The sequence below is a fragment of the Rhinoraja longicauda genome, chromosome 15, assembly GCF_053455715.1.
Source record: "Rhinoraja longicauda isolate Sanriku21f chromosome 15, sRhiLon1.1, whole genome shotgun sequence".
Lineage (NCBI taxonomy): Eukaryota > Metazoa > Chordata > Chondrichthyes > Rajiformes > Arhynchobatidae > Rhinoraja > Rhinoraja longicauda.
In genome coordinates, this window is record NC_135967.1 from 39,327,923 (window position 1) to 39,472,101 (window position 144,179).

At 45.4% G+C, this 144,179-nt stretch overlaps 1 protein-coding gene across 1 annotated transcript; it reads left to right on the forward strand.

Moving 5' to 3' along the window:
- The first annotated feature begins 16,895 nt into the window (after positions 1 to 16,895).
- smarca1 (SNF2 related chromatin remodeling ATPase 1) lies at positions 16,896 to 109,865 on the forward strand. Its single transcript, XM_078412532.1, has 25 exons — positions 16,896 to 17,276; positions 19,875 to 19,925; positions 34,055 to 34,141; positions 39,270 to 39,436; positions 43,883 to 43,983; positions 50,206 to 50,306; positions 52,101 to 52,280; positions 55,718 to 55,873; positions 57,598 to 57,729; positions 58,220 to 58,288; positions 60,907 to 61,016; positions 62,437 to 62,663; positions 64,515 to 64,636; positions 66,788 to 66,940; positions 67,895 to 68,027; positions 74,183 to 74,331; positions 76,818 to 76,934; positions 79,822 to 79,932; positions 84,483 to 84,596; positions 86,480 to 86,602; positions 88,907 to 89,039; positions 91,534 to 91,652; positions 93,436 to 93,648; positions 99,199 to 99,309; positions 109,344 to 109,865. The coding sequence occupies exons 1-25, from the start codon at positions 17,226 to 17,228 to the stop codon at positions 109,413 to 109,415; spliced, it is 3,102 nt and encodes a 1,033-aa protein (XP_078268658.1). The 5' UTR covers positions 16,896 to 17,225; the 3' UTR covers positions 109,416 to 109,865.
- Positions 109,866 to 144,179: the final 34,314 nt, after the last annotated feature.

Genomic DNA, 144,179 nt, shown 5'->3' on the forward strand with positions numbered 1-144,179 from the left:
ACAGAAAGAGTCTTTATACTGTTGCAAGAACGGCCTGATTCTGGATTCTTGGGGACAACGGCCAGTTGTTTTACAACAAGTATTCCAGCCAGCCCAGCATTGAGATTCTCTCAAACCAGAGAATCAAATAGGTTACAAATCCAATAGATTTGGATGCATTATTCATTGCACAAGAATTACGTAATTTAGGCTATGGTAATGAATTTTTTGTGTTAGCTGTGAACAAAAGAGCTTCTGCTGTTGCCTGGCATCGCCCCAGTAGACATATGTTCAGCCACATCATGATAAAGCACTACTTCTTACCCCTCGGTCCATTCAGTAGTAGACACAGTGATCCAGGAATCCTAGCCTGATCATAACCCAACACTTACACTGGGTTGTGGCCCCCAATGATTTGCAAAGCCAGATCTTTTACATAATTGAACAACAGCATCCGGCACATTCTGCTGGTTTACAAACTCTTGCACATAATCTCAGAGTTTTGGATGCATTTACAATGGTGACTAACTGACATGGGGCACCCAGTACAATGCAAACTCCATTTACTGATCTTACAGGACAGACTGGATACACCAAAGGCCGTGTGCTAGAAGGAACTGCAGATGCTGGTTTATACCGAAGATAGACACAGAATGCTGGAGTAACTCAGCGGGGTCACGCAGCATCTCTGGGGAAAAAGGATGGGTGCCGTTTCAGGTCGGAACCCTTCTTCAGACCCCGAGTCAGTCTTCAGACCACAGTGACACAGCAGTAGAGTTACTGGTTTACAGCGCCAGAGACCTGAGTTCAACCCTGATTCCGGCTGCTGTCTGCACGGAGTTTTACATTCTCACTGGGACCGCGTGGGTTTTCTTCTAAACATCGCCCATCCTTTTTTCTCCAGAGATGCTGACTGACCCGCTGAGTTAGTCCAGCACTTTGTGTCTATCAACGATCGTGGGCCTGCCTTAGGGCCAGAGTGGCGCATGGACTGAGATATGGTTCTGTTATCACTCTGTCATAGAATCATAGAGTCATAGAGTGATACAGTGTGGAAACAGGTCCTTCGGGCCAACTTGCCCACACCGGCCACCATGTCCCAGCTACACTAGTCCCACCTGCCAGCATTTGGTCCGTATCCCTCCAAACCTTCCCTATCCATGTACTTGTCTGACTGTTTCTTAAATGTTGAGATAGTCCCAGCCTCAACTACCTCCTCTGGCAGCTTGTTCCACACATCCACCACCCTTTGTGAGAAAAAGTTACCCCTCAGATTCCTCTTCAATCTTTTCCCCTTCACCTTGAACCTGTGTCCTCTGGTCTTCGATCCCCCTACTCTGGGCAAGAGATTCTGTGCATCTACCCTATCTATTCATCTCATGATTTTATACACTTCTATAAGACCACCCCTCATCCTCCTGCGCTCCAAGGAATAGAGTCCCAGCCTATCCAACCTCTCCCTATAGTTCAGACCCTCTAGTCTTGTCAATCTCATGGACAAGAGCTCTAGGTGGTGTGTCAGCATTAACCAGTGCCATCCCAGTTGACCAGAGATCTATCAATATTTGGCCCTAAAACATGGAGTTCTTGATTCTGTTGCTTCTGCACTACCTCCACTTCCATGCACTGACTTTTTATTATCCATTGGGGGTAGCTCCAAAACTACAGCAATCCCTGTAGGCAGTCTAATATTTCAAACACTATTTCAAAACTCTTCAAGGGATTGTTACAAGGAAAAGACAGATACTGTGTCAGAGAAGGAGACCAAGTCAAAAAAAAGCTTGGCTGAAAGGGAAAATACTTTAATAATGTAAAAGACAAAGAACTGTAGATAATAGTTAATACACAAAAAGACCCAATATGCTGCAGTAACTCAGCGGGTCAGGCAGCAACTCTAGAGAACATGGAGAGGTGGATTTTTGAGTCGGGACTCTTCTTCAGACTCTGTTCAGATGGCACTGGTTAATGCTGATACAACACCCAGAGCTCTTGTCCTTGAGATAGACAGGACTAGAGGGTCTGAACTATAGGGGGAGGTTGAATCTGAAGTAGACTCCTGAGTCGAAGCATCACCTATCCATGTTCTCCAGAGATGCTATCTGATCCAGTGCACTTTGTGTCCTTTTGTGTATTAACCAGCATCTGCTGTTCCTCATTTCAACTATTTGCTCCAGCTATGATTATGTTTGTGGATCTTCAGGATAACGGTGAATAAAAGTCTTCAGCCAAGTGAGAAGCAGCAGAACTGGAATGAAAGCAAATGCCGAAGAAGACGAAGAAGATGCCTTGTAAGTTCTGCCTATTTGGGTCTCGCGACTTTATGCTTTGGAAATTGCTATTTATAACATTTTTACTTCACTGGAAAATCCCAATTAAAATTAGCAAGAAATGTTGGAAACAAGAGAATTGTATAAATATTAATATAGGTATTTGGGCGGCACAGTTGCACAGCGGTAGAGTTGCTGGCTTACAGCGCCGGAGACCTAGGTTTGCTGTGGATGCTGTCTGTACGGAGTTTGTACGTTCTCCCCATGATCTGCGTGGGTTTTCTCCGGGTGCTTTGGTTCCTCCCACACTCCAAAGACGTATAGGCTTGTAGGTTGGTTGGCTTTGGTAAAATTGTAAATTGTCCCGTGTGAGTGAGATGGTGTGGGGATCGCTGGTCGGCACGGACTCCATGGTCAAAGGGCCCGTTTCCATGCTGTGTCTCTAAAGTCTAAAGATAGCATTAAAAAAAGACCCTTCATGGGTGAAAACGAATTTAAAATTGCATGGCAAGACTCCAAGGAGAGATCTTCGGTAGAGTGTATTGAAGATGAGTTGGGTTTTGAGAAGGCTTTTTAAAGGAGGGGAGAGATCAAGCCATTAAATTGTTTGGGGAAGGTGCTCCAACAAGTGGGAGTTGAGGAAGCTGTGTGATGTAACCCCATTGCCGGCACATAAGGGATGGTGAATGCATGAAAGAATGGTCAAATGAACAAAGCATGCATTGAGATATAAAGTAGAAGAGTGAAATTGGGGAAAGTCACCCAAAAATTTGAAGAGGACAAATGAACCTACAAAATCAATAGATTTGATCAGGCTGTTATCAGGCAATTGAACCATCCTACCGCAACTAGAGAGCAGTCCTGAACTACTATCTACCTCATTGGTGACCCTCGGACTATCTTGGATCGGACTTCACTGGCTTTATCTTGCAGTAAACGTTACACCCTTATCATGTATCTGTACACTGTAAATGGCTCGATTGTAATCATTCCACTGATCGGTCAGCACGCAACAAAAGTTTTTCACTGTACCTCAGGACACCTAGCAATAAACTAAACTCAACTGAGATATACAAAATCTATTATACTGCTTGGAGTTGTGATGCCTTTTTAGCATCACAAAACCTACAATCCCTTCTTACCTTTCTTTAAAGTGAATGGTAGGGCTGAGAACTGTTGGAGAACAGAAGGACCTAGGAGTGTAAGTACATTATTCCCTGAAAGTGGTGTGTCAGGTGGCACTACTAACTTCATCAGTAAGGGGATTGAGTATAGAAGTTGGGACATTATGCCCCAGTTCTACAAGAAGTTGGTGAGATATTTTGTTCAGTTTTGGACACCCAGTTATAGGAAAGTTGCCAAGTTAGGAGGAGGGGGAGTTCAACGAGATCTGGGTGTCCTAGTGCATCAGTCAATGAAAGGAAGCATGCAGGTACAGCAGGCAGTGAAGAAAGCCAATGGAATGTTGGCCTTCGTAACAAGAGGAGTTGAGTATAGGAGCAAAGAGGTCCTTCTACAGTTGTACCGGGCCCTGGTGAGACCGCACCTGGAGTACTGTGTGCAGTTTTGGTCTCCAAATTTGAGGAAGGATATTCTTGCTATGGAGGGCGTGCAGCGTAGGTTCACTAGGTTAATTCCCGAAATGGCGGGACTGTCGTATGTTGAAAGGCTGGAGCGATTGGGCTTGTATACATTGGAATTTAGAAGGATGAGGGGGGATCTTATTGAAACATATAAGATAATTAGGGGATTGGACACATTAGAGGCAGATAACATGTTCCCAATGTTGGGGGAGTCCAGAACAAGGGGCCACAGTTTAAGAATAAGGGGTAGGCCATTTAGAACGGAGATGAGGAAGAACTTTTTCAGTCAGAGGGTGGTGAAGGTGTGGAATTCTCTGCCTCAGAAGGCAGTGGAGGCCAGTTCGTTGGATGCTTTCAAGAGAGAGCTGGATAGAGCTCTTAAGGATAGCGGAGTGAGGGGGTATGGGGAGAAGGCAGGAACGGGGTACTGATTGAGAGTGATCAGCCATGATCGCATTGAATGGCGGTGCTGGCTCGAAGGGCTGAATGGCCTACTCCTGCACCTATTGTCTATTGTCTATTGTCTATAATCTGGACAGGGTGTAAAAAAGTTTTATGAGCATGTTGCCTGGATTCGACGGACCGCTTTACAGGGAGAGGTTAGGCAGGCTAGGATTTTACTTCTTGGAGGGTGGGAGACTGAGGGGACCATCATATAGAGATGTATAAAATGATGAATGGCGTAGATGGGGTGAATGCACGCAGTCTTTATCCCAGGATTGGAGAATAAAGAACTAGAGGGGATAGATTTAAGGAGAGAGGGGAAAAATTTGATAGGAAGACATTCTAGCCTTAGAGGGAGTACAGAGAAGGTTCACCAGATTGATCCCTGGGATGGCAGGACTTTCATATGAAGAAAGACTAGATAGACTAAGCTTATACTCGCTGGAATTTAGAAGACTGAGGGGGGATCTTATAGAAACATATAAAATTCTTAAGGGGTTGGAGAGGCTAGATGCGGGAAGATTGTTCCCGATGTTGGGGAAGTCCAGAACTAGGGGTCACAGCTTAAGGATAAGGGGGAAGTCTTTTAGGACTGAGGTGAGAAAACATTTCTTCACACAGAGAGTGGTGAGTCTGTGGAATTCTCTGCCACAGAAGGTAGTTGAGGCCAGTTCATTGGCTATATTTAAGAGGGAGTTAGATGTGGCCCTTGTGGCCAAAGGGATCAGGGGGTATGGAGAGAAGGCAGGTACAGGTTACTGAGCTGGATGATCAGCCATGATCATATTGAATGGCGGTGCAGGCTCGAAGGGCCAAATGGCCTACTCCTGCACCTATTTTCTATGTTTCTATGAACCCGAGGGGCTACTTTTTCCACACAGAGGACGGTGGGCGTATGGGACAAGTCACCAGACAAATTGGTTGAGGCAGGTACAATAACAACATATAAGGGATATTTGGATAGGAAAGGTTTAAACGGTTACGGGTCAAACACGGGCCAATGGGACCAGCATTGACGGGCATCTTTGCTTGGTGTGGATGAGGCGGGCTGAAGGGCCTGTTTCTAAGTTGTATGACTCTGAGATCTGGTGCCATGTAAACTGCTGGGAGAAGTGAAAACCCAAATAATAATACAGGCCAAGTAAATCAGGGAAACCCCACCCTGTCTCACCCTCAAGTCTTCAAACTTAATCCAGGAGATGACATTGACCTTAATTCACATGACAGGATATTCACAAATTGTTCAACGTGAAAACGACCGCCGCCAGAAATAGGCTTTGAGTTCAAGGAAAGAAGCAAATCATTGTTTACTGCACGAGCTGCCAACGTTTTTACCAGGTCAACTATTCTTTGAAATTGAATACCTCACCGCTAACCTTCAGTTCAGTCACGTGTGATGAGGTACAGTGAAGAGCTTTTGTTGCGTGCAAACCGATCAGTGGAAGGACAATACATAGACAATAGACGTAGACAATAGGTGCAGGTGTAGGCCATTCGGCCCTTCGAGCCAGCACCACCATTCAATGTGATCATGGCTGATCATTCTCAATCAGTACCTCGTTCCTGCCTTGTCCCCATACCCCCTGACTCCGCTATCCTTAAGCTATCCTGACTCCGCTATCCTTGGCTAACATGCAATAGCCCATCTACAAGCTCTATCTAGCTCTCTCTTGAATGCATTCAGAGAATTGGCCTCCACTGCCTTCTGAGGCAGAGAATTCCACAGATTCACAATTCTCTGACTGAAAAAGTTTTTCCTCATCTCCGTTCTAAATGGCCTACCCCTTATTCTTAAACTGTGGCCCCTTGTTCTGACCTTCCCCAACATTGGGAACATGTTTCCTGCCTCTGACGTGTCCAACCCCTTAATAATCTTATATGTTTCGATAAGATCACCTCTCATCCTCCTAAATTCCAGTGTATACAAGCCTAGTCGCTCCAGTCTTTCAACATATGACAGTCCCGCCATTCCGGGAATTAACCTAGTGAACCTACGCTGCACGTGATTACAATCGAGCCATTTACAGTGTACAGATACACAATAAGGCAATAACATTTAGTGCAAGATGAAGCCAGTAAAGTCCGATCAAAGATAGTCCGAGGGTCACCAAAAAGGTAGACAGTAGATCAGGACTGCTCTCTAGTTGTGGTAGGATGGTTCAATTGCCTGATAACAGCTGGGAAGAAACTTTCCCTGAATCTAGAGGTGTGCGTTTTCACACTTCGATACCTTTTGCCCGATGGGAGGGGAGAGAAACCTAGTTCTGTCTTTGAATAACTTTAGCTGTAATTACTTCTCCTTCTGAAATTTTTGTTGAAATAAATAAATGACACAGAACAACACAGTTCAATAACCACAATATTTTTTAATAAACGTTGATCAATTAACTTTAAATTCATAGCTCCAGAGAAGGCAGAAGGCAATTAAACGACGTTCCCTTTAGGGAAGGAGATGAGGAGGAATTTCTTTAGTCGGAGGGTGGCGAATCTGTGGAATTCTTTGCCACAGAAGGCTGTGGAGGCCAAGTCAATGGATATTTTTAAAGCAGAGATAGATAGATTCGTGTTTAGTACATTGGCAGCTGTCAATTACCTTCTGCCAAAGATAGACACAAAATGCTGGAGGAGGTTTGACAGTCTGAAGAAGGGTCACAACCCAAAATGTCACCCATTCCTTCTCTCCAGAGTTGCTGCCTGTCCCACAGAGTTACTCCAGTATTTTATGTCTATCTTTGGTGTAAACCAGCATCCACAGTTCCTTCCAACACAATTGCTTTCTGCCATCAGGTTTGAAGCCACTTTTCAATCCATTGCAGGCAAATGTTTTTAATTCCACATGCTTTAACCATGTAATAGTATGTAGGTAATATCCATGTAGGTAATATCCATGTAGGTAATATCCATGCAGGTAATATCCATGTAGGTAATATCCATATAGGTAATATCCATGTAGGTAATATCCATGTAGGTAATATCCATGCAGGTAATATCCATGCAGGTAATATCCATGCAGGTAATATCCATGTAGGTAATATCCATGTAGGTAATATCCATGTAGGTAATATCCATGCAGGAAATATCCATGTAGGTAATATCCATGTAGGTAATATCCATGCAGGTAATATCCATGTAGGTAATATCCATGCAGGTAATATCCATGTAGGTAATATCCATGTAGGTAATATCCATGCAGGTAATATCCATGTAGGTAATATCCATGTAGGTAATATCCATGTAGGTAATATCCATGTAGGTAATATCCATGCAGGTAATATCCATGTAGGTAATATCCATGCAGGTAATATCCATGTAGGTAATATCCATGCAGGTAATATCCATGTAGGTAATATCCATGCAGGTAATATCCATGTAGGTAATATCCATGCAGGTAATATCCATGTAGGTAATATCCATGTAGGTAATATCCATGTAGGTAATATCCATGTAGGTAATATCCATGTAGGTAATATCCATGCAGGTAATATCCATGTAGGTAATATCCATGCAGGTAATATCCATGTAGGTAATATCCATGTAGGTAATATCCATGTAGGTAATATCCATATAGGTAATATCCATGTAGGTAATATCCATGTAGGTAATATCCATGCAGGTAATATCCATGTAGGTAATATCCATGTAGGTAATATCCATGCAGGTAATATCCATGTAGGTAATATCCATGTAGGTAATATCCATCTAGGTAATATCCATGCAGGTAATATCCATGAAGGTAATATCCATGTATGTAATATCCATGTAGGTAATATCCATGTATGTAATATCCATGTAGGTAATATCCATGTATGTAATATCCATGTAGATAATATCCATTCAAACTCATGATGAATATTGCCAAGTTATTAATCACGACAAACTCAACATTTTCAGAGCTAGTAAAGTGGGTTGTGAACAATATCCCCTGATCACTAACCATCCTGTAATAGACTACTTGGTTTCTAATGATGTTGCAAACCTTATATTATTTAGCACATAAAATAACATTTACTTAGATTAGGGTGTGACCTTGAGGATAAGATGTCTGTACACGTGTTGTAGTCGATATGTGAATCCACCTGTTGTCATGCAAGGCATTCTTTTTTTGTAGTTCTTTCTCTGTTTATTGTTCCAAAAGAGACTTGAATGGTGAAAATGGCCATTTACATTGCTATTTTCTTATGTCTTTTTTGATATCCAAACTTTGATTCATCAGTGATAGTTATCATTGTCCTACGACTCACTTTTGATTTTGGCTGTCACATAGGTTTCCTCATTGAGGACACAGGTTTAAGGTGAGGGGGCGAGAGATTTATTAGGAACCTGAGGGGTAACTTTTTCACACAAAGGGTGGAGGGTGTATGGAATGAACTGCCGGAAGAAAATGTTGAGACGGGTACTATCGCAACGTTTAAGAAACATTTAGACAGATGCATAGATAGGACAGATTTAGAGGGATATGGGCCAAATGCAGGCAGGTGGGACTAGTGTAGCTGGGACATGTTGGCCGGTATGGGCAAGATGGGCCGAAGGGCCTGCTTCCATGCTGTATGACTCTGTGACTCCATGACTCTGATTATCTCTCATTAGCTTCCATTGTTTCAAAGCCTAAGAAGATTAGTTCTTCCATTGATATCGTACATCTCTCTAAAATTATTATTAGCCTCAAATCTCAAAGCTTCAAACCTTTCTGAAAGTGCACGAATTTAATGTCCATTAAGTTTATTATTACCATCATCTGAAAATCAGATATGTTTTTCAAAGATCTCAAATAATTTTTAAGGTGCAGCCTTTTTTATTGCCAGCCCAGTCTTTAAAAAAAAAATCTAAATAGTCTTTTTTCTTGCATTCATAATAAGAAAATAATTATATATTTTTTCTGACAAGGTATTTGAGGACGACATGCAATGATTTGCCAATATGAGAAACTTTCAAATGGGGGACACTCAGTACAGGTTGACATGGTGATGGGCCACCTCCAGTTTAAATTCCATTTGGAATATTTTGGAGGACCAAGAACCAAGAACTGGCATTGGGTCAGGAGAGAAGATGAGCTGCTTTCTTGTGGATAAATTGAAATTTATGAGGATTGGAAGATGGAAAGCCTAGAAAGGTTTTCCTAGTAGAAACATTAGATAGTGAAAATTAGATAGCGAAAAAAATAGTATGGATAAAGACATTGGAATTCTCTGCCTCAGAAGGCAGTGGAGGCCAATTCACTGAATGCATTCAAGAGAGAGCTAGATAGAGCTCTTAAGGATAGCGGAGTCAGGGGGTATGGGGAGAAAGCAGGAACGGGGTACTGATTGAGAATGATCAGCCGTGATCACATTGAATGGCGGTGCTGGCTCGAAGGGCCGAATGGCCTCCTCCTGCACCTATTGTCTACTGTCTATTAGCAGCTGAGAAACTCAGGTGGAGGCAGAAGCCACAGGAGGAATTAAATATTCTTTGTAATAGGGATTAAAGTATATTTCAAAAGCCAAAGAGAGTATGGTTTTTGTTGGTATGAACGGGTATTCAGGGTGAGTGATGGAAATAGTGGGAAAAGCAGCGCGCGAAGATCGAGGAGCTTCACTTTTGATTTAGCAATGATTCACTGTTCTACAGGCATCCTCTAAGCAAACTGGTGGCCCTGGGGTTCAGAGATGGGGTGAAGAGACAAAGCTAAATATTTTCATGTTCCCGCTTCACCAGATTTCTCAAGCCTACGACCGTCCCATCAGCACACATGCAGAAGATGAAAAATGAGTCTGCAATACAGGCTGCAGAATGATGGCATGCAGCAGGACAAAAGTGGTGACCAAGGATTCGCTTCACATGACTGATCAAGTGGTATGTGTGTAGGATTGATGGGAGTATAGAAACATAGAAACATGCACAATAGGTGCAGGAATAGGCCGTTCGGCCCTTCGAGCCAGCACCGCCATTCAATATCATCATGGCTGATCATCTAAAATCAGTACCCCGTTCTTGCTTTTTTCCCCATATTCCTTGATTCCTGTAGCCCTTAGAGCTAAATCCAACTCATGCAAAGGCAACACATGGAGCACCGTTAACCTATTTCAATGCAGGTTCATGGCTTGGGCTGCTCAATTAAATACTGCAGAGAAACTGATATCACGAATTATGCAATCACATAGATACCATTTGTAATTTTAACCTGGCTTACATTCAACGATTAGGCAGACTAGTGACAACGTTTAATTGTTTAAAACCTCCACATTGTGGGCATCTGGATCAGGTGGAAAGGAAACACTTTTAATTGGTGCTACTCAACCTGTTGTGTATCCCTTTAGTCCACTTTAAATATAACCCTCACTACATTCAAAACTCTTATTGTCCTCAATCAGAAAGTTGTTTTAAAACATAAAACACCTAATTATTTATCGTTTCCTAAGACATTCAAAAATCCTTTCTTTCTTGATGGGATATGAGAAGCCTTGCAAATACTGAACATCCCTGACTGTTCCCAAGGAGATGTAGTAAGCAATGGTGTAGAGCTGCTGCAGACCATGTAGGTGAAGGTAGATCCATAGGATCTATAGGTAGATCCAAAGTAGGATCCATAGGTAGATCCAAAGTAGGACTTTGTTCCAATGCAATGATGGATCAGCAATATATTTCCAAGTCTAGAGAATGTACTGATTGGAAAAGAAGACTCAGAAGTCCCAAGCACTTTCATAGAACTCTACCGCTGCGCCACCGTGCCGCCCTTAGAGGTTGTGGTTCTGGGAAGTAAAAATTTGAGCACATAAACCATTACTCACTACAACTTTTACAAAATGTGCTTATTCTATGTTTTTAAAGAAGTCACTAATCTGAAGGCTTACTTTCCCTCTCACATGCATTGTCAGGCCTAGTTTAGCTCAAGGCATGGGAGCTCTTGCTAGTGACCTGTTAGTTCTCAATCAACACTGTTGTAACAAATCATCTGATCATTTGTGTACTGATATTTGTCAGACTCTTATGTTGTGTGCAAGCTGATTACTACTGTTCCCACATCACAACCAGAGGTCATAGCCTCAGAATTAAAGGGCGCTCTTTTAGAAAAGAGGTGAGGAGGAACTTCTTTAGTCAGAGGGTAGTTAACCTGTGGAACTCATTGCCACAGAGGGCTGTAGAGGCCACATCAGTAGATATTTTTAAGCAGAGATGGACAAATTCTTGGGGTTATGGGGAGAAGGCAGGAAAATGGGATTGGAAGGCAGAGATCAGCCATGATTGAATGGCGGAGCAGACTCGACGGGCCGAATGGCCTAATTCTACTCCTATAACTTGTGAACAATGGTAGCTACATTTTATAACCATTTAATTAGCTGTAAAAACACAGGTGATGTCCTGTAAGGATTTACTATAGTTCCTTATTAAGTTCCTTCCTTAATTGGCGCAATTTTCTCCAAAACCTATTTACAATTAAAAAAATCGGAAAAATTACTCCTTGCAAGAGTTTAATAAACTAACCACACTTTTCGTGCTGATTTCTTTCATAAATTCACACATTCATTTTAAGTTATGTGATTTGAATAATTGTTGCTATGCTCCTACTGTTAAGCTCCATTTCAGGTTGATTGCAATGTTTGTACCATAATTGTGAAGATGTCTATATTAAGATCGCTCCCAAGCTTTGTGTCAAAGTTTGGCAGGAATGGCTCAGCGGCGCCACCTTATGGCCAGTATGACGAGTCCTCGCTCTGCCATTCTACATCTGACACAAATAACAAAATGCTGGAGGAATACAGCAGTTCAGGCAGCATCTGTGGAGGGAATCAGACTGGAGAAGGGTCCCTGTTGCCTGTCGCCTGTCTATTCCCTCCACAGATGCTGCTTGATCCACTGAGTTCCTCCAATGCTTTGTGTTTTGCTCAAGATTCCAGCATCCAGTCTCTTGTGTCTCCATCACAGCTGTTATCAGGCGACTGAATCATCCTATCACAATCAAAACAGTGCTGAACTACTATTTATCTTATTGTTGACCCTCGGACTATCCTTGATCAGACTTTGCTGGCTTTTCTTTGCACTAAACGTTATTCCCTTATCATGTATCTATGCAGGGCCGTCTTAACGCATGGGCCTGATGGGCACTTGCCCGGGGGCCCCATGCTGATCTGTGTATGTTAAGTGACTTGCAATAAATAAATACTACTTTAAAAATGTAGGTTCAATAAGTGCTTTTTTCGCAACATTTTCAGTGCTTCTCACAGTGATCTGTAAGTACTTTTTGCAACAATGTACCACCCTAAGTCCATCGCTAAGTGCTTTTCGGTAAGTGCTTTTCGCCGGCACGACAGGGGGGGGCTGGTAGGAAAAGGGGGAGGGGGAGAGTAACGGTGGGGGCCCCAGTACACTGCTTTGCCCGGGGGCCCATAATGCTGTAAAAACGGCCCTGTATCTATGCACTGTAAATGGATCGATTGTAATCATGTATTGTCTTTCTGCTGGTTAGCACATAACAAAAGCTTTTCACTGTACCTCGGTACATGTGACAATAAACTAAACTGAAACTAATTGAGTTTCTCTTTCAGAAATTCTGCTCCATATCAATTGCACTTGTGGCCATTAACTCATGGATGGAAGTATGCAGATCGCGCTTCAATTTTGCCGGAATACAAAGTCGGTCCATAGGAATATTTGGGATTGCGGGTCATCTGCAACGGTAAGTCGTCCATCTAAAGATGTACAGGTTTGTAGGTGAATTGGTTTGGTAAAATTGTAAATTGTCCCTGGTGTGTGTAAGATAGTGTTAGTGTGCGGGGATCGCTGGTTGGTACAGACTCGGTGGGCCCAAGGGCCTGTTTTTGTGCTGTATTTCTAAGCTAAACTAAAGTCAGATTAGTGGCAATATTAATTGTTTAGAAACTCTACAATGTGGGCATCTGGATCAAGTGGAAAGGAAACTTCTCTAGTTTAAAAATAAACAACACCACCTATCTTTCATTCATCACTTCTCCAAAACCTCACAATAAATGGAGATGAAACTTTAGGAACCTTCGGTCAAGATTAACGCCATTATGAATTGTTTTCTAATTTCACAAACTATAAATACATTACAGTTTTAGCTATTAGTTTTATAAATAATTGCACACCATTACAAAACATGAATCAAAACACCTGTCTAGCCACGTATAACGGCCATTTTTCTGACTTCCACACTTTCTACATAGAAAGAAAATGCAGCATTTTATTCATCTGCCATTTTGATGTTGCTATGAAACATAGAAACATAGAAAATAGGTGCGGGAGTAGGCCATTCAGCCCTTCGAGCCAGCACCACCATTCAATATGATCATGGCTGATCATCCAAAATCAGTACCTGTTCCTGCTTTCTCCCCATATCCCTTGATTCCATTAGCAGCCCAATGAGCTCTATCCAACTCTCTCTATTAAAACTATCATACACACAATAGACAATAGGTGCAGGAGTATGCCATTCGGCCCTTTGAGCCATTCAATGTGATCATGGCTGATCATCCACAATCAGTACCCCGTTCCTGCCTTCTCCCCATACCCCCTGACTCCGCTATCCTTAAGAGCTCTATCTAGCTCTCTCTTGAATGCATTCAGAGAATTGGCCTCCACTGCCTTCCGAGGCAGAGAATTCCACAGATTCACAACTCTCTGACCGACTGAGAGAGAGTGCCTATTTTTTTAACCGAGAAAGTGCATTTGATACTTTTTAGGTTGTATTGGGGTCATGTTGTAGTCAGTGACATTAATTCCACAAACAAGAAAAAGCATTTGTGGTAGCCAACATGTTTTTCTATTAGTTCAGGAAGCCATGAAACAAGAACACCATGGTTGTAATGGAAAGTATTGTGGATTTGAATTCTTAGTGCTTGTTCAACAAGTAGCGTACATGCACTTTCTTGCCTTTGTACAAAAACAGGAATTATAATGACTCCATACCCAATCTACAAAATGGCCAATAAAAGGCATTCATTTAATTCGTGGGAACAATTGTGTGCAGCATTTTGTTGCCTCCTTTTGATGGTAATCTTTTTCAAAAATAAGTTCCTGTCCTTTTGCTGCAAGGACAGCTGGAGTTTATTGCTCTTTTCTGCAAAAGTTGTTTTGGTCTTCCTTCTTTACCTTCTGCTGCTCAGCTCCTTCTTTACCTTCTGCTGCTCAGCAGCCCACAGCCACCAGAGTACCATGGATAAAAGTACAGAGAATCGGATCAATTTACATATATTGGGGCAGTTTCTTCCCAGCTGTTAACAGGCAACCAAACCATCCTACCATACCCAGAGAGCAGTGCTGAACTACTATCTACCTCTTGGTGGCCCTCGGACTATCTTTGATTGGACTTTGCTGGCTTTAACTTGCACTAAATGCTATTCCTTATCATTTAGTTATACAGTGCAAATGGCTCGACTGTAATCATGCAATGTCTTTCTGCTGACTGGATAGCACGCAACAAAAGCTTTACACTGTACCTCGGTACACGTGACTATGACTAAACTGAGTAAGGCAAAATTGGGAGTATTGGTTTTTGGTTTTAGAGATAGTGTGGAAACAGGTCCTTTGGCCCACAGAGTCCACACTGACCACTGAGCACCTGCACAGACAATTTACAGATGCCAATTAACCTACATGTCTTTAGAATGTGGGAGGAAACAGGAGCACCCATTGAAAACCCCGCGGCATGGGGAGAATGTACAAACTCCGTACAGGCAGCACCTGTAGTCAGGATTGAACGCGGGTCTCTAGCGCTTTAAGGCAGCAACTCACCCGCTGCGCCACCGTGCCGTGCCGTCCAACCAACCTGTACATCTTTGGAGTTGGAACACATGCACAGTACTCAGCTTTTGACCCGTTCATATCGTCACAGTGCTGATATGGATGACCCAGTTAAACATTTGTTTAAGGGTAACAGTCAACAGTTATTGCTAGGGGATCTTTGGCAATATTAGTGTCATTTGAACGTCCAGAGAAGAAAGTTAGGATCTCTCTCACTCAAGATGGTCAGTCTTTGATACTTGTTACCATATTACTTGTCCTTTGACAGTCCAAATATAAACGTTCTTTGAGTTCTGCTCTATGCTACCATGGACTGCTGCATTTCCTGAAGGATTGTGAATAGAATTGAACATAGCATCATGTGCAGACATTTTCTTTTCTGACCTGAAGATGGAGCAGTTTCTTGCTGAACCAACAAGATTGTTCACTCAAGGGACATTGACCTAAAGAACGCCTGAAGAAAATTATTAGGTTATTATTGTCATCTATACTGAGGTACAGTGATTAATCAAATTATGGTACAGAAATCCATTTAATGACAAAGCCTTGAGCCATTCTTTACAAAGCAATTGACCATTGCCAAGTGAAAACAGAAAAAAAACTGGAAACACTGCAGGTTAGGCAGCTTTTGCAAAAAGAGTTAATGTTACAGGATGAACACCCTTCGTAAGTGGGAAAGGGTGAAGACAATTGCAAGTTCTTACAAAGAGATTTCAACTCAAAATGTTAGCCGTTTCTGATACCACCTCTCCTTCTGAGTGTTCCCCAAATTGTCTGTTTTTTTAAATATTAAGGAGAACATGGCAATTTTAAATTGCAGAGTTGGAGAGGTGGATAGGACTAGGGAAATATCAATGACAGAACGAGGTCACGGATTCCATGCAGGTACGATTTAGATGAGACTAACTGTTTCACAGGTTAATGGGGACGGTTGGGGAATGGGAACACTAGCAAAGCATTGGACCGTACTTTGGACTTTACATTTTTTTTGGTAAATGGCGACTGCATTTGTGGGCTGTGCAAAATAATTTCACTGAGCTGTGCGTATGTGACAATAAAGAACCATTGAAAGCAGTGAAGTGAGAGCAGGGAGAGAGAATACACGGAGGTCTGCTGTAGCTACGAGACGCTCAACTGAAGGAAGTACCCAGCAGGTGTATCTGTGATAATGGAGAGAGAAAAACGAACTTAATATTACAGTCGGTGACCAATAACAGTGTGGCCCAGTTCTGATACAAATAGAGAAAGTTCAGAAATGGTTAGTTCTACTGTAGGATAACTGTAGTTGGTTCAATTCCACCCACTCCCATTAGCAAGGGCTGACTTACTGGGCAATTTCTAGTTTGGTGTTTCGAAATGAACTAAACGAAACCAAGCCCCAACAGCAGCTCATAACAACTGGAGTGTGGACTGGATTTGGAAAATGGCACAAATACATGGTGCCTAATGCGCACGGGCTCAGTAGACTATATCTGTGCAATTGCTAATTGGGGATGGTATGGTGATACTATACTGGACTGTTGGTAAGAATTTCACTGTGCATTTGCACTTCGCACATGTGACAATAAATCACAATTGAACCTTGTGTGTGTTCTCTCCCTCTCTCTAATTTCTTTTTTTTTTAATGTTCCACTGTTCATTCTACCTCTAACCCTCTCATGAACCTACCCCAACACCAACCGTGACCTGCCACCGTCAGAGATATTTTCTCCCCTTTCCCTACCCACCCCTCTCCAAACTCTGCAACTTTTCACCCTCCCCCTCCGGCTCCAGCAGAGAACGGTGAAACGGTAATTCCGTTTCCCTCTCCGTGCACGTCGTTGCTCGCATTTCCAGCATGCTCTGCTTTCATTTCAGACTTCCAGCGCCTGCAGTGTTTCTTTCTCGCCACTGCCCAACTCCCATCCCAGCCCTCCCCGTCAGCGTGCAGCAAGAAAGCAGGCTGCAGGATATGGCCAGGCGCCGTTTGTTGCTTTTTTCATACGCACTGACCAAACATGTCACGGGGAGGCAGAGGTGCGCCTGCTGAATGATTGGTGCAAATGGTGGCTGATCTCGCGATAGGATTTTGACAACACGGCAAAAGAGGGAGCTTTTTTTGAAAAAAAAAACCCACAGAGAAGAAACAAACCTCCCCCCCAAACAGCACAATCTGCGGCCGAGTTGCACCCGGTGATTGCATGGTGTGTGTGTTTTGCACGGTGGGGCGAGGAAGATGAGCGAGGAGGAGAAAGCCAGCACGTCGGGGGAGCCGGAGAGGGTCGGGGTGAGTGTGTGGAGCGGAGTCGGGGTTCAGTCAGGCAACGTTCATTGTTGCAATGAATTGTATCAAAGGGGGATGATGGAACGCGGGGCAATGTATCAATGTGTCAATGGAACGCGGGGCAATGTATCAACTGGCGATGTATCAATGGAACGCGGGGCAATGTATCAATGTGTCGATGGAACGCGGGGCAATGTATCAATGTGTCGATGGAACGCGGGGCAATGTATCAACGTTCCACGCCGCCTCGCCACCCGGCCTCGGCCGTGCGGCCACAAGCAGGGGACTGTCCTTCGACCCCCATCCCTTCTGGGGTTGTCATTCCACGCTGATTACTACTACTACTACAGCAGCGCCGATCACCCATCTGCCTTTCCTTTCAAAACCGCTTAACATGTTCGGAGCGCGCTTGGGGGGGTATTTATTGCGTCGGTGGCGGGAGATTGTTCTCTGGTGATCAGCGTTTTTGTTTTGGGGTCATCCTGTGCGTTGTTTTTCACCAGCAAATGGCTGCTGCTGATGGAGGTGGTGGTGGGAGAGAGGGAGGTAGGGAGGGTGGATGGATGGAGCCTGTGCAGTTCAGGCCTAGCTGCCCAATAACGTCAACGCTGGCCACATCGTCTACAAAGCTGAGTTACATGACGTTTGCACTGGGGTTTGCACTGGGGAGGGAGGGAGGGAAAATCTGCAATGACTAGGCAGCTAGCCTGACCACCTTTCCCCTAAATAGGAAAGTAGCAATGTTTTACAAGTTCACTCGTCTCAGAATTCATCCCGTGGAATAAATCATGAGTCTGAAATCATTTGAGCGATTTAAAATTTGTTGGGGGTGAAAAAGAGACCCAGATTGAATGGCCTAATTCTGCTCCTATAACTTATCAACATTATCCAATCCAGTTTAAGAAGAATATTAGTGGGAAACTCAAAACCATTCAAAAGTTAAGACAAGTAACTTGTCTGCCGAACACTTAATAACATATTTCAGTAATTGTTTTAAACTTCAGTAAATTTCAATTCCTCACTTTGTTCATGTATTTACTGACAATCCCTAATTATCCTGAGAGTGTTACCGAGTCTGCAGGGTTTTAGTTATAAGGAGAGACAGGATAGCCTAGCATTTTTTCCCATAGAACCTAGGAGGCTGAGGGATGATCTAATAGAGGTGAAAACTAAGATGAGGGGCCAAGATAAGGTGAACAGCCACATTATTTTTCCACGGGCAGAGAATTCTGAAACTAGAGGGCATAGGTTTAAGATGAGAAGTGAAAGATTTAAAAAGGGCCTGCAGGCAAGTTTCTCACACAGAAGGTGGTGTGTATATGTAATGAGTTATGAAGAAAGAGCACAGTGACACAGCTGGTAGAGCTGCTGCCCTACAACACCAGAGACCTGCTTTTGATCCTGACCGCAGGTGCTGTCCGTGTGGAGTTTGGACGTTCTCCTTTTGACCATGTGGGTTTCCTCCAGGTGCTCCACTCGGTCTCTTCCCAAAGATGTCGGGGTTTGTAGGTAAATTGGCCTCTGTGAAATGTCCGCAGTGTAAACATAGTGGATGCGACTGTGATAACATAGAACTAGTGTGGTTGGGTGATCAGTGGTGACCTTGGACTCCATGGGCCACAGGGGCTGGTTCCATGCTGTATCTCTAAACTAAACTAAACTAAAGAAGAAGTGATCTGATTGAAACATAATTCTGTTATGGGCCAGGCAGGATAAATGTTGAATAGATGTTGGGAGAGTCTAGAGCCAAAAGCCACTGTCTCAGAATAAGGCTGAGATGAGGAATAATATCTTCTCCCATAGAGTTATGAATCTGAGCTTCTTGGCACTGTGGGGCCAGAGTCATTGGGTATATGCAGGTAGATCAAGAAGGGAATCATGGGGAACAGGCAGGATTGTGGACCTGAAGGTATATCAGATCAGCCATCATCTATTGAAAAACAGAGCAGGCTCGAAGGGCAGTATGGACTACTCCTGACCCCACTTCTTATGGGTTGGGTCTTACTCATTTTTTTAGAGATACAGCATAGAAACAGGCCCTTCGGCCCAGAGAGTCCAGACAATCACTTTTGCATCCGCTCCCGACACACTGGGGACATTTTACAGGGAGCAATTAACTTCCAAATCCCAGGAGATAGGAGGAAACCAGAGCACCTAGAGGAAACCCACGCGGTCACATGGTGAACGTGCAAACTCCATGCAGACAAACCAAAGGCAGGAGTGAACTCGAGGAGAAACCATTGAACCATTGTCTCTGGCGCTGTGAAACTGCCACTGTGCCACCCATCAGAATACTTAAGACACAAGCACAGCCTCATATATTCCTTGGGAAGAGCGACAAAGTAGCCTTCACTTTCAGTCAGGAATATCATGAACTTTTTATCTTCAACGTTTTGTTTGATAAACTTAGTCACACGGTTACAACTTTTAAAATAATCAGTGGCACTCATAAACAACATCTGCATAATTTCACAGAATATCCGGGAATTCAATACCAAATATACATTTGGAATGTTGTATGATTTTAATACGTATTAGGTTAGAGCTGTCTACCACTGTACAAGATGAATAGAACAATAATACTCTGATTTTTTCTTACAGCTCTTTGCTCAGATCTGTCCTGCACTTAAACAAGAAACTCCAATTACAAAGGTAGATGGGCAGAATCTGTTCTGCAACACAGTGCATGCATTTAGATATACACAAATGTGTTGTATTTGTTATTTTCATTTCATTTTCAATGTTTTATTTGTACCTGTGGTTTTCCGAAAGAAATTTATTTCTAACTAGACCATGTGGACCCGTTGGGCCCAAACCTCTCCTGCATTGGTGCATCACCCTCCCCTCTCCCTGTTCTCCCCTGCTCTCCCACTCTCCCCCTCCCCCCCCCACTCAACTCCTCCCCTTCCCCTCCCCCACTCCATCCCCCCCAACCCCCCTTATCCTCCTCCCTCCTTCCCCCTCCCTTCCTCCCCCCTTCCCTCCACCCCTTCCCTCCCCCTCCCTCCCGAGGAGATAGATTTAAACTTGAAAATGTGAATAACTTTTAAAATGTAACACCGATTTCAATGACACTTCTTCCATTAGCACCAAAGGGACGACGGTGAGTAAGGTGGGCCTAAAATTGTCGCGCTATTGTGTACTGCTTTGGCTGTAGTTCAGGGACAAACAAACAAGAGTTTTAGTATATAGATTTTGATTTTAAACACTTTACTCCAAGATTTCTGTACTGAGGAAACTTACTTTAAAAAATGAGGTTCAAAATGGTTATTATTTTAGAAAATGGACCCTGGAAAATCTGGTTGAAGGAAAAAAGATGTTCTTGATTTCCCTTTTCCAGTTTTTCAGTTCATACTAATTCATACTTATCACTTTGAATCTCTCATGATGAGGAATGGCACAAGAAATGTTAGGAAACAATAAATTATGCCTTAAATGTATCGGTACCGATATTGTTGCCAACAACTTGCTGTTATTTTATACTCTTGCTGCTTAGACTTTTTTGGTCTCGCATCAAACTAGTGTTTTGTTGTTGTAGTTTAACTTTCTTAAGAAATTTATTTTCAATTTTAATTCTATTAATGAAAACATGGTTTTAGAACATTTTCTTCATATTTATCTTAGTTAATGAAAATACCGTCAGAAATAAACTTTTTTTTGGTTGGCGTTTTTTTGGGGCAGCTTATCAGCGCAGCGCTAGAGTTGCTGCTGTTTGCAGCACCAGCGACCCGGGTTCGATCCCGACTACAGGTGCTATCTGTGCGGCCCTAGTGTGAAACACCTCATCCCGGGCGCAGATGCGGCGTAGACGGAGGAATTGGGAGTAGGGGATAGACTTTTTGCAGGGGACCGGGTGGGAACAAGTGTAGTCCAGATAGCTGTGCGAGTCGGTGGGCTTGTAATAAATGTCCGTCACTAGTTTTTCTCCTGTGATGGAGATGGTGAGGTCCAGAAACGGGAGGGAGATGTCAGAGATAGTCCAGGTATATTTAAGGACAGGATGGAAATTGGAGGTGAAGTGTATAAAGTCAGTGAGTTCTGCATGGGTGCAAGAGGTAGCACCAATGCAGTCGTCGATGTAGCGGAGGTAGAGTTCGGGGATGGGGCCAGTGTACGTCTGGAACAGGGATTGTTCGACGTACCCAACAAAGAGGCAGGCGTAGCTAGGGCCCATGCGAGTGCCCATAGCTACGCCTCTGGTTTGGAGGAAGTGGGAGGAGTCAAAGGAGAAGTTGTTGAGGGTAAGAACCAGCTCTGCTAGGCGGAGGAGAGTGTTGGTCGATGGGGATTGGCTGGTTCTACGGTCGAGGAAGAAACTGTCGTAGAGTAGGAGGGCAGGAGAAATCACAGAGGGGGAGCAGCGAGAGAGCATGTTGCTAAACTCTCGTCGAAGAGAGGAGGAGAACTTCTTCAAAGTGGACATACCTCGAAGAGAAATCGCAGTGGAGCAACCAGTAGTATAAGAAAATAACTGCAGATGCTGGTACAAATCGATTTATTCACAAAATGCTGGAGTAACTCAGCAGGTCAGGCAGCATCTCAGGAGAGAAGGAATGGGTGACGTTTCGGGTCGAGACCCTTCTTCAGACTGATGTCGGGGGTGGGACAAAGGAAGGATATAGGTGGAGACAGGAAGATAGAGGGAGATCTGGGAAGGAGGAGGGGAAGGGAGGGACAGAGGAGCTATCTGAAGTTGGAGAAGTCGACGTTCATACCAACGGGCCGCAAACTGCCCAGGCGAAATATGAGGTGCTGCTCCTCCAATTTCCGGCGGGCCTCACTATGGAGCGACTAGGTTTGTATACACTGGAATTTAGAAGGATGAGAGGGGATCTTATCGAAACGTATAAAATTATTAAGGGGTTGGACACGTTAGAGGCAGGAAACATGTTCCCAATGTTGGGGGAGTCCAGAACCAGGGGCCACAGTTTAAGAATAAGGGGTAGGCCATTTAGAACACAGATGAGGAAAAACATTTTTAGTCAGAGAGTTGTGAATCTGGAATTCTCTGCCTCAGAGGGCAGTGGAGGCCAATTCTCTGAATACATTCAAGAGAGAGCTAGATAGAGCTCTTAAGGATAGCGGAGTCAGGGGGTATGGGGAGAAGGCAGGAACGGGGTACTGATTGAGAATGATCAGCCATGATCACATTGAATGGCGGTGCTGGCTCGAAGGGCCGAATGGCCTTCTCCTGCACCTATTTTCTATTGTCTATTGTCTAATCTACAAACCCGCACATCTTACGGATGCAGAAGGAAACCGGAGCGCCCGGAGGAAACCCACATGGTCACAGGGAGAAAGTGCAAACTCCACTAAGACAGCACCCAAGGTCAGGATCGAACCCGGGTCTCAGCTGATGTGAGGCAGCAGCACTGCCACAAGTGCTGCCCTTTTAAAACAAAAAAGATACAACTTTCAGGCAGAACAATACATTAGGCTGAACATCTACCTCACATTATCTAGGTAGTTAAGAAAGGGTTAATGTTAAGGGATAACACAAATTGGAGGAACAGCACCTCGTATTGGACAGCTTACAACCCAGCGGTATGAATATTGATTTCTCTAACTTGAAGTAACTCTTGTATCTGCTCTCTCTGTGTCCCTCCACCACACGACGTTGCACTAGCCTCAAAGCCGTCTTGTTGAGTCTCATTGTCTAACACTCGTTTTCAGCTAGCTCACAGCTAAGAAGGGCCTATTTCCTTAATCATCGTTACTTTTTTGCATATCTTCTATATCACCGTCTATATCTCTCATTTCCCTTTCCCCTCAGACTGAAGAAGGGTTCAGAAACGTCGACGTTCAGCCCAAAACGTCACCTATTCCTTTTCTCCAAAGATGCTGTCTGATGCTTTTTGTGTCTATCTAAGGGTTAAGCTTGGTTTCCATTCCTGAGAGCTGTTTGTAGCCCAAACATTTCTTAAGTAACAAATGAACAAAATCAGTATGTGGGAGAGGATGTTAGAAACAATTGTGACGTTGGAAGCGCAGAAGTGGGAATAGTGTTTGCCAGCCAACTCCCTGACTCAGTGAGTGAGTAGGTGTAAAAGGATGCCTCTCGTAGGCAGAGTCTTTTACTATATATAAGTTTATTCATAACACTGCACATACATTATGCCCTAGCTGTCCGTGGTCATCACTGGCACTAGAGAGCGAGCTGGAGGTGGGGAAGTTACAATTATACCAAAGACAATGGGGAGTGGTTAGTAGTGGTGAGGTCACTATGTTAAAGGAACATGCACTGATCTACATCCTTCCTCTTGGAAACAAAATGACCACGGCTCATGCGCTAGGCTCAAACTACAAGCAGACTACTCGTACACACCGTACCGGACAGGCGGCCTGACCACTCTCCCAGAGCGGGTGCGCAACCCACCATCCCCGCCGGTCGAAGGAGCAGCATGAACGGGTGCGGGTACAGAGGCCGGGGAACCAGGGGAAGGAGGAGGACTGGGAAGCGATGCACGCACAGGCGAGGGAGGGGTAGGTAGCTGGGGCGACTGCGGATGTACCGGAGCAGGAGGCACATCAGGCACCTTGTAGTGGACGGGAGGCGAATACGGGATCGCGGGGGGCGGTGCAGGTTCGTTTACCAGCATCAGGTGCTGGCGGGTACGACGGTACACGGTGCCCTCGTAGTTGACCAGGTACGACCGTGGAGAGTCAGCATTGCCGACGACCACGGCCAGCCGGTGGTGGCCGGAGGACGACTCCATCCGGACAACCTGACCAGCGAACAAAGGTGGAAGGGGACGGGACGATTTGTCAAAGGAGCGCTTCCGAATGAGCTGCTTCTCAGTGATGCGCTCCCTGACAGCGGCAGGGCTCCGAGCCGTGGGTTTCAGGGATTGCTGGGAGACGGGGATGGGGGGTCTAGTGGTGCGGGACAGGAGGCGCTGCGCAGGGGAACCGAGCGCGGGGTCCCGGGAGATGTTGCGGAGGTTGAGGAGGGCAAGGTACAAGTCCGAACTGTCAAGCCGGCAACGTTCCATCAGCTCCTTAGCGCTGCGGACAGCGCGCTCTGCAAGTCCATTGCTTTGCGGGTACTCGGGGCTGCTGGTGATGTGGCGGAAGTTCCAGCGATTTGCAAAAACAGCAAACTCCGCGCTGGTAAACTGGCTGCCGTTGTCGGACTGGAGAGATGCCGGGGAACCAAAGGTCGAGAAGTGGCGGCGAAGCTTCCCGATGACGGCAGCAGACGTGAGGGACGGCAGCAGGTCCACCTCGAACCAGCTTGAGTAGGAGTCCACCAGGACCAGGTAGTGTTTGCCACGCCACTCGAAAATATCGGCGGCAACAGCCGTCCACGGCAACTCGGGAGCCGGCTGCTGCAGGAGAGGCTGACGCTGCTGATGAGGTAATAGGCTGTTGCAGGCAGCGCAGGCGGAGACCCTGTCCCGGATCTCCTTGACCATGCCAGGCCAGTAAAACTGTGCTTGGGCCTGGGATAACGTGGCCTCCACCCCTGGGTGTCCGTTGTGGGCAGTCTGGAAGTATTGATCTCGCAGCGCAGCCGGCACCACAACCTTGTGGCCCTTCACCACCACACCCGCGTGCAGCACCAGTTCATCCCGAACCAGGAAGTAGGGCACGGCACCAGCCGGCAGGGAAGACCGTCGTTCAGGCCAGCCACGGCGGATGACGCCCGCAAGCTGTTGGAGGTCCGGATCCGCGGCAGTGTGTGTGACCAGGGACTGCAGCTGCCAAGATGGAACAATGTTGACGTTCAACACCATCAGGTCCGCCGATTCGTACGGATGGCGGGAAATGGAAGGTAGTGGGGCGCGGGACAGAGTGTCTGCCACGAACATCTCCTTGCCTTTGCGGTACACGATTTCGAATTGAAAACGCTGCAGCTGCAGCATCATTCGCTGCAGGCGGGACGATGCTGCGTGGATGGGCTTGTTTAAAATCGAGACCAGCGGCTGGTGGTCAGTTTCGATGGTGAAAGTTTTTCCCAGAACGTAGTCTCTGAACTTGGAGCAAGCGAACACCACGGCAAGGAGCTCCTTCTCAATCTGCGCGTAGCGCTGTTCAGCAGGGGTCATTGTTCGAGAGGCATAGGAGACGGGCAGCTGTCGGTCGTCGTAGAGCTGCAGGCAGGCAGCACCCAGGCCGAACCGAGATGCATCGCAGGTGAGGACAATTGGCCTGTTTAAGTCGAAAAACCGCAAAGTCGGGGTCCGCGCGAGTCTGGACCTCAGGGCTACGAAGGCCGATTGGTGGTGAGGGAGCCAGACCCAGGCATTGTCCTTCTTGGTCAGCTCTCTCAGGGGGGCACTTAGTTCGCTGAGGTCGGGTATGAACTTACCCAGGTAGTTGACCATGCCCAGGAAGCGCTGCAGGCCGGGCACGTCAGTGGGAGCGGGCATTTCGGTGATCGCCGCCGTCTTCTCGGGGTCTGGCTTCAGGCCCCCCGCCGTGAAAACGTGGCCTACGTAGGTGACTTCCGCAACGCGGAACCGACACTTCCTTCGATTAAGCTTGAGGTTTATCTCACGAGCCTTGTCCAGGACTTGGCGGAGGTGTCGGTCATGCTCAGCAATGTCCCTCCCATACACCAGGATGTCATCCACGATGATGGCGCACGGCAACCCAGCAAACAGCTGCTCCATCGTACGCTGAAAAACCTCGCTTGCCGAGTTGATACCAAAAGGCATGCGGAGGAAACGGAACCTGCCGAACGGTGTGCTGAAGGTGGTCAGGAAGGAGGAACGTGCGTCCAGCGGGATCTGCCAAAAGGAGCTCTTGGCATCCAGGACCGAGAAAACTGTGGCTGGACCGACCTGTGCCGCGACGTCCTCCACCGTCCGCATGGGGTAGTGCGGGCGTTTAATAGCCAGGTTCAGGTCCTTGGGGTTGATACAGATCCTGATCTCGCTCGCGTCCTTCTTGGCAGCGACCACCATGGTGGAGACCCACTGGGTGGGGGCACTCACCTCCTTGAGGATGCCCAAGTCCACCATGCCACGTAGTGTGGACTCCACGCGGCCCTTCATGGCAAAAGACACACGGTGGGCCGGTCTGACCACTGGGTCGACCCCCGGGTCCACAACGATCTTGTAGGCACAGGGCAGCTTCCCCAGGACGTCATCAAATCGGTCAGGGTACTCGACCAGGGGGTCCATGGGGGCCTGCACCAGGTGGATGTCGCGGTGAAATGAGACCAAACCAAAGTCCTGGCATGCACGGGCGCCCAGCAGGGTGACGTTTTCAGATGCTAGCAGGAGGAACGTGAGGGGCCGAGAGGTATCCAGAACAGTACAGACAACCGTTGCCTTTCCCACGGCAATCAGAACGCCTCCCCCATAGGCATGGAGGCGGGAGTTGTCAGGAGTAACCCTCTCCCCCGAATTTATCTGCTCGAAGAGGCCCACAGACATAACATTGGCAAACGCCCCAGTGTCGACCTTGGCAGGGAAGGAGTGTCCATTGACTGTAACTTGCACGGATGGATCCGTTATCAATGCAGGTGCTCCCAAGAGCGAAAACACCAGAGAGTCTCCATGGGAGGAAGTCGTATCTGAGCCATCGAGGACCTCATGTTGGTACCGGGAACCGGTTGCGTTATCGCTTGCAAGGTTGTTTAGACTCCCTCTAGGAGCAGGGACAGGTCTCCCACGAGAACGACAGGCTGCAGAAAAATGGTTCTGCTTCCCACATGAATTACAAGTTTTGCCCTGCGCTGGGCAAATGTTATACCTGTGTGACGAGAAGTTGCAGTTTGGGCATCTGCGAGGGGTGGCCATAGTGGGCGCGGAGGGGGCGACCCTGGGCTGTGGGTCATTCAATCGCCGGCGGCTGGTGAAATTTATGTCCTGGGGGGCCTGCCGGGATACTGAGCCAACAGCAGAGGCCATTCGTGCGGCATGTATTGCGTCCGTAAGCGACAGGTCAGGCTTCATTAGGAGCTCATCCCGCAGCCTAGAGTTTAGGAGACCGTTGACCAGGACGTCCCTGATCATCTCGTCGGGTGTAATCGTTTGAAGGCGGCACCGCCGAGCCATATGTCTTAAAGATGCAATAAAGGCGTCAACGTGCTCCCCTGGAGTCTGACGCCGCGAGAAAAATTTAAAACGTTCGATGATATTGTTGGTGGGTATGTCGCACAGGGCAGTGAACTTAGCAATGAGACATACCGGGTCGTAGCGGTCCTCTGGAGGGACGAATTGGAACGACGCATAGCGTTCCATTGCCTCCGGACCAGCCAGGTTGAGGAGCAGGTGGGCTTTTATCGCAGCAGTCGCATCAGGATGGGCAATGGCTATATAGTGTTCGTAGTCCCGCTGGAAGACAGTCCAGCGGTGCACGATGTCCTCATCGAAAACGAGCGTGTCCGGACGACGACACGAGGAAGACATGGCAAAGTGGAAGGAGGGGACACAATTGGGAGAAACAAATAATAAAATAAAAAACCGATAAACAGGAGGCGCAAGTCTACCGATCTGACACCATGTAAAAGGATGCCTCTCGTAGGCAGAGTCTTTTACTATATATAAGTTTATTCATAACACTGCACATACATTATGCCCTAGCTGTCCGTGGTCATCACTGGCACTAGAGAGCGAGCTGGAGGTGGGGAAGTTACAATTATACCAAAGACAATGGGGAGTGGTTAGTAGTGGTGAGGTCACTATGTTAAAGGAACATGCACTGATCTACAGTAGGTGAGCCTGCTTATTGCTGCCAGCTCTCTACAGTGCTCCATTGTCCATTATCTGTAACAGGCCCTTACTCATATGTACAGGTGTCCTTATGTCAGGCGTTCATAACCCGGGCAAAGCCTGTAATTATAAATAGGTATTAATGCACAGACAAAAAAACGGCCTGGATTTGTGACACTATCAGGTCTTGAAGTTTCTTCTCTCGTCATGCTTTTCCTTTGAAAGAATAACAGAAGAAGCAACTTGTTATGTTTTCCCAATTGCCTGCAGCCAGCATGATGCTAACCATGTGCAAACAGGAGAATGATAATTCCTAAGGTAGACACAAAAAGCTGGAGTAACTCAGCGGGACAGGCAGCATCTCTGGAGAGAAGGAATGGGGTGACGTTTCGGGTCGAGACCCTTCTTCAGACCGGTTTGGGATAAGGGAAACGCGAGAGATAGACGGTGATGTGGGGAGATAGAGAACAATGAATGAAAGATATGCAAAAAAGTAACGATGATAAAGGAAACAGGCCCTTGTAAGCTGTTTGTAGGGTGAAAACGGGAAGCTAGTGCCACTTGGGTGGGGGAGGGATAGAGAGAGAGAGAGAATGCCGGGGCTCCCTGAATAATAATAATAATAATAATAATCATCATACTTTACTAGCCAAGTATGTTTTGCAACATATGAGGAATTTGATTTGTCACACAGTCATACCAATAAAAAGCAACAAGACACACAAAATACATTTTAACATAAACATCCACCACAGCGACTCCTCCACATTCTTCACTGTGATGGAAGGCGAAAAAAAGTTCAATCTCTTCCCTTCTTTGTCGGGGGTCTCGAACCTTCCAGTGACGGAGCGATCCTGGTTCCCACAGCCGACGGTCGGACCCTCCGCGTCGGGGCGATCAAGCTCCCGCATCAGGGAGAGCTCAGCTCCCCCGCGCTGGGCGATCGGACCCCGGGTCAGGACTGGTCGAACCTTCTGCGACTTTGGAGCTTCCCGACATCAGTCTCTACCCGAGACTGCGAGCTCCTCGATGGTGAAATCCGCAGGCCGCGGTTGGAGCGTCGATCCCAAGCAAGGGATCGCAGGCTCTGATGGTAAGTCCACGGCCCCTCGGTGGGGCTCAAAGTCAGTCTCGAGCAAGGCTGCCAGCTCCGTGATGTTAGGCCGCAGAGCGACCGGAGATACGATCCGGAAAACAATCGCATCTCCGGCAAGGTAAGAGATTGAAAAAAGGTTTCCCCCGACCCACCCCCCACATAAAACAAACCAGAGAACATTAACACATACTTTAAAAACACACTGAAAATAACAAAAAAGACAAAAAGGCAGACAGACCATTGGCGAGGCTGACGGCACCATCTGAAGTGAGAGAAATCAATATTCATTCCACTGAGCTGCAAGCTGCCCAAGTGAAATATGAGATGCTGTTTCTCCAATTTGCATTTAGCCTCACTCTGACAATGGAGGAGACCTAGGACAGAAAAGTCTGTAGGAATGGGAAGGGGAATTAAAGTGGCCAGCAACCGGGAGGTCAGGTTGGTTCAGGCGGGCTGAGCGAAGGGGTTCCGCAAAACGATCGCCCAGTCTGCGTTTGGTCTCGCCGATGTATAAGAGTCCACGACTTGAACAACGGATACAGTAGATGAGGTTGGAGGAGGTGCAAGTGAACCTCTGCCTAGCCTGAAAGGAATAATAATTCCTGTTTATGATACCAGTTTCTATAGATGTCACAACTCTTACTTCATCGCACGATCGCACGACTCAAATTATCTGGAGCTGTTTCCAAACCATGCTGTGATGCACCCCGATAAAATGCTTCCTACGGTGCACCTGCGGAAGTTGGTGGGAGTTGTTGGGGGACTTGTTGAACTTCCTGGGCCTTTTAAGGAAGCAATGACATTGGCGTGCTTTCCCTGCTGGTAGAGACCCGGGCTCGATCCCGACTACGGGTGCTTGTCTCTACGGAATTTGTACGTTCTCCCCGTGACCTACGTGGGTCAAGTCAAGTTTATTTGTCACATACATCTACAAGATGTGCAGTGAAATGAAAGTGGCAACGCCTGCGGATTGTGCTAAACTACAAAACAGAATAGAAAAAAAAAATTTAACACAAAAAAAAAAAATTAATACAGTAAATTAAATTAGTCCCTGGTGATATGAGAGTTAACAATCCTGATGGCCTGTGGGAAGAAACTCCGTCTGAGATCTTTGGTTTCCTCCCACACTCCAAAGACGTACAGGTTTGTAGATTACTTGGCTATGTGGAAATGTAAAATTGACCCTAGTGTGGGTAAGATACTGTTAATGTAAGGAAATCTCTGGTCAGTGCGGATTTGATGGGCGAAGGGCCTGTTTCCGCGCAGTATCTCTAAACTAAACTAAATATTTATTTTTTATTTATTACTTGTATTAATGTCTTATTCAGAGTGTTTATTAGTGATTGTACATCAAAAAACAATTCCCAAATTCAAAGCAAATGATTTCATCAATTACCATATTGATTAGTAGGACTAGATGTTACAATCCCTAAGGTTTGCACTACAATTGACTGGTGTTGTTCTTGGGGGTGACCACTAGGTAATGTTGCTACCATTCAGACACACCATGTTTTAGTATTTGCTTTTTTATTTCCTATTAATGTAATTAATGTAATATAATTGCAAGAGAGAGTCAGATTTAACTCTTAGGGCTAAAGGAATCACGGGATATGGGGAAAAAGCAGGGACGGGGTACTGCGTTTAGATGATCAGCCATGATCATATTGAATGGCAGTGCTGGCTGGAAGGGCCGAATGGCCTACTCCTGCACCTATTTTTAATGGCCTACTCCTGCACCTATTTTTCTATGTTTCTATGCATGATTCATTCTGATTTTTGTTTCAGGTTTTAGTTAAGCTTAAACATTTCACCAAACCTCACACATTTTAACATGTACTTACATTATATAATAATACACCACTATGAAGCATACTCCCAGGCTACCAAAGCCACCATCTATCTTTGGTGCAAACCAGCTTCTGCAGTTCCTTCCTACACATAGGATGTGTTCTTATTGGTTTCAGAGTAGTTGCAGCGGGATAGGTTTTTAACTTAAGAATAAAGTATATCTCACATTAGTTAAATGAAACCATTTAGCTTTATCAATTTAATAAGCATGCTTCTTTTGGCCTTTCTTCCCATTCTAGAACAGTTTAGAGAAGATGCGAACTTTTACTTGGAAGCTGTTTGAGCTATTCAAAGTAGGTAATCATATTAGTACCGCGTTAGGTCCTGAGGAAAAGGAAACGTTAATCGGAGCTACCTGTAACAAGGGTGGCCGTCTTGCAGCACGGAAGTAGCAATGGAAATTAAATATTGCCATTGACGAGATATAAGAAAATAACTGCAGATGCTGGTACAAATCGAAGGTATTTATTCACAAAATGCTGGAGTAACTCAGCAGGTCAGGCAGCATCTCAGGAGAGAAGGAATGGGTGACTTTTCGGGTCGAGACCCTTTTTCAGACTGGAGAAAGGTCTGAAGAAGGGTCTCGACCCGAAACGTCACCCATTCCTTCTCTCCTGAGATGCTGCCTGACCTGCTGAGTTACTCCAGCATTTTGTGAATAAATGCCATTGACGAGATGATCTGAAGGAAAACGAGAAATTAAGTGATAGGAGTAGAATTAGGCCATGCGGCCTATCAAGTCTACGTTATTCAATCATGGCTGATCTACCCCTCCTTCCTAATTCTCCTGCCTTCTCCCCATGACCTCTGACAAATGTGGAGGATACACAGTTTCCTACAAGAGAACGGCCAAATTAACTCTGGAGATGGAGACACTCGGTTGAAGCCCAGGTTATTCCATGCAAGAGCTGTTGTATCTTTTCTCTCATGTTTTGATGACCGAGTGTCTCTTTTGCTGGTTACTTAATAAGGTGTTGCTTTCAGCATTGGTGTTTAGACCAGTAACGTAAGACCGGTGTGTGAATCTTCCTGTGTATCTGTTATTGATAAGATGAATGACCCAATAACGTCGTGGCTTTGTATGTGTACAGAGTGGCTGTGCATTACAGCTGTACAGGGTAGATTAGTTTATTTTATAATTTTATTTGTTTATTATTGTCACATGTACTGAGGTACAGTGAATAGGGCGGCACTGTGCCCTTTGGGGGCGGTGCAGTTGCGCAGCGGTAGAGTTGCTGCCTAACAGCGCCAGGGACCCGGGTTCAATCCTGACTACGGGTGCTGTCTTTACGGAGTTTGGCGGTTCTCCCTGTGAACATGCTGTCTCAAAACTGTTACAATTTGTTTCGTTGGGTTGTTGCTGTTTAAATTAATTAAATTATTGCATCGTATGGGAGGCGCATTCTCAATCTCATTGTACCCCTGTACAATGACAATAAAGATATATTGTATTGTATTGTATGTTGGCCTTCTCTGGGTGCTCCGGTTTCCACCCACACTCCTAAGACGCACAGGTTTGCCGGTTAAAATTGTAAATTGTCCCTAGTGTGTAGAATAGTGTTAGTGTACGGGGTGATCGCTGGTCGGCGCGGGCTCAGTGGGCCGAAGGGCCTGTATGCGCGCTGTATCTCTAAACTAAACTAAACAAAAAGAGAAAAGGCGGAATGGCATAGAGGTCAAGAAGGATGAAGGGGGAAAGTGCATCACAATAACAGGATCCTTTCATGATTCCAATCAACGTTGGTACAGTGCTGTGGCTATGGTTGAAAACTGAAAAGAGAGATTCAAAAATGAGAAGAATGCAGAGGAACGTTGGAGATAGATTCATTAAGTCCTGGAGTAGCTCAGCAGGTCTGCCTGCATCTGTGGAGGGAATGGATCGGCGACCATTTTGGTTGGCACCCTTCTTCAGACCAAATAACATCGCCCATCCGTTCCCTCCACAGATGCCGCCTGACCCACTGAGCCACTCCAGCATTTTTGTGTTTTGCTCAAGATTCCAGCATCAGTTCCTTGATGGAGATAGATTGGTAGTTTGGAAATGGTTGGAAATATGTGCTTTGAGGAGGTGGTGATAGACGTGGTTTTAAAAGGATTGGAGGTCAGCCTCTGAAGAGAGAGTGCCTTTAAAGATGTTGTTAAAGATTTGTGGACATACAAAACAATAGGGCGGCACGGTGGCGCAGTGGTAGAGTTGCTGCCTTACAGCGTCAGAGACCCAGGTTCGATCCTGACTTTGTGTCCTGTCTGTATGGAGTTTGTACGTTCTCCCAGTCACCTGCGTGGGTTTTCCCCGGGTGCTCCAGTTTCCTCCTACACTCCAAAGGCGTGCAGGTCTGTAGGTTAATTGGCTTTGGTAAAATTGTAAATAGTCCCTAATGTGTGTAGGATGGTGCGAGTTTAGGTTATCCTTCCAGTTGGGCTAGTTTATGGATTTCCTTCCAGTTTATGACAAATTTCTGCAGATTAGGTTGTCCGAAGGGGCCTGTTTCTGTGCTGTATCTCTAAACTAAATTAAATCTAATACTTGGTTTTGTTTAAATTAAACTCTTGGTAGAAAGATGGAGTTTACCGGACAGAGGTTTTCTGACCAAAAATGAAGTGTTTGTCATAAACTGGAAGGAAATCCATGGTTATAGAATAGCCATAAGTAGCACATGGAGCCCAAAGAGTAGATGCTGCTTAACTATGTTCATTGTGATCCATTTACGGACACGGTTAACTTGATGAACAATGGATAATAGAGAGGTATATGGGCGGCACGGTAGCGCAGCGGTAGAGTTGCTGCTTTACAGCGAATGCAGCGCCGGAGACTCAGGTTCGATCCTGACTACGGGTGCTGCACTGTAAGGAGTTTGTACGTTCTCCCCGTGACCTGCGTGGGTTTTCTCCGAGATCTTCGGTTTCCTCCCACACTCCAAAGACGTACAGGTATGTAGGTTAATTGGCTGGGTAAATGTAAAAATTGTCCCTAGTGGGTGTAGGATAGTGTTAATATACGGGGATCGCTGGGCGGCACGGACTTGGAGGGCCGAAAGGGCCTGTTTCCGGCTGTATGTATATGATATGATATGATATGATATGATAAGAGTTTTTGTGAACTTTGAGGTTTTCCTTCAGTGAAAGATCTTAAACCTACGACTGATACAGTGTTGTTTTTTTTTAACTTTCAGAGTTACGTCTTGCCGTTGCAAGCTAAACTGGCTCCAAGGAGCTCAAGTACAGGAAGCGATATGGATTCAGAATACGAAGAGAAAATGGTAAGAGTTGATGCTGCCAAATCAGTAAGACGTCCACTTTATGTGTGCTTAGTTACTGCAGACCCTGTGTGCGTTTTTAAAGGGTAAAATATATGAACGTCATTGGGCCAGTATGTATCGGAGTAAGGAAATTGGCAGCTTTTTACTTGAGTTTGTTCCAGGTCCTGCAGAATGTTACTGAGAATCGCCAAATGCCACCTTTCTGACATTAATTTTGCAACAGTGGCACAGCGGTAGAGTTGATGCCTCACAGCGCCCGAGGCCCAGGTTCGATCCTGACTATGGGTGCTTAACTGGACGGAGTTTGTACATACTCCCCATGACTACGACCCCCCTCTCCCACCCATCCTACTGGTCAATGTTCAATCACTGGAAAATAAAGTGGAGGACTTAAGGTCAAGGCTGCTTTACCATAGGGAGCTGAGGGAATGCTGTGTGTTGTGTTTCACAGAGACATGGCTCACCCCCAGACTCAGCCGCCCAGCCTGAAGGTTTCTCCATCGCATGGGCCGATCGCAGGCGTTGGGGAAAGGGAGAGGCGGGGGGCGTCTGCCTCATGGTCAACTCTCCGTGGTGCTCAGACGTGGCAGCTCTGTCTAACTCCCGCTCTCCGCGCCTGGAACATCTGGCGGTGAAGTGCCCGAGGGAATTCACCTCCATCTCCCTGACCGCGGTCTACATCCCACCCCAGGCACGCGTCCGTCTAGCATTGGAGGAGCCGTGGTCAACAAGCACCAGTCAGCGTAACGCGATGCCTTTACCACCATAGCCGGGCACTCCCGAACTACCACCAACATGTCTCCTGCAGCACCAGAGGATTAAACACCCTTGACCACTGCTATACGACCGTCAAGGATGCCTATCGCTCTATCCCTCACCCTCACTTTGGGAAATCCCACCATTCAGCGGTGCAGCTGAAGAGCTCACCCCTAGAGGTGAGGACTGCACAGGGCTGGTCTGGGGAGGCAGAGGAACAACTACAGGACTGCTTGGAGTCAGGAGACTGGGCAATGTTCAAGGACTCGGCAACGGACCAGCGTGAATACGCCACAGTCGTTACAGACTTTGTAAGGAAATGCGTGGATGACTGTGTTCCTACAAAAACCTTCCGAGTGTTTCCTAACCAGAAGCCGTGGATGAATCAGGAGACCCGCATTCCTCTGAGGACCACATCCCTGGCATTCAGGTCTGGTGACGCAGGGGTCTATACGGTCCAGATACGACCCTGACAAGGCCATCAAGAAGGCCAAAAGGGACTTCCGCTCAATGCTGGAGGAATGGGGCGGATGTTCGGCAACTGTGGCAGGGCTTGAATGCAATCGCCTCCTACAAGACAAAACCTGGAGGCAGCTCAAGCGGCAGCGAAGCCTCACCCCCTGACGAGCTCAGTACGTTCTACGCACGCGTTGATAGGGGGAAAACTGATGTGCCTTCCCGAGCCCCATACGCCCTGATGGTATTACAGTCACTGAGGCCGACGTCAGAAGATTCTTCAGGGGGGGGTGAACCTTCAGAAAGCGTCTGGCCCAACCCGGCCGAGTTCTCAAAACCTGTGCGGACCAACTGGCTGGGGTTTTTGCCGACATTGTCAACCTCTTATTACTGAGGTCTGAGTTCCCGCCTGCTCTAAAAGGGCATCAATAATACCGGTCGGTGCCCAAGAAGAGTAAGGTGACGTGCCTCATCGACTATCGACCAGTGGCACTAATGTGCTTTGAGAGGTTGGTTATGGTGCACATCAACTCCTACCTCAACAACAGCCTTGTCCCACTACAGTTTGCCTACCGTCACAACAGGTCAACAAAGAATGCAATCTCACTGGCTCTCCATGCCGCAGTGGACCGCTTGGACAATGAAAACACTTGCGACAGGCCGTTGTTTATAGACCACAGCTCGGCGTTCAATACCATCATCATCTCCAAGCTGGTTGCCAAGCTCACGGATTTGGATAACGTAGAACTAGAGTGAACACGTGGTTAATGGTCGCCACAGACTCGTTGGGTCGAAGGTCCTGTTCCCATGCTGCACCTCTAAACTAAACTGAACGAAACCAATGTGTAGCGTAGGAAGGAACTGCAGGTGCTGGTTTAAACCGAAGATAGGCACAAAAAGCTGGAGTAACTCAGCGGGACAGGCAGCATCTCCGGAGAGAAGGAATGGGAGACGTTTTGGGTCGACAACCTTCTTCAGACTCTTTCAAGTCGAGACCCTTCTTCGGACGAATAGTCGGATTATGATTAATGCTCGGCATGGACTCGGTGGGCCGAAGGTCCTATTTCCATGCTGTTCCTCTAAACTAAACTAAACTAATGTATAGTTGCTGTAGATATAGTTGGATGTATTGTTACTCCTGGTTTGCCAACATTGCTGTAAGTGCGCATTTAGTCACAGCAACCCTGACTTCCTTTTCGCTGCTGGTTTTCCTGTTGCCAGGGAAACCTTATCACCTAGTGGAGCAGTTGAGAAAACCATCTCATGCACCTATTGTGTAAGAAAATAACCAGATGCTGGTACAAATCAAAGGTATTTATTCACAAAATGCTGGAGTAACTCAGCAGGTCAGGCAGCATCTTCGGAGAGAAGGAATGGGCGACGTTTTTGGGTCGAGACCCTTCTTCAGACTGAACTCATGCACCTATTGTATGCTTACAGTCGTATTTGAAGAGCAAGCTATTTTAATTTAGTTTAGTTCAGCCCACTGAGTTCACATTGACCATTGTTCACCCTAGTTCCATGTTACCACACTCTCTCTCTGCGGTTGCAGCTCCTAGACTGTGGAACAGCATCCCTCTCCCCATCAGAACTGTCCCCTCCATCGACTCCTTTAAGTCCAGGCTCAAAACCTATTTCTACTCCCTAGCGTTTGAGGCTCATTGAGGAGGCGCTGTGAACTGTTTGCGTGCTACTGCATGTTTTTTTTTTTTTTCTTCCTTAGTACCTAATCAGATGTACAGCACTTTGGTCAACGTGGGTTGTTTTTAAATGTGCTATACAAATAAAATTGACTTGACTTGACTCTCATCCACTCCCTGCACAGCAGGGACAATTTTACGGAGGCCCATAAACCTACAAAACCCACACGTCTTTGGGTTGTGGCGAGCAATCGGAGCACCCAGACTCCTCGGTGACAGGGAGAACGTGCAAACTCCGCGCGGACAGCACCCGTGGTCAGTATTGAGCCCGGGTCTCTGGTGTAATGAGGCAGCAGCTCCTCCAGCTGTACATCTGTGCCACCCTCGAAGATGTGCAATAGATTTGGAAATATTTTTTCAAATGTTATTATTGTTCTCCAGAGATGCTGCCTGATCTGCTGAGTTACTCCAGCACTTTGTACCCTAACTTGGCATCTTGTTCGGCACTAACATTGTGGGCCAAAGGACCTGTTCCTGTGCTGTGTTCTATTCTATGTTCTATTTCCTACAAATAACGGGTGTGAAATTTGTGCCCCTCTCTCTTAATCTTTAATTTGAACTTGCTGGTAGTTTCAGCAACAATTAAGATGGAGTTCCCAGCGTAGAAATATCTAACACTACAGGGTATAACTCTAAGGTGACAGGGGAAACACTTACACACAATACACAGAGGGTGGTGGGTGCCTGGAACCTGCTGCCAGGGTGTCTTAGTTTTAGTTTGGTTTAGTTCAGAGATACAGCGTGAAACTGGCCCTTCGGCCCACTGGGTCCACGCCGTACATTAACACTACCTACACACACTAGGGACATTTTACATTTATATCAACCCAATTAACCTACAAACCTGTACGTCTTTGGAGTGTGGGACGAAACCGAAGATCTCGGAGAAAACCCACACAGGTCACGGGGAGAACGTGCAAACTCCATACAGACAAGTCAGGATTGAACCCGGGTCTCTGGCGTTGTATGGCAGTAGCTCTACTGTCAACGCCACCTTGTTGCCCTCTATGTGTATGGGGAGAAGGCAGGAACGGGGTACTACTGATTGTGAATGATCAGCCATGATCACATTGAATGGTGGTGCTGGCTCGAAGGGCTGAATGGCCTACTCCTGCACCTATTGTCTATTGACTATAATGTGGTGTTGGAGGCAGATAAAACAGTGGCTTTTAAGAGGCTTTTAGTTAGGCACATGAATATGCGGGGAATGGGTGGAATATGGATCATATGCAGGTTGTGGAGATTAGTTTATCTTAGCGTCGTATTCAGCACAGACATCGTGGGCCGAAGAGCCTGTTCCTGTGCTGTATGCTTCACTGTTCTATCAGTTTTATTATAAATGATATAATAATGTCTTGGTGCAATATATTGTTTCCTCTTTGAACCTATTTAACAAAGATGATTACTGATGCACATGTAGATGTGGTTTCTTTTATGTATCTGGGGAAGTAGAGAGGATGTTTTCAATAGTGCGAGAGTAGGACCAGAGGTCATAGCCTCAGAATTAAAGGATGTTCCTTTAGGAAGTTGAGGAGGCATTTCTTTAGTCAGAGGGTGGTGAATCTGTGGACTTCATTGACACAGAAGCCTGTGGAGGCCAAGTCAATGGATATTTTTAAGGCAGAGATAGATAAATTCTTGATGTTATGTGTGTCAGGGGTTATGGGGAGAATGAGGGAGAATGGTGTTAGGAGGGAGAGATAGATCAACCGTGGGCGGCACGGTGGCGCAGCGGTAGAGTTGCTGCCTTACAGCGAATGCAGCGCCGGAGACTCAGGTTCGATCCTGACTACGGGCGCCGTCTGTATGGAGTTTGTACGTTCTCCGCGTGGGTTTTCTCCGAGACCTTCGGTTTCCTCCCACACTCCAAAGACGTACAGGTATGTAGGTTAATTGGCTGGGCAAATATAAAAACTGTCCCTAGTGGGTGTAGGATAGTGTTAGTGTGCGGGGATCGAAGGGCCTGTTTCTGCGCTGTATCTCTAAATCAAAATCTAAAAAAGAAATCTAAACCATGATTGAATGGCGGAGTAGATGATGGGCCGAATGGCCTAATTCTGCTCCTATCACTATGAATGTATATCACATATCCAAAGCCAAATATTTAAGGAATGGGAGAGTCTCAAGTGTGGCGATGACAGGAGTTCCATTGTGTCAAGTAAGAATTGTCTTTCTGCGAAGAAACGAGGATTTATTTTTTGATTTCTCTGTTACAGAAATCGGACCGAACCAAAAGATTTGAGTTCCTCTTAAAACAGACCGAGCTGTTTGCTCATTTTATCCAGCCGGCCGCTCAGAAGGCTCCTTCGTCTCCACTAAAGTTGAAACTGGGAAGGCCTCGAATAAAACTGGATGAAAAGCAATCACTGCTTTCAGTCGGAGAGTAAGCAATGTTCAAAAACATGCCATTTGGAAAAAAAAACACCTTGAACACTTCTGTCTATCCAATGTCTTTTTAAAGTATGACTGATAGTGCGTTATCATACACTTTGTATCTCTTACTAGTTTTCCATTTAAGCGCTGTACGAACACCATCAAACCCCATAGTTTTTGATCAGTAAGAGAGTCAGGGGTTATGGGGAGAAGGCAGGAGAACGGGGTTGAGAGGGAATGATGAATCAGCCACGGTGTAGATTTGGCCTAATTATGCTCCTCTCACTTATAAACTCATGAATAGCACATTTTGAATTTATAATGATTAGGTGACGATTAACTTTAAATGCTCTTCCCCGTGGTATTCTGACTGACTTGATGGGCCGAATGGCCTTATTCTGCTCCGATCACTTAGGAACTTATGAATAGTAGATTGCACATTTTGAACTCATAACGATTAAGTGACGATTAACTTTAAATGCTTTTCCCCATCGTATTCTGACTGAAAGCGGCAGAATCACAGAAAGACCGAGGCAGAGAGTAGTTTCTGGGACCAGGGAACAAACGTAAACTTATCATTCGCTGCCCAGCTGTGCTCCTCTCGAAATGTGCGTTAGTTATCTAGAACAAGACCCCATCATGTTGCTTTTGAGTTGTAGAACAAATTATTTATGGGAGAGTCATAGACAACAGGAGTATCAGACCCTGTGTTAATTGTCTCCAACAAGATTTACGAGGATGTTACCCAGACTCGAGGGCTTAAGCTATAGGGAGAGGTTGAGCAGGCTAGGACTTTATTCCTTAGAGCGCAGGAGGATGAGGATTGAAGATCGAGAGGTGTATAAGATCATGTGCGGAACAGATAGGGTAGATGCACAGTCTTTTACCCTGAGTAGGGGAATCAAGAACCAGAGGTCATTGGTTTAAGGTGAAAGGGGAATGATTTAGTAGGAACCTGAGGGGCAACATTTTCCACACAGAGTGCGGTGGGTATATGGAACGAGCTGCAAGAGGAGGTAATTGAGACAGGTAGTACAACAGCTTAAAAAAGGCATTTGGACGAGCACAAGGAGAGGAAACATTGAGAGGGACCTGGACCAAACATGGGCAGGTGGGACTAGTGTAGATGCTGCACATTGGTCAGCAGGGGCAAGTTGGACCAAAGGGGCTGTTTCCATGCTGTATATCTCTCTAATACCCCCTAAACTCCCATGCTCAATTATTCCACCTGAAAATTTCCAAGGTGCCAATATCGCAAAGCTTCCTACCACCCAAATGTTAATCTTTCTATTCAGGTGTAAATGATGGATGAGCTGCGATATAAAATCGTAATTTACAATTGGAGAGCAGTCTTGTACAGATCATGCTTTCCATCTAGGTTTCCATTCAGTGATGTTAATTTTTCGTAAGATTGGTGACCTAACAGCTGTTACATACACCCACGTAGTCCCTCCTCAGAGCTGTTGCTCTGTTCCTGGAGACTTGCTAGATAGCAGACCTTTCCTTAGATATCAAACTCCACTCCAGACTCCTTCTGATGGTTATTCATCAGAGTTTGCTGGAATGGTAGGTAGGTGGACTGAACGAAGATTTAAAATCGAAGTCAGGGCTAAAGTCCAGAGATGGTATTCTCATTTAATTGGTACGTTGCTGAAAAAGTAAGGCTGCAGGTTACGCTGTGGAGAAATATGAAGAAGAGCTGACTTGTAAACAGACTAGTCCCACAAAGTTGCAAGTTGATTATGAATATCTATTTTTAATACAGGAAAATCCAGCAACTGAGGGTAGGCAGATACAAAATCAGATCAGCTGGTCACAAGAAAAGGGGATTGAAAGGCAGAAAAAGCAGGTAGCTTTTCAAAAAAAAAGCAAGCGTTTAGAGAAAGAAACTATAAAGCAATGTAATTATGTGGAGCCTCTCGCATCTCTCCAGCGCTTCATTTCATTCATGTAACTTTATTTGAATGAATTATGGCAATTTTAAAGATAGACACAAAGTGCTGGAGTAACTCGGCTCTGGAGAAAAGGTTTAGCTTAGTTTAGAGATACAGCGCAGAAACATAGAAACATAGAAAATAGGTGCAGGAGTAGGCCATTCGGCCCTTCGAGCCAGCACCGCCATTCAATATGATCATGGCTGATCATCCAACTTAGTATCCCGTACCTGCCTTCTCTCCATACCCCCTGATCCCTTTAGCCACAAGGGCCACATCTAACTCCCTCTTAAATATAGCCAATGAACTGGCCTCAACTACCTTCTGTGGCAGAGAATTCCACAGATTCACCACTCTCTGTGTGAAAAAAAACTCTCTCATCTCGGTCCTAAAAGACTTCCCCCTTATCCTTAAACTGTGACCTCTTGTTCTGGACTTCCCCAACATCGGGAACAATCTTCCCGCATCTAGCCTGTCCAACCCCTTAAGAATTTTGTACGTTTCTATAAGATCCCCCCTCAATCTTCTAAATTCCAGCGAGTACAAACCGAGTCTATCCAGTCTTTAAAAGGCCCTTCGGCCCACCTAGTCCACGCTGACCAGCGATCATCCCACGCTAGGGACAATTTACAATTTTGATCAAAGCCAATTAACCTACAAACCTCTACGTCGTGGGATGTGGGAGGAAACCAGAGCTCCTGGAGAAAACTCACAGCGGACAAACCGTACAGACAGCACCCATGGTGAGGGTCGAACCTGGGCCTCTACCGCTGTGCCTCATTGGAAAAGGATGGGTGACATTTTGGGTCGGGACCCTTCTGAAGAGGTCTGAAGGAGGGTGCTGACCTGAAACGTCACCCATCCCTTTTCTCCAGAGATGCTGCCTGACCCGTTGAGTTACTCCAGCACCTTTTGTCCATCTTTTGCAGTTCCTTGTTTCTAGATGGCAATAATTCTGTTGTGTACCTGGCATATTAAAAGTAACAAGGTGAATGTCTGACTAGTTGATCTGTTTTCCATTGGTATTGATTTCCTACATATCTTGCCAAATGCCTTGGCAAAGTCCACTTGCCCATTTCCATCTTCTTGGTCACCTCTTCCAAAAACTCAAATTGGATTTGTGAGATGCACAAAACAAATGCTGACCATCCCAATTCAGTCCTTCCCCCTCTCATTGCAAATAAATCCTGTATCTCAGAATCCCTTCAAGTGTTTTTCAGAAGAGTACTTTCAATGTTCTCTATGGTTAATTTTCTTTGATACCACTGCTGAAGTTTTATTGTGGAGGGGCACTGTCGGGGGAATGAATAATGACCACTGGTGTTGACACAGTAAAATATTACACTTGGGTAAAAAAGAATGAAACATCAGTCGTTGTGACTAGTTTTGAATGCCATGATTAAATCAATTGCTGACTTTCGTGTTAAATTATACCACAGGAGTTTTTCTGAGGCACAGCTGTACAGCTGGTAGAGTTGCTGTCCCACAAAGCCAGAAACCCGGGTTCGATCCTGATCTCAGGTGCTGTCTGTGTGAAGTTTGCACGCTCTCTCTGGGTTCGGTTCTTAGACTAGGTTAATCGGCCTCTTGGGAACCGGTGAGTGTAGGAAGTGGGATAATAAAGTGGATGAGAAAGTGGGGTAACAAAGAACCCGTGTGAATAGGTGATCGCTGGCCAGTGTGGGGGAATGGTGGGCCGAAGGGACTGTTTTAGGGATACAACGCGGAAACAGGCCCTTCGGCCCACCGAGTCCGCGCCGACCAGCGATCCCTGTCCAGAGAATTCTCTGCCTCAGAAGGCAGTGGAGGCCAATTCTCTGAATGCATTCAAGAGAGAGCTAGATAGAGCTCTTAAGGATAGCAGAGTCAGGGGGTATGGGGAGAAGGCAGGAACGGGGTACTGATTGTGAATGATCACATTGAATGGCGGTGCTGGCTCGAAGGGCCGAATGGCCTACTCCTGCACCTATTGTCTATTGTCACTAACACTATCTGACGCTCCCTCACTAAGGACAGTTCACAATTTTACCAAGCCAATTAACCTACAAACCTGTGCATCTTTGGAGTGTGGGAGGAAACCAGAGATCCCGAAGAAAACCCACGCAGGTCACGGGGAGAACGTACAAACTCCGTACAGACAGCACCCGTAGTCAGGATCGAACCCGGATCTCTGGCGCTGTAAGGCAGCATCTTTAACGCCATGCCACTGTTTCTACGCTGTATTTCTATACTTAAAAACAAAGGTGCTCTATTCTCTAATGAAAGCAGCAGGGTTCTGCTGATGTATGTGTTTCATAGTCTTAGTGCAATAATGGCATTCTGCATTTGCTAAGCTTCTAGTTCAGCACCACCAAACTAACGCTGGCTCTCCCACTCCCAAAATCTCCTTGTCTGATTATATCTACTGTTATTGCATTAGTAAACTTAGGTTGACAAATGTAGTGATGAATCATAAATTTTATTACATTACAAATGCAAAATCTTTACTTTTCCACGCTGATTCTGATCTTGCCAACGTGAAGCAACCGTCATCGACGTACTGAACAGGAGGAGGATGAAGAACTGCTCTCCGAGTGCAAAAAGACATCAAATGTGTGCGTTAGATTCGAAGAGTCACCATCCTGTAAGTATAACCACGCTTTGATGAGTAGCCTTGTTGGTGTGAGGAATCATAGAGTTAAATAGCACGGAAACAGGCCCTTCGGCCCATGCCGACCAACATGCCCCATCTACACTAGTCCCACCTGCCCACACTGACCAACATGCCCCATCTACACTAGTCCCAGCTGCCCACACCGACCAACATGCCCCATCTACACTAGTCCCACCTGCCCACACTGACCAACATGCCCCATCTACACTAGTCCCACCTGCCCACACTGACCAACATGCCCCATCTACACTAGTCCCACCTGCCCACACTGACCAACATGCCCCATCTACACTAGTCCCACCTGCCCACACTGACCAACATGCCCCATCTACACTAGTCCCAGCTGCCCACACCGACCAACATGCCCCATCTACACTAGTCCCACCTGCCCACACTGACCAACATGCCCCATCTACACTAGTCCCACCTGCCCACACTGACCAACATGCCCCATCTACACTAGTCCCAGCTGCCCACACTGACCAACATGCCCCATCTACACTAGTCCCACCTGCCCACACTGACCAACATGCCCCATCTACACTAGTCCCACCTGCCCACACTGACCAACATGCCCCATCTACACTAGTCCCACCTGCCCACACTGACCAACATGCCCCATCTACACTAGTCCCAGCTGCCCACACCGACCAACATGCCCCATCTACACTAGTCCCAGCTGCCCACACCGACCAACATGCCCCATCTACACTAGTCCCACCTGCCCACACTGACCAACATGCCCCATCTACACTAGTCCCACCTGCCCACACTGACCAACATGCCCCATCTACACTAGTCCCAGCTGCCCACACTGACCAACATGCCCCATCTACACTAGTCCCACCTGCCCACACTGACCAACATGCCCCATCTACACTAGTCCCAGCTGCCCACACTGACCAACATGCCCCATCTACACTAGTCCCAGCTGCCCACACTGACCAACATGCCCCATCTACACTAGTCCCAGCTGCCCGCACTGACCAACATGCCCCATCTACACTAGTCCCACCTGCCCACACTGACCAACATGCCCCATCTACACTAGTCCCACCTGCCCACACTGACCAACATGCTCCATCTACACTAGTCCCAGCTGCCCACACTGACCAACATGCCCCATCTACACTAGTCCCAGCTGCCCACACCGACCAACATGCCCCATCTACACTAGTCCCAGCTGCCCGCTTTTGACCCATTCCCCTCTAAATCTTTCTTGTCCATGTACCTGTCCAAATGTCTTTTAAATGTTGTTATAGCAGCTGCCTCAACTACTCCCTCTGGCAGCTTGTTCCACATCACCAGAGCCTCTGTGAAAAAGGTGCCCTCAGGTTCCTGTTAAATTGTTCCCCTCTCACCATAAACCCATATCCCCTGGTTCTTGAATCCCCCTCCTCTGGGTAAGACTCTGTACATCTACCCTATGTATTCCCCTCATGATCTTATACACCTCCATAAGTTTAACCCTCATCCTCCTGCACTCCAAGGAATCAAATCCATAAGACCTAGGTGCAGAATGAGGCCATTCAGCCTATCACTTGACCTTCACAGCTGTCTGGCAATTCCGCAGATTCACCACCTTCTGGCTAAAGAAATTCCTTCTCGTCTACATTCTGAAGTAACTTATTCTGAGGCAAACCTCTGGAACTACCTTTAGAATGGAGATGAGGAGGAATTTCTTTAGTCAGAGGGTGGTGAATCTGGAATTCATTGCCACAAGACAGCTGTGGAGGCCAAGTCTTTGTGTATTTCTAAAGCAAACATCGATAGGTTCTTGATTATTAAGGGTGTCAAAGGTTACGGGGAGAAGGCAGGAGAACGGGATTGAAAGCGAAAGATAGATCAGCCATAATTGAATGCCTAATTCTGCTCATGACTTATGAACGTACGCTTCTAGACTCTCCCATTACTGGAAACATTTTTCCACGTCCACTCTATCTACAGACGCACCATAGAAAGCATTTTATCAGGATGCATCACAGCTTGGTTTGGGAACAGCTCCATCCAGCGTCGTAAGAAATTGCAGTGAATTGTGGACCATCACACAAACCAATCTCCCTTCTATTGATTCCACCTCACGCTGCCTCGGCAAGGCCAGCAGCATATTCAAGGATGAGTTGCACCCTGGCCACTCCCTCTTCTCCCCTCTCCCATCAGGCAAAAGGTATGGAAGTGTGAAAACTCACCAGATTCAGGGACAATTTCTTCCCAGCTGTAATATGCATGGTAGGCTGCTCTGGAAGTTTAGATCGCATGGGATCCAAGGAGAGATAGCTGAATGGATAGAAAATTGGCTCCATGGAAGGAAGCAGAGGGTGATGGTGGAAGGTTGCTTCTCAGACTGCAGGCCTGTGACTAGTGGTGTGCCTCAGGGTTCGGTGCTGGGCCCGTTACTGTTTGTCATCTACATCAATGATTTGGATGAGAACATACAGGACACGGTTAGCAAATTTGCTGATGATACAAAAGTTAGTGGTTTTGCATATAGTGAAGATGGTTGTGAACAATTGCAGCAGGATCTGGATCAATTGACCAGGTGGGTGGAGGAATGGTTGATGGAATTTAATATAGAAAAGTGTGAGGTGTTGCATTTTGGGACATCGAACAAGGTCAGGACCTACACATTAAATGGTAATCCTCTGGGTAGTGTTGTAGAGCAGAGGGATCTAGGTGTACAGGTGCATGGCTCCTTGAAGCACGAGTCGTAGGTTGATAAGGTGGTCAAAAAGGCTTTTGGCACTTTTGCCTTCATCAGTCAGATTATTGAGTATAGAAGTTGGTAGGTCATGTTGTAGTTGTATAAGACGTTGGTGAGACTGAATTTAGAATATTGTTTTCAGTTCTGGGCACCATGTTATAGGAAAAATATTGTCAAGCTTGAAAGGGTTCAGAAAAGATTTGCGAGGATGTTGCCAGGACTAGAGGGTGTGATCGAGTGGAAAGGTTGTGCAGGCTGCGTCTCTATTCCATAGAACGCAGATGAGAGGAGATCTCGTAGAGGAAAACAAAATCATGAGAGGAATAGATCGGGTAGATGCACAGAGTCTCTTGCCCAGAGTAGAGCAAGCGAGGACCAGAGGACATATAACATTTTTTTATATAACATATAACAACTACAGCATGGAAACAGGCCTGTCCGGCCCTACCAGTCCACGCCGACCATTCTCCCTGACCTAGTCTCATCTACCTGCACTCAGACCATAACCCTCCAATCCCCTCCTATCCATATACCTATCCAATTTGCTCTTAAATAATAAAATCGAGTCAGCCTCCACCACTTCCACCGGAAGCCCATTCCATACAGCCACAACCCTCTGAGTAAAGAAGTTCCCCCTCATGTTACCCCTAAACCTTTGTCCCTCAATTCTGAAGCTAGGTTCAAGGTGAAGGGGAAAAGATTTAATCGGAATCTGAGGGGTAACTTTTTCACACAAATGGTGGTGGGTGTATGGAACAAGCTGCCAGAGGAGATAGTTGAGGCTGGGACTATACCATTGTTTAAGAAACAGTTGGACAGGTAAATGGATAGGACACATTAGGAGGGATATGGACCAAGCGCAGGCAAGTGGGACTAGTGTAGCTGGGACATTGTTGGCTGGTGAGGGCGAGTTGGGCCGAAGGGCCCGTTTCCACACTGTATCACTCTATGACTCTATAACTGAATCATCCTACCACAACCAGAGGGCAGTGCTGAACTACTATCTACCTCTTTGATGTCCCTCGGACTATCCTTGACCGGACTTTGCTGGCTTTACCTTGCACTGAACGGTATTCCCTTATCATGTAAGGATAAAGCTGTATATGGATTGATTGTAATCATGTATTGTTTTTCTGCTGAATGGTTAGCACGCAACAAAAAGCTTTTCACTGTACCTCGGTACACATGACAATAAACTGAACTGAACTATCTAGGCCTGTAAGTGTAGGCCCAGAGACCTTAAATACTCCTCATGTACTAGCCTGCCCAACCTCTCCCAAGAGTTCAGGCCCTCTAGTCCTGGCAACATCCTTGTAAATCTTCTCTGCACATGTTTATAAATGTTTTACGGGTTCCTTGTTTTCGTTGTAAATTAAATCCGGTCTTACAAACACTTAAGTATTTCAATTGAATTAAATCCCATTCTTTTAAAATCAATTCAAAAGAGCATATCTGTGTAGATGCAATACCCTTTGGTTCCTGTGAATGGCGCTGCTGTCGTTATGATGGCCTCTGTTACTCAGGAACACTACAGTAAACTGGCACAATTTTCTTTCTTATGTCTTTAACTCATCGGATATTTACAGGAGGTCATTCTTGAAAATAATTTGAATATAAATCATGAGTATCAGCACGATCTAACCTGAACTGTTGTTTGACAATGGCGGGGTGGTGCCTTACAATTCCAGAGACCCGAGTTCGATCCTGACTGTGGGTGCCGTCTGTACAGAGTTGGTACGTTCTCCCTGTGACTGCGTGGGTTTCTCCGGGTGCTCCAGTTTCCTCCCACACTCCAAAGACATACAGCTTTGTAGGTTAATTGGCTTCTGTAAAAAAAAATTAAAAAATTGTCCCAAGTGTGTGGGATAGTGTGAGTGTACGAGAATCGCTGGTCGGCATGGATTTGGAGGGCCGAAGGGCCTGTTTTCGCGCTGTTTCTCTGAAGTCTAAAGACAGTCGACCAGTGTTAATTATTGCATACGCATACAGCATGGAAGCAGACCATTTGGCACAGTGAGTCAATGCGAGCTATCGATCACCCATTATCATCAGTTTTATATTAATCCCATGTTCCTGTATTCGCCCCACATTTCAATGTATTCCCCCAGATATTTTTCACATTAAATCTCTGTACTGAACAGATTTGGTTAATTGAGACACAAGGAACTGCAGATGCTGAAATGTTGTGTGCTGGAGAAACTCAGCAGATCAGACATCATCTTTGGAGGATATCAATAGGCTACGTTTCGGGTCGGGTCCTTTCTTCAGACTCAAAAGATCGCCTGTCCATGTTCTCCAGAAATGTTTCCTGACCCACTGAGTTACTCCAGAAAATTGTTGTTATTGGTTTAAGAGGCCTTTAGGTAAGCACACGGACATACGGGAAATGGAGGGCTCTCTTGAGTCCGCGCTGCCCAGCGATTCCCATACACCAGCACTATCCTACACTAGGGACAACTTTACAGATTCTAAAGAAGCCGATTAAACCACAACCTGCACGTCCTTGGAATGTGGGAGGAAACTGGAGCTCCCAAAGAAAACCCACACAGGTTACGGTGAGAACGTACAAACTCCATACAGAGAGCACCTGTGGTCAGGATCGAACCAGGGTCTCTGGCGCTGCAAGGCAGCAACTCCACCGCTGCGCCACTGTCCCTCCCCAGCTCAGTGCAAATAAAATTGCTGTCACCTCTCATACCCGGTGACCAAAGTCCCTTTAGCACAATTCAGTTACTCTGTCTTTTTTGTGATACTTGGGTGTATTGACCTTCAGTTTGTGGGAGACTGTTATCACGTTAACATTGTTACAGTCACTGTATGAGGTCATTGCCCACGGTCAAAGTACATCCATCCGAAGACAGGTGGAAGGATTCCTCATGCCCATTCCTTACGCCGTTTCCTAGGGTGGCACATTTGGTGGAGCTGTTGCCTCAGAGTGCCTCAGAGATACCGGTTTGATCCTGACCTCGGGTGCTGTCTGTTTGCAATTTGCACATTCTCCCTGTGACCACGTGGGTTTCCTCCAGGTGCATCGGTTTCCTCCCACATCCTAAAGAGGTGCGGGTTTGTAGGTTAATTGGCCTCCGTACAATTGCCTCAGGTGTGTCGGGAACGAATGCGAAATTGAGATTTCACGGAACTAGTGCGAATGATTGGTTGATGGCTGTGTGGAGCCGGTGGGCCGAAGGGCCTGTTTCCATGATGTCTCTTTCAATCGATCCATCAGTATTACTGTAAAATCTCACCGTATACTCACACTCTCGGTGATTCTTTTGTAGCAAGTGAAAATCATGTTATTCTTTGCTCAATTATACAAATAACGTGTTGTAAAAGTCCTCTGAGGACAGACGGCTGCTGGAATCATGTAATATTATGGACACAATCATCAAAACAGCTGCCTTTTATGTGTTGGAAGCTGCATTAAATTTACAAGTTTGCGGTTAAGGGAATAAAATCCAGCGTTTCTTTTCAATTTTTGCTTTGAATTCCAGATGTGAAGTCGGGAACCCTCAGAGATTATCAAATACGAGGATTGAATTGGATGATTTCCCTTTATGAAAATGGAATCAATGGTATTCTTGCCGACGAAATGGTAAGGAGGGGAATTTAAGGAAGAGCGTTGTTACGGAGTTGAGCTTACATCGGATCAAGGTGTCAATGTTAAGTTGACATACTGGAGGATATCAGGCATAAATAAACCTCTTGATTTTGGATTATACCCGTTAAATATTCCTGAACATGACTCAAAAATGAGGAGAAAACAGTGACTTAATTGTAACTGGTGTAGATAAATTTCTTTCCTCAGTCCAAATTACATTAGAATGAAGAGTTTCCAGTCATGTGGCAACCTTGAGTCATGAGTCCACCTTACTCTACACAGAGAACTGAATGAATGAATGATACTTTATGGTACCCAGGTACAGTAAAATGGTTTATTTTGCATACAACCCAGGCAGTACACAAATGATCACCATGTGTTTTCGCCGACAAAGTTTTAAAAGTACCGAACGGCCTCCCCCCCTCCCCGCCATTGGAACCCCCTGTTCTCAGCGACCCCCCCCTCCCTGCCAGATCCCCTCTTTGTTCATGAGGCACCAGCATCAGCAATATCGTTAAGGCCTGAGCTCTCCATGTGAAGATGGTTGTAAACATTTCCTGTGCTTTAATTACCTTCTTCGTTCAGTATAAAAGCATTTATAATTTTCACCTAAAATTTCACAAAAAGAAGCACAGAGCCCAGTTATGAGGCATCCAATGCAAGGTTGGATGAATGCAGTTGATTGCTAAGTGGGAGCATCCATCCATCGTACTGTAGAGTGGTATTAAATCTGAGTCCTTCTATTTTGGTAACCATGCATGTTTCGCACTGATGTAAAGGCAAATTAATTAATAGAGTCTGAAGAAGGGTCTCGACCCGAAACGTCACCCATTCCTTCTCTTCCGAGATGCTGCCTAACCCGCTGAGTTACTACAGCATTTTGTGTCTACCTACGATTTAAACCAGCATCTGCAGTTTTTTAAATCCTAGGCAAATTAATTCAATTGTTTCAGCAAAGTTACATAGAACAAGGTAAAAGTACAGCACAGGAACAACCCCTTCGGTACACACAATGTCTGTGCCAAAATAAACTAACCTCACATGATCCACACCCCTCCATTGCCCGCATGACTCTGTGCCTATCTAAAGGCCTCAATCAGATCTGGCTTCACCACAACCCCATGGCAGTGAGTTCCAGACACCCACCACCGTTTATGCAAAAAAAAATTGTCCCGCACATCTCCTTTAAGTTTTTGCCACCTTTACCTTAAAGCTATCCACTCTGGTCTTGGACATTTCCATCCTGTTAGAATAGTGCCAGTTGGGGGGGGGGGGGCAGAAACGAATTGTATAACTGCAGTACGTGCATTTCTTTGTAAGTGCATCCCGGTTTCATGTGAGGTCGATATTTGTGGAGCCACGACTGTTTAATGATGGGTTCGGATAAGTGTAAGGCAGGATGCGAGTGTTTAGCATTTGTTTGAGTGAATTCACCATCCGCAGTTTCCTTTATTGAGTAGAAACTGGTAGCATAGGTGTTGAGAGCAGGCATTGTGGGCCAAACTCAACAAAACACCAGTGCCCACTTGAAAACCCCGATGATACACTTGCATCTACACGATCATTTTTTACGTGCTTGTTAACATATAGATAGCTTATTATTACATATGGCGTTAGTTATTGTCCTTGACATAAATGCGTATAAGCAGTTTAGACACTTCTTTGGGCTTGGTTTTCTTGATTGAGCGCTTATCCTGGTGTTATGGCACAAGTCCTTTGCGTTTCAATAGTAATATTATTTCGTCAAGAAATCCTACATCTAACATTTTTCTTGTGTTATAAACCCAGGGTCTTGGCAAGACACTGCAGACCATCGCATTGCTTGGCTACTTAAAGAACTACAGGAATTTACCTGGGCCGCACATGGTTTTGGTGCCAAAGTCCACCTTGCACAATTGGATAAAAGAGTTCAAGCGCTGGGTCCCTTCACTCCGTGCAGTTTGCCTTATCGGAGACAAAGACCAACGGGTAAGGAATATACTTCAAGAATACCTCTGAACGAACCCTTCCTAATGTGCAGCGATTATGGTTTGTTGAATTCTTTAAAGGAAACAAAAATGAGAATCGCAATCGTTTTGGGCATTTTTCCTACCTTCTCTTCAAGGTTATGAGGTTTAGTTTCAAGAGTGTTTCGCAACGTGTACAGACGAACCTTAGCAGTGACTCCTTCGACAAGAGCCAATTGGCAGATACCAGCAATCCTTGTGATGAAGGGATTGTCGTTGACCTTAACCTGTGACGTCCCTTGACTAACACAATATAGATGCAAATTCAGACAATGCAATAAATCTGAAATAAAAGATCGAAAAGACCAGGTGGGCAGCAGAGTGGTGCAGTGGTAGAGTTGCTGCCTTACAGCGCCAGAGAACCTGGCTCGATCCTGACTAGGGGTGCTTGTACGTCCTCCCTGTGACCGCGTGGGTTTTCTCCAGGTGCTCCGGTTTCCCCCCACACTCCAAAGACGTGCAGGCTTGTACGTTAATTAGGCCTCGGTAAAAATTGTAAATGGTCCCTAATGTGTGTAGGATAGTGTTGGTGTGCAGGGATCGCTGGTTGGCACAGACTCGGTGGGCAGTCACAGGGAGAAAGTACAAACTCCGTACAGACAGATCCCAGGTTAGAATCGAACCTGGGTCTCTGGCACTGGAAGGCAACGACTCTACTGCTGCACCAATGTGAAGCCCTAGTATCTCTTTACTGAAACTAAACCCAGGGCCGTGGATTGGTCATGGTCCGCGTGTCGAATGTGCTAGTGATACCTGCAGGACATTGGGAACTATATCGCAGCCACATCAGTCTGGTTATGGAACCAGCACTCCAGTGTGTTCATGATACAGAACCTGTTGTGTACAATTTAGGCAAAGAATCAGCTTTGGTGAAAGTATTCAATCACTTATTCAGAACTGATACTTAATGAGTATTCTCACAAAGGGTGGTGGGTGTATGGAACGAGTTGCTGGAGGAGGTAGTTGAGGCAAGGATTATCGCAACATTTAAGAAACAGACAGGTACACGGATAGGACAGGTTTAGAGGAATATGGGCCAAATGCAGGCAGGTGGGACTAGTGTACATGGGACATGTTGGGCGGTGTAGGCAGTTTGGGCCGAAGGGCCTGTTTCCACACTGCAATACACTACAATATATTGAAATCATTTGCACTTGGAAGCAGGTTCAGATACTGACGTTTGCAGATAATTTAAAACTATAAAGGACTGAAAGGTAGTGTGGGGCACTTCTGGGAGATGCACAATTATACATTTGATAATTAGATGGTTGATGAAAATTAATTTGAAGAAAATTAATTTGCAGAAATGTGAAACTTGCGAGAAGGGAGGATGAAGCAACAAATTAATTAAATGTGAACATTGTAAATGGTGCTAATAAACAGATTGGAATAGGGCTACACATGTACAAATCTGTAAATTGGAGAGATTGATAAAGCTAAACATCACAAAAATAAAATGAACTGTTTTTTTTATACGAGACGCAAGACGTTGGAGTTTCGCATAGAACACAATTGCTGAAGAATTCAGCAGGTCAGGCAACATCTCTGGGGGTCGTGGATAGGCGACATTTTGTGTTAGGACTATTTCTCAAATCGGAAGAAGGGTCCCAACCCGAAAGATCGAGTCTGAAGAAGGGTCCCGACCTGAAACATCGCCTATTCATGTCCTCCAGAGATGCTGCCTGACCTGCTGAGTTACTCCTGCACTTTGTGTCTTTTTCTTGTTATAAACCAGCATCTTTGTCTCTACTTATTCACAAAATGCTGGAGTAACTCAGCAGGTCAGGCAGCATCTCGGGAGAGAAGGAATGGGTGACGTTTCGGGTCGAGACCCTTCTTCAGACTGATGTCGGGGGTGGGACAAAGGAAGGATATAGGTGGAGACAGGAAGATAGAGGGAGATCTGGGAAGGAGGAGGGGAAGGGAGGGACAGAGGAGCTATCTGAAGTTGGAGAAGTCGACGTTCATACCACCGGGCTGCAAACTGCCCAGGCGAAATATGAGGTGCTGCTCCTCCAATTTCCTGCGGGCCTCACTATGGCACTGGAGGAGGCCCATGACAGAGAGGTCAGACTGGGAATGGGAGGGGGAGTTAAAGTGCTGGGCCACCGGGAGATCAGTTGCGTTAATGCGGACCGAGCGCAGGTCTCTACTTCTTAGTTAAAGGCGGCTTTGGTTGTGAGGAGAGACAAAATAAATAGCATTTCCAACACAAGATAGGAACAATGGAGGCTGGAAACAAATGTTGTCAAACTGTCAAAGTAGAAAGGGGTATTTGATAATTAAAAAATGGAAAATTTATATCGATCCGCAATTCGAGAGTGCAAATCTAAAAAACTCACAGCATTTTTGAGTGACAGTGAGAGAAGAGCTGTTAAGATATAAAGGCGATGGAAGTAGAATCTTCAATATTTTTAGGTATCACAAAATGCTAGAGTAACTCAGCGGGTCAGGCAGCATCTAGGAGAGGGAATGGGTGACGTTTCGGGTCGAGACCCTTCTTCAGTCTGAACTTCAGTACACACTACATAGGTAACCAGCTATTGCAGCCCCAGATTACAGAAGAATTTGTTGCTTAGATGCTTCAGAAACTGATGTGTTTATTTGTCTCCTGGGAGTTTACATTCAGCATTGTGCTGGTCAAGCAGGAAATTGTACAGTAATTTGTGGAGGTTTTCTTGGGATGTCATGACATGACACATTACTTACCGCAAGAGTGGTCGCTCAGATGAACAAGTGCCGAAGGGAATTATCTCTCGGCGAGACTTTGTACCTTCAAGAGAAGATATATTGCAACAGAAGAGGTCAAGCAAATAATTTATGAACTTCTGTAATCTGTTCCGGGATAGAGTGGATGTGGAGAGGATGTTTTCACCAGTGGGGGAGTCTAGGACCAGGGGACATAGCCTCTATACTAATAGGAGGACGTACCTTTTGAAAGGGGATGAGGAGGAATTTCTTTAGTCAGAGGGTGGTGAATGTGTGGAATTCATTGCCACAGAAGGCTGTGGAGGACAAGTCAAGTCAAAGTCTGAAGAAGGGTCTCGACCCGAAACGTCACCCATTCCTTCTCTCCAGTGATGCTGCCTGTCCCGCTGAGTTACGCCAGCATTTTGTGTCTATCCAAGTCAATGGATATTTTTAAAGCGGAGATTGACAGATTCTTGATTCGTACAGGTTTCACAGGTTGCAGGGAGAAGGCAGGAGAATGGGGTTGAGAGGGGAAGAAGGAAGATCATCCACGATTGAGTGGCGGAGTAGACTCGATGGGCCGAATGGCCTATTTCTGCTCCTATGACTTTTGAATTTATGAACTTATAAACATGCTTCTGGTTAGGTACTGAGGGAGATGTTATATTGTGACTGGATTTTCATTCCATTTTACACATTTTATAACAGGCTGCCTTTATTCGGGACATCATGATGCCGGGAGATTGGGACGTCTGTGTTACATCGTACGAAATGGTCATAAAGGAAAAGTCTGTTTTCAAGAAGTTCAATTGGAGATACCTGGTAATAGACGAAGCTCACAGAATCAAGAATGAAAAGTCCAAGGTAGGAATGTTAAATATGGAAGGAAGGTTCTCACGTCTGGTGTATTGTGTACAGTTTTGGTCTCCGAATTTGAGGAAGGACATCCTTGTAATTGAGGCAGTGCAGCGTGGGTTCACGAGATTGATCCCTGGGATGGCGGGACTGTCATATGAGGAAAGATTGAAAAGACTAGGCTTGTATTCACTGGAGTTTAGAAGGATGAGAGGGGATCTTATAGAGACGTATAAAATTATCAAAGGACTGGACAAGCTAGATGCAGGAAAAATGTTCCCAATGTTGGGCGAGTTCGGAACCAGAGGCCACAATCTTAGAATAAAGGAGAGGCCATTTAAAACTGAGGTGAGAAGGAACTTTTTCACCCAGAGAGTTGTGAATTTGTGGAATTCTCTGCCACAGAGGGCAGTGGAAGCCAAATCACTGGACGGATTTAAGAGAGAGTTAGATAGAGCTCATGGAGCTAGTGGAATCAAGGGATATGGGGAGATGGCAGGCACGGGTTATTGATTGTGGATGATCAGCCATGATCACAATGAATGGCGGTGCTGGCTCGAAGGACCAAATGGCCTCCTCCTGCACCTATTTTCTATGTTTCTATGTTTCTATCTGCGTAGTTGACGGCGTTCTGTACCAAAGGTGAGTGTTTGCAAAGGGATGAGGGGCAGAGCTTTTCAAGAGATATAATTTTTTGTTGTTGGTCAGAAGATGTACTGCCAGATTCAAAGTTTAAAGGTGATGTGTGGGGCACGTTTTCTTTTTACAGAGAGGGTGGTGGGTGCCTGGACAGGGGTGGTGGTAGACGCAGATATGATAGTGGCATTGAAGAGGCTTTTGGAAATGCACACGGATATGCAGGGAATGGAGGGCTATCGATCACGCACAGGCCGAGGAGATGAGTTTAATCAAGGTCGGCTTGAAGGCGCCGTCCTGTGTTTATACTGATCGGACACGTGCTCGGAATTTCGTTTATTGCTCCTTTGGAAGATCAGCATCAATAAGGGCTGCTTTGGTAAAACAGCCTATTTTTGAATGGTACTTTCTTTGGGTGTAAGTAATCATGGTGTTTATAGACAATAGACAATAGGTGCAGGAGGAGACCATTCGGCCCTTCGAGCCAGCACCGCCATTCAATGTGATCATGGCTGATCATTCTCAATCAGTATCCCGTTCCTGCCTTCTCCCCATACCCTCTGACTCTGCTATCCTTAAGAGCTCTATCCAGCTCTCTCTTGAATGCATTCAGAGAATTGGCCTCCACTGCCTTCTGAGGCAGAGAATTCCACAGATTCACAACTCTCTGACTGAAAAAGGTTTTTCCTCATCTCAGTTCTAAATGGCCTACCCCTTATTCTTAAACTGTGGCCCCTTGTTCTGGACTCCCCCAACATTGGGAACATGTTTCCTGCCTCTAACGTGTCCAACCCCTAATTAAGATTCAAGATTCAAGATAGCTTTATTTGTCATCCAAAAAAAGGATTTTTTTGGACGAAATTCAGTCAACAATAAAAACATTAAATTAGGCAGATTACACAATAAAGCATTAAAATAGGCAAATTACACAACCCCAAAAACACACAAAAAAAAGAAACATCCATCACAGTGAGTCTCCTCCAGTCCTCACTGTGATGAAAGGCCACAATGTCTTAATAACCCCTTAATTTATATTTCCTGAGGTCTTGGATGGTTAAACGTATTTATCCAGTTCTGGCGCAATTCTTTCTCTGCAGCTCTCTGAAATTGTTCGTGAGTTTAAGTCGACAAATCGCCTGCTGCTGACTGGAACCCCTTTGCAGAATAATCTTCATGAGCTGTGGGCTTTGCTGAACTTCCTACTGCCTGATGTGTTTAATTCTGCTGATGTAAGTGTCTGGGGAACTTGTCGATCTCTAAACTAAACTAAACTAAACTGACCCAAAGCTAGACTTATTTCAGAGAGCACTTGGTTAAGGGTTAAGCACATGGGGATAGAAAACTGAAACTTCATGTGGCTTTGGGCTACATTAAATAATTTGATTTTTGTTTCCTTTGAATTATCGTGCAGAACACCAACATTTCAATCATTCTTTTTTTTCATACGATACGATACAGTGCGATACGATAGAACTTTATTTATCCCAGGAGGGAAATTAATCTGCCAACAGTCATAAAACACGAGATACATGAAACATGAAATTAAAGTGAAGAGTGGAAAGGATTGGGGATGTGCAAAGATTGAGGGTTGGTGGGAGCGGGGGGGGGGGTCAGCCTAACTCATGACAGAAGGGGGAGGACTTGTACAGTTTGATAGCCACAGGGAAAAAGGATTTCATATTCTTCTGAAGATAATTTTTATTTCCTTTTCCTCCGCAGGATTTTGACTCTTGGTTTGATACAAATAACTGCCTGGGGGATCAGCAGATAGTGGAACGCCTGCATGCTGTAAGTTTATCATCAATCCTGCTAATAAAGTGGGAACTGAAACCATCCCATCGTGTTACAACAAAGTACGATGTTTCAAAATTTAAACTGAGCGTCATTAACGTGAAAGATAGGCACAAAGTGCTGGGGTAACTCAGCAGGCCAGGCAGCATCTCCGGAGAACATGGATAGGTGATGTTTCGGGTCAGGGCCCTTCTTCAGACTTCAGACCAAAGAAGAGTCTCGACCCGAAACGTCACCTCACCATTTTCTCCAACGATGCTGCCTGACCCGCTGAGTTATTCCAGCAATTTGTGTCTATCTTTGGTATAAACCAGCATCTGCAGTTCCTTTTTTATTATATTATTAATGTAAACTAGACATAATGTAACCTGCAAGGAATAATATTATTATAAAAGAAAGCTCTGTATATAACTCTACTTGTTTACCCCCATCCAAGTCTGCACCTTAGGATCTTTATATGATTCAAAAAGATCAAAGAAGGTGTGACATAGTGGCACAGTGGTGGAGTTGCTGCACCAGAGACCCGGCTCAATGCTGACTCTTGGTGCTGTCGGTACAGAGTACGTATACTTTCCCTGTGACTGCGTGGGTTTTCTCTGGGTGCTCGGGTTTCCGACCGCACTCCAAAGACATACAGGTTTGTAGGTTAATTGGCTTGCTATAAATGTAATTGTCCCTAGTGCTGGTGCAGGGCATGATCGCTGGTCGGCATGGACTCGATGGGTTGAAGGACCTGCTTCCATGCTGTAAAGTCTAAATCTTCTTTCATTCTTCCCTACACTAATAGGCAATAGGTGCAGGAGGAGGCCATTCGGCCCTTCGAGCCAGCACCGCCATTCAATGTGATCACGGCTGATCATTCTCAATCAGTACCCCGTTCCTGCCTTCTCCCCATACCCTCTGACTCTGCTATCCTTAAGAGCTCGATCTAGCTCTCTCTTGAATGCATTCAGAGAATTGGCCTCCACTGCCTTCTGAGGCAGAGAATTCCACAGATTCACAACTCTCTGACTGAAAAGGTTTTCCTCATCTAGGTTCTAAATGGCCTACCCCTTATTCTTAAACTGTGGCCCCTTGTTCTGGACTCCCCCAACATTGGATACATGTTTCCTGCCTCTAACGTGTCCAACGTGTAATCTTATAGGTTTCGATAAGATCCCCTCTCATCCTTCTAAATGAGAATAGGCAGTACAGTCTACCCTCGTTATTATGGACCTCTGTAAAACGGATTGTGCAGGAAAGAACTGCAGATGCTGGTTATACTGGAGATAGACACGCAATGCTGGAGTAACTCAGCAGGACAGGCAGCATCTCTGGAGAGAAGAAATGGATGACGTTTCGGGTCGAGACCCTTCTTCAGACTGAAAGTCTCTCAGTCTGAAAGAGGATCTCGACCCTAAACATCACCCATTCTTTCTCTCCAGAGATGCTGCCTATCCCGCTAGGTTACTCCAGCATTTTGTGCCTATCTTTATAACAAATTTTGTTTTTAACGGCCTGAGTCATCACTAGGTGGCAGAAATGGGCAAGGCCAACACCACTAAAGTATCAAGAATTATGTGCGCTACCTTCACTGTTTATATGAACCTCTTGCCAAAAACTATGGAATCCATGGTAGAATATGTGAGGTACTGCAGGAAGTTGGCTTTATTATCATGCTTTCAGTATCCATTTTATCTTTCATATACCACCTTAGACATAACATTTAAAATATATGAACTAACACCCCCTTACACGGTTATAGCAGATAATCGCCAATAGTGGACACCATCTCCCCCCTCCCCACCCCATGGCCCATGATAACAAGGGTTATCTGTACCTGGGGCGGCATGGTGTCACTGCAGTAGAGTAGCTGCCTTACAGGGCTTGCAGAGTCAGAGACTCGGGTTCGATCCTGGCTGCGGGTCCTGTCTGTACGGAGTTTGTACGTTCTCCCCATGACCGCGTGGGTTTTCACCAAGATCCTCGGTTTCCTCCCACACTCCAAAGACGTACAGGTTTGTAGGTTAATTGGCTTGGTATAAGTGTAAATTGTCCCTAGTTTGTGTAGGGTACTGTTTGTGTGCGGGGATCGCTGGTCGGCGCCGACTCGGTGGGCCTTAGGGTCTATTTCCACACTATAATCTTTAAACTAAACTAAACCAAACTAGGCCAACACCGTCTTAAAATGTTAACCCCTTCATTCCTTGGTGAACCTTGTCTGTACAAACACTAGTTTCTGTATGGTTGTGGACACAATACTCTAGGCACAGTCTCGCTGTGCTGGAGTTCTGTGTAAAGTTATACTAAAGACATCTTGACTTTGATACTCCTAATTACTTTCTGCAGCTGCACGCGTTGTATTTCACGTGCCAAGATTCTCTCAGATCTGTTTGTACCACCAAAAAACAATTGATACCTTCACTCCATTTTGAAAATAATTAGCTATTTAATTTTCTCCTTCCGTTTGTCTGGATGCATCATTTCATTTCACGGGCATTAGTTCCGTTCACAGAAAGCCGATCACAGAAATTTTCCTCTAGCCTAGACACAATGAAGCTTTCACGGAGTACATAGTTTGCATTGCCCGCTTCTACCTTCTCCCCATTAACTGTGCTCCTTGTTACACATTCCAGGTGCTACGACCATTCTTGCTACGGAGAATTAAAGCAGAGGTTGAAAAAAGTTTGCCCCCTAAAAAAGAAGTCAAGATCTATGTTGGTTTGAGTAAAATGCAGAGGGAATGGTGAGTGGATAGTTGTTGAAGCTTGTTAACTTTCTGGAGTCGGTTTCAAGGAGTCTGCGCAGTTATGTTTATCAAGTGGTCTTGACTGCAACCGGTCCTCCTTCTTAAATTTCTCTCCAGCAACTATGTCTTGGCAATGAATGAACCCGATCTCAACTTCCCCCCTTCGTTTCACGTCCATTATTAAGAGAAACATCGAAAATAGGTGCAGGCGTAGGCCATTTGGCCCTCCAAGCCAGCACCGCCATCCAATATGATCATGGCTGATCATCCAAAATCAATACCCCGTTCCTGTTTTCTCCCCATATCCCTTGATTCCGTTAGCCCTGAGAGCTATATCTGACTCTCTCTTGAATACATCTTGAATACATACTTAGAAAAGAAGAACAGTTAGAATACTTTGCTTAAAACACAAAGCACTGGAATGACTCAGCAGATCAGGCAGCCGGTGTGAAGAACATGAATCAGCGATGTTTCGGGTCAGGACCTTCATCAGTACGATCCACGTCCACAGATGTTGCCAGACCCGTTGAGTTACTCCAGCGCTTTGTGTTCCACGCAAAAGTCCAACATCTGTAGTTTCTTCTGCCTCATTCCTTGCTTATACCTTTATACAATGCCCTCTTCAGCAACTGCAAAATTAAACAGTGCTCCAATTGTGACTGATGCATCTTTGTGAAACACAACCTTTCTGTGTGGGTAAGCTACACAGTTCTGTACTTTAGCTGTGGCTGAAAGAGGCAAAATCATCTTGGGGATTGGATTATAAACTGGCTCCATTAGTGGTGCAAACCTTTGAGGATGTGTAAAGGGAGGTTTATCTGTTAATTCAGCTGGAAGTTACAAGGTTCTCATGGGAAGAACATGTGAGTCAGTTGGCTCACTGAAGTCAAGTCCCATGCTAACTATTGGTCCATCAGCCCACATTTTTAGTACTTTGTTTAGTTTACTTGCAGTAGTAAGAATCTGCGGCAAAGCAGCAAATCTGCTGATACTTAACTAATTATAACTCTAGTTTATTTTGCCCCCATCTCTTTTCTTGTGGTTAAAGTGAATCTTTGTGGGGGTGACCCTGAAGGACCATCTGAGCTTTAATTGACTGGACATTTCATGGACGTGAAATAAAATACTGAAGATAGACACAAAAAGCTGGAGTAACTCAGCGGGACAGGCAGCATCTCTGGAGAGAAGGAATGGGTGATGTTTCGGGTCTGATGAAGGGTCTTGACCCGAAACGTCACCCATCCCTTCTCTCCAGAGATGCTGCCCGCCCCGCTGAGTTACTCCGGCTTTTTGTGTCTAACTTCGGTTGAAACCAGCATCCGCAGTTCCCTCCTACAAATAAAATGCTGAGTTTTGTTCTGCGGCCTTTTGAAAAAAAAATTTTTTTTAATTGATATGTTGCTTCTGCTGTTTTCAGGTACACAAAAATTTTAATGAAGGATATAGACATTCTAAACTCTGCCGGCAAAATGGACAAAATGCGGCTGCTGAATATCTTGATGCAGCTGAGGAAGTGTTGCAACCACCCGTACCTCTTCGATGGTGCTGAACCTGGGCCTCCTTACACCACAGATACACATCTGGTCTCCAACTGTGGCAAGATGGTTGTTCTGGATAAGCTGCTGCCCAAATTGAAAGAGCAAAGTAGGTACCCGCACACCCCGAGCTATCGAATTCCCCCCTGGTTTGCCAATCCTTGCTTCAGAAGTGCTGACCAAGGTGTGGCGCCCTCTACCTGCAGCACTTCAAGACTCGTCAAGAGCGTTTTATTGTCACATGTCCCGAAACGGAACAACAAATTTCTTACTTTTATTTGGTTTAGAGATACAGCGCCGAAACACGCCTTTCGCCAACCGAGTACACGCCGAACAGTCATCCCCGCGCACTAACACTATCCCACGCGCACACACACTAGGAACAATTTACAATTATACCGAAGCCAATTAACCTACAAACCTTTGTAGTGTGGGAGGAAAGTGGAGCACCTGGGGAAAACCCACGCAGTACAAACTCGGTACAGACAGCACCCTTAGTCAGGATCGAACCCGGGTCTCCGGCGCTGTGAGGCAGCAACTCTGCCACTATGCCACCCCTTGCAACAGCACAACAGATATGCAAACATAGTACTCTGTAACCACCACAATAAACAACAAAAATGTTCAGTATAATTATATATTAAAAAAATCTAAACGCAAAGACAAAAAACAATGTTTAGTTTATTGTCACGTGTACTGAGGTACAGTGAAAAGCTTTTTGTTGCTTGCTAACTAGCCGCTTCACATCAGGACCAGCATGCAGAGAGTCACCTGGCTTGGGCGCCATCTTGGAACCTCATGTATATGAAGCTTGGAGCTTATTTGGAGGTTGTAGTGTTTAATAGCCTGATGGTTGTAGGGAAGAAGCTGCTGCTGAACCTGGACATTACAGTTTTGAGGCTCCTTTATCTCCGGCTCCTAGGCTAAGTCAATGGATATTTATGAGGCAGAGATTGAAAGATTCTTGATAAGTGAGGGTGTCGGGGGTTATGGGAAGAGAAGGGAGGAGAATGGGATCGAGAGGAAATGATAGATCACCCTTGAATGAATGGACATAGTAGCCTAATTTTGCTCCTATAACTTATGAACCTTCTTCCCGATGGCAGGGGTGAAATGAGAGCATGACCAGGGTGGTGTGGGTCTCTGATGATGCTGGCTGCCATTTTGGGGAAACCAAGTGATGAGGAGACAAAGCAAAATCTCAGGGTGATTCTATGGGCGAAAGATTTTTTAAATCATTTTTCAGGCAATTTTGTTAGCTTTTGCCTAAAGGGTTTTGGATGTTGTCAGAAGAATTGTGCATAAGTGCAATCAGCAGCTATTCTCTGAATGTACATTGTGCTTTTGCAATCCACTATTGTATCCGTTTGCATTTTGGAAGTGTGAAGTTAAACTATTCCAATTAAACATACTCACCTTGGAACTGTATACGGTTGAACTAAACTTTTTGCAGCCTTGGTGCCCTGTGTGATACAGTCATAGCGTCACACAGCATGGAAACAGGCCCTTCCGCCCAACTTGCCCACGCCGACCAACATGCCCCATTGTCACATGTCCCACCTGCCTGCGTTTGGTCCATAACCCTCAAAACCTATCCTATCAATGTACCTATCCAACTGTTTCTTAAACATTATGATAGTTCCAGCCTCAACAACCTCCACCAGCAGCTCGTTCCATACATCCACCAAAAAAGATACTCCTCAGGGAGCTGTTAAATCTTTCCCCCCCTCACCTTAAACCTATGTCCTCTGGTTCTTGATTTCCCTACTCTGAGTGAAAGACAGTGCATTTACAGGAGTTTGTCTCTCCTCCGCTGCTCATTTTGAACGAAAGTTCTTTGATGTTTTTGTAACGAGCCATTACCAATGTGGGTGCCAAATAATGCAAAATGTAAAGCAGCTGTTAATTCAGTATTTACCTTGACTTTTATGTTTTATTAATATCTGCTTGTTTGTTAAAGGTTCCAGAATCCTCATTTTCAGCCAGATGACACGCTTGATGGATATTCTTGAGGATTACTGTATGTGGCGTGGCTATGATTACTGTCGTCTTGATGGGCAGACTCAGCATGAAGAAAGAGAGGTTTGTAATGATGCTTGCCTTGCTTTGAGCTTCCCCTGATGTTTTAGTGCATTGCAACATTGTTCTGTGCAAGTCTGGGTCAGAACAAGTAGAAAGCCCTAATCTGGTTCTGCCTTCCCACCGGGCGGCACGGTTTAGCGGTGTAATGCACGGTGGCACGGTGGCGCAGCGGTAGAGCTGCTGCCTTACGGCGCCAGAGACTCCAGTTCGATCCTGACCTCGGGCGCTGTCTGTACGGAGTTTGTACGTTCACCCCGTGACCTGCGTGGGTTTTCTCTGGGTGCTCCCGTTTCCTCCCGCACTCCAAAGACGTACAAGTTTGTAGGTTAATTGGCATAGCTAAAAATTGTTGCTGCCTTTACGGCACTGTATCTGGGCCAGGTGGAGCAGGACCACTTTTCCCCAAGTCCAGGTGTCAGGAGTTATGGGGAGAAGGCAGGACAATGGGGTTGAGAAGGAAAGATAGGTCAGCCATGATTGAATGGGGGAGCTTACTTAATGGGCAGAATGGCGACTAGGCTTGTATACACTGGAATTTGGAAGGATGAGAGGGGATCTTATCGAAACATATAAGATTATTAAGGGGTTGGACACGTTAGAGGCAGGAAACATGTTCCCAATGTTGGGGGAGTCCAGAACCAGGGGCCACAGTTTAAGAATATGGGGTAGGCCATTTAGAACGGAGATGAGGAAAATCTTTTTCAGTTAGAGAGCTGTAAATCTGTGGAATTCTCTGCCTCAGAAGGCAGTGGAGGCCAATTCTCTGAATGCATTCAAGAGAGAGCTAGATAGAACTCTTAAGGATAGCGGAGTCAGGGGGTATGGGGAGAAGGTAGGAACAGGGTACGGATTGAGAATGATCAGCCATGATCACATTGAATGGTGGTGCTGGCTCGAAGGGCCGAATGGCCTACTCCTGCACCTATTGTCTATTGAACTTCCCAACCATCCCTTGACTGCTGCCCCTGAAGAGGTCCCAGTCTTCCAACCATCGTCGAAGCCCCAAAGCTCCCCCCCCCCCCACCACCCCCTCCAGTGCATCTACAATCTACAGGCTCTAATAAGGACTTCAGAAAGAGAAACTGCTGTGACATTCAGTCCCATGGATGATTCAGAATTGTAAGACTGCTTTCCTGCCCAACCCCCACATCTCTTGATGGCCTCAATGTCCAGACATCTGTCGATCTCAACCTTGAACAGAGTTGGAGCGGCACAGTGGCGCAAATGTTGAGTTGTTGCGTGACAGCGCCAGAGACCTGGGTTTGAGTTTTTATAGCATTTTGGTAGTTAATGGAGGAAAATTCTGCCTTTTTTTCAGGAATATTGACACCAGGCTCTTGGGTTGTGTCTCTTTAGTTCTGTTCAGTTTAGCTTAGTTTAGTTTAGAGACACAGCGCGCCGACCCACTCCACGCCGACCAGCGATCGATCACCCTGTGCGCTAGTATTATTGAAACATATAAGATAATTAGGGGATTGGACACATTAGAGGCAGGAAACATGTTCCCAATGTTGGGGGAGTCCAGAACAAGGGGCCACAGTTTAAGAATAAGGGGTAGGCCATTTAGAACGGAGATGAGGAAGAACTTTTTCAGTCAGAGAGTGGTGAAGGTGTGGAATTCTCTGCCTCAGAAGGCAGTGGAGGCCAGTTCGTTGGATGCTTTCAAGAGAGAGCTGGATAGAGCTCTTAAGAACAGCGGAGTGAGGGGGTATGGGGAGAAGGCAGGAACGGGGTACTGATTGAGAGTGATCAGCCATGATCGCATTGAATGGCGGTGCTGGCTCGAAGGGCTGAATGGCCTACTCCTGCACCTATTGTCTATTGTCTATTGTCTATTATCTTACACGCTATGGACAATTTACAACTTTTACCGATGCCAATTAACCTACAAACCTGTACTTCTTCGGAATGTGGGGGGGGGGAAACTAGAGCAGGCGGAGAGAACCCACGCGGTCACGGGGAGAATGTACAAACTCCATACATACAGTACGCATAGCCAGGATCGAACCCGGGTCTCTGGCGCTGTGAGGCAGCAACTCTGCCTCCGCGCCACTGTGTGGCAACACAATTTCTTTAAGAATCGTCCGATATATCACGATGCTAACTGAATGAATCCAGCTGCTTTATCATGTGTGCCTTTGTTTTAAACAGCGGGCAATAGATACCTTCAATGCTGTCAACAGTAGCAAGTTCATATTCATGCTGAGCACCAGAGCTGGTGGCCTGGGTATCAACCTTGCAACTGCAGATGTCGTCATTTTGTACGATTCAGATTGGAATCCGCAAGTGGACCTGCAAGCTATGGTAGGTCGCAGGACATCTTACTTCTCATAATGTTGAACTTGTAATACTTATCATCTTATAGAGGTGCACAAAATCATGAGAGAGGAATAGATTTGGGCAGACGCACAGAATCTCTTGCCCAGAGTAGGGGAATCGAGGACCACTAGGTTAATTCCCGGAATGGCGGGACTGTCATATATTGAAAGACTGGAGCGACTAGGCTTGTATACACTGGAATTTAGAAGGATGAGAGGGGATCTTATCGAAACGTATAAGATTATTAAGGGGTTGGACACGTTAGAGGCAGGAAACATGTTCCCAATGTTGGGGGAGTCCAGAACAAGGGGCCACAGTTTAAGAATAAGGGGTAGGCCATTTAGAACGGAGATGAGGAAAAACGTTTTCAATCAGAGAGTTGTGAATCTGGAATTCTCTGCCTCAGAAGGCAGTGGAGGCCATTGAATGCATTCAAAAGAAAGCTAGATAGAGCTCCTAAGGATAGCGGAGTCAGGGGGTATGGGGGAGAAGGCAGGAACGGGGTACTGATTGAGAATGATCAGCCATGATCACATTGAATGGCGGTGCTGGCTCAAAGGGCCGAATGGCCTCCTCCTATTGTCTATTGACCAGAGGCCGTACATAACTACAAATTAGTATGCTTTTACCCATGTGCACAATGGGAAGTGTGCTTGTTGTGGTTATTGAAGAAGTTAGTTTTAAAATGCTTTGCTCCAACATTTATGTTTAGTTCTGCAAAGTGTAATAAATTTCAGAGATTTTGCACGGATTTTATAAATGTTTAGATGATTTTAATCACTGTTTCAAGAGTCAATATGCCAAAACTGTTTTATTGTCATACGTCCCAGATAGAACAATTAAATTCTTACCTGCAGCAGCAGAACAGAATATGTGGGTTTGCAGTTGATTATTTGCAAGACGTTCCAAAATCATCTTCTAACTATTCTTTTTCAATAGGATCGTGCTCATCGTATTGGGCAGAAGAAGACTGTCCGGGTGTTTCGGCTCCTGACGGATAACACAGTCGAAGAGCGGATTGTGGAAAGGGCTGAGATGAAGTTACGACTTGACTCTATTGTTATCCAGCAAGGTTTGAAGACATCTTTGCTTTGGGGAAATTTAATTTTAGATTTCGAGATTCAGCGCGGAAACAGGCCCTTCGGCCCACCGGGTCTGCGCCGCCCAGCGATCCCCGCATATTAACACTATCCTACACACACTAGGGACAATTTTTAAAAAAACATTTGCCCAGCCAATTAACCTACATACCTGTACGTCTTTGGAGTGTGGGAGGAAACCGAAGATCTCGGAGAAAACCCACGCAGGTCATGGGGAGAACGTACAAACTCCGTACAGACGGCGCCCGTAGTCAGGATCGAACCTGAGTCTTCGGCGCTGCATTCGCTGTAAGGCAGCAACTCTACCGCTGCGCCACCGCGCCGCCCAATTATTACGGGTGTCGGGTTATGGGGAGAAGGCAGGAGAATTGGGTTGAGAGGGAAAGACAGATCAGCCACGAGTGAATGGCGGAGTGGACTTGATGGGCCAAATGGCCTAATTCTGCTCCTGTGACTTACGAACTGATGAACGATTCTGTCTTTAGAAACGTTTACCCAGAAATCGGTAAAGCAGAAAGCAAACTTGACTATTGTCTGCAGTTCTGGTCACCCCTTCACAGGAAAGATACGGAGGCTTTGGAGAGTTTAACCAAACTGCTGCCTGGATTAGTGGGTTTCAGCTACAGGGAGAGATTAGATGGATTATTTTCTCTGGAATGTCAGAGGTTGAGGAGAGACTTGATCGAAGTGGATAAAATTATGAGAGGCACAGATAGCGTAGACAGTCAGAACCTTTTTCCTAGGGTGGGAATGTCCAACATTAGAGGGCACAGCTATCAGGTGAGAGGGGAAAGGTTTAATGGAGATGTACGGGGCACATTTTATTGTATGCAGAGAGTGGTGGTGGCCTGTGGTGGTGGTGGTTGGAGGCAGATATGATAGTGGTGTTTAAGAGGCTTTTAGATAGGCACATGGAAGTGCAGGTAATAGAGGGATATCAATCATGTAAAGGCAGATGAGATCAGTTTAACTTGGCATTATGTTCAGCACGTTGTTCCTGTGATAAAGGAAGAGCTGGATAGAGCTCTTAAGGATAGTGGAGTCAGGGGGAATGGGGAGAAGGCAGGAACGGGGTACTGATTGAGAATGATCAGCCATGATCACATTGAATGGCGGTGCTGGCTCGAAGGGCCGAATGGCCTCCTCCTGCACCTATTGTCTATTGTACTGTTCTATGTTCTATGATAAATTATACATTTATTTTTGCTGTGGAGGGCCAGATTGTTTAACACCAAACATCGCCATATTTGAGCAGATAAAGCAGGCCACAGACGCTAGAATAAGTTCATAGCTTCTAGGAGAAGAATTAGGCCATTCGGCCCATCGAGTCTACTCATGGCTGATCTATCTTTCCCTCGCAACCCAGTTCTCCCGCCTTCTCCCTCGGTAACCCCTGACACTGGTACTAATCAAGAATCTGGAGGAAGCAAACGTGAGAGCAAAAGCAGAATGCTTGAAGAACATAGACCACAGCTGCTGAGTCCTTCCATCGTTCTGTGTTTTTACAGCCATGTTTGATCGCATTGGAAATGGATGCAATCCGATTTATTAGCGATCACGTTTGACTAAATTGATGATGTCACAGAGGGTGGATGAGGTCCCCACACTCGATGTTTACAGGGACTTTCAAAGGTCTTTGGATAACATGGGCATTATCGGGCTTGTTGTCAAAATTGAAACCGGAGAAGGGCAGTGACAGGAAACGGTGTGACAACACAGATCTGGGAATAACTGTGCATTGTTCCCTGAAGGTGGAATCTCATGTGGATAGGGTGGTGAAGAAGGCGTTTGGTATGCTTGCCTTTATAAATCAGAGCATCGAATATAGAAGTTGGGATGTAATGTTAAAATTGTACAGGGCATTGGTGAGGCCGAATCTGGAGTATGGTGTGCAGTTCTGGTCGCCAAATTATAGGAAGGATGTCGACAAAATGGAGAGGGTACAGAGGAGAATTACTAGAATGTTGCCTGGGTTTCAGCACTTAAGCTACAGAGAGAGGTTGAACAGGTTGGGTCTTTATTCTTTGGAGCATAGAAGGTTGAGGGGGGACTTGATAGAGGTTTTTAAAATTTTAAGAGGGACGGACAGAGTTGACGTGGGTAGGCTTTTCCCTTTGAGAGTGGGGAAGATTCCAACAAGGGGACATAACTTCAGAATTAAGGGACAAAAGTTTAGGGGTAACATGAGGGGTAACTTCTTTACTCAGAGGGTGGTGGCTGTATGGAATGGGCTTCCGGTGGAAGTGGTGGAGGCAGGCTCGATGTTATTATTTAAGAGTAAATTGGATAGGTATATGGATGGGAGGGGATTGGAGGGTTATGGTCTGAGAGCAGGTAGATGAGACTAGGTCAAAGAAAGTGGTCGGCGTGGACTGGTAGGGCCGAACGGGCCTGTTTCCGTGCTGCAATTGTTATATGGTTATATGGTAGAAACAACATTTGGTTCTGGGATTTCGAAAGGAGTCCATTTTCGGACTGAAGGAAAGTGCGGAGTGGTGCTTCCTTGCAGTGCGTAACAGGGTATAGATATTAAAGGCTTGGACCGATGAAAACAAATTCACAGGATTGAGAGATCACAGGTACCTGGATCGAAAAGAGAACCTCTAGTGTGGTGTAGTTTAGTTCAGAGATACAGCATGGAAACAATAGACAATAGACAATAGACAATAGGTGCAGGAGTAGGCCATTCAGCCCTTCGAGCCAGCACCGCCATTCAATGCGATCATGGCTGATCACTCTCAATCAGTACCCCGTTCCTGCCTTCTCCCCATACCCCCTCACTCCGCTGTTCTTAAGAGCTCTATCCAGCTCTCTCTTGAAAGCATCCAACGAACTGGCCTCCACTGCCTTCTGAGGCAGAGAATTCCACACCTTCACCACTCTCTGACTGAAAAAGTTCTTCCTCATCTCCGTTCTAAATGGCCTACCCCTTATTCTTAAACTGTGGCCCCTTGTTCTGGACTCCCCCAACATTGGGAACATGTTTCCTGCCTCTAATGTGTCCAATCCCCTAATTATCTTATATGTTTCAATAAGATCCCCCCTCATCCTTCTAAATTCCAGTGTATACAAGCCCAATCGCTCCAGCCTTTCAACATACGGCAGTCCCGCCATTCCGGGAATTAACCTAGTGAACCTACGCTGCACGCCCTCCTTCGGCCCTGCACTGAGTCCGTGCTGACCAGCGATCCCCGCACACTGACACTATCCTACACACACTAGGGACAATTTACAATTTTACCAAGTAAATTAACCTACAAACCTGTACGTCTGAAGTTTGTGAGGAAACTGGAGCTCCCGGAGAAAACTCTCGCGGGTCACGGGGAGAAGGTACAAACTCCATACAGACAGCAACCGTAGTCAGGATCGAACCCGGGCCTCTGGCGCCGTAAGGCAGCAACTCTACTGCTGCGCTGCCCTCAGTTTTGGGGATGTGGTGGAGATGCTCATAGTCTGCTGTAGCTAGCCAGTATTAAGTCAGAGAACCAAGGAATTGCAGATGCCTGTGTCTTGAGTAAAACACAAAGTGCTGGAGTAACTCAGCAGGGCAGAAACTTGATTTGGAGGAAACAGATTGGCGACGTTTCGTGTCAGGATCCGATCTGAAGAAAGGTCCCGACCCCAAACATCTATCCCCTCTATAGATGCTGCCTGACCCACTATATTAGAGTTATAGAGTCACACAGTGTGAAAACAGGAGCTTCAGCCCAACCTGCCTGCACCGTCCAACATGCCCTGGCTACACAACTCCCACCTGCCTGCGTTTGGCCCATAAAACTTCTCAACCTATCCAATCCATGTACCTGCCCAAATGTTTTTTAAATGTTATATCATATATCTACAGCCGGAAACAGGCCTTTTCGGCCCTCCAAGTCCGTGCCGCCCAGTGATCCCCGTACATTAACACTATCCTACACCCACTAGGGACAATTTTTACATTTACCCAGCCAATTAACCTACATACCTGTACGTCTTTGGAGTGTGGGAGGAAACCGAAGATCTCGGAGAAAACCCACGCAGGTCACGGGGAGAACGTACAAACTCCTTACAGTGCAGCACCCGTAGTCAGGATCGAACCTGTGTCTCCGGCGCTGCATTCGCTGTAAAGCAGCAACTCTACCGCTGCGCTACCGTGCCGTGATGGCACCTGCCTCAACTACAACTACCTCCTCCAGCAGCTCGTTCCATAAACCCACCATCCTTGGTGTAAAAAAAGTTGCCTCTCAGGTTCCTATTAAATCATTTTCACCTCACCTTAAATGGATGGCCTCTGGTTCTTGATTTCCCCTACTCTGAGTAAAATACTCTATGCATTTACCCTATCTATTCATGTCATGACCTTATGCACCACCATAAGATAACCCCTCATCCTCCTGCACTCCAAGTGATAAAGTCCTAGCCTGCTCAACCTCTCCCAGTAGCTACAGCCCTTGAGTCCTGGCAACACCTTCCCTTTCCAGCTAAACAACATCAAGTCCGTTGTTCTCAGCCATGGTATGGTAGCTGGGATGGTATTTTTCCTTTCAACTCCCTACTACCTCCATAAGTTCATAGGTTGTAGGCCACTCGGCCCATCAAGTCTACTCTGCCATTCAATCATGGCTGATGTATCTTTGCTTCTCAACCCCATTCTCCTGCCTTCTCCCCATAACCCCTGACACCCTTACTAATCAAGAATCTGTCAATCTCTGCCTTAAAAATATCCATTCAATTGGCTTCCAGTGATTCACCCCCCTCTGACTAAAGAAATTCCTCCTCATCTCCTTTCTGAAGGTACGTCCTTTTATTCTGGGGCTATGGCCTGTAGTTCTTTCACTACTTGGTCAGTTTCAATGAGGTCCCCCCTCATCCATCAAAACCTCCTACCTAAAGGAGCAACCTTCTAAACCTAATCCTCCAACCGTGTGCTAAGTTACAGTGGAGGAAGGAATCGAGAATATTCCTGCCAGTTACTGTCCAGTGACTCTTGCTAGATGTGGTGTTCCGTCGTCTGAGAACTGGATCAGAATTCAATGGGAATCAGAATTCCCCAGTCTGAAGAAGTGTCTCAACCCGAAACATTACCCATTCCTTCTCTCCGGAGATGGTGCCTGTCCTGTTGAGTTACTCCAGCATTTTGTGCCTACAATGGGAATAGAGTCCTAGAAACATAGAAAAATAGGTGCAGGAGTAGGCCATGTGGCCCTTCGAGCCAGCACTGACCGCTATTCAAGATGATCATGGCTGATCATCTAAAATCAGTACCCCGTTTCTGTTTTTTCCCAATAATCCTTGATTCCTTTGGCCCCAAGAGCTAAATCTAACTCTCTTGAAAATATCCAGTGAATTGGCGTCCACTGCCTTCTGTGGCAGAGAATTCCACAGATTCACAACTCTGTGGGTGAAGATCGGTAATATTTCCTGGTGAATAATATAGTCTTCCTGGTGACGTGGCAGAGGGTTACTCCTGCTGGTGAAGCCAGACACTACCCTGTATTTCTGCAGTCTGACGAGATGCTTCCACTAGTGGGAGAGTCCAGGACTAGAGGTCACAGTCTCAGAATTAAAGGGCGTTCCTTTAGGAAGGAGACGAGAAGGAACTTTAGTCAGGGTGGTGATTGTGTGGAATTCTTTGCCACAGAAGGCCGTGGAGGTCAAGTCAATGAATATTTTTAAGGCAGAGACAGATAGATTCTTGATTCGTACAGGTGTCAGAGATTATGGGGAGAAGGCAGGAGAATGGGGTTGGGGGGGAAGAGATAGATCAGCCATGATTGAATGGCGACGTAGACTTGATGGGCCGAATGGCCTAATTGTACTCCTATCACTTATGACCTGATGGCCTTATGAGATAGATGAGGCACTGGCTGCAAGAAGGGGGAACGAAATGCGTGGTGACAAATAAGTTCACATCCTGTTATTTCCCTCACGAATTAGCTCACGGCAAGGATGCAGAGCACAGCAGGGGTTTGTTTTTGTTTTGGTTTTATTTTTTATTAATTTCAGTCAATTATTATGTAATCAATAACCGAATCAGGACAGCATCTGACTTTGTTTCTTGACAAGGGTTTTTTTTTTTACCCCGTTCCTCAGTATCACCTGAAGCTTTTGACGCCGCATTGTTTTGTCGGGTTTTTTTCCCCCCCAGGGAGGTTAATTGATCAACAGGCCAACAAAATGGGCAAGGATGAAATGCTGCAAATGATTCGGCACGGCGCCACCCATGTGTTTGCCACCAAAGACAGTGAGCTCACCGACGAGGACATTGACACCATCCTGGAGAGAGGAGAAAAGAAGGTACAAAAATACCGGCGTGTGATCGTTGAGTCCGTGCATTTCTCCACTTTCAGAAGTGATGCACAGAAACATAGAAACATAGAAAATAGGTGCAGGAGGAGGCCCCATATGGCCCTTCGAGCCAGCACCGCCATTCGTTGTGATCATGGCTGATCATCCACAATCAGTAACCCGTGCCTGCCTTCTCCCCATATCCCTTGATTCCACTAGCCCCTAGAGTTCTATCTAACTCTCTTTTAAATTCATCCAGTGATTTGGCCTCCACTGCCTTCTGTGGCAGAGAATTTCACAAATTCACAACTCTCAGGGGGTAAAAGTTTTTTCTCATCTCGGTTTTAAATGGTCTCCCCTTTATTCTTAGACCCTGGATAGGAGCAGATTGAGCCCATTCGGCCCATCAAGTCTACTGAGCGCTTGCAATGCCGTGGCATAGGGGGCTAGGCTGGGCATGGGGCTGTTATAGGTATTTGATGACTAGCTAGCACCGATAGGGTGGGCTGATATACTGGTCACAATTGGCCTCTACTGCCTTCTGTGGCAGAGAATTCCACAGATTCACAACTCTCCGTACTAGTCATTGACAGTAACATTTGTAGTTTGTTCATACGTCCATAAGTTCCAGGGGTGGAATCAGGCCATTTGGCCCATCAAGTCTATTCTGCTGTTCAATCATGGCTGATCCATCTTTCCCTCTCAATCCCATTCTCCAGCCTTCTCCCCATAACTCCTGACACCCGTACTAATCAAGAATCTGTCAATCTCCGCTTTAAATATATCCATTGGATTGGCCTCCACAGCCGCCTGTGGCAGTTTAGTTTATTATTGTCGTGTGTACCGAAGTTCAGTGAAAAGCTACTGTTTGCATGTCAACCATTCAAAGGAAAGACTATGCATGAATACAATTAAGCCACAGTGCACAAGTAAAGACTAAAGGGTATAAGATGTAGTGCAAAGGTATACTTTGAAATCTGATAAAGTTCAATTAAAGATAGCTTCATCTCCAATGGTCTCCAATAACAGGAACAAAACGTGACAAAACACAACTATCGTGAATACAGGAACACACAGATTTTGTGAGAATTCTTTCAAATGCCACGTGTACAGTTATAAATGTCGACTTTAGAGTCACAGCACGAAAACAGGCCCTTCGGCCCACTGACCAGCGATCACCCCATACACTAACACTATCCTACACACTAGGGACAATTTTGCAACTTACCGATGCCAATTAATCTACAAATCTGTACCTCTTTGGAGTGTGGGAGGAAACCGGAGCACCCGGGGAAAACCCACGCAGGTCACGGGGAGAACGTACAAACTCCGTACAGACAGCCCCCGTAGTCAGAATCGAACCCGGGACTCCGGCGCTGCAAGGCAGTAACTCTACGGCAGTGCCACAGTGCAACCTGCAGTGGCATGGTATGACAATGCAAAAAGATACAACATTTATTGCAAAGATGTTACATTGGAATTTTTTGTTGACTGGATGAAGGCAGTCATAGCGATGAGGGATGTTAGTTCATGGAAACATGAGATTTTTCCCTCACAGGCTCACAGGGCAGCTGAAAAATGAGACACGCGCTCATTATGTGCCTGTTCCTCGGTTGGATGACAACTCAACTGGGCCCAATGCTGTCATCATCTGCGTAGGGTTTACTGGTCGGTTGATAAGTAGCAGGAACTCTGGAGAATCGTTTCCCACCAATAATGAAAGAGTACTGAAGTAAATGGCCAGGTTCTGTTGGCACCCAAACCAACACCAACCAGGAATCAAATCTAGAGATCACCTTGACTAACATGACAATCTAATCAGTCAAACGGCCACATTTTGTCTTTAGGTCTTCCATATTTCCTGTGTTATTTGACTTGGTTCTTAATGCGTTGCACACGCATTCAGTTTAGTTTAGTTTGGAGATTAAGTGGGAAAACAGGCCCTTCGGCCCACCGGGCCTGCACCGATCAGCGATCCCCGCACATTAACACGATCCCAAACACACTCGGGACAATTTACAATTTTACAAAGCCAATTAGCCTACAAACCTGTACGTCTCTGGGGTGTGGGAGGAAACCTGGAGAAAGCCAGAGCTTCTGGAGAAAACCCACGCAGGTCACGGGGAGAATGTACAAACTCTGTACAGACAGCACCTGTTGTCAGAATTGAACCTGGGTGGACAAAATGCTGGAGTAACTCAGAGGAGGGCAGGCAGCATCTCTGGAGAGAAGGAATGGGTGACGTTTCGGGTCGAGACCCTTCTTCAGACCTGGGTCTCTGGCGCTGTACAGGGCAGCAACTCTACCGCTGTGGCACCGTGCCATCCAAGGAGATTTATACAACACATGTTGTATAAATCTCTGCATTACACAATTACTTTCATGTTTATGTTCTCTTTTGTCTTTTTTAACGTCATTACCTCCCTTGTAATCCATCCTTTTGCTGTGGCTTAACTATCTTTTCAAGTAATTATTATTATTATTTTTGGTTACAGACAGCTGAACTGAAGGAACGTTTGCAAAATATTGGAGAGAATTCTCTGCGATCGTTTACAATGGAAACAGAAAGTTTATATAGTTTTGAAGGAGAAGATTATAGAGGAAAGCAGAAGGTAAGTCTGCGTTTACTAGTTCTGACGTTCGATTTTGGGTTGATTTGCAAATTTTTTTTCTTAGTCCACCTGAATTTGTTTGAGCTTTATTTAGTAATAAAGCTACTTTAATTTAAGGTGTATACATGCTATTTGTCTATTGGAGCATTGTTAGAACTAATCTAAATTTTCCATCACTTGTACCAATTTAAAACCATTGCCCGTACAAGGTATTCTACAACCTCTTAAAAAAAGTGTGGTGTATTGTCACTTCCCCATCATTGCTAAAATAACTGCATATGCAGAACTGCTTAAAATACAAGAAAGGAATTGAATTTATTGATGACCTTTCCTACCTCAGGATCTCCCAAATGCCTTCGAGTCAATAAAATATCTTTGCCATGTACTCACTTGTAACTGGGAATGTGGCAGCTAATATACGTGCAGTGAACTTCCACAAACAACAGTGTGATCAAGGTTATTCAATCCCTCCTGGTTGTATTGATTGAAGGATACATATTAAAAACTTTTTTTTGAGATACAGCGCGGAAACAGGCCCTTCAGCCCATCGAGTCCGCGCCTGCTAGCAATCCCTACACACTTAAAACTATCCTACACGTACGAGGGACAATTTTACATTTATACCAAAGCCAATTAAACGGGAAAAAGTACAGAACAAAGCGGAGCCGGCGCCGATGATTCACGGAAGGTGGAGCCCACAATGGTCCATTGTTGGCTGTGGAAGAGGTGATAACGAAGGGATATGAAGAGTGAAACTAGCAGGAAGACTAGGGTGGGGGAGGGAGGGATGGGCAGGGTGAGGGAGGGACAACGGGAATGCAATGGTTCCTTGACATTAGAGAGATCAGTATTCATACCGCCGGTTGTGAGGAGATCTGTTCTAAAAGGTCAGAGACTCAGGGAACTGCAGATGCTGGAATTTTGAGCACAACACAAAGTACTGAGGCAGCATCTGTGGAATGAATGTAGTTTATAGATACAGAGTGAAAACAGGCCCTTCAGCCCACAGAGTCCACGCCGACCATCGATCACCCCTACCCTAGTTCAATCCTACACACGAGGGACAATTTATAGAAGCCAATTAACCTACAAACCTGCACATCTTTGAGATGTGGGAGGAACCCTGGAGAAAACCCACGCGGTCACAAGGACGAAGTACAAACTCCGTACAGTCAGCACCCGTAGTCAGGATCAAACCCGGATCTCTGGTGCTGCAAGACAGCAACTCTACCACTGTGCCACCATGCATAGGCATTGTTTTGGGTCGGGACTGTAGATGCTGGAATCGTGAGTCAGGACCCTTCTTTAATCTGAGGAAGGGTCCTGTCTATTCATTCCTTTTGTTTTTGCATGTTTTATTATGTTATCTATTGAGTTTACAGACCTGTTGTGCTGTGCAAGTAAGAATTTAATTGTTCTGTTTCAGTACATGTGACAATTAAACTCTGTCGACTATTATTGTGTCTCTCGCTTACGGCTTTACATGTTTTCAACTGCTCTTGCGGGATACTTGTGCAAATGTTCAAATACTTCTTCAGTCTGAAGAAAGTCCCTGACCCAAAACATCATCTGTCCATTACCCTCCACAGACGCTGCCTGGCCTGCAGAGTTCCTCCAGCACTTTGCATTTTACTTGAAATTCCAGCTTCCGCATTCTCTTGAGTCTTCGAATATCCAATATTTCCCTTTTGGTTTAATGGAAGGCTTAGCTCATTTGGAGTAAATGGTATAATGTCTCCGATGGCAGTGAAAAGAGGAGTTTTAAAATGTTACGCACCAGTATTCAGCGGTGCAATTTCACACAGTAGTACTTTTTTAGTTTAAAAACGAGGACATTTATAACCCATGGTGAACAGCATCTCAGGAGATTCATTGGTCTTTACTTAATGCGTTTGAATTTGAACAATGGGTGAATGTGGATCTTGGCAGATGTGTGACCATGTAGCACAAAATGCTGGAGTAACTCAGCAGGTCGGGCAGCATCTAGGCGAGAGGGAATGGGTGACGTTTCGAGTCGAGACCCTTCTTCAGACCATGTAGCATTCAGCGTTTGCACTTGGGTTGATTTAGTTTCTACAACACCGGGGAAAGAAAGCACTTCATACATGCTTTAATAATATGCCGTTATCCTCCTTCCCTGCTCTTAGTATTTTGTCTTTTGCAGCTTTCTTTGTGTCTTTTATCTCATGGTTTTTAGTAACTGCCAGGGTTGAATGGCTGCAATCTCTTGAGTCCTCAGTTCACTTTAGCCCAGGCTTTTGACTCAAATCTGTACGACGTTGTATTCTTGCCATCATCCTCCGCATCTTGGCATCCTGTTTGGCACCGACATCGACACGGAGTTCCCGTGCTGTATTTTTGATGTGTTCTACGTCCTATATTGGCAGATGTTCACAGTACTGGTCCACCACCGACCGCTTTACTGACAACTGGTGGTCTGGCACCTCCTTTAATCCGGACAAAATTACCAGAGCGCACTTGAAATCCCCCTTCCCGGAAGTCCCCCCGAAAATGTGGTGCCTAGACCGGTTGAGGCGGCCGATCTCGACCTCATCGGGACTTCCACGGCTGATCGGCGGGCCGAATCTGCCCCTTGCGGCCGGGCTCTGGAACTCTGGAGCCCGGCCTGAGCCGGCAGATCCGTTCCCACAGCCGACTTTGCGGGCCGGTGTCTCGGCCCCTCTGCGGAACGTTCCGGTACCGTCGGACTCCTCTCGGAGGCCGTGACCTCTGTTGGTCCGGCAAAACGGATAATCCAGAAAGGCTCTGGAAGCAAGGGTGCCGGAAAGTTAATGTGGACCTGTACAGCATGTATTTAAGTTGATGATTGAGTGCTATTTTTTCAATGTACAGTGTGAATGAAAACGTTTTCTTCTGTAATAAACAGATTGGTTTGACGGAGTGGATCGAACCGCCTAAACGAGAACGAAAAGCCAATTATGCAGTGGATGCTTATTTCCGGGAGGCATTACGTGTCAGTGAGCCCAGAGCTCCAAAGGTACAGCAGCATATAAAACAGTCTTGGCCAAGCTTGGTTAAGGATTCGACTTTGTTTCAAAATTACTTTGGCCCAGTGATCTTTGGAAAGTGACGTCAATCACACAGTGATCCAAATATGTCGAGGCAAAACAAGAACATGTATTGTGATGTGACAACAGAGCCCTTGATATCAACGGCAACTTTATTCAACAGCAAACACCAAGTGCTGGAGTAACTTAGCAGGTCAGGCAGTATCTCTGGGGGAAAAAAGATCCATGACGTTTTGCGTCGGAACCCTTCTTCAGAGTCACATGTCACATGTCACATGACCCATCCTTTTTCTCCAGAGATGCTGCCTGACCCGCCGAATTACTCCAGCACTTTGTGTCTACGGCATGAACCAGCATCTGCAGTTCCTTCCCATACGTTTTATTCATTGGCATTTTATTGTCACATGTACAGCAAATTTCTTTTTATCCATACAATTCATTAAAATGTTGTAATATATGCGCACAACCGTACCCAAGTACAAAAGTGTAAGAATAGTCGATTACAGTGAGTTCGTACACAGGAGTCGCCAAGTTACTGGTGCCATCTTGTGCCCATCGAGTTTCAAAGTTCTTAAACATGTAGACAATAGACAATAGGTGCAGGAGGAGGCCATTCGGCCCTTCGAGCCAGCACCGCCATTCAATGTGATCATGGCTGATCATTCTCAATCAGTACCCCGTTCCTGCCTTCTCCCCATAGAGTCTTAACTTGGGCCTTGTTGAACGGTACTGCTCAGCCCCTCCATGACACATTGGTCAACCTGAGGAGTACCTTCAACAACAGACTGGTTCCACCAAGATGTCGGACAGAACGCCACAGAAGATCCTTCTTCCCTGTGGTTATCAAGCAGTACAACTCCTCCCCCTTCTGTCATGGGGTAGACTGACTCCCCTCATGACCCCCACCCCCCCCCCAAATCTTTGCACATCCCCAATCCTTTCCACTCATCACTTTAATTTCATGTATCTTGTGTTTTATGACTGTTGGCAGATCAATTTCCCTCCTGGGATAAATAAAGTTCTATTGTATTGTATTTCCCAGAGAATGATCACCTAATTGCCATTGATAGGGGATGTTTTCTTTTAATTTAGTTTAGAGATACAGCGCGGAAACAGACCCTTCGGCCCATCGAGTTCGCGCCGACCAACAATCCCCGCACACACACACTATCCTACACACACTAGGGACAATTTCAATGTACACCAAACCAATTAACCTACAAATCTGTACGTCTTTGGAGTGTGGGAGGAAACCGAAGATCTCATGCAGGTCACGGGGAGAACGTACAAGCACCCGGAGTCAGGATGGAACCTGGGTCTCTGGCGCTGTAAGGCAGTAGCTCTACAGCAGCTCTACTGTAATGGAACAATTTAGACCTCTTTTATCAACAGTATTTTTATGACTTTGTTAGATGAAACACGCAGGGAACATCTTTCTTCTCTGTTCTAGATGACAATTTGAAATATTTCTCATGACACTGGCACTGGTGCATTTCATGTCGATGTTGAAATTAATTTCCATTGACTTAATGGAGCTGAACTTTGGAAGTACAATTCAGAAACTCAACTGTCTTGTGTATTAGACACATGAGAAGAAATTTATTACCTTGATGTATTTCCAGAGGAGACTTGGAAAGACTTAATTTAAGAAACTCAGTCACAAGAGGAGCAAAGTATAAAGGAGTCGTGTGGGGAAAGTCTTTTTACACAGGGCATGGTGTGTGTCATAGAGACATAAAGCCCTAGAGTCATACAGCATGGAAACAGGCCCATTGGCCCAACGTCCACATCAACCAACATGCCCCATCTACACAGGTCCCACCTGCCGGCGTTTGGCATGTATCCCTCCAAACCTGTCCTATCCCTGTACCTGTCTAAATGTTTCTTAAATGTTGGAACAGTCCGTGCCTCAACTACCTCCTCCGGCAGCTCGTTCCATACACCCATCACCCTTTGCCCCTCAGGTTCCTATGAAATCTTTCCCTCCTCACCTTAAACCCATGTCCCCTGGAGCTTGGAATGCACTGGCAGTGATGGTGGCAGAGACAGATACGCTGGTGCCATTTATGCGAGCTTTAGATAGACAAATAGATATGCATGGCATGAAGGGGTATAGATCATGTACAAGTAGTTAAGATTGGTTTATCTCACCATCATGTTCAGACATTGTGGGCCGAAGGGCCTGTTTCTGTGCAGCACTCCTCTGTGTATGAAAGGACTGCAGATGCCGATTTAAATCAAAGATAGACACAAAATGCTGGAGCACCTCAGCGGGACAGGCAGCATCTCTGGAGAAAAGGAATGGGTGACGTTTCGGGTCGACATCCTTCATCTGACCGAGGGTCTGATCAGCTCAGACTGAAGAAGGGTCTCAACCCGAAATGTCACCCATCCCTTCTCTACAGAGATGCTGCCTGTCCCGCTGAGTTGCTCCAGCATTTTGTGTCCGTACTCTTCTGTGTTCTATGTGCATGCCACCTTATTGTTTGCTCCAGTAAAGGATACTTATATTGTATATATGCTTCCAAAAATATAGTTCCACTGAAGTTAGTGCCACTGAATTTGGAAATGGAGTGCAACATCCATACGCTATTACTTGACCTGTTTGACTCCCATTGTTTTAAGATAGATTATGGGTGGTGGTGGGTAAAATGATATTTGTAAAACAATCCTCCAGTCAATCTGATTCTTAAAAATTTCAATCAAAATCTTCACATGCCAAGCCTTTCTCTTTTCTTCAAATGCCTTCTTAATGGAATTTAATCGTGCCTTTGAATTTGAGTTTCTTTCTGTTTGTGTTTAGTTTATTGTCACGTGTACCGAGGTACAGTGAAAAGCTTTTGTTGCGTGCTAACCAGTCAGCAGAAAGACAATACGTGATTACAATCGAGCACTGTCCACAGTGAACAGATACTGTACATTTGCAGATACTAAACATTTAGACATAGGCTCTAGGTGAAGGGGAAAAGATTTAATAGGAATCTGAGGGGTAACATTTTCACACAAAGGGTGGTGCGTGTGTGGAACAAGCTGCCAGATGAGGTGGTTGAGGCTGGGACTATCCCAACGTCTAAGAAACAGTTAGACAGGTTTGGAGGGATATGGACCAAACGCAGGCAGGTGGGACTAGTGCAACTGGGACATGTTGGTCGGTGTGGGCAAGTTGGACCGAAGGGCCTGTTTCCACTCTGTATCACTCTATGACTCTATGACTATACATGATGAAGGGAATAACATTTAGTGCAAGATAAAGTCCGATCAAAGATAGTCCGAGGGTCTCCAATGAGGGTCTGGTCCATGCGATGAAGGGAGAAGCCCTTGGGCTGGATGTCTAATCATTGCCTTTATTCTTATATTCTGCACCATTCCTCCATTCCTTGTCTTTTTAGACAATAGACAACAGGTGCAGGAGTAGGCCATTCGGCCCTTCGAGTCAGCACCGCCATTCAATGTGATCATGGCTGATCATCTAGTCAGTACCCCGTTCCTGCCTTCTCCCCATACCCCCTGACTCTGCAATCTTTAAGAGATCTATCTAGCTCTCTCTTGAAAGCATCCAGAGAATTGGCCCCCACTGCCTTCTGAGGCAGAGAATTCCACAGATTCACAACTCTCTGACTGAAAATGTTTTTCCTCATCTCCGTTCTAAATGGCCTACCCCTTATTCTTAAACTGTGGCCCCTGGTTCTGGACTCCTCCAACATTGGGAACATGTTTCCTGCCTCTAACGTGTCCAATCCTTTAATAATCATATGTCCTCATCGTGTCCTCATCCTTCTAAATTCCAGCGTATACAAGCCTACCTTCTAAATTCGATTATACAAGCTTTTTGTTGAAAAGCTCCTTTTGTTTATTGAACCATGTTTGTTATCCAGCCTGTTTTTTTCACTGATGCTTAATGAAAACACAAAGTGATCCAGGCAAACACAAAGTGATCCAGGCAAAGCTCTGAGTGAACACATCCCACTGAGACTTGGAGAGAGCTGACAGGAACAATGCATGCTATTGCATTAAAAATATACCTTAAATGTTTAATAATCAGCATCGTCATCTGATTTAGTTGGTTGCTTCACTGTAATTCAAAAACATGAGGATTAACCTTCAAGGCGACCATCCTACCAACCAACAACTAGAGAGCAGACCTGAACTACTATCTACTTCATTGGAGACCCTCGGACTATCTTTGATCGGACCTTACTGGATTTATCTTGCACTAAACAAACGTTACTCACCTTATTCTCTTTATCGTGTACCTGTACACTGTGAACGGCTCGATTGTAATCAGGTATTGTCTTTCCGCTGACTGGTTAGCACCCAATAAAGACTTTTCACTGTATTTACACGTGACAATAAACTTTTTTTTTTAAACTCAACCTTTTAGAAGGAGCAGTTGAAAGGTATTAAAAGCAAATGTGACAGCGTAGTTCTTCCAAGAAGACAAGGCGCTCGTCTCAACATGAAGTAATTGTCAGTCAATGCGAGAGACCTTCACTCTGACTCTGATTATTTATTGTTACAGGCACCTCGACCTCCAAAACAGCCAAGTATTCAAGACTTTCAGTTTTTTCCTCCGCGCCTGTTTGAACTACTGGAGAAAGAAATCCTGTCGTACAGAAAGAGCATCGGCTACAAGGTACTGACTGCTGTTTAGATGCGAGATACAGTGCGGGAACAGGTCCTTCGGCCCATCAAGTCCACACCGACCAGCGATCCCCGCATTATCCTACACTAGGAACTATTTTTACATTTATACCGCGCCAATTAACCTACAAACATGTACGTCTTTGGAGTGTGGGAGGAATTCTCAAATTTCTCAGAGAAAACCCACGCAGGTCACGGGGAGAACGTACAAACTCCGTACAGACAAGCACCCATAGCCAGGATTGAACCCAGGTCTCTGGTGCTGTAAGGCAGCAACTCTACCGCTGCCTTTGTGCAAATGTCTTTCAGAAGCGAAGCTGCTGAATTGCAGACATGGTGCAATTTGCAGACATGGTGAGGTTTCTGGATTGCAGTGTCTCTGGATTGTCACGTACTGGATTGGTCTTAACAGACATTGCACAAAGTAAACTGCTTTTTTATAGTTATGCGGGAATCTCAAATCTGGGAAAAGTAAAGAAAGCCCATCAATCGCTGGGGCATTCGGGCTCATTTGAGAGATGCTCTTACATCTCACCATGTATCAGAATTCTGACTGCATCTTTCATTTCGATGGGAATGTGTGTTTGCATGAGATTAGCACGTGATTTTGTGACCTCAACACACCCTGCATCCGTTGAACCTCATCAGTAGGGCTGATAGATGAATAATGGTCCTTGCGGGAATTAATGTTGTTCAATCCTGTTCAGTTTAGAGCCATTAAGAGGAACTGGGGCACATTTTAGCATGGGAAATTTCCTCATGTCTTAGGCATCGATCCATGTTCCCGCATATTGTGTAGTTTCTGCATTTTACAAAGATGAGTGCATTTTGCAAAGATTAGGGATCTGAAAATGTTGTATTTTTAAGACATGACCAGTTATAAACCAGCGGTCTCTAATGACGTGCAGTTCATTCAACCGGAAGGTGATATTCGCTCCTCTGTTTGGAATAATCTGTTATTGCAATGTCTGAGTCGTCAGTAAAATGTGATTTTCTTTAAACTAGGAGAATTCATAGAGAGAGCATTGGTCCAACAAGTCCACCCCGACCATTAACCACCCATTTACACTAATTTAATCCAACTTTATTCTCTCCATATTGCTATCAATTCCCCCCAAATTCTACCACTCATCCACACTGAAGCATCAATTTACAGTAGCCAATCAACCTACAAACCCGCATGTCTTTGGGATGTGGGGGGAAACCGGAGACCTGGAGGAAACCCACGCAGTCACAGGACTGAAACGGTCTCTGGTGCTGTGAGGCAGCGACTCTACAATCAGCCCCACTGTGCTGGCCCTTGTGTAGAACTGGCTAAAGAAGCTATATAGAAATTTGAGAATGAAAATTGAATCAAAGTCAATTCAGAATCAAAACAGGATCAACACTGATCAAAATCATTTTTGCTCGGTAACACTTGTGCATCTTTCCTTCTGGGGAACGCATCTGTTTTGCTAACCCAGAGAATAATGCGCATCAACAAGAAGTTTCTACCTCGGTGGCGCAGCGATAGAGCTGCTGCCTCACAGCGTCAGAGATCTGGGTTCGATCCTGACTGCGGGTGCTGTCTTTACGGAGTTTATACGTTCTCACTGTGACCACGTGGGTTTTCTCCGGGTGCTCCGGTTTCCTCCCACACTCCAAAGACGTGCAGGTTTGTCGGTTAATTGGCTTGGTCTAATTGTAAATTCTCCCTAGTGTGTGTAGGATAGTGTTAGTGCGCAGGGGTTTGCTGGTCGGTGCGGACTCGGTGGGCCGAAGGGCCTGTTTCCGCGTTGTATTGGTAAACTAAGCTAAACTTGATTTGGGAGGGGGCAGGATTTCTCTGAATACCGTCCGAAGTGTGATTTGATGATTCTTTGGCTTTGGTTGTAGGTGCCGAGGAATCCTGACTTGCATAATGCAGCACAGGTACAGAAAGAGGAACAGCGAAAGATCGACGATGCACTGCCCTTGAACCAGAAGGAAACTGAAGAAAAAGAAAAGCTCCTCATGCAGGTTGGCATCGATGTGACTTCATTTTACATAATACAGCTCTTTTCTTTCTGTATTGTCACTGGCAGATCTCAAACTATGTTTGATTTCTGTATTACCATACCACCATAACTGTATATGTAAGGTCTGAAAGAATTCATACAAAAACTGAGAGTTTAGTTTAGTTTAGTTTATTGTCACCTGTACCGAGGTACAGTGAAAAGCTCCTGTGTGCTAACCAGTCATCGGAAAGACGATACATGATTACAATCGAGCCATCCACAATGTACAGATACAGATACATGGTAAACGAATAATGTTTAGTGCAAGATAAACCCATTCACGTTTGATCAAAGAGAGTCCAAGGGTCACCAATGAGATAGATAGCAGTTCAGGACTGCTCTCTGGTTGTGGTAAGATGGTTCAGTTGCCTGATAACAGCTGTGAAGAAACTGTCTTTGATCGGACATTATCAGACTTCAATGTTATATCTGCACTACGTCTAGTATTTTCTTTGACTGGACAGCACACAAATCAAGGCTGTTCGCTGTACCTCGGTACACGTGACAATAATAAACTACATTTTAAACTTGAAACATTGGGAGTTGTGGCTGGGTGTGAGACCAAGAAAGAGCTCTTGAGGTGTATCACACTTTCCAGTTCTTAGTCAATGGCCAGCAAGTTAAGACACATCTGTGGAATTCGTTGCCACAGAAGGCTGTGGAGGCCAAGTCAGCGGATTTTGTTAAGGCAGAAATAGATTCATGATTAGTACAGGTGTCAGAGGTTATCGGGAGAAGGCAGGAGAATGGGGTTAGGAACGAGAGGTAGACCAGCCAGAATTCAATGGCGGAGTAGACTTGATGGGCCAAATGGCCTAATTCTACTCCTATTCCTTATGGCCTTATTTTGTTAATGTGATAGTGTTTTATTTTGCCAAAAGCACCTTTCGGGCAAGGGATTCCAGAATCCTAGACAGTTAAGTGATCCCTCGAATTGCATTTTAGGCTTAAAAAGTAAAATAGCTAAAAATATATTAGATTGCCCACGTTCAGATGGAATTTTTAATGGTTATTTTTAACCCAAATTCCACCTTTTAGACTTTAGTGATACATGTTGGAAACAGGCCCACCGAACCCACGCTGACCAGCGATACCCCCCTGTGCACAATCACCATCCTGCACACTAAGGACAATTTTACAATTTTACCAAAGCCAAGTAACCGACAAACCTGCACGTCTTTGGAGTGCGGGAGAAAACCCACACGTCACAGGGAGAACGTGCAAACTCCGCAATGCCAGCACCTGCAGTCGGCATCGAGCCCGGGTCTCTGGCGCTGTAAGGCAGCAACTCTACCGCTGCGCCATTGTGCTGCCCTCTATTAAGGCTTAAATTTAACCAAGAGTTGAGCGTCTCTGCCAGATGAGGTTGGACAGGCTAGATGCAGGAAGATTGTTCCTGATGTTGGGGAAGTCCAGAACAAGGGGTCACAGTTTAAGGATAAGGGGGAAGTCTTTGAGGGCCGAGATGAGAAAGTTATTTTTCACACAGAGTGGTGAATCTGTGGAATTCTCTGCCACAGAAGGTAGTTGAGGCCAGTTCATTGGCTATATTTAAGAGGGAGTTAGATGTGGCCCTTGTGGCTAAAGGGATCAGGGGGTATGGAGAGAAGGCAGGTACGGGATACTGAGTTGGATGATCAGCCATGATCACATTGAATGGCGGTGCAGGCTCGAAGGGCCGAATGGCCTACTCCTGCACCTATTTTCTATGTTTCTATGAGAGTGCAGCAGTTTTAAGACAGTTTTATGTTGCTGCTTTGTGAAGACTTAAGCAGGTGATTGCTCTTGCTTCCTTGAGTCCAATGTAGATCCGAATCTTAGCTCTAGATCCGAATTGCACGCGAAGTTAATCCTCCAAGTTGCCATCTATCATTCATTCATCTGATCAATATGATCATCAGTTTGTCTCCAAAATAGCAGTATACAATTACAAACCATATTGTTATTCCATGGGATTTGATTACAGTCACTACACTTGATTTAGATTTTATGTATATTTTTAGAAAGTAATCTATGTGCATTGTAGTCAATAAGATTGACTCAAGCTCATTAATATTTAACGGAAGTTGATGGAAGCCATGAAGGTCCATATTTAATGATACGCTGCAGTCATGATAAATTACCTTAATTTTCCTGTCTATATGTTGCAGTAAAATTAACTGCAACGTTTAATGATTATTTACTGGTTGTTTTTAAACAATGGATTTGCAGTCTGTTTGTAAGAGTTAATTGCTACTCCAATCGGCACTGACAAATTATTTTCTAGGGCTTCACAACTTGGAACAAACGGGACTTCAACCAGTTCATCAAAGCCAATGAAAAATACGGTCGGGATGACATCGACAATATTGCACGCGAAGTGGAGGGGAAGACTCCTGAAGAAGTCATTGAGTACTCGGGTAAATCTTTTCCCTATTTATGACAGGATTAATATCCGGGTAACTCTTGTTGTAACGGACTGTGGGGGAGGGATGGTGTCCGTTATTGCCGATTGTCTGCTGTAACAGAGTAAAGGGATTCACTCCAACCACCCAGTGGCCGCCAGTTGTTTCCGTGAGGCAACCAGTTGTTTCCGTGAGGCAACCAGTTGTTTCCGTGAGGCAACCAGTTGTTTTCGTGAGGCAACCAGTTGTTTTCAACAACAAAGTTCTTTTTTGCAGCTAAACATGTATTTTTGCTGCTGTGAGCTGAAAATACTAAAGGCTCTTTCGTCCATTGTTGAATGGCCTATCATTGCGCAAGGGTCGATCGAAGCAATTTGCTTGTCAATTTCAATGACCTCCCGATACTGAACGATTCTGAACGGCATTGAACGGTACAGAATGATATTGAACGGAACTGAACGATATTGAATGATACTGAACCGTACTGAATGATACTGAACAGTACTAAATGATACTGAACAGTACTGAATGATACTGAACCGCACTGAACAGTAATAAATGATACTGAATGGTACTGAATGATATTGAACAGTACTGAATGATACTAAACAGTACTGAATGATACGGAACAGTACTAAATGATACTGAACAGTACTGAATGATACTGAACGGTACTAAATGATACTGAACAGTACTGAATGATACTGAACGGTACTAAATGATACTGAACAGTACTGAATGATACTGAACGGTACTAAATGATACTGAACAGTACTGAATGAGACTGAATGGTACTGAATGATATTGAACGGTACTAAATGATACTGAACAGTACTAGGGCAGGATACTGAATGATATGAATGATACTGAACAGTACTGAATGATACTGAACAGTACTGAATGATATTGAAGGGTACTGAATGATACTGAACAGTACTGAATGATACTGAACAGTACTGAATGTTACTGAATGGTACTGAATGTTACTGAATGGTACTGAATGAATGAATATACTTTATTTATTGTCACCTGTGGCATGTCACAGTAAGATTCTTTGTTTTACATACACAAGGTATGCAAGGGGTCGCTATATATAGCATGCCGACTAAGTTACACAGTATTCCATGTAATCCCCAACGGTCGCCCTTGTTGCCCCTCCTCCCCCCCCCCCCCCCCCCCTCCCCATGCCGAGTCTCCCTTTGTTCTTGGCGCCCCCCCCCCCCCCAATCTGGGTCCCGCAGTGTAACTAGCAGCCTGTGTTCTTAGAGGGACAGTGGTGTCTGATTACTGTGGGGCCACTCCGTCCACCATAACCAAAATCCATTATACAGAGGTACGTAATAATGAGGGTCGACTGTATTTGAACACAGGATCACAAATGGAATACAAATACTAATCGAAGTTTATTCAGAAGAGAATCTGGTAAAGATTTTCCTTATCTATTGTTGCATTGGCTTCCCCTCATTGATGTTGGTTTTCTTCCGGTTTCTTCCAATCAGAATAAAAGGATGTACCTTCAGGAAAGAGATGAGGAGGAATTTCTTTAGTCGGAGGGCGGTGAATCTGTGGAATTCATTGCCACAGAAGCCTGTGGAGGCCAAGTGAAAGTGTATTTTTAAGGCGGAGATTGACCAATTCTCGATTAGTAAGGCTGACAGGGTTTACGGGGAGAAGACAGGAGAATGGGGTTGAGAGGGAGAGATAGATCGGCACGGTGGCGCAGCGGTAGAGTTGCTGCTTTACAGCGAATGCAGTGCCGGAGACTCAGGTTCGATCCGTGACTACGGGTGCTGCACTGTAAGGAGTTTGTACGTTCTCCCCGTGACCTGCGTGGGTTTTCTCCGAGATCTTCGGTTTCCTCCCACACTCCAAAGACGTACAGGTATGTAGGTTAATTGGCTGGGTAAATGTAAATGTAAAAATTGTCCCTAGTGGGTGTAGGATAGTGTTAATGTACGGGGATCACTGGGCGGCACGGACTTGGAGGGCCGAAAAGGCCTGTTTCCGGCTGTATATATATGATATGATATGATATGATGATTGAATGGCGGAGTAGACTTGATGGGCCAAATGGCCTCATTCTGCTCCTATCACTTATGACACGAAACATCACCTATTCCTTCTCTCCAGAGATGCTGCCTGTCCTGCTGAGTTACTCCAGCTTTTTCTGTCTATGTTCAGAATAAACCAGAACAACTTGGTGCTTCATGGAGTGAATGCTAGAACATATGACTTTATCAATTTAAAATATACAGAAGAAAATAAAGCCCTTAACTGAAGTGTACTCTCATTGAGCTAGGATAGCAAAGACAGTGGATCACAGCAAATGAAAAGTAAAGTTGAATCTTCACATTATCTGAAAGTATATTTAAAAGAAACTCCATAGGATTCCTTTTGAGTGGACATTGTGAGATTGGCTGCAGTGATAATGACCGTGTGTTTATTAGTTAGTCCTACTTGCTGCAGGTTTGTTTCCAGCCATGGTTCAGCATTAATCTCTTTATTTCAGCTGTTTTCTGGGAACGTTGCAATGAATTGCAGGACATCGAGAAGATCATGGCCCAGATTGAACGTGGGGAGTCGAGGATTCAACGACGGATTAGTATAAAGAAGGCTCTGGAAGCAAAGGTGGTGCCTTATCTGAGTTCACGATCTACTTTCAAGTGCATGCGTGCAATTAAGAATATGAAATGTAGAAAACCATTAACCTATTCACATCTCTTGGTGATCACATATCAGGTAGAAGGTTGTGAGTGTGATGTTTGGTCCAAGAATTAGTCTTTAGAATGGAGATTAACATTCCAGTGCGGTCTGATGAAATGTTGTGCTTCACAACGCCAGGGGCCCGGTTTAGATTCTGGCTATGGACTATTAGACTCTGTCTGTGCAGAGTCTGTATGTTCTCCCTGTGACCACGTGGGTTTTCACTGCTTTCTCTGGTTTTACCCACATTCCAAAGATGTGCAGGTTTGAAGGTTAATTGTCTTCTGCAAATCACCCTATCGTGTGTCGGATGTAAAAGTGGGATACCATAGATCTTATGTGAATGGTGGACTGATTGTCAGCGTGGATTCGGTTGGCTGAGGCGCCTGTTTCCACGCTATATATCTAAAACTAAACGAGATGAGCTTAGTTTAGATTTTTTTTTAGATTTAGAGATACAACGCGGAAACAGGCCCTTCGGCCGACCCGGTCCACGCCGCCCAGCGATCCCGCACACTAACACTATCCTACACACACTAGGGACAATTCTTTTTTACATTTGCCCAGACAATTAACCTACATACCTGTACGTCTTTGGAGAGTGGGAGGAAACCGAAGATCTCGGAGAAAACCCACGCAGGTCATGGGGAGAACGTACAAACTCCGTACAGACAGCGCCCGTGGTCAGGATCGAACCTGAGTCTCCGGCGCTGCATTCGCCGTAAGGCAGCAACTCTACCGCTGCGCCACCGCGCCGCCGTTAGTTTATTGTCACGTGTACCGGGGTACAGTTAAAAGCTTTTGTTGCGTGCTTAACCAGTCAGCGGAAAGGCAATACCTGATTACAATCTAGCCACCGTTGTGTACAGATACATGATAATGGGAATAATGTGAATAACGTTTAGTGAGGAGATTAAGAAGAGCCTAGTTAAAATAAGAAATGCTGCTGTTGGAGTAGCGATTTCAGAGTGGAGGGATTGCAATGCGTGAGGGCGGGGCCAGCACACACACACAGGCTCTGGGCCTTGGCTGCCATCTTGGATCTGTCCTTTCTAGCTGAACCGGGAGGGCCTCACCTGAAGAAAACCATTGCATTATTAGCATCTTGAACTTAAGGGCGGCACGGTGGCGCAGCGGTAGAGTTGCTGCCTTACAGCGAATGCAGCGCCGGAGACTCAGGTTCGGTCCTGACTACGTCTCCTGGCGCCGTCTGTACGGAGTTTGTACGTCCTTCCCGTGACCTGGGTGGGTTTTCTCCGAGATCTTCGGTTTCCTCCCACACTCCAAAGACGTACAGGTATGTAGGTTAATTGGCTGGGCAAAATGTTTTTTTTTTTTAAATTGCCCCTAGTGTGTGTAAGATAGTGTTAATGTGCGAGGATCGCTGGGCGGCGAGGATCGCTGGGCGGCGCGGACCCGGTGGGCCGAAGGGCCTGTTTCCGCGCTGTATCTCTAAAACAAAAACAAAAAAATCTAAAGAAACCTCTCAAATCAACCGTTGTTGAAGGAGAAAGTTCAACATTTCAGCCTCCAATTGGCATCTTTTTCTAAAAGTTGGATGCTGAGTGAGAGATACAACTGAGGCGTCCATCAACTTTTTTACACTTGTTGACGTTCCCTGAAAATGGCGGCCCCTGTGCCGTGGCGTGTGTTGTGTTTGCAACGAGGTGCGTTGTCTGACTTTGTGTTGCTTTCTGCCCTGTTCCAGATGGCCAGGTACAAAGCCCCCTTCCATCAACTCCGTATTCAGTATGGGACCAACAAAGGGAAGAACTACACAGAGGAGGAGGACCGTTTCCTCATCTGCATGCTGCACAAAATGGGCTTCGATAAAGAAAACGTCTATGAGGAGCTACGGCAGTGTGTGCGTAACGCGCCGCAGTTTCGGTTCGACTGGTTTATCAAGTCCAGAACTGCGATGGTATGAAACCTTTTCATTGTAAAACGAGCAATGGATTTTTAAACAGATGAACCTTAGGTTAATGCTCAACACAACTGTCTGTAGGTATGTAGGTTAATTGGCTGGGTAAATGTAAAAATTGTCCCTAGTGGGTGTAGGATAGTGTTAATGTACGGGGATCACTGGGCGGCACGGACTTGGAGGGCCGAAAAGGCCTGTTTCCGGCTGTATATATATGATATATGATGATATAATTGGTCCGGGTATTATCGTCGGTTGCAGTGGGTTAGCTTAGTTTCTAGTTTCTAGTTTAGAGATACAGCACGGAAACAGGCCCTTCGGCCCACCGAGTCCGCACCAACCGGCGATCCCCGCACATTAACACTACCCGACACACGCTGGGGACATTTTTTTACATTTATATCAAGCCAATTAACCTACAAAACTGCACGTCTTTGGAGTGTGGGAGGAAACCGAAGATCTCGGAGAAAACCCAAGCAGGTCACGGGGAGAACGTACAAACTCCGTACAGAAAGGAACCGGCAGTCAGGATCGAACCCGGGTCTGTGGCGCTGTATGGCAGTAGCTTTACCGTTGCACCACCGTTGCACAAAAGGTTCAAACAAAAATCAAAGCAGAAATACTCAGCAGATTGCATGGAGCGGAGAGGGAGAAACAGAGCTAACATTTCAGATCAATAACTTTTCATCAGAATGAAGAGGGAGAAACAGATTTCAGATCAGAATGTTTTTCGGTGTAGGAGGCGGGGAAGAGACCAACACCTTGCCTTGGCTTTTAATTTGTGGAACCATTTCTGCTGTTTGATCTTGCTTAACCTGCTCTCTCTCGTTGCCTTCCCCTCGAGATTGGTTTCATCCCTTCCCCACCCTCTCCTCGACGCCTCCCAGCCAATATCCTTCTCCCCACTCCTTACTTTCTGCCTCCTACCAACTTTCTCTCTCCTGCCTTGGCCACCCTCTCAGCAACAGGAGTTAGAGCTGAGGCCAGTTAGACGGATGTTGGTAGGTCAACATATGAGAAGCGTTTGACGGCTCTGGGCCTGTACCCGCTAGAGTTTATAGACAATAGACAATAAGTGCAGGAGGAGGCCATTCGGCCCTTCGAGCCAGCACCGCCATTCAATGTGATCATGGCTGATCATTCTCAATCAGTACCCCGTTCCTGCCTTCTCCCCATACCCCCTGACTCCGCTATCCTTAAGAGCTCTATCCAGCTCTCTCTTGAATGCATTCAGAGAATTGGCCTCCACTGCCTTCTGAGGCAGAGAATTCCACACATTCAGAACTCTCTGACTGAAAGGGTTTTACCTCATCTCAGTTCTAAATGGCCTACCCCTTATTCTTAAACTGTGGCCCCTTGTTCTGGACTCCCCCAACATTGGGAACATGTTTCCTGCCTCTAACGTGTCCAACCCCTTAATAATCTTATACGTTCCGATAAGATCTCCTCTCATCCTTCTAAATTCCAGTGTATACAAGCCTAGTCGCTCCAGTCTTTCAACATATGATAGTCCCGCCATTCCGGGAATTAACCTAGTAAACCTACGCTGCACGCACAGTTTAGAAGGATTGGGGAGGGGGGGGTGGGGGGGGATCTCATTGAAACCTATCAGATAATGAAAGGACTAGATAGCGTGGACGTGGAAAGGATGTTTCCAGTAATGGGGGAGTCTAGAACCAGGGAACAAAGCCTCAGAATAAAAGGATGTAACTTTAGAATGGAGATGAGGAGGAACTTCTTTGGTCAGCGGGTGGTAAATCTGTGGAATTCATGGGCACAGACGCCTGCGGAGGCCAACACTGGGCATTTTTAATTTGGGGATTGATAGATTCTTGATTAGGAATTGTGTCAAAGGTTACGGGCAAAAGGGTGGAGAATGGGGTTGACAGGGACAAATAGTTCAGCCATGATCGAATGGCGGAGCAGACTCAATGGGCCGGATGTCCTAATTCTGTACTTATGGTCTTGTGGTCATGGTATTTGGGTTCTGTTTGAATTCCTGGCCATCAATACTAATTTGTTGCCTGGGCTGTGGGAGTGATGGAGCGCTCCAGCACTGGGTTCCACTGGGGATTGGTGGGCGCTCGGGCAGTTTGCGTTACGCAAGGAGTTCCAGCCTGAGAAACCATGGAAACGGGGCCCAGTTGGAGAAGGTGTGACAGCAGTTGGGTGTGTTTAGTTTTGTTCATCTTAGTTTAGAGATACAGTGTGGAAAATAGGCCCTTCAGCCCACCGAGTCCACATCCACCAGCGTTCCCCGCACACTAACACTATCCTACACGCACTAGGGACAATTTACACTTACGCCAAGCCAATTAACCTACAGACCTGTATGTCTGGAGTGTGGGAGGAAACCGGAGATCTCGGAGAAAACCCAGGCAGGTCACGGAGAGAGCGTGCAAACCTCTGTACCGACAGCTCCCGTGGTCGGGATCGAACCCGGGTCTCTGGCGATGCAAGCGCTGTAAGGCAGCCCCTCTACCACTGCGGCACTGTGCCTCCCTTGTGGTGGTGGTGGGTTCAACATTGGGAGTACGGGATGAATCCACCATTAATACTCTGGCCCATTTCTGGCCTTTTATGAGGTAAATTGTTTTGCACAATTTATGTGTGCAATTTTTTCCCCCCCAAAAATGGGGGAAATGATGATTTTCACTGTTCATGATTAAAAAGCAAAGTATTAACTTTGTATGGCAATGACATTAATTGCACGTGTTAAAAGCAATTACCAGCCTTTATTTTAACGAAAATAGTTTGGAACCAAAATGGCTACAATTCATACTAAATATATTTAGCACTTCGGGTAATCACGACTGGCAGGTGTGAAATATTTCCATTTTACTTCTGGTTAGGTTTTACTTAATGATTCTACTCTTTGTGCAAGTCAAAGGAGGCTGCTGCACTAGGTTTTATTTCAGCCACTTAATGCCGATAGACGGCTTTTAAACAGGACTGTGATAGCATGTTCTTGCATGGAGTAGCCCCTGTCCCACAAAGTAAATCATCGTAAAGCAAAACACGGCGATAATTCCGCGTACATCTTTGCTTGGCCAGGCCGATCCTACAACAGTTCAAGGACAACGGGCCTTTATGGCCTGAATCTGGAGGCATCGTCACACACATCGGGCAAAAGTATAGAAGTGTGAAAACGCACACCTCCAGATTCAGTGACGGTTTCTTCCCAGCTGTTATCAGGCAACTGAATCATCCTACCATGACTAGAAAGCAGGGTGCGAGAGAACTAGAGAGTCCTGAACTACTGTCTAACTCATCAGGGACCCTCAAACTATCTTTAATCGGACTTTATTGACCATACCTTAAACAAAACATTATCTTCTTATCAAGTGTCTACACGGTGAATGGCTCGTACGCAATCATGTATTGTCTTTCTGCTGACTGGTTAGCACGCAACAAAAGCTTTTCACTGTACCTCGGTACGTGTGACACAAAACTACAACTAAACTAAACTAATGCCGCAGCTTGGACTTGGGAAATGGCACAAAAACCTGGCCACTCTTGAATGTAGTCCCCGCGGGCTTATCTCTATACTTGCCAGGATAGATACAAAATGCTGGAGTAACTCAGCAGGACAGGCAGCATCTCTGGGGAGAAGGAATGGGTGACGAGACCTTTCTTCAGACCCGAAACGTCACCCATTCCTTCTCTCCAGAGATGTTGCCTGTCCTGCTGAATTACCCCAGCGTTTTGTGTCTATCTTTGGTGGAAACCAGCATCTGCAGTTCTTCCCTACATATTATTTGCCAGGCTTTGACCCGCCCCCACCTCCCTTTTCCAGCTTTCTTTCCCCCCTCTGCTATAATCAGTTTAAAGAAGAATCCCAACCAGAAACGTTGCCTGTCCATTCCCTCTGACCCGCTGAATTCCTCCAGCACTTTGTGTTTTGCTCATGATTCCAGCATCTGCAGTTCCTTGTGTCTCCATGAAGACAAATATTGGGATACTGTTGTTAGAGATGCTTGAGATAGAGCTGTTTGTTCTATGATTTGGGCCACTACCGTTAAATTTGAAACATAGGAACTGCACGAGGTGGTCTGGGCACGCCTCCCAACCCTTCCGAATTCGAGGGAAAGTTTCCGCTTTCTTATTTAATTTCCGCCATTCCGATTTCGCCTCACATTTTTTTGCCAAACAGTCGGGTATTGCAATTTGTCAATTCGGTCACTAGGGGTTCCGCGAGAAATCCCCCCGCCCTGGAAGTCTCCCCAAAAATGTGGCACATAGGCTGGGCAAGGCAGCCAATCTCGACCTCATCGGGACTTCCATGGCCAATCGGGCCGGGGCTCTGGAACTCCAGCCCAGCTGGAGCCGGCACATTTATCCCCATGGCCGACTTCCTTGGCCAGCTGGATAAACCAGCAAAGCTCTGGAACCAAGAGCGCCAGAAACTCAGTGGTGGAACTGTAATGAGTAAATATTAAATTTAAGTGCTAGATCATATAACTATATTAATTGATTAAGACGGGGTTAAAATATAAAACACAGCAGAAAAGCCAATTACCACCTTTTGGGGCTGATTATCAATTAATGTGCGAATTTACTTCAACAAGTACTTCCGTATGCTTATTTTTTCATATTTTTCATATTTCAGATACAGCGCGGAAACAGGCCCTTCGGCCCACCAAGTCCGCACCGCCCAGTGATCCCCGCACACTAACACTATCCTACACACACTAGGGACAATTTTTACATTTACCCAGTCAATTAACCTACATACTTAGTCGAGTCGCATATATCAACTCTTTCTTCATACCTTAGTCATACATTTTATGACCATTGTTCTTTTATTCAATACCAAGAGAATTGGAATGTGTAAGGAAAAAGCAAATTAGAAAAAACAAAACAATGTTTTCTTTGTATTGCAAAAGGTATTTCTGTTCAATAACCTTTCTATAAATAGCAGAACATACTCATGATAGGCCTGGCATTGTACATGTAGTCCAAGAACTACAGACTGTTGGGAATAAGTCGTTTTTCACACATGAATGTAGTGCAACGCTTACGCGCATTTGGCGTGCACATTTTTTTTTGCTGAAAAGTTGCATTACCCGCCATATTATGAATTCTGATGTAAAATTCTGAATTTTGGACATCAAAATTATGAATTCATAAAATCAAATGCTGGGTAATTAATTGGCGCAGCGGTAGAGTTGCTGCTTTGCAGCGCCAGAGACCTGGGTTCGATGCTGACTACGGTTGATGTTAGTATGGAGTTTGTATGGAATCCCCTCTGAGTTTGTACGTTCTACCCGTGACCAGCATGGGTTTTCCCCAGGAGCTCCCACACTCCAAAGACATACAGGTTTGTAGGTTCATTGGCTCAGTATAAATGTAAAAGCTGTCGCTGGTGTGTGTATGACAGTGCTAGTATGCGGGGATCGCTGGTCAGTGTGGACTCGGTGGGCCGAAGGGCCTGTTTCCGCGCTGTCCCTCTAAACTAAACTACGTTACTTCTCACACTTGTGGTCTTCCTATTCACCGTGTTGGCGTTGCCGTCTGAACTTTTGTTTCTGCCTTTCATTTTGATACTAGGAACTGCAGAGGCGATGCAATACGTTGATATCACTGATCGAGAAGGAAAACTCGGAACTTGAAGAAAAGGAACGTGCTGAAAAGAAGAGGCGAGGACCAAAAATGGGAACGGTAATCCAGATTGTATTCTTTTGGGAGGCACTGGATGGGGAGTTTCAGCAGGTTTGGCAGGAATTGCGGTCATCAACTGCTGTAACATGGGGTGGCCACAAGAGGGAGCACCTAGCTTGCCAAACAGCTTGTACAGGCACAAAATGCTGGAGTAACTCAGCGGGACAGGCAGCACCTCTGGAGAGAAGGAATGGGTGAGGTTTCAGGTCCAGACCCTTCTTCAGTCTCCTCAAAGCATGTACAGGCACCTTGCGTTTTACACATGTTCGATTTATACATTTTTATAATAATCCGCTTGTCTAATTGCTACTGAAGTTTAATTTGTGCATCCTTATTTTTGGAATAACTGGCTCAAATTTCTGCTTGGCACCAAATGATAGGGTAGTCATGAGTGGTGCTGGCATATAGAGTCAGTGTGGAAATGGGCCCTTCGGCCCAACGTACCCACACCAGCAACATGTGCCAGCTACAGTAGTCCCACCTGCCTGCGTTTTGTCCATATCCCTCCAAACCAGTCCTATCCATGTACCTGTCTAACTGTTTCTGAAACGTTGTGATAGTCCATGCCTCAACTACCTCCTCTGGCAGCTTGTTCCATCCACCCACCCACCACCCTCTGTGTGAAACGGTTACCACGCAGATTCCTATTAAATCTTTTCCCCTTCACCTTAAACCTATGTCTCCTGTATCTCTAAATCTAAAAAAAAAATCTATGTCCTCTGGTTCTCGATTCACCTTCTCTGGGCAAGAAACTCTGTGTGTGTATTCCTCATGATTTTATGCATGTTTGATTTACGCATTGCTTTTCAAGCTCATAACCTCTGCGTATAGTCACAAGATACCTATACTTGCTGGCGGGCGGCCATTTCTACAACAAGCTTTTGAATACAGCCTATACGGCTGATCAATGCCTCCTTGAACTGGCTGAATGAATCCCCTCTGAAGTTAGACCAGTCATACCCGATCTACCTTCTAATCACTTCAGTGCTGGCACTCTCCGACTTATGTTAAGGTTACGTTCTGTGAACCCTCACGTAAGTCAGATTTTAGATAAGTCAGTCGGAATCACCATCCCCATCCCCTGCCCAAAATCACTCACTGAATGTGAATGAAGAAGGGTCGCCGGTCCATGTTCTCCTGAGATGCTGCCTGGCCCGCTGAGTTACTCCAGCACTTTGTGTCTGTCACTGAGAGTCATTGCACTATTGGACATTGAGAGCGTGAACTGTCTCGGCAACAACCAGCTGCATCCAGGGCACTTTCTGCGGCGCTTGGACTCGGTCCATCATTGTTTACGTAAATGCGAGTTTATGTAAGCCCCCAATTGCATAGGTTGGGAAGGGAATGTACTATTCCTGAAATGTTGCTCTTGTCTAGACTCATTTGGAAAGGATGTAGGATTACTGGCATTGGAAATGATTAATGACACAATGATTCTTCTGATGGTTTTTCTGATCTATTTATGGCAGAGCAGATTTAAGTCGTTCGGTTATTTCAGCAGAGTGCGGGCATTGTTGCCAAAGCCAGAACTCGTGGCCCCATCCCTCAGCTTAGTTTATTGTCACGTGTACCGAGGTGCAGTGACACGATTTTTGTTGCGTGTTTACCAGTCAGCGGAAAGACAATACATGATTACAATCAATCCATTTACAGTGTATAAGGGAATAACGTTTAGTGCAAGGTAAAGCCACCAAGTCAAGGTCAAGGATAGTCCGTGGGACATCAAAGAGGTAGATTGTAGTTCGTCACTGCCCTCTGGTTGTGGTAGGATGATTCAGTTGCCTGATAACAGCTGAGAAGAAACTGTCCCTGAATCGGGAGGTGTACGTTTTCACACTTCTATACCTTTTGCCTGATGGGAGAGTGGAGAAGAGGGAGTGGCCAGGGTGCGACAGGTCCGTGATGCTGCTGCTGGCCTTGCCGAAGCAGCGTGAGGTGTAGATGGAGTCAGGAGAAGGGAGGTTGGTTTGTGTAATGGCCTGGGCTGCGTCCACAATTCGCTACCCCTGTGCAGGCAGTTGTAGCGAAACTGGCATACATACTTCCATGTCATGTTGGTTTGTGATGAGAGGAACAGGTAGGTGGTGATGTCCCCAGGTACACAAAGCTCTTGTCTTGCTGCCGGTTTGGGAGGTGTTCGAGTCATAGAGTGATACAGTGTGAAAACAGGCCCTTCGGCCCAACCTGCCCACACCGGCCAACATGTCCCAGCTACACTAGTCCCACCTGCCTGAGTTTGGTCCATATCCATCAAAACCTGTCCTATCCATGTACCCGTCTAAATGTTTCATAAATGTTAGATTTTTTTAGATTTAGAGATACAGCGCAGAAACAGGCCCTTTGGCCCACCGGGTCCGCGCCGCCCAGCGATCCCCGCACGTTAACACTATCCTACACCCACTAGGGACAATTTTTACATTTTACCCAGCCAATTAACCTACATACCTGTACGTCTTTGGAGTGTGGGAGGAAACCGAAGATCTCGGAGAAAACCCACGCATGTCACGGGGAGAACGTACAAACTCTGTACAGACGGCGCCCGTAGTCAGGATCGAACCTGAGTCTCCGGCGCTGCATTCGCTGTAAGGCAGCAACTCTACCGCTGCGCCACCGTGCCGCCGTGTTGGGATAGTCCCTGCCTCATCTACCTCCTCTGGCAGCTTGTTCCATGCACCCACCGACCTTTATGTGGAATAAATTACCCCTCAGATTCCCATTAAATCTTTTCCCCTTCACCGTAAACCTATTTCCTCTGTTCCTCAATTCCCGTACTCTGCACAAGTGTTGTTGGAGGGCCTTAAGCAAGTAATTGGTTGCACACTGGTTGTCATGTTGGTGGAAGGAACGAGTGGACTTAGGGTGGTGCACAAAATACTCCGTAGATTTGCTGCCGCCATTGTGGAGCTTATTGACTGTTGTTAGAGAGGCACATATCCAGACAGCTGGAGACTCTTCCATCACACTCGTGACCTGTGACCTGTAGATGGTGGTACACCTTTGGGGTTCAGCAGGTGACCCTCCAGAGTATAGTTTGGGCCATATAGTTCCAATCAATAGGGCAAATTGTGGTGGAATAACTCAGCGGGTCAGGCAGCATCTCTGGACAACAAGGCCAGGTGATGTTTCATCATCATCATCATATATATACAGCCGGAAACAGGCCCTTTCGGCCCACCAAGTCCGTGCCGCCCAGCGATCCCCGTACATTAACACTATCCTACACCCACTAGGGACAATTTTTACATTTACCCAGCCAATTAACCTACATACCTGTACGTCTTTGGAGTGTGGGAGGAAACCGAAGATCTCGGAGAAAACCCACGCAGGTCACGGGGAGAACGTACAAACTCCTTACAGTGCAGCACCCGTAGTCAGGATCGAACCTGAGTCTCCGGCGCTGCATTCGCCGTGTTAAGAAGGGTCCCGACCCGAAAAAGTCACCTTTCCATGATTTCCAAGGATGTTGCCCGATCTGCTGAGTTACTCCAGCACTTTGTATCCTTGTTTGCAAACCAGCATCTGCAGTTCCTTGATTCTACATTCCTCATTTCTGATCTTGCAATGGAAAGATGGACATCGATGAAGCAGCTGATGGTGGTTGGAACATGAGGCATTTGCTTTGTGAAGTGTCTTGTTTGCTATTTTGGAGCAGGAAAGATTGGCCTCCAAGGCCGGCAATCACTACTCCAGCTATTGGAATGCTTCTGTCGCTGATGCTCATTGACTGCTCGAGAACATAAGGCGACTAATCCCGCAATAAAGCTGCTACCGCTTTACCAGTGCCAGAGAGAGCTGAACATTTGGCAAACATTGAACGTTATCCAGCAAATGGTAGAGTTCCTTTCTCTCATCCGAGCCAAGTTCTTGTTAACCAGCACGAAAACCACATTGGTTACCTTAGGTTTAAACCAGCATCTGCAGTTTTTTTCCCCCTACAGTGAAAAGCTTTTGTTGCGTGCTAACCAGACAGCAGAAAGACAAACATGATTACAATCGAGCCTTTTACAGTGATAAGGGAATAACGTTTAGTGCAAGGTGAAGGCAGCAAAGTCCGATCACGGATAGTCCGGGCGGTCACCGATGAGGTGGATAGTGGTGCAGCACAGCTCTCTGGTTGTGGTAGGATGATTCAGTAAGAAGGGTGAGGGGATAATAAATAATCCAATGTGCATTTAGCACGAGCAACCAGAAATCTATATACTAAAACGCACGTTTGTTTGTTTGTTTGTTTGTTCCTGAACTACAGCCAAAACGGTACACGATAGCGCAACAATTTTAGGCCCACCTTACTCACCGTCATCCCTTTGGTGCTAATGGAAGAAGTTTCATTGAAATCGCTGTTATATTTTTAAAGTTATTCACATTTTAAAATTTAAATTGATCTCCTTGGGAGGGAGGGAGGGAGGGAGGGAGGGAGGGAGGGAGGGAGGATAAGGGGGGTTGAGGGGGAGGGGGAAGAGGTTGGAGGGAGGGGGAGGGGGGAGGAAAGGGGGGAGGAGGGGAGGATGGGGTGGAGGAGGGGAGGATGGGGTGGAGGAGGGGAGGATGGGGTGGAGGAGGGGAGGATGGGGTGGAGGAGGGAAGGAAGGAGGGGGGGAGGGGAGGGAAGGAGGAGGTGCTGCACCAATGGTTTGGGCCCAACGGGTCCACTTGGTCTAGTAGCCCTTAAAAACCTAATTCTGATGGGTGATCGTTGACTCTTTGTTCAAGAGCTAATCACTTTATGTAACGAACTAGATCAGGAACACTGGTATGTGGTTCTGTAGCAACTGAGGTGTTGTGACAAGTATGATTTCCTGCTGTTCATTTGTAATACCTTTAATGATTGAAACTCTACTGGTGTTAATTCTACCTCCCCACACCATCTGGCTCAGTAACACGTCCCAACTGGCTCGTTAGTACTCTTTTCTGTTAAAGAGATAAATGAGAAAAGACAAATTTTAAAATGTTTTTTTTTTTTTACTGCACAAAATTTTCCACCACCCACATTCCCCTAATGTTTTCTTCTTTTTTTTTTTCAAGCTGCAACATCTCGTTCTGCTCTTTCTGGTCAATACCCTCTGGTATTGCCAACTAAATAGCCCTTCTTGCTACATGGTCCCTGACTGCCAATGTGAACGAGAGAGTTTCATATCTCTTCGTGAAGGAGATTGATGGGCTCTTGATCAGTAAGGGAGTCGAAGAGTTTAGTTTAGTTTAGAGATACAGCGCGGAAACGGGCCCTTCGGCCCACCGAGTCCGCGCTGACCAGCGATCCCCGCACATTAACACTATCCTTCACACACTAGAGACAATTTACATTTATACCAAGCCAATTAACCTACAAACCTGCCCGTCTTTAGGGTGTGGGTGGAAACCAAAGATCTCGGAGAAAACCCATGCAAGTCACGGGGAGAACGTACAGTGTAAGAAAATAACTGCAGATGCTGGTACAAATCGAAGATATTCACAAAATGCTGGAGTAACTCAGCAGGTCAGATAGCATCTCAGAAGAGAAGGAATGGGCGACGTTTCTTCAGCCTGATGTCAGGGGGGGCGAGACAAAGGAAGGATATAGGTGGAGACAGAAAGATAGAGGGAGAACTGGGAAGGGGGAGGGGAAGAGAGGGACGGAGGAACTATCTAAAGTTGGAGAAGTCAATGTTCATACCGCTGGGCTGCAAGCTGCCCAGGCGAAATATGAGGTGCTGTTCCTCCAATTTCCGGTGGGCCTCACTATGGCACTGGAGGAGGCCCATGACAGAAAGGTCAGACTGGGAGTGGGAGCTGGAGTTCAAGTGCTCAGCCACCGGGAGATCAGGTTGGTTAAGGCGGACTGAGCGAAGGTATTGAGCGAAACGATCGCCAAGCCTGCATTTGGTTTCGCCGATGTAAAGAATTTGTAAAGGAGAACGTACACACTCCTTATAGTCAAGCACCCATAGTCAAGATGGAACCCGGGTCTCTGGCGCTGTTGGGCAACAACTCTACCGCTGTGTCACCATGCCATTATGTGGAGAAGGCAGGAGAACGGGGTTGAGAGGGAAAGAAAGATCAGCCATGATCGAGTGGCGGAGCAGAATCGATGGGCCAAATGGCCTAATTCTGCTTCTATGTCTTATGAACTTATGAGACTGTTCGTCCAACACTTTTTTTATTTTCACCTTCTTTGACCCAAACTCCAATATTTATTGTACACGAGTCAGAGAAAGATTCAGGGAGTCATGTTGCAGCTTCACAGGACTTTGGTTCCACAGGACTTTGGAGTGTAGTGTGTTGGTCTATTCACCCTCATTACTGGAAGGGTGTGGAGGGTTTAGAGAGGTTGCGGAAGAGGCTTTCCAGAATGCTGCCTGGATTCAAGGTTATTAGTTATCAGGAGAGGTTGAGACAAATTTGGATTGGTGTCTCTGGAGTGTCAGGGGCTGAGGGGAAACCTGAGAGAGGAATAAAAAATTTATAAGGGGCATCGGTAGGGTAGACAGTCAGAACTGTCTTCGCAGGATGGAAATGTCAAAGAGCTTAAAAGAGATGTGGGGGGAAGCTTTTTTACCACAGAACGTGGTGAGTGCCTCAAGATTGCTGCCGCGGGTGATGGTCAAGGCAGATACAATAGAGGTATTTAGGAGACTTTTGGATAGGCTCATGGATATGCAGGGAATGGAGGGACATGGATCATGTACAGGCAAACTTGGCATCGTGTCCAGTACAGGCATTGTGGGCCGAAAGGCCTGTTCTTGTGAAGTTTAATAAAAGACTATGGATGCTGGAAATCTGAAATTAGAACTGAAAGCGCTGGAAATATTCAAGAGACAAGGCAACACCTGTGGGGAGTGTGCTAATATTTCCAGTTGGTGATCTTTCATTGTAACTGGGAATATTTCCAGCGTTTCCTGTTTTAATTTATGCCAAGATTAGTTGCTATTCCCGATGGCGGGTCGCTCAGTAGAGATCACTGAAAAAGATCTGGGACTCTTTTTGCTGATACACTGCTGCTTTTGATAATACTGTTACATCGCATCTGCCAAGGGACAAAACTAACAGTTGCCTTGAAAATTGATCACAATCACACGTTCCTTTTATGGCACATAGAGTGATGCAGCGTGGAAGCAGGCAAGTTGGGCCAACTTGCCCTCACCGACCATCATGTCCCATCTACACCAGTCCCATCTGCCTGCTTTTGGCCCAGATCCCTCCAAACCCATTTTATCTATGTAACTGTCTAAATGTTTCTTAAACGTTGCAACGGTTTCTGACTCAACTATCTCCTGCAGCTCGTTCCATACACCAACCACCCTTTGTGTAAAAACGTTACCCTCGGGTTCCTCTTCAATCTTTCCTCTCTCCCCACCTTAAACCTATGTCCCCTGGTTATCGATTCCCCAACACTGGCCAAGAGACGCTGTGTGTTTACCCGATCTATTCCTCTCTAGATTTTGTACACTGCTATCAGATCACCCTCCATCCTCCTGCGCTCCAAGGAATAGAGTCCAAACCTGCTCAACCTCTCCCTGTAGCTTAGGCCATTGTCACCTGGCAACATCCACCTAAATCTTCTCTGCACCCTTTCGAGCTTGAAAGTACAATTTACGTCAAAAATGGACTTTGCTTATGGTTTTAACACAATTATCCTCATTTCCTGTTTAAGTCTTGGGCCATCCTACACACCAGGGACAATTTACAATCTTTACCGAAGGCAATAAGCCAACAAACACGTACACCTTGTGTGGGAGGAAACCAGAGCACCCTGAGAAAACCAACACAGGTCACGGGAGAACGTACAAACTCCAGTGCAACCAACTCAAATGCAGTTTCCATTCATCCTGCACAATACCTGCAGCCAGGTATTGTGTTACCTGCTGACAGGTATATTCAGCACCTGTGGTCAGGATCGAACCTGGGTTTCTGGCGATTTTTCTTCTTTCGTGTCCATCATTCAAATGTTACATCACTGTCATCGTCCGTCCTGAAAAGGGCACAAGCTTCCGGCGACAATCAGTGGGAGCCTCACTTGTACAGTAGACGATGGTGGTAGCAGAATTAGCTCAGGACACTTCCAGTTGTAAGGCAGCAACTCTATCGCTGTGTCACGCGTGCTGCTCCGGTGGAATTTGTGCCTCCTTGGTCTTGGCACCATGTACGGCTCAGACATGGTGAGCCGAAGGGCCTGTTCTTGTGCTGTACTGTTCTATCGCACAGTTGTCAACTGTAGAGAATGGCTTAGCTGGGTCTTTAATATTTTGCTTCCCCTTTGTGCCACCTTGACTGATGGCAGATGTGGTAACACAGCAAATTAGTTCTGTGAGTCTAACGGTGGCAGCTGTTCCCCGCAGAGATCACTCCTCTGGCCACTGAGCGGATAACTCACGCTGGCTTGGCGCCACATAAAGCATAGGAATGGGTGAGTAGATGGATGCCCAGGGGAGGTGGAGAGACCTGCAGCCAGGTATTGTGTTACCAGTTGCAATCTCCGCAGGCACCTGCCATTAGGAATCATTTATCTGCACTGAAATGGAATGAAAGAACTCTAAAGATTTTTCAAAGATAAAGTCAGTGATTTTTAACAGATTCCCAGTGGTCGAGCGTTAGGATCAATGCACACATTTAACACACCGAAAGGGTGAAATTCAAGTTCTAGGTAAAAATATTCTAATGCTTACATAGAAATGGTAAATTTCCATGTCTGAAGAAGGGTCTTGACCCGACATGCCACCCATTCCTTCTCTCCAGAGATGCTGCCTGAGTTACTCCAGATTTGTTAGTCCAGCTTCGGTAAATTTGGAATGGGAATTGTTTTTTAGGCTACAACTAATGTCACTTTCAAGCTTTCCATTCATCCAGCAAGGTTTAGTTTAGTTTAGAGATACAGCGAGGAAACAGGTCCTTTGGCCCACCGAGTCTGCACCGTTCAGCGATCCCCGCACATTAACTATATTCTACACACACCAGGGACAATTTACATTTATACCAAGCCAATTAACCTACAAACCTGTACGTCTTTGGAGTGTGGGAGGAAAGCAAAGATCTCTTGAAAACCCACACAGGTCACGGTGAATAAGGATTTCACTGTTCTATTTGTACACTCCAAAGACGTACAGGTTTGTAGGTTAATTGCCTTCGGTGGACTTGTAAATTGTCCCTAGTGTGTGTGTGTGTGTGTGTCGGGTAGTGTTAGTGTGTGGGGATCGCTGGTCGGTGTGGACTCGGTGGGTCGAAGGGCCAGTTTCCACGTTGTATCTCTAAACTAAACTAAACGAAATTTTAATTTGGTGAGAAACCACACAAATGCACTAAAAACTCTTTCAGGACTGACAGAAGGAAAGACTGACCGGGTCTTTTGAGCAAAGGCCGCTCACCAGAACAAAGAATCTTCAATCAGCGGTTTGATTTATGTAGGAAGGAACTACAGATGCTGCTTTAAACCGAAGATAGACACAGAAAGCTGGAGTAACTCAGAGGGACAGGCAGCATCTCTGGAGAGGTCGGGTCGCGACAACTTCTTCAGACTGAAAGTCATGGGAAAGGGCAACGAGAGATATAGATGATGATGTAGAGAGATAAAGAACAATGAATGAAAGATATGCAGAAAAGTAACGATGATAAAGGAAACCGGCCGTTGTTAGCTGTTAGGTGAAAACGAGAAGCTGGTGCCACTTGGGTGGGGGAGGGCTAGAGAGAGAGAGGGGGAATGCCGGGGTTACTTGAAGTTAGAGAAATCAAGAGTCATATCACTGGGCTGTAAGCTGCCCAAGCGAAATATGAGATGCTGTTCCACCAATTTGCATTTAGCTTCACTGACAATGGAGGAGACCTAGGACAGAAAGGTCAGTGTGGGAATGGGAAGGAGAATTAAAGTGTTTGACAATCGGGATATCAGATAGGTTCGGGCGGACTGAGCGAAGATGCTCAGCGAAACGATCGCCCAGTCTACGTTTGGTCTCGCCGATGTATACGGCAGTTTGATCCATTTCCTTTCGAATCCCAGCCATTGCGGTATAATTTAATCTTTTACTTTTTGTTTTACAAATGTCACCATGTTCTTTCGTTTCTTTCAGACACAGAAGAGAAAAGCAGAACCAACTCCAGAAACTTCTGGACGAAAGGATTGGAAGAAAGTGAAGAACTAAATCATCCTGTTGGAGTGAAGACTGCATCCTGGTTAACACTGTTGTTTCTTTTCGATGCTTTTCTCACTTGTATATTCATTAGAAAATTAGTTGTTGCAGTTTCAGAAATGTCAGAGAATTTTGAATACATTCTCAAAGTAGATAATAGGACTCCTTTTGGATTTCTTTCGTGTGATGCAGTGAATGCTTAACGTTTTTACCTTCACTCTTGTTTCATTCCAATATTTTGCATTGTTTGTGTAGTTCATACAGTGATCTACTTGTGTTCAATTGTTTGCATGCGTTTTCATATATTGGCTGGTTATGACAAACCCCAACAATCCCGTGTTTTGTACGCGGGTGAGAATTGACGGCAATTGGAATTGTGGGTACTCTGCAATGTGTTTGTCAGGAGCTGTGAGTTGGTTTTCCAAAACAGGCATTTTTAATAAAAAAATTAATTGACTTGTTTCATGGATAATTCTCTTTTTCTTTTATTGAGCAGTTTCACCTGTAAACTTAGGGCGGAAAAGCAAAAAAAATAATATATATATATAGTTATATATATATATATATACATTAGCCAGCATATTCTTATACTGCATTTGCATTCTTACGCTGCAAGAACAGTGGTACAGTGGTATTGCTGCCTTAGAGCGCCAGGGACCTGGGTTCAATCCTGACTATTGGTGCTTGTCTATACAGAGTTTGAATGATCTCCCCTTGACCTGTGTGGGTTTTCCCCGGATTCCTCCCACACTCCAAAGACCCACAGGTTTATAAGTTAATTGGCTTGGTACAATTGTAAATTGCCCCTAGTGTGTGTAGGATAGTGTTAGTGTGTGGGGATCGCTGTTCGGCGCGGACCCGGTGGGCCGAAGGGCCTGTTTTCCGAGCTGTATCTCTAAACTAAACTAAACATTTATTCTGCAAAGCATTTGGGAAGACCGTATTTTTGTATTGGTATGTTTCTGTTTCGAAAAAGTTGGTGCGTTTGCTTGGTGAGGTTTGCTTAATCAGTGACTTTAGTTTGTGCCAGCACTTGCTTGATTTTCACTCAGGCAAGTGATTAACATTCTTGGATAGCTATTGTGAAATTGCAAAGATTTGGAGCTCTTGTGTTGACAACCTTCACTGTTCATTAGTGTCCTTCAACACTGAAATCTCTGATGGTGCTAGGGACCGGTCTTAAAGTGTAGAACCTTCAGAAGTATTTCATTTTGCCTTAAAGTCATACAGTGTGAAATTGGGCCCTTCGGCCCAACTTGCCCACCCCGGCCAACAAGTCCCATCTACACTAGTCCCACCTGCCGAGGTTTGGCCCATAACCCTCTGAACCTATCCTATCCATGTACCTGTAAATGTTTCATAAAACGTTGTGATGGTACCTGCCTCAACTACCACCTCCGGCAGCTCGTTCCATAGAAAAATAAAAAACATAGAAAATAGATGCAGGAGTAGGCCATTCGGCCCTTCGAGCCAGCACCGCCATTCAATATGATCATGGCTGATCACCTAAAATCAGTACCCCGTTCCTGCTTTTTCCCCATATCCCGTGAATTGGCCTCCACTGCCTTCTATGGCAGAGAATTCCACAGATTCACTCTCAACTTTCTGGGTGAAAACACCTACCCCCTTTTGTGTGAAATGAATCGATGTAAGTCTGGGTTGATATTGGGAACAAATAGGCTGGATTGTTAACGATACAGTAGATTCAGAGTCCCCCTTCCAATGTTCGTGCTATAAAGGTAAAGGAATAACGAGTCACTATTTCCCGAGCAGTGAATTTCCATATCACCCACCACATTATGTGTAGGAAGGAACTGTAGATGCTGGTTTACACCAAAGATAGACACAAAATGCCAGTGTAACTCAGCAGGACATGCAGCATCTCTGGAGAAAAGGAAAAGGTAACGTTTCGGGTTGAGACCCTTCAGGCTTTTTTCAGTAAAGATGAGGGAACGTGGGCCTGGAGAAACGGAAGTCATTGAAGAGACGAAGGACATGCCTATCTCACCCACTATTGTGTTGCTAATGAGTGAATGTGTGTATCTCAATTAGATGTAAACAATGTTTGGGTTGAGTCCCAGTGGATAGTCTGCACTGGTCATTCTGGTTACTGGTGAGAAATCACAGATGGGCTTAGACAGGGAAATGTAATTGGAATATCATCCACTTTCCCCAGAAAGTAGGATAGAAATTAATCTATGCACATTGTAAATCATATTATACATGAGTATAATCAGTATTGATCAGTCTGAAGAAGGGTCTCGACCCGAAACGTCACCCATTCCTTCTCTCCTGAGATGCTGCCTGACCTGCTGAGTTACTCCAGCATTTTGTGAATAAATACCTTAGATTTGTACCAGCATCTGCAGTTATTTTCTTATTATACATGAGTACATCAGGTAGTTTAAATATTTTAGAGATACAGAGTGGAAACCTTAGCCCACCGAGTCCCCGCCGACCAACACGAGTTCTCCCTGCACTCTAGGGACAATTTATAGAAGCCAATTAACCTACAAACCCGCATCACTTTGGAATGAGGGAGGAAACCCACGCGGTCACGGGGAGAACGTGCAAGCAACACCCGTGATCAAGATCGAACCCGGGTCTCTGGCACTGTGAGGCAGCAACTATCGCTGGGCCATTATGCACGAGAGAAAATAAACATGATGCAGAATATGTAGGTTAATTTGACTGGGTAAATGTAATTTTAAAAAAAATTCCCTAGTGTGTGTAGATAGTGTTGATGTGCGGGGATCGCTGGGCGGTGTGGACCTGGTGGGCCGAAAAGGCCTGTTTCCGCGCTGTATCTGAAATATGAAATAATAAAAATATATGAAATATGACTAGAAGATAGACACAAAATGCTGGAGTAACTCAGCGGGTCAGGCAGCATCTCTGGAGAAAAGGGACAGGTGATGTTTTCAGGTCTAGACCCTTCTTCAGACCCGAAACGTCACCTATCCCTTTCCTCCAGAGATGCTGCCTGACCCGCTGAGTTACTCCAGCATTTTGTATCTATCCTCAGTATAAACCAGCATCTGTAGTCCATTCCTACGCACAGTGTTACAGCTACATAGAAAGTGCAGTAAAGCAAGAATCACGACAAGGTCGACTGGAAGATTGGCACAGTGACACAGCTGGTACATCTGCTGCCTCACAACACCAGAGACCCCAGTTCGATCCTGACCTCGGGGTGCTGTCTGTGCAGACTTTGCACATTCTTAGTGATTGCATGGGTTTCCTCCAGGTGCTCTGGTCCCCTCCAACATCCCAAAGTTCTGCAGGGGTTTGTAGGTCAATTGGCCTCTGTAAATTGTCCTTGGCGTGCACGGAGTGGAGGCGAGAGTGGGATAACGCAGAACTAGTGCGGAGAGGTGTAGGGAAATAACTACAGATGCTGGTTCAAATCGAAGGTATCACAAAATGCTGGAGCAACTCAGCGGGTCAGGCAGCATCTCAGGAGGGAAGGAATGGGTGACGTTTCGGGTCGAGACTCTTCCTCAGACTGAAGAAGGGTCTCGGCCCGAAACGTCACCCATTCCTTCTCTCCTGAGATGCTGCCTGACCCGCTGAGTTACTCCCTAGCATTCTGTGATACCTCGTGCGAAGAGGTGATCGATGGTCGGCGTGGACTTGGTGGGCTAAAGAGGATGCTTCCGTGCTGTGTCCTTTAATTAATTCAATCAATCAATACGAGAGGTCTGTTCCAAAGGTTGATGACAACAGGGAAGAAGCTGTTCTTGAACCTGGTGGTACGTGCTTTCAAACCTTTGTATCTGCTGCCTGGCAGTAGATGGATGGAGTGAGTTGGCTGCTTGATGATGCTGGCTGCTCTCCCGCGGCAATGTGAAACATGGGTAGAGTCGATGGGAGGGAAACTGGTTTGCGTGATGGACAACTCTCCACAATTTCTTGTGGCCTTGGGCAAAGCCGTCGCCATTCCTGCTGTGCATGGTTCTGTTCTCCAGATGTCATTGTCAGCACAGACTGCTTGTGAGCAAAAGGTGGCCATTAAACCGCTGAGCCACTGCAGCCAACCTCGAGGGCACAGAAGCTAGGAGACCCCCCCCCCCCCCCCCGGTTCTTCTCACCGGGCCCCTTGGACAGGGTCTACCTCCGTTGCTGACCCCCTCGACTTTCTCTCCCATTCCCAGTCCACGGGGCAAGCATAAATATTGTAAAGGGGCAGTTCAATGGCGTCGTTGACCTGATGGGCCGAAGAGCCTAATTCTTCTATCACTTGTGACCTTATGGGTCCTCCGTCATCGCTACGTGGCGGGCGAGTCCACCTTCGCCTGGGCTCGTGTTCTGTTTCCTCCCTTAAAAACTCTACCAATCTGCATTTTCCTCACTTTAAGATGCGCATAATAACCTTAATGAAGCCTTTGCCACTGATCCCAATGGTGTGGTGTCAAATTCTGTTTTACAATGCCCCCGTGAACTGCCGCCCCAGGGAGAAATCTGTGTTCAGTTCAAATTCACAAGAAGAAGTTGATTTTGGAGACATAAGGAAGTGCAGATGCTGGAATCTTCAGCAAAATGCAACGTGCTGGAGTAATTCAGCAGGTCAGCAGCATTTGTGAATGGAATGGATGGGCAACATTTCAGGTCAGGACCTTCTTCATACTGATTGTACATTTGGTCAACAAAATCAATCTGCAGTTTCAAAAGTGCTCTGGAAGAAGCAACAGATAGATTTATGCTTTGATTAGTTTAGTTTAGTTTAGAGATACAGCGTGGAAACAGACCCTTTGGCCCACTGAGTCCACGCCGACCAACACATACACTGGTTCTATCCCACACACCAGAGACAATTTATAGAAGCCAATTAACCTACAAACCCGCACATCTTTGGAAAGTGAGAGGAAACCAGAGCACCCGGAGAAAACCCACACGGTCACAGGGAGCACAACGTACAAACTCCATACATACAGCCACATGTACTCAGGATCGATCTCAGATCTCTGGCGTTGTATGGCAGCATTTCTACCGCTGCACCACTGTGCCTGTTTCATTTAAGCTTGGTTAATACTACTCTCCCTTAGATTGGATTAGTTATACACATCCTGAATGGATCTTGAACGTAACATTATATAGAAACAACTGCCAAATTGTGATTGACAATATATTCTAATCACTGTCATTAATCCAGATTAAAATAGGTACAGATTTTTATGATGTCAAATCCGTGCCAATAGCAACACGTTTTTATTTCATGTAGAACTTTATAGCCCTCTCATTCCGATGATTTTCCCCATCTGTTTGGATTACATTTGAAACTGTCTACCAGAAGAAAGCCCATGCCCAAATGCACCATTCATTCCCTCCCTAAAACCTGATATTAATGTCTGAAAATATAGAACATTTACCATGCTATTAATAATGTTTGACACAAGGAACTGCAGATGCTGCAGTTTCGAAGATTGAGGGGGGACCTCATTGAAACATACAGAATAGTGAAAGGCTTGGATAGAGTGGATGTGGAGAGGATGTTTCCACTAGTGGGAGAGTCTAGGACTAGAGGTCATGGAATTAAAGGACGTTCTTTTAGGAAAGAGAGGAGCAGAAATTTCTTTAGTCAGTGGGTGGTGAATCAGTGGAATTATTTGCCATCAGAAGGCTGGGGAGGCCAAGTCAATGGATATTTTTAAGGCAGAGATAGATAGATTCTTGATTAGTACAGGTGTCCGAGATTATGGGGAGAAGGCAGGAGAATGGGGTTAGTTGGGAGAGATTAATCAGCCATGATTGAATGGCAGAATAGACTTGATGGGCTGAATGGCCTAATTCTATTCCTATCACTTATGACCTTATGCTGGTTTGGAAAAAAAGTCATAAAGTGCTGGAGCTTCCAAGATGGCGCCCAACCCAGGCGACTATATGCGTGCTAGCCACAGAAGCAGATCTACAATCACATATTACAATCGCTGAACTGAACTGAGTAACTCAGCGGGTCAGGCAACAATGTAGGAAGGAACTGCAGATGGCAGTTTAAACCGAAGATGGACGCAAAAAGCTGGATTAGCTCAGCAGGTCGGACAGCATCTCTGGAGAAAACGAATAGGTGACGTTTCAGGTCGAGACCCTTCTTCAGACTTCTTTTTGAAATCCTCTAACTATGCTTTCTCCCCTCCCTACCACAATGTCTGAAGAAGAGTCTCGAAAATTGTCCCTAGTGTGTGTAGGATAGTGTTAATAACCGGGGAGCCCGCTGGTCGACACGGACCCGGTAGGCCGAAGGGCCTGTTTCCGCATTGTATCACTAAACTAAACGAAACTAAACTAAATTAAAACACTAACGTTTCATTACAAAGACAAAAAAATGGAAATACCTTACCTCTCAGAGAACCGGAATAAGTGCTTCAGGTTGATTAATTCAGTGAATAGAATACTTTGCCAATCACAATTTGGCAGTTGGCACAGAGTTCAACAGTTCAACAGAGCTTTATTTGTCATTCGGTACCAAGGTACCGAACGAAACTACATAGCAGTCACACAAAAAAGAACACAAGACACATGACCCCAACACAAACGTCCATCACAGTGACTCCAAACACCCCCTCACTGTGATGGAGGCAACAAAACTTCCACTCTCTTCCCCACGCCCACGGACAGACAGCTCGTCCCCGACCGACCCGCACAGTCCCCGCAAGGGGGTGGAAGTCCCCGCGGCCGAGTCGCACCGGGCGCTGAAACGTCTCGCGGCCGAGCCGGGCGATGGAAGGCCCCGCGACCGAGCCTTGCGCAGCTAAGTCCCACGGCTGAGCCGCACCGGGCGATGTTAAGTCCAGCGGCCGAGCCGCACCAGCGATGAAAAGTCCCGCGGCCGAGCCGCACCAGCGATGTAAAGCCCCGCGGCCGAGCCGCACCGGGCGATGTTAAGTCCCGCGGCCGAGCCGCACCAGCGATGAAAAATCCCGCGGCTGAGCTGCACCGGGCGATGTTAAGCCCCGCGGCCGAGCCGCACCGGGCGATGTTAAGCCCCGCGGCCGAGCCGCACCGGGCGATGTTAGGCCCCGCGGCCGAGCCGCACCGGGCACTGTTAAGTCCAGCGGCCGAGCCGCACCAGCGATGTAAAGTCCCGCGGCCGAGCCGCACCGGGCGATGAAAAGTCCCGCGGCCGAGCCGCACCGGGCACTATTAAGTCCAGCGGCCGAGCCGCACCGGGCGATGTTAGGCCCCGCGGCCGAGCCGCACCCCGCGCCGTGAGGAAGAGACCTAAAAGAGAAAGGTTTCCCCCACCCACCCCCCCACCCACACCACCCACACCACCACCCCCCACACATACATAACCAAAAAAAAACAAAAACCATCCCAACACCGACACACAACAAAAAAAAAGGAAAAAAGACGAACAGATTGCTAGCGAGCCGCAGCCGTTAGGCGCCGCCACTTCCTATCACAGGAAGTCATAGAGTCATTTAGTGTGGAAACAGGCCCTTCGGCCTAACCTGCCCATGCCAAATAACATGCTCCATCTACACTAGTCCCACCTGCCTGCATTTGTTCTATGTGGTATTAAGTTCAAGAGCAATTCATGACATATATAAATAATTCAGGGTGAGGAAGTACAACACTGACAGAATTTTTTTTCAATGAAACATTGAAGCAAAATTCTATTATTAGGAATGGAATTTGAACCATGAGTTAACATTTCTTAAAAATTCTTTGTCTGTTACCTTTGCTCTATCTATTCTAAAACTTTAATGATACCTTCTGCCAGAGATCTTAAACTTCATATTATCCATCAGTCTGAAGAAGGATCCTGACCCAAAATGTCAGATGTCGATTCCCTCCACAGATGTTGCCTGATCCGTTGAGTTCCTCCAGGACTTTGTGTTTGCTCAAGATTCCAGCATCTGCAGTTCCTTGCATCTCCAGTCTCCTTAACGTAGGAAGGAACTGCAGATGCTGGTTTAAACCCAAAGATAGACACAAAAAGCTGGAGTAACTCAGCGGGTCAGATGGCATCTCTGGAGAGAAGGTACAGGTGACGTTTCGGGTCGGGAAGAAGAGTCTCAACCCCTGTAATTACCTATTCCTTTCCTCTGGAGATGCTGTCAGACTCGCTGAATTACTCCAGTTTTTTTGTGTCTATCTTCCATTCTCCTTTATATTGGTTTATCAGTAAAGCAACAGAGTTTGAGAATTGGCCTGTGGAATACTGCTGATTAATTATGCGTCCAGGATTTCTTTTGTACATCGTCCCCCTGCCTACTACATTCCACTCTGTTTCCCAGTGAACAATATCAAAGTTTAAACCGAAGATAGACCCTTCTTCAGACAGGATAGGCAGCATCTATGGAGAGAAGGAATGGGTGATGTTTCGGGTCTGCTTCAGTTGGGCCTCGACCGGAAACGTCACCCAGAGATGATGAACCTGTCCTGCTGAGTTACTCCAGCATCTTGTGTCTATCTTTGGTTTAAGTCAGCATCTGCAGTTCCTTCCTACACATCAAAGTTTATGAATTTGATAGCAAATATTTAAACAATACTCAGAGACATGCAGGACCACACATTGGCATGTCAAGAGCGCATTGTTTAAAATAAATAGATTATTGGAAGTAGATTTCACTGCGGCTCAAGAATGATCTGTGAATACTGTTCATGCTGCAGAATGTCGGATCGATGTGTGGGATTGCTATTGACAAAGTCAGGCAGCAGCTATGACAGATGGCTGATAGAAAGGCCGATCCAGGGTTCGCAGAAGAAAACTGGGCCACAGGTATGTGCTGAAGATAATTCTAATGAAAATATAGTAGATCTTTAAATTAGCAAACTAAATCGACAGCAGGATTTCAATGCAGTTTATATATAGTGTATGTGGGTGTGTGTATATATATATACCGTATACACACACACATATATATGTGTATAACTATAATATATGTGACATATGTGACATGTGGGATATATATATGTGTATATATATCTATATACTAAAACTCTCATTTGTTTGTTCCTGAACTGCAACCAAAACGGTACACGATAGCGCGATAATTTAGGCCCACCTTACTCACCGCCGTCCCTTTGGTGCTAATGGAAGAAGTTTCATTGAAATCGGTGTTATATTTTTTAAGTTATTCACATTTTAAAGTTTAAATCTATCTCCTAGGGAGGGAAGGAGGGAGGGAGGTAGGGGGATGAAGGGAGGGGGAGGGGGGAGGGAGGGGAGAGGGAGGGAGGGAAAGGGGGGTTGAGTGGGGGGGGATGGAGGGTGTGGAGGGAGGAGGAGAGGGTTGATGGGGTTGGAATGGGGGGGGGAGGGAGTGATGGAGTAGGAGGAGAGGGGAGGGGTGGAGGGGGGAGGAGAGGGTGCTGCACCAATACAGGAGAGGTTTGGGTCCACTTGGTCTGGTATCCCATAATATCACATATATATCAAATATATATCACATATATAATATATACTGTATGTGTGTGTGATTTAAAATGAAGAAGGGTCCTGACCCAAACCATCACCTATCCATTTTCTCCAGAAATGATGCCTGACCTGCTGAGTTACACCAGCATTTGTGTCTATCTTCAGTATAAACCAGCATCTGGTTCTTTGAGTTCCTTGTTATTTATACACACTCACAGATAAATAGCAAGGACATGAGGGTTTTACATTTTATTTGTATTTACATTTTATCCATTTTATCTATTTTATATTAAAAACCATAAATATATATATATATATATATATATTTATGGTTTTTAATATAAAATAGATAAAATGGATAAAATGGATATAATATATATATATATTTATGGTTTTTAATATAAAATAGATAAAATGGATAAAATGTAAATACAAATAAAATGTAAAACCCTCATGTCCTTGCTATTTATCTATATATATATATATATATATATATGTGTGTATAAATCATTAATTTTTTTTTAAAATACTGATTTTAAATGTTATCTATAATGGCTTGCTTCTATTTTTAATTTCAATCTATATATATTTTACATTTCAAACTATATAAAAAACATAGCACAAAAAGTAAGGAAATTTGTGTTTGGTAGATTATTTCTTTGTTGTAACAATGCTTCTTGGCAATAAATCTTATACCGTTGGAAAGCCTGTTTATTTCCCTTTTAAATGGTGCCACATTTGTAAGGAACATGCATTTGTGGGATGAGCAGCAGAGCTGAGTATGTGGGTTGCGCCCATGAAAAATCTACCAAATCTCTGCCAATGCCAAACAGCTTATTCTGCCATTGACTCTTGTTCGGTGTAGTTTGGTGGATTGGATGATTGAAGTCTGAAGAAACAAGACATATTGGCAATTTAACAATTTATTCATTTAATAAACATGAGCCTCAATAGCGTGTGGAAGAACCATACACAGCCACAACAGCCTGACACCTCCTCCTCATGCTGGTCACCAGCCTGGTCACACACTGTTGTGGGATGGCATCCCATTCTTCAACCAGCATTTGTCGCAAGTCAGCCAACGTGGTTGTGTTGGTCACTCAGGCACGAACAGCACGCCCAAGCTGATCCCACCAGTGTTCAATGGGGTTGAGGTCAGGATTGCTGGCAGGCCATTCCATCCTCTCCACTCCCAAATTCTGGAGGTAGTCTCTGAGAAACCCTGCTCTCTGGGGGCGAGCATTGTCATCTTGGAGGATAGAGTTCGGTCCCAGACTGTGGAGATATGGGATTGCCACTGGTTGCAGAATCTCATCTCGATATCTCTCTGCATTGAGATTGCCTCCAATGATGACAAGCCTCGTTTTTCCAGTGAGGGAGATGCCGCCCCACACCATCACACTGCCTCCACCAAAAGATGTTACTCTATCGGTGCAGCAATCAGCATAGTGTTCTCCGCGTCTTCTCCACACATAACGTTCCTCCACATGTTCAGGTTCCAGTGCACGTGTTGCCGACACCAGTGCAAACGGGCCTGATGGTGAAGGGCAGTCATGGCAGGCCTCCTGGCAGCCCTATGAGACCGGAGATCGGCTGCGTGCAGTCTGTTCCGAATTGTCTGGGCAGAGAGCCGTCGGCCATATCGTCCTGCAAACCTTGACTGTAAATCTGTAGAAGACAGCCTATGGTTCCTAAGTGCTGACAGGGTGAGGAAACGGTCTTCTTCGGGTGTCGTCTTCTTGGGACGCCCACTTCGCGGCCTGTCTCTGACATCCCCCGTTATATGGATCTTGGCCTTCACTTTGGAGATGGTACTAGGGCTCACTCCAAATAATGCCACAACTTGGTTTTGCGGAACACCAGCTTGAAGTTGCCCTATCGCACGGGCCCTATCCAGATCAGTCAAACGTGGCATGCCGATTCTTGGAGCAGACACCTACTGACCACTGTAGCAGGGCCCATGCTCACAGATGCTGCCAATCAGGTGCCAATCAGGCACCTGATTGTCAGCACCTGGGGGTACCAGAAGCTCAAAACAAGAGTCAATAGCAACAGCAGAATAAGCTGTTTGGCATTGGCGGAGAAGATTTGGCAAATTTTTCATGGGCGCAACCTATATACTCAGCTCTGCTGCTCATCCCACAAATGCATGTTCCTTACAAATGTGGCACCATTTAAAAGGGAAATAAACAGGCTTTCCAACGGTATAAGATTTATTGCCAAGAAGCATTGTTACAACAAAGAAATAATCTACCAAACACAAATTTCCTTACTTTTTGTGCTATGTTTTATATATATATATATATATAGTTTCAAATGTAAAATAGAAGCAAGTCATTGTAGATAATATGAACTATATAGATACATAGAAAATGGATAGGTGATATATATATATACCATCACCTATCCATTTTCTACAGAAACTATGTCTGACCTGCTGAGTTACACCATCATTGTGTGTGTGTGTGGGGTATATATATATATATATATATATTCGTGTGTGTGTGTGGGGTATATATATATATATATATATATATATATATATATTCGTTTTGCATTAATAAAAAATAAAAAAACGATTTTTAATTTTATCTATAACTACCTGCTCCTATTTTACATTCAAATCTATATGTATATATATAATATAGTCTGAAACTATATGTGTGTATATAGTATATATAGTATATAGTTTCAAGTAGTTTCAGACTATATTATATGTATACACATAGATTCGAATGTAAAATAGGAGCAGGTAGTTATAGATAAAATTACAAATCGGTATTTATTTTTTTATTAACGCAAAACGAATTGATATTATGTGATTTGAATACTGCACCTCTTTCTCCTCAGTTTTCCTACAATTAATGGTATATTCTAGGAAAGATATTTCATAATGTTGTTGAGCCCACGAGAGGGAGCAAGAGTGCCGTGTTAATGTGCAGGCTCTCCAGGTGGGCTAGTGCTTCAGCTCAGCCACTCACTCTGCATTAGGCCGACGCAGCCTGGGAAAGCATTGCGGCTGGTCACAGAATCAAAATCCATTCGGGTTCATGGTCCTGACCCCCCTCTGTAGTGACCTTTACTGGAAACGTGGGTACGTGTGTTGCATCAGACAGAGTCTAGCTTGTGTGTCAAGCTGGAGTTGAGTTGATCAGCATGCCAACTGACGCGTTCTGTCAAGATTTAAACATGAAGAATGGCCCCGTGGGCGAGGCACTGCAAAGCATTTCCTGAGCCATGGGTCAGAACCTTCAGGAAGAGAGTGGAGGGAAGAATAACAGAAAATCTATTTTCCAAATGCTGACTGCGTGCTCTGTATTTCCAACACACACACACAAATATAAATATATATATATGTGTTTTTTTTGTTACGTGGAATTTCCAACGGTTTGCAGTATTTTGTTTTTTTAAAATCAATAATGCATTAACTTGTATTGTGCAAAAGTCCAGCCTGCAGGCATTTAAACCGACCTTGATCAACAATTTATCAGTTTTGCCTTGAGTAAATGGCGGAGAAACAAATGGCAAGGCTGTGTACCCCAAGGGCCAGAGCTCCCGGGTGTGTGGCTTCATAACGTTGGAAGCAATCGGCCTGTGCAATAATGATACATCAATTAGAAGATGGAGAATTTAAGAGACATTCTCTTAATACCACTAAATGCATTATTAATGTCACAATTAAGCATCTGCACAGATGCAGCCTGAACCTCATCATTCAGGCCGTGGGGATGTGTTGCTGACAGCTCTTCAGAGAGTGTGCCATTCTTGCTTGATCTTCCCTGTGTGTGACTGTGGAAAGACACCGACATGACTGACTATTAATTGCCTTCTGAAGTGACTTTTATTTCAGTTTAGTTTAGAGATACAGCGCGGAAACAGGCCCTTCGGCCAAACCGGGTCCGTACCGATCCCCGCGCACTAACACTATCCTACACGCACGAGGGACAATTTACATTTACACTAAGCCAATTTACCTACAAACTTGCACGTCTTTGGAGTGTGAGAGGAAACTGGAGATCCCAGAGAAAACCCACGCAGGTCACGGGGAGAATGTATAAACTTCGTACAGACAAGCACCCATGGTCAGGATCGAACCCAGGTCTTTGGCGCTGTAAGGCAGCAGCAGGACTCGGTGGGCCCAAAAGTATCTCTAAACTAAACTAAACTACACTAAGATTTTCACTTAAATAAGTGTGTAAACCACAGTGAGGTTTGCATCCCATGGTATGCATTGCACTGCCAAAACGCTTGTACCATTTCTCAACAAGAAAAGGAGAATAGAATGGCTTTTGTTATTCATCAGAATATTCACATTAAATGCTGGCTATTTGTTTCTTTCTGGGATGAAGCACTACTTGACTGTATAAGGATGACGGCCTTAAAATTTAGGGTCTCTTAAGTACCAGTTATCAACTATTATTTCAGATATTGCATTAAATAAAATCGTGAATTTAAAACCTTGCCAGGTTTCTTCTCAGTCTTGCTTGGTGATCGCACCGTAACAGTGTAACTAAGCCACACACATTACCTGCTGCTTGATAAGAGGAGCATTTAGAAGTAAACAATGTTTGATTTATGGATTAGATTTTTAAGAGCCAAAATATCCTAAACAATTTGGTTAGGAGGGAGAGATAGATCAGCCATGATTGAATGATAGGGTAGACTTGATGGGCCGAATGGCCTAATTGTACTCCTAATCGTTATGACCTTATAAACTAACCCTTTGTATGTTTTGTTCCTGCCTCAATCCTGAATCTTAAAGTGCTACACTTATCCTCAGCATCTACAGGTTAGGAAGATCAATGTAGTAAACATCAATGTTCCCCCTTCTGACAATCTCTTAGCGTAAGTACTTGCATGTGGACGTTAGGTGAGATTCAATGAACCTTTTACCGTTCATCGCACAAGTCCGTCTTTGTCGAATGATTGGTTCCCAAATGTTCAGAAATTGTACCAGCAGAATTAGGCCATCCCTCACATCAATTGTACTCCGCCATTCAATCATGGCTGTTCAATCTTTCCTTCTTAACACCATTCTCCTGCGTTCTCCCCATAAACCTTGTCAACCTTACTAACCCTTTCAATCTCCACCTTAGAAATATCCATTGACTGGGCCTCCACAGCCTTCTGTGGCAATGAATTCCACAGATTCACCACCCTCTGATTCAAGAAGTTGCTCCTCATTTCCTTTCTAAAGGTACATAAATTTATTCTGAGGTCTATGGGCTCCAGCCCCTGATGCTCCCACTAGTGGAAACATCCTCTCCACATCCACAACCTCCAGGCCTTTCACTATTCGGTAAGTTTCAACGAGATCCTCCCCTCATCTTTCGAGGCTCTAGTGAGTACAGGCCCAGTGCCGTTAAACGCTCATCAAATGTTAACCCAATCATCCCTGGGATCATTTTCATAAACCTCAGGACCCTCTCCAATACCAGCACATCCTTCCTCAGGTACGGAGCCCAAAACTGCTCGCAATTGAGAGTGTTGTGTACGGTGTGTAATTTGGAGTATTGGAGTTCTGCACTGATGCGACTTTCTCGGCAGGACTTGTGAGAAACAAATTAGATATTCTATTAAAATTACAATGAAAATATCCACCTCTGCCACATATTTTGTGGGCGGTTTGAGAATTAGCGTGAGTGTGACATCTTTGCTGTTATTACTAGTGGGACTGGAGGGAGCAGGATTTGGTGCCAGTGTGTGAGATTGACAATATAAAGGGCCTGTCCCACTTAGGTGATCTTTTTGGCGACTGCCGGCGACTGTCAAAGTCGTAGCAGATCGCCAAACTTTTCTTTTACCCGACGACAATGACCACGACAATGCCGAGTCAGGTCGAGATTACACCGTCTTCTGAAACATCACGAAAATTCCCACGCTGCCAATGCTTCTCCGGCGTCCTGGTTTTCGCTGAAATCACTGACAAGTCGGTAAGTACTTGAGAGTTTTGAACTATAACACCTTGTATGGGTTACTTAAAAACCAAGCTTCACTGTAACAAGGAATAAACTGGATTTACTTCCAGTTTACTAAAAGCTGTATTAAAAAATTTTTTTTTTTAAGTGGTTCAGTGGAGTTTTGTGAAAATTGTGTGGGCATTCTTTGAAAATGTACGGGAGATGCATATCTGGTTTCTGGGTTGCATATCTGGGTTGGGAGCCCACTTTAATTGTAATGGCTGAGGCCAAAAACATCGCGAAAATCCCCACGCTTACCTGACCGTCAAACTGTCGCCTCCAGTCTACCTGTCAAATGTCCTGACGGTAAATAAATTGGTTAAACACAAGCATTTTATGGTATTTTGAAATGACTTAACTTATTTTAATATTATGTGCTTCTAAATGTATCTTAAGAGAACCTGGGGACAGCATGCGACAGCGCCCGCAATAAGCTACGATGCCTGGCGACAAGCCAGCTGTCGCCGAGAGATTTCAAACCGTTTGATTTCTCGGCGATGCGCTGAGATCCACCACGATTCACTACGATCTTTGGAAGACTCCTCACGATCATGCCCACGACACCCTGGCGAACGTTCGGCGACAGCCTAGTCGCCGGCAGTCGCCTTAAAATCGCCTAAGTGGGACAAGCCCTCAACTATTCACTAAGAAGCATCGCTTTATATTATTTGTCTCAGGTTAGCATAATGGAAAATGTTTCAAAGTAACAAAGCAATAATAGTATCTGGAAAAGATAATTTGAAAATAAATTATACTGACTACTAAAGTTAATGGTATGGAACTCCATTTAAAATTACCTCATAAAGTTTGGAACAATCAGCATGTTCGAGGATTTAAATGAAGTCTAAACCATTGTTGAGTTTGATGTTGAGAATAAGATGTATCCAGAAACAGTTTAGCATTCCGTGCCTGTTTAACGCGACAGAAATATCAGATACCAGTGTGCTCCTTTTATAATTAAGAAAGATCTCATAATGAGTTTTATTCATTGATTAAGTGCCATCGTTTAAATGGTTATAATTATAATAGAACTATGGACCTATTTTGCCACTTAGTATTTCATGGGTTGATCAGGTGGTGGCACAAATACATTAGAAATGGAGTCCATTTTTCGTGAGGTAAACACTACAGATTAAGCATTGATTTTTTTTTAAATGTACGGAAGATTAGGATGATTAATACTAGGTACACAGTACTTCCAGGTTCTATATATCCAGATAGCTACTGAGAAGTGAAGCACTTTTAAGGAATCAAAGCTCCACCTTTTGAGGGAGGCAAGTGATAAAGCTGGTAGAGCTGTCGCCTCACAGCGCTAGAGACCCAGGTTCCATCCTGACCTCGGGTGCTGTCTGTGTGGAGTTTGCATGTTCCCCCTGTGACCATATTTGTTTCCATCCGGTGCTCTGCTTTAGTTTAGTGTACTTAAGAGATACAGGAAGCAAACAGGCCCTTCGGCCCACTGAGTCCATGCCGATCAATGATCACCCGTTCACACCCGTTCTGGGTTATTCCACTTTCCCATTCACTCCCTATACATTAGGCGCAATTGTACAGAGGCCAATTGACCTACAAACCCCACACACGGAGGAAACCCAGGCAGTCACAGGGAGAACGTGCAAACTCCGCGCAGACAGTTCCCAAGCTCAGGATTGAACCTGGGTCTCTGTGTAGCAGCTCTACCAGATGCGCCACTGTGCAATTCTACCAACTCTACCAGTTGTGCAACTCTGCCAGCTGCACCACTGTGCAACTCTACCAGCTGTGCAACTTTACCAGCTGCACCACTGTGCAACTCTACCAACTCTACCAGCTGCACCACTGTGCAACTCTACCAACTCTACCAGCTGCACCACTGTGCAACTCTACCAACTCTACCAGCTGCACCACTGTGCAACTCTACCAGCTGTGCAACTCTACCAGCTGTGCAACTCTACCAGCTGCACCACTGTGCAACTCTACCAACTCTACCAGCTGCACCACTGTGCAACTCTACCAGCTGTGCAACTCTACCAGCTGTGCAACTCTACCAGCTGTGCCACTGTGCAACTCTACCAACTGTGCAACTCTACCAGCTGCACCACTGTGCAACTCTACCAGCTGTGCAACTCTACCAGCTGTGCCACTGTGCAACTCTACCAGCTGTACAACTCTACCAGCTGCACCACTGTGCAACTCTACCAGCTGTGCCACTGTTCTCACGAAAGTGTTTATTTCTCACTGGGAAAAGATTGCACAGCTCTCAATTAACTTCCACCTATTTCCCCTGAGTGGCTGTAATTCACACTTGTGCTTTGACAAGTTCAATTAAAACACCAGTTCCACTGTCATGCCAAAACATGTTTTCAGACCGATGAAAGGTCTCAACCCGAAATGCCACCTATCTATGCTCTCCAAAGATGCTGCCTGACCTGCTGAGTTACTCCAGCACTTTGTGTCCTTTTGTGTATTATCCAGCATCCGCAGTTCTTAATTTCTACATATCCTCTGCACATCAAAACTGCCTGTCAGAAAAAGGGTGATGAGTTGAAACATCGCCTGTCCATGACCTCCAGAGATGCTGCCTGACCTGCGAACTATTCCAGCACCCTGTGCCTTCTTTTGAAAACTAGCATCTTGTTTCTACGAAACTGCCTCTGTCTTTCCCGTTCGACTGCCTTCCACCCGTCTTGGGTCTTTGTTGCTGAGACCTTTATTATCTGATTGTCAATTATTCCTGTCCTCTTGCACCCTCTAAGCTCATCCACAACTCTGCTGCCTGCTTCCTATCATGCACCGAGCCTCATACGTCCACCATTCTATGCATTGCAATGGCAGCTTCCTGGTAAGAATAGTGAGTGAATGAATGAATGAATGAATGAATGAATGAATGAATGAATGAATGAATGAATGAATGGATACATTATTGTCACGTGTAACAAGTCACAGTGATATTCTTTGTTTTTCATACCCAAGGTATGCAAATAGTAGCCACATAAACGTCATCCACCTCTTGTATAAATAATGTGTAGGGAGGAACTGCAGATGCTGGTTTATACTGAAGATATACACAAAATGCTTGAGTAACTCAGCGGGTCAGACAGCATCTCTGGAGAAAAAGAATAGGTGACGTTTCGGGTCGGAGCCCTTCCCAATTTAAAGTCGCTGCCTGACCTGCTGAGTTACTCCAGCATTTTGCGTCTATCTTTTGTATAACCTCCTCTCCATACCTTCCTCCAGCCCTGCAGCCCAACAAGCCTCCTACTCACTTCGAGACACTTGCACATCCAAATTTGTACCATTTAATTGAGTCTTCGCCTGCTTTGTGGTTAATCTCTTGAATTCCCTTGGCTTCACACCTTTATTCTACCAGTTAAAGACATTGACTCTTCAATCAAGTCTTTGGACATCAGCCATTTTATCACTTTGTGTGGCTCGGTTTCAAATCTTTCTATGGGAAGGAACCGCAGATGGTGGTTTAAACCGAAGATAGACACAAAACGCTGGAGCAACTCAGCAGGACAGGCAGCATCTCTGGAGAGAAGGAATGGGTCTGAAGGAGGGTCTCGACTCGAAATGTCCCCCATTCCTTCTCTCCAGAGATGCTGCCTGTCCCACTGAGTTACTCCAGCTTTTTGTGTCTATCTTCGGTTTCAAATCTTGTTTGATAACGAGTTTGTGAAGAGCCCCAGAATGTTTTAGTTTGTTAAAGTCGCTATATATATATGTCATTTGTTTTGGTATCATTGAAAGCAACAAAGCAATGGAGGAATTTAATCGGCAATGGTGCTTCAATGTAATTTTAGTGCAAATATTTACGCTGTAAGAATGGAAACATCAGGACACAAGAAATTAGGAGCAGAGAAGGCCCCTCAAGCCTTCTGGTCATGGTTTACCTACCCCTGGTCTCCAGCACCTGTGCCAAATCACCCTACCCCTTATCTATCTGATGTTTTAACAATATCTCTACTTCCTCCTAAATACCTCCAATGTCTAGTTTAGTTTACTTTAATATTATTGTTACCTGTGCTGAGGTACAGTGAAAAGCTTTTCATTGCGTGCTATCCAGTGCAAGATAAAGTCCAGAAAAATCTGATTAAAGATAGTTTGAAGGTCTCCAAAGAGGTAGATAGGAGGTCAGGACCGCTCTCTTGTCAGTAAGAGGACGATTCAGATGCGTGATAACAACTGGGAAGAAACTGTCCCTGAAACTGGAGATGTGCGTTCTCAAACTTCTGTAGCTCTTGCCTGATGCGAAAGCGGTGAATAAGGAGTGACCGGGGTGTGACTGGTCCTTGATTATGCTGGTGGCCTTGCCGAGGCAGCGTGAAGTGTAGACGGAGTCAATGGGAGGGAGGTTAGTTTGTGTGATGGTCTAGCCTACATCCACAGGTCTCTCTGCAATTCCTTGCGGTCTCGGATGGAGCTGTTCCCAAACAACGGTCTAACCTCCACAAACCTACAGGATAGAGAATTTGCAGAGATTTACCACCTTCTAAAAGAAGAGGTTCCTTCGCACCCATAGTTTTAAGGGACACACCTTTGGTGAGACCTTCAATGGATCCGCTGCAGTTCGCCTACCAGACTCGCATCGGGGTGGAGGAAGCCATCATCTACCTACGGAACAGAGCTCTGTCACACCTGGAGAAGCCGGATAGCACTGTGCAAATCATGTTCTTTGATTTCTCCAGTGCATTCAACACCAACAGTGCTAGCTCCATTCTTGTTCACCCTGTAAACTGCAGACTTCAGGCACAGCTCAGCAGACTCCTATCTACAGAAGTTCTCTGACCACTCTGCCATCTTCGGCCTCATCACGGGCGACGAGGACAGGGCGTACAGAGAACTGATCAAGGAGTTTGTGGACTGGTGCCAGCGGAACTGCCTCCGGATCAACGCGGGGAAAACCAGGGAGATGGTGGTAGATTTCCGCAGGCGCAGCCAGGTCCCCCCGACAGTGGTGAACATCCAGGGAATGGACATCGAGAGGGTGGATTCTTATAAGTACCTGGGTGTCCACCTCTACAATAAACTGGACTGGACTGAAAACATCGATGCGCTATACAGAAAGGGCCAGAGCAGACTTTATCTGCTAAGGAGACTCAGGTCCTTTGGAGTGCAGGGGGCACTACTAAGGACCTTCTACAATATGGTGGTTGCATCAGCCATTTTCTATGGAGTGGTCTGCTGGAGCAGTAGCTTCTCAGCAGCGGAAAGGATGAGACTCGACAAGCTGGTCAGGAAGGCCAGCTCTGTCCTGGGTTGCCCCCTCGACTCAGTGCAGGTGGTGGGAGAGAGGAGGATGATGGCAAAGTTAACATCACTGCTGGACAACGACTCCCACCCCATGCAGGACACTGTCACTGCACTGAGTAGCTCCTTCAGTGACAGACTCCTTCACCCCAAGTGCGTGAAGGAGAGATATAGGAGGTCCTTCCTTCCCGCTGCTGTGAGACTGCACAACCAGCACTGCTCCCAGCAGACGAGTCAACAATAACAGCGAAGAACACACAGAAAACTGATGACAATTTATGTATCTTTTATTTATAATGAATGATCTCTCGCTCTCTTGCTATCCACTTTGCTGCTGTAACACTGTAAATTTCCCCGGTGTGGGACGAATAGAGGAATATATTCTTTGATCTTTTGCCTGGGTGCCCAGGGTTACACTGAAAAGTTCCAGAAAATTCTGGACCAAAAATTTACAGCCCTGCTTGCGATGGTATTCAGCTTGAAAACTACTGTGTCTGGACCCTGCTTTAAGATAGTGGCTGCTATTCCCTGACTACATTCAGGGCAATGAAACAAGTTGCCCTGGAGCATTTTGTAGCTCCAGCTGTGTGGAAACTCCAAATCAAGTTGATATTATTGTCAAGTGGCTTATGACGCAGCTCAATGGATCAGTGAAGAAATAATTATAGTAGCTTGTAAAAACTCTTCAAATTTGAGCAGTTTCTCCCAGAGTCACAGAGTCACGCAGCGTGGAAACAGGCCCTTCGGCCCTACTTGCCCACACTGACCAATATGCCAATTTAAATTGGTGGGAGAGTCTCGGGCCAGAGGTCATAGCCTCAGAATTAAAAGACGCTCTTTTAGAAAGGAGGTGAGGAGGAACTTTAGTCAGAGGGTAGTTAATCTGTGGAACTCATTGTCACAGAGGACTGTGGAGGACAAGGCAGTGGATATTTTTTTAAAGCAGAGGTAGACAAATTCTTGATTAGAACGAGTGTCAAGGGTTTTGGGGGAGAAGGCAGGAAAATTTGGATTAGGAGGCAGAGATTAGCCATGATTGAATAGCGGAGTAGACTCGATGGGCCGAATGGCCTAATTCTACTACTATCACTTGTGTGAACTTGTGAGTGTAAACTAGTCCCACCTGCCTGCTTTTGGCCCATATCCATCTAAACCTACCCTCTCCCTGTACCTGCTGAAATGTTTCTTAAACGCTGCGATGGTATCCGAAGGGTGAGACTTGGCCTTGCCGAGGCAGCGTGAGGTGCAAGTGGAGTCAATGGATGGTCTGGGCCAAAGATAATAGAGCAGAGCAAGATAGACCACTCGACCCTAAAAACCGTAGTATGTCACGGCGCCATTTTAGTAGGCAGAAACTTGCAGACACATTTAAAAAGAAAAATAACAAAAATCTGTGAATTGATAGATGAGATATTTTCTGCATTTTAATGGTATCATCACACATACGGTTTCCCCAAAACACTGATTACACTGCGAGAGGCATAACGGACGGCTGGTTTTGCTTACTAAAATGGCGGACGTTCCGCTCCTTTGCGTACTACACTTCAGCATAGGCGATTTTGACGGAGTGGTTCATCTTGCTCCTCTAGTTTCTTTGGTCTGGGCTGCCATCCACTATTCTCAATGCAATTGTTTATTGCAATGAGGGATAGAAGAGTTAAAAAAATATATATATTCAGGCAGCAGATGGCAGCATCAAACATTTCCACGCAGAAGTGAAGAACTGTCAAATCTCGCGAGGAGCTTCAGTTGCAACCTTAAAGAGTGTTCTTTCCTCCACAAAGGTGGTTCATGTCTCCCTGGCACAAATGGGTTGCACGGTGGCGCAGCGGTAGAGGGTTGCTATCACCGTTCACACAACATCACTGTTCCCCCTTCGGCTGAGGAGTCAGGGGAGTGAAATCAACTCAAAAGAACGTTGGAGCAGTTGAATTATTTCCATCAGTGAAGAGAGAAAAATTAATTTCTCTTTTGTGTGTTTGACAGAAAATCGTCTCCTAGCAAGCTGCAGAAGCTGCCCACTGTCACACAAGTGCAATGTTCCATTGTCTCCAAAGACCTGACTGGTTCAATGTACTTTTCAATCACCAGTTACTATGGATGGCATAGAAATGCCGAGAGAAAAGGTTCCAAGAGATTTGGAAGTCATAGCAAGGTTGCAGTTGATGAATAAACTTGGATCAACTACCAATGGGCGCAGTGGTAGAGTTGCTGCCTCACAGCACCTTAGGCCCGGGTTCAATCCTGACTATAGGTGCTGTCTGCACAAAGTTTGTACGTTCTCCTTGTGACCCTGTGGGGTTTCTCTGAGTGCTCAGGTTTACTCTCACATTCCAAAGATGTGCCGTTTGTAGGTTAATTGGCCTCTGTAAATTGTCCCTAGTGTGTAGGATAGAACAAGTGTATGGGTGACTGCTGGTCAGAGCGGGCTCGGTGGGCTGTAGGGCCTGTTTCCACGCTGTATCTCACAGTCTCAACGGATAACGGAAATCCATAGTCTCAATGGATGACAAGAGATTTCTCTGCTCAGTAGCTTTCTCAGAAAACGTCAATGTCTCCGATTGACTCTAAATTGGAGTATAAAGCATGTGCGTTGTGAAGCGGAAACAGACCCTTTGGCCCACCAAATCCTCGCCATACACTAGTCTAGCACCATTCGACACAATAGGGACAATTTATAACCTTTACTGAAGCCAATTAACTTACGAACCAGTACGTCTCTGGAGTGTGGGAGGAAACCGGAGCACCCGGGGAAAACCCATGCGATAACAGGGAGAACGTTCAAACTCCGTTATGAATGTTTAGACAATAGACAATAGACAATAAACAATAGGTGCAGGAGGAGGCCATTCGCCCCCTCGAGCCCGCACCACCATTCAATGTGATCATGGCTGATCATTCTCAATCTGTACCCCGTTCCTGCTTTCTCCCCATACCCCCTGACTCCGCTATCCTTGAGCTCTATCAAGCTCTCTCTTGAATGCGTTCAGAGAATTGGCCTCCACTGCCTTCTGAGGCAGCGCATTCCACAGATTTACAACTCTCTGACTGAAAACGTTTTTCCTCATCTCCGTTCTAAATGGCCTACCCCTTAATCTTAAACTGTGGCCCCTGGTTCTGGACTCCACCAACATTGGGAACATGTTTCCTGCCTCTAACGTGTCCAACCCCTTAATAATCTTATATGTTTCGATAAGATCCCCTCTCATCCTTTTAAATTCCAGTGTATACAAGCCTAGCCGCTCCAGTCTTTCAACATAGGACAGTCCCGCCATTCCGGAAATTAACCTAGTAAACCTACGCTGCACGCCCTCAATAGCAAGAATATCCTTCCTCAAATTTGGAGACCAAAACTGCACACAGTACTCCAGGTGCGGTCTCACTAGGGCCCTGTACAACTGCAGAAGGACCTCTTTGCTCCTATACTCAACTCCTCTTGTTATGAAGGCCAACATTCCATTGGCTTTCTTCACTGCCTGCTGTACCTGCATGCTTCCTTTCAGTGACTGATGCACTAAGACACCCAGATCTCGTTGAACATCCCCTCTTCCTAACTTGACACCATTCAGATAATAATCTGCCTTCCTATTCTTACCACCAAAGTGGATAACCTCACATTTATCCACATTAAACTGCATCTGCCATGCATCCGCCCACTCACACAACCTGTCCAAGTCACCCTGCAACCTCATAGCATCTTCCTCACAGTTCACACTACCACCCAGCTTTGTATCATCTGCAAATTTGCTAATGGTACTTTTAATCCCTTCATCCAAGTCATTAATGTATATTGTAAATAGCTGCGGTCCCAGCACCGAGCCTTGCGGTACCCCACTAGTCACTGCCTGCCATTCTGAAAGGGACCCATTTATCCCCACTCTTTGCTTTCTGTCTGCCAACCAATTTTCTATCCATGTCAGTACCCTACCCCCAATACCATGTGCTCTAATTTTGCCCACTAATCTCCTATGTGGGACCTTGTCGAAGGCTTTCTGAAAGTCGAGGTACACCACATCCACCGGCTCTCCCCTGTCAATTTTCCTAGTTACATCCTCAAAAAATTCCAGAAGATTAGTCAAACATGATTTCCCCTTCGTAAATCCATACTGATTCGGAACGGTCCTGTTACTGCTATCCAAATGCTCCGCAATTTTGTCTTTTATAATTGACTCGGATAACAACGGATCAACATCAGAACTGTTAATGTGAGTAGTATATGTAAGGAAGAGTCCTATCCAATATCCTGCGATACAAAAATGTTCCCCTGCATTGGTACTAACTCTACGTGTTGGTGGCACGATGGCGCAGCGGTAGAGTTGCTGCCTTACAGTGCTTGCAGCGCCGGGGGCCCGGGTTCCATCCCGACTACGGGTGCTGTCTGTAAGGAGTTTGGATGTTCTCCCCGTGACCTGCGTGGGTTTTCTCCGAGATCTTCGGTTTCCTCCCACACTCCAAAGATGTGCAGGTTTGTAGGTTAATTGGCTTGGTATAAATGTAAATTGTCCCTAGTGTGTGTAGGATAGTGTTAATGTGCAGGGATCCCTGGTTGGTTCCGGAGGGCCTGTTTCCACGCTGTATCTCTAAAACTAAAGTAAAACTATACCAATTTTAGAAAAATAGACTGTCATAAGGTCATAAGGAATCGGAGCGGAATTAGGCCATTTGACCCATCAAGTCTACTCCGTCGGTCCTGAGCTGCTATCTACCTCATTGGTGGTCCTCGGACTATCTTTCAACAGACTTTACTGGGTTTATCTTGCACTAAACGTTATTCCCTTATCATGTATCTGTACACTGTGAATGGCTCAGTTGTAATCATATATTGTCTTTCCGCTGTCTGGTCAGCACGCAACGAAAACTTTTTACTGTACCTCGGTACACGTGACAATAAACTAAACTGATCTGAACAAACAATCCTTCCAAATGAGGTAGAGTTGCTACCTTACAGCACCAGAGGCCTGGGTTAGATCTGGACTCTAGGGTACTGTCTGTATGGAATTTGTATGTTCTCTCTGTGACCGTTGTTCTCCCTATTTCACTCAACCCGATGGGCAGAAGAGCCTATTTCTACACTGTATCTCTAAACTAAAAACTAGACAGCAAGAAATTGAAGAGAGTTGTGGATGTAGCATAGGCCAACACACAAACTAGCCTTCCCGCCATTGACTCCATCCACACCGTATGTTGCCTCGATATCGCAACCAACATAATCAAGGACTATTTACATCCCGGTCATTCCCTCTACTTCCCTTTCCCGTTGGGAAGAATATTCTGCCAGCATGCCACCCTTCCAAATTTTCTTAAGCCAATTTTATTAAATTTTCTTCAGCCAATTTTCATCCGTGTAATTCCTTGAGTCTTAAGCTTGCTAACCTGTCACTTAGACTGTTATCCCAGCGGGTAGTCCATAGAGCTCAGAAGACTATCAGAACACAGCTACCAGCCTTGGAGGGCATCTTCAACACACAATGCCTCAGAAAAGCCACCAGCATTCACAAAGACTCCTCACACCCCTGCAAGAGTCTGTTCGAAATTCTACCATCAGACAGACGCTACAAGGCCTTCTACGCCCGCACCTCCAGACTCAGGAACAGCTTCATCCCCAGGGCCATAGCTGCTATGAACACGGTCCTGCTGAGCCGGATGGTCACATCGCACAGTGAACCGGCACAGACCTACTTGAACTTTATTCTGTTTAAAACTGTTTCTAATTTGTTTCACTGGGTTGCCTAAATTTATACTGATTAGCTAATTAATTTGTTGCATCGTATGGGAGGCGCATTCCCAATCTCGTTGTACCCCTGTACAATGACAATAAAGATATATTGTATTGTATCGTGTAAACTTATGAAGAAAAAAACCCAGATTTTAATTTTTATTTCCCTTCCATTGGTATCACAATGTCAATTCATGAACAAAAGAATATTTGCTGGAAGTTGAAAATGTGATATATACAACAGTTAGAGAGCAAACATTGCAGTCATTTTTGATTTATGATTCACTCATGAAAATTAGAGAAGAAAAATGAGATTTGTCAGAGATGCCATTATTATCCTTGGTAACGAATTGACTAATAGTTGTAAGATCATTCATTCATTTAGAAAGAGCAGCAAGAAACCTGATTGAATGTGTCATGCTGTTAAAGTTCTTTGTGTAGAAGTTGTAGTACATTCGAAAGATATGAAGGTTAAGATTGCACTTTCTGCCGTTTGAAATAGGCGTATAAAATCTGCAGACAAAATGATAGCATGGGAAATCAAAATGTGGACTCATCAACATAAAGTGTTCGGAAATATTAGGCCAGCTGATCCCCACCTCCAAGTTTTGTCTGCCATTCAATAAGATCATGGCTGAGCTAATCATAACCACATATCCTATTTAGAGTTATAGAGTCATATAGCATGGACAATAGACAATATATAATAGGTGCAGGAGGAGGCCATTCGGCCCTTCGAGCCAGCACCGCCATTCAATGTGATCATGGCTGATCATTCTCAATCAGTACCCCGTTCCTGCCTTCTCCCCATACCCCCTGACTCCACTATCCTTAAGAGCTCTATCCAGCTCTCTCTTGAATGCATTCAGAGAATTGGCCTCCACTGCCTTCTGAGGCAGAGAATTCCACAGATTCACAACTCTCTGACTGAAAAGGTTTTCCACATCTCAGTTCTAAATGGCCTACCCCTTATTATTAAACTGTGGCCCCTTGTTCTAGACTCCCCCAACATTGGGAACATGTTTCCTGCCTCTAACGTGTCCAACCCCTTAATAATCTTATACGTTTCGATAAGATCTCCTCTCATCATTCTAAATTCCTAGAAACAGGCCCTTCAGCCCAACTTGCCCACGCTGACCAATATGCCCCATCTACACTAGTCCCACCTGCCTGTGTTTGGCCTGTCCCTTGAAACCTGTCCAATACCAGGTTGTTAAACTTTAATACCATTGCTTATCAAACACAAATTTGACTTAAGAATATTCAAAGACCCTGCTTCAACCACCCTTTGAGGAAGCGAATTCCAAACACTTATGTCCTTGTGAGATAAATATTTCGCCTCATCTTGTTAAAAAAGAAAACTTCCTCTCAGATTCATCCTGTCAAGACACTAAAGGATCTTATATGTTTCAGTCAAGTCCTCTCTCACTCTTCTACACTTCAAGGGACACGTATCTAGTCTGCCCAACCTTTCATCATAAGCAACCTGCCCAATCCAAATATCAGACCAGAAACCCTCCTTTGGAGTTCCAAATAATTTACACTCTTTCATAAGTAAGGAGCCAATACTATACATAGTGTTCCCAGTCTGATCTCAACAGCGCCCTGTATAATTGAAACATAACTTGCTTTGGTAGCTGACAACCCAACAGTAAAGTAAGTATCCCATAGTTCAGTTCTTGCCCCTCCTCCTCTCAGTGGAACAAGGATAGAGTTTCCCAGGTTTAGTCTAGTTTAAAGATACAGCACGGAAACAGGCCCTTCGGCCCACCGAGTCCGCTTCGACCTGCGATCCCCACACATTAACACTATCCTACACACACCAGCGACAATTTACACTTATACTAAGCCAATTAACCTACAAACCTGTATGTTTTTGGAGTGTGGGAGGAAACCGAAGATCTCGAAGAACATACAAACTCCATACAGACGGCACCCGTAGTCAGGATCGAACCCGGGTCAATAGGTCAGCAAGCGCTATAACAACTAACTGTAAATCCCCCACTGCTCCCCTCCCCCAAGGTGTCCCCCAAGGCTCAGTCCTTGGCCCCCTCCTCTTCATCCTCTACCTGTTCCCCCTTGGTCAATTAATCCGCCGTCATGGTCTCAACTTCCACTGCTTCGCCGATGATATCCAGCTCCTCATCTCCACCAAGTCAATCTCCTCCACCACACACTCTACACTGACAAACTGCATTACTGAAATAAAATCTTGGCTTCAATCAAACTTCCTCAAACGCAATTGCAACAAATCTGAAATCATCATCATTGGTCCAAAAATGCTCACCAACTCCACCCAAAACTTCATCCTCAACATTGATGGTCTCCCAGTATCCACCTCACCTCACATCCGGAATCTTGGAATCATCCTTGATCAAACCCTCTCCTTCGACAAACACATCAAACACATCACAAAGACAGCCTTCTTCCACCTCAAAAACATTGCCCGTCTCCGTCCATCCCTCTCCTCCACAGCTGCAGAAACCCTCATCCACGCCTTCATCACCTCCCGTCTGGACTACTGCAACAGCCTCCTCTATGGCGCACCCTCAAAAATCATCAATAAACTTCAATACATTCAAAACTCCGCTGCCCGTCTACTCACACACACCTCGATCCGTGACCATATCACCCCCGTCCTTTATAAACTCCACTGGCTCCCCATCCCCCAGAGAATCCAGTACAAAATCCTCCTCATAACCTACAAAGCCCTCCATAACCTGGCCCCATCCTACCTGACCGACCTCCTCCACAGGCACACTCCCACCTGCACCCTCCGCTCTGCCGCTGCCAATCTCCTATCCCCCCACATCCGGACTAAACTCAGATCCTGGGGGGACAGGGCTTTCTCCATCGCTGCTCCCACCCTATGGAACTCACTACCCCAAACCGTTAGAGACTCCCCCACACTCACCACATTCAAAACATCGCTGAAGTCTCACCTGTTCAGTACTGCCTTCAACCACTGAAGGTCACCTCACCTACTGTCTCCTTTCTCTGTTCATTTATTTATTTACTTATTTATCTATTTATTAATTTCCCTATGTTCTCAAAATCTCTGTAAAGCGTCTTTGAGTATATGAAAAGCGCTATATAAATAAAATGTATTATTATTATTATTATTATAAGGCAGCAACTCTACTGCTAGACCGAGCCTATCCTTCACCTTCACTCCATAAGCCTTCGCATCCAACATATCATTCTCTGACATTTCTGCCAATTTCAATGCAATCCTATCACCAGCCACATTTTCCCATATCCACCCTTTCCACTTTCCACAGAGATGGCTTCCTCCGCAACTCTTAGTTCACTCACCCCCTTCCAACCCAAACCACCCCAAGCTCAGGCACTTTCCATTGCAACCTCAGGATATGTAACGCCTGCCTCTACGCCTCCTCCCTCACATCTACCCAAGGACTCCAGTTGACTTTGCAGATGAGGCAGAAGTTCACATGCACATTTTCTAACCTCAACTACCTCATTTAGTGCTCATAACGTGGCCCCCTTCACTTCAGCGAGACCAAGCATAGACTCGGTGAACATTTAGCCGAATATTGCTCGATCTACCGGTTGCTCACCATTTCACCTCCTCCTCCCATTCCCATACTGACCTTCCTGTCCTGGGCATCCTCCATTGCCAGAGTGTGGCCACATGCAGACTGGAGGAACAGCACCTCATATTCCACTTGGGGAGAAGAACGAGACTGAAAAAGGTCCTTACCTGAAAATGCTCTGACCATTTACTCCACAACGAGAGAACAGGCCATTCTAGACTGGGTATTGAGTAATGAGGAAGGGTTAGTTAGCAGTCTTGTTGTGCGAGGCCCCTTGGGCAAGAGTGATCATAATATGGTAGAGTTCTTCATTAGGATGGAGAGTGACAAAGTCGATACAGAAACAAGTGTTCTGAACTTAAAGAAAGGTAACTTTGAGGGTATGAGGCGTGAATTGTCCAAGATAGACTGGCGATTGATGCTGAAAGGGTTGACGGTGGACATGCAATGGAAGGCATTTAAAGGTCGCATGGATGAACTACAACAAGTGTTCATCCCAGTTTGGCAAAAGAACAAACCAGGAAAGGTAGTGCATCTGTGGCTAACAAGGGAAATCAAGGATAGTATTAAAACAAAAGATGAAGCATACAGATTAGCCAGAAAAAGTAGCATTCCAGAGGACTGGGAGAAATTCAGAGTCCAGCAGAGGAGGACAAAGGGCTTAATTAGGAAAGGGAAAATAGATTATGAGGGAAAACTGGCAAGGAACATAAAAACAGACTGCAAAAGCTTTTATAAATATGTCAAGAGAAAAAGATTAGTTAAGGCAAATGTAGGTCCCTTGCAGTCGGAAACAGGTGAATTGATCATAGGGAACAAGGAGATGGCAGACCAATTGAACAAATACTTTGGTTCTGTCTTCACTAAGGAAGCCATAAACCGTCTGCCGGAAATAGCGGGGGACCGGGGGTCTAAAGAGATGGAGGAACTGAGGGAAATCCAGGTTAGTCGGGAAGTGGTGTTAGGTAAATTAAATGGATTAAAGGCAGATAAATCCCCAGGGCCAGATAGGCTGCATCCCAGAGTGCTTAAGGAAGTAGCCTCAGAAATAGTGGATGCATTAGTGATAATTTTTCAAAACTCTTTAGATTCTGGAGTAATTCCTGAGGACTGGAGGGTAGCTAATGTAATCCCACTTTTTAAAAAGGGAGGGAGAGAGAAAACGGGGAATTATAGACCAGTTAGTCTAACATCGGTAGTGGGGAAAATGCTAGAGTCAGTTATTAAAGATGTGATAGCATTACATTTGGAAAGTGGAGAAATCATCGGACAAAGTCAGCATGGATTTACCAAAGGCAAATCATGTCTGACGAATCTTATAGAATTTTTTGAGGATGTAACTAGTAGAGTGGATAAGGGAGAACCAGTCGATGTGTTATATCTGGACTTTCAGAAGGCCTTCGACAAGGTCCCACATAGGAGATTGGTGTACAAACTTAAAGCACACGGTATTGAGGGTTCAGTGTTGAGGTGGATAGAAAATTGGTTGGCGGACAGGAAACAAAGAGTAGGAATAAACGGGTCCTTTTCGGAATGGCAGGCAGTGACTAGTGGGGTACCGCAAGGCTCAGTGCTGGGACCCCAGTTATTTACAGTGTATATTAATGATTTGGACGAGGGAATTGAATGCAACATCTCTAAGTTTGCGGATGACACGAAGCTGGGTGGCAGTGTTAGCTGCGAGGAGGATGCTAGGAGGCTGCAGAGTGACTTGGATAGATTAGGCGAGTGGGCAAATGCATGGCAGATGCAATATAATGTGGATAAATGTGAGGTTATCCACTTTGGCGGCAAGAACAGGAAAGCAGAGTATTACCTGAATGGTGTCCGATTGGGAGAAGGGGAGATGCAACGTGACCTGGGTGTCATGGTGCACCAGTCATTGAAAGCAAGCATGCAGGTGCAGCAGGCAGTGAAGAAAGCGAATGGTATGTTGGCATTCATGAGTTTAGGAGCAGGGAGGTTCTGCTGCAGTTGTACAGGGCCTTGGTGAGACCGCACCTGGTGTATTGTGTGCAGTTTTGGTCTCCTAACCTGAGGAAAGACGTTCTTGCCTTAGAGGGAGTACAGAGAAGGTTCACCAGATTGATCCCTGGGATGGCGGGACTTACATATGAGGAAAGACTAGATAGACTGGGCTTGTACTCGCTGGAATTTAGAAGACTGAGGGGGGATCTTATAGAAACATATAAAATTCTTAAGGGGTTGGAGAGGCTAGATGCGGGAAAATTGTTCCCGATGTTGGGGGAGTCCAGAACCAGGGGTCACAGCTTAAGGATAAGGGGGAAGTCTTTTAGGACCGAGATGAGAAAACATTTCTTCACACAGAGAGTGGTGAGTCTGTGGAATTCTCTGCCACAGAAGGTAGTTGAGGCCAGTTCATTGGCTATATTTAAGAGGGAGTTAGATGTGGCCTACTCCTGCACCTATTTTCTATGTTTCTATGTTTCTATGTTGTCTGACCCACTGAGTTCTTGCACTTTGTGATTCGCTCAAGATTCTTACATCTGCAGATGTCTCTATTTGAGGATAACCTTTATTTCAAAGACTCAATCATTGTAAACTTCTGTATCTAGATTAAGCTAAACTTGATGCATTTCTTCATATTAGAGTCAAATGTTTCTACTAAATTGCACACATTTCTTTTCAAACTTTACAATTTTGCTTATAGATTCAAACCATTTCATGCATTGTGATTCAATTTCTTGTATGAAAATAATGGAAAATCGTGAGCTTGCAGTGAGTAGTGTGAAATCAGTTACCCTGACTCCACGGAAGGGTGTCCAATATCACATATTGTCTGCCTGCAGCCTGTTGTCAAACTACTCCCTCCTGATCCAGATTTATCGCTGATCTCAGGAGAACTGTTCTGATTCTCTCCAACTGGGCCACCTTTCCACCAGCAATACAATCCCCAATCTCTTCACCCACGACCAGCCCCAAGCTATGCTAACCCTTTGCAACCATCACACCTGCTCCTCTAACTGCTGCCCAGTGGTAGATTTAGATTTAGAGATACAGCGCGGAAACAGGCCCTTCGACCCACCGAGTCCGCGCCGCCCAGACATCCCCGCACAGTAACACTATCCTACACACACTAGGGACAATTTTTACATTTTACCCAGTCAATCTTGCATGATTACTACCTAAAAAATGAATGTTATCTGATCCCAGTTAACTGCGTTCCCCCAAAGTGCACAAAAGGAAAGATCTGATCATTTTTCTGGTGGCACAAGGAACTGCAGATGCTGTTTCCCAAAAAAAGGCACAAAAGTGCTGGGGTAACTCAGCAGGTCAGGCAGCATCTCTGGAGAACATGGATGGTTGACGTTTCAGGAAGAGATCCTTCTTCAGAGACTCTAAGATCTTTCCTGGTGGCACGAGATACTGCAGGTGTTGGTATACAAAAAAAAAAAAAAAAAGTGCTGGAGTAACTCAGACTGGTCCTTGTTCCCCATGTTCTCCAGAGATGCTGCCTGATGCCCTGAGTTACTCCAGCACATTGTGTCTAACTTACCTGGCGTTTGATGTGGGTGTAAGGTTGGACAGGACACCAGGGTGCTGCTTATATAAAACTAAAATCCCGAAAATGTTGAGAATCTTAAATAAAACCAGGAAATTCCTGATGGTTTTGCTGGATCACCAGCGAAGAATAGAGTTTTAATTTTTAAAGTCAGTTTTGTTCCTTCGGGAATTCCGAAAAAAAAACCTTCTGGTATCTATATAGCTCTGCAAAATTTGTAAATTTAGTTTTAGTTTAGTTTAGAGATACAGATACAGAGATACAGATACAGTTTCTTTTTCTTTCTTTTCAACGGGGGGGTGGGGGGATGGGGGGAGGGAAAAAAATACAGAACAATATGTGTATAATCGAAGGTATAAGTTAGTGACTATTGTTTACTATGAAATGTATAATGTATAATGTATGAGTTCTGTTAAAACTTAAATAAAATATTAAATTTTTTTAAAAAGATACAGTGCGGAAACAGGCCCTTCGGCCCATCGAATCCGCACCGACCAGCGACCCCCACACGTGAACACTATCCTACACACACCAGGGACAATTTACATTTATACCAAACCAATTAACCTACAAACCTGTACGGCTTTGGGAGGAAACTGGAGATCTCAGAGAAAACCCATGCAGGTCACGGGGAGAATATACAGACAGTATCCGTAGCACCTGTAGTCAGGATCGTACCTGGGTCTCTGGCGCTGTAAGGCAGCAACTCTACCGCTGCGCCACCATGCCGCCCAATTTCCATGTGGAATATTCCATAAGGCAGTCAGAGACTTGTGTGAATGTGGCATCTGAACAACCTATTATCTGTTCCAATGGGTAAATGAGACACACTTCTCGATTGTGCCATTTAAAGATTTAATGTTGTGCAGAATCACAGTGACACCACGGCCCCATTTCACGAGAACGGTTTCATTTGTATGTGTTTGTAATTATGTGAAGAGAAAGTCTTGTCAGTTGGAATAGGACTGTTGTAAATAGCTTTAATATGTCGTGTATGTATTATTCTGAACTGAAGCTCAAAGCAGAGTCTGAAAAAAATAGTTATATAGTTCACTGGATACAGACAAAGTTTTCACTGGAATAGATTATTTCCTGTCCATATACCAATTTGCTTAGTAATGAGGTTCTTGTCAAAAGTGACTGTCCCTGAAAATATGATATGGCATAGCTAGAGGCAAAGCAGATAGATACATTCAGGATAGCTTTACAAATGGCACAGTGCTTGCTAATACTATGGCGCATACTCCCAATCTTAATGTGATGTTTTCTCAGTGAGACATGAGGACGATGATTTACTTTTATAGTTTTAGTTTAGTTTGGAAATCCAGTGTGGAAACAGGCCCTTTGGCCCACCAAGCCCGTGCCGATCAGCGGTCCCCCGTACACTAGCCCTATCCGACCCACTAGGGAAAACGTTCAATTTTTACCGA

Bases quoted from the DNA above. Each gene is read 5' to 3' on its own strand.
- smarca1 (XM_078412532.1), top strand. From the start codon at position 17,226: ATGAGCGAGGAGGAGAAAGCCAGCACGTCGGGGGAGCCGGAGAGGGTC. The intron at 52,281-55,717 runs GTAAGGAATATA...ATTTTATAACAG, and splicing joins TCGGAGACAAAGACCAACGG to GCTGCCTTTATTCGGGACAT. The intron at 57,730-58,219 runs GTAAGTGTCTGG...TTTCCTCCGCAG, and splicing joins ATGTGTTTAATTCTGCTGAT to GATTTTGACTCTTGGTTTGA.